Source organism: Chenopodium album, chromosome 21, assembly GCF_948465745.1.
Source record: "Chenopodium album chromosome 21, dcCheAlbu1.1, whole genome shotgun sequence".
In the NCBI taxonomy this organism is placed as follows: Eukaryota; Viridiplantae; Streptophyta; class Magnoliopsida; order Caryophyllales; family Amaranthaceae; genus Chenopodium; species Chenopodium album.
This window is the reverse complement of record NC_137854.1, coordinates 36190262-36297246: the sequence shown is the minus strand read 5'-3', so window position 1 is coordinate 36297246 and position 106985 is coordinate 36190262. Positions and strand designations below refer to the sequence as shown.

Here is a 106985-nt window from a genome sequence, read left to right as displayed (position 1 = left end):
ATCCATGATCCATCCGTGTTGATTTTGTAGAAGCCAACTGGGGGGGAGCCCAAGTTCTTGGAGAAGGGTTGGAGCTTGAAGAAGTTGCCTCAACCTGTGACATTTTCATGATAATTTGTAGGTCCACAAAAAATCTGTTATAGCTAGAATAAACGGAGGGGAAGCTGTTATCAAAAATAGCTTTATTTCTAATATTCCAAAGATGTCAGAGAGCTGTCAAAAAAAATAACTTTCCATTCTTTTGGTTGTTTAAAATTAAAGTGAATCCATTGTTCAAAACCATGAGAGTAAAACAAGTGAAGATTAAAATCATGCTGTGGCATTTTTTCAAAAATTATGGACCAAAAGGCTGAGCTATTCGGACATTCTCTGAAGATATGCAGATTATCTTCCGTAGGGTGAGTGTATCTTACACAAATTTGGTCAAACTTAGGGATTTTCTTAGAGAGGGATAAACCAACAGGAAGAATCCCACGAATAATGTTCCAACCAAGCATTTTGTATTTATACGGCACATTAATTTTCCAGAATTTTTTCCAAGAAAACTGAGAAGAAAAGGAAGCAGGAAGGTTAGGGGGAGGGGAGATAGAGGGGTAGGCAGATTTGATAGAGAAGGATCCCGAATTGCTTAGAGACCAATTAATCCTATCCTGAGCATGCATCATGGAAAAGAGGAAGGGGAGTTGCTTTTATTTGAAGGAGAGTTGAGGGAGGGATAATATGGGCAACATCATTTAAATACCACTTCTTATTACGGATAATATTAGACACTCTCCAATGACCTTTACGATCCGGAATCCTAATACTATCATCGAGGTAAATGGCTTTATCACCGATCCATTTATGATACCATAGGGAAGTGTCCATTCCATTGCATGCCTATGATGATATCAATACCTTTCTTTAGGATTTCTCTCCCTTTGAGAATATCTTTCCAAATGGTGGAGGAATTAGGGGAGGGAATACAATCCATCAAGTTAGAGTATTTTAGGTATTTTGCTTTTAAAATTTGCACCCAAAGTTTATGTGGTTGAGTCAATAATTTCCAGCCTAACTTAGCCATGAAGCAGAGGTTCCATCTCCTTAAGTTTCTAATACCTAAACCTCCAGCATTAATGGGGTCACAAACTACACTCCAATTAGTTCTAGGTATGTACCTAGTCTTATCTACTCTATTCCACAAGAATTTTTTAATGTTAGCTTGAAGATTATCAATGACAGAAATAGGCAGAAGATTGGTTTGCATGGAGTATAAAGGATAAGAGTTTAAAACAGATTTAATAAGGGTGCAACGGCCAGCCATGTTCATTAGTTTACTTTGCCAACTTTTAATTCTAGAGTTAGTCTTGTCTAAAAGGTCATGATAGTCACTGTTTTTAAGTTTATTAGGACTGATAGCTATGCCCAAATATTTTCCAAAATTGGAAGATTTGGAGACATTACAAAACTCATAAATAGGTTTTCTAATGTTGTGATCCATCTTTATGGGAAAGATAATAGAAGATTTTTGGATATTAATTGTGAGACCTGAGATTTTCCTAAAGTTATCGAGGACCTCCATCATACATTGAATATTATTTAAAGAGGCTTTCCCAAAAAGAAAGACATCGTCGGCATAAAAGAGATGAGAGATGTTAATGTCTTTAGCCATTTTGAAATGTTTCCAACACTTGTGTCAATAATATAATAGTAATATAGACATCAAGTATGACTTGTGTCAATTTCAGGTGTAGTTTTTTCCCTCAAAAAACACCCTTTTCCTTTTTTTGCTAAAATCTTCTTTAAAAATTTTAGTTCAATAAATATCATAATATTATTCCAAATCTTTTATACGCATCTTTTATAATAAATATTTTCCTTTATAGCTATCACTTCATTTCACATATCTTTTAATAAAAGGACAATATCATAATAAATATTAATTTGTATCCCTTATCTCTAAAACATCATATAAATAATTAATAGATTTTGAATAAAGTACTTTTGTAACAATATTTAAAATGATGAATATATTAAATCATAATTTATTCGTACTACACAAATTTATTGTTGTTGTGTTGTTGTTGTTGTTGTAAAACAGGAATTTTGTTTTTTAAACACTTTAACAATCATGTAAATTTGACTAAATAAAATGTAATTCTTTTTTAATTTGTATCTCCAATACTTTCATATATTATTATATAAGAGAAAAAATAATTGACCAAATATCATTGAATTGGGGTTATTATTCCTGCACATTAGGTGTATCTAAATATCTAATACATAATTATAAATATTTATTGGTTAATATAAAGAAAATTGATACTAATTTATCATTTTTAAAACACTTATATGGTCATCTAACATGTAGTTTTAATGCACTCATTTGTCTAATTAATTTTTAAAACACTTTTATGGTCATCTAACATGTTTCATTTCATTATATGCGCAAAGAAAATACTTAATATGTATAGTAATAATATATTTATGTTATTTTTAATACAATTTTTTTATTGATAATATGTATAGTAATAATATATTTATGTTATTTTTAATACAATTTTTTTTATTGATAATATGTAATTAAATTACCGTGCATGGCACGAGTCCTAATCTAGTTCTCAATGAAGGCGGGTTTGATGAATTGAACTTTTGTTTAGCAAAACATTGTGTCATTCATATTTGTTTTATTTTTTTTGTTTATTAAAGGTAAGAAATTCCTAATGCATAAGAGGAGGTAATAAGGTACAAAGATGATGAGTTACAAAGAGTAATATCCACATTATCACAAAGCGAGATAACTTACATTTGTGATCCATTCTGCTACTCTATTTATTTCTCTGTAAACGTGATTAATTTCCCATTATTAAAACTTTTGAAGAAAAACAAGGATGTCGGCAATAATAAGATTGATTTTTCATGGAAAAGACCAAACTCCTTTGACTATATTGACCACTAGAAGATTATCTCCTTCAATGAGTAAATGTTGAATCTCATGCTGAAAAGCAAGAAGGATGTCTTTATTGTCACTTAATCTATATACTTCATACGAAGTATATATTTATACCCACCTATTTATTTATTTATTTGTTTGTTTGTTTTTATGATAAATAAAAGGGTCGTCATCCTTTATCTTAATCCTTACCCTATAAAAGCACCAACACTCAAAAAATGGGTTTCCTTATGAACAGTGTACTGACCAATTTGCCCCTATATTTGTTCTACCATTTCCTTATCTACAGTGCTGTGACTGATTTGCCCTTAAAAAAACCATGTGCATCAATGCTGCCAATTCACTGACCCTTCCAATTCTCTGCTAAATTAGCTTCTTCATCATCTTTCTCTCTCCTCTCTAATCTTACCCAGGTTCAATTATGATCATCATTCTTCTGTAAAATCAAAGCCCTCATTTCAAATTTCACTATCAATTCCAATTTTTGTAAATTGATCTTTTTTTTTTTTTTTTTTTTTTTTTTTTTTTTTTTTTTTTGCAGTAAAGAAATCGAATTCGATCATTTTCAGTCAATTCATCAATGGCGGCGGCATCATCGGAACCCAAGGAGGCTGTTTCAAACAATCCTGGCCTTCATTCTACACCTGATGATGCTACCAAGGGTTATATCATGCAGCAAACTGTATAATTCAAGCTTTTTTTTTGAATTTTTGTATTTGATTTGTGATGTTATTGTGTTTGATTTATGAGTTTTATGATTTATTTTTGGGTTTATTTTTCTTCAGATGTTTCGAATTAAGGACCCGAAAGTGAGCTTGGATTTCTACTCTCGTGTATTGGGCATGTCGTAAGTTCTTTTGCTTGATGATTAACAATAATTTTTGCAATTTGTGTGCTTGAACTGCTTAATATAGAGTTTTGGGAATATGTATTGGGCATGTCGTAAGTTCTTTTTTGTGTGCTTGGATTGCTGGTGGTCTTATTGATGGGAATATTGGTCTTTGGAATCCTCTTCCTTTGATTAGGTATTTGAATCTTGGTTTGATCGTCAATTGTTTTGGTGTGAATTGTGGAGTTTGGATGATTGAATTGTTTAGTTATGTCAATGCGATTGAGATTCTTGCTAATTATTTTTGTTTGTGGAAAATTGGATTGTTAAATATAGCCCAATGTGATTAAATATCATCTTTTTGTTTTTTAGGGGAGTAACTCATCAAGATCTAACTAATGTCAAATCAACGAAGAAAAAAAAATTAGTATATGCCAATGTTGACTGTGTCTCTCTCTCTTTTTTTTAGCAGTTTCCAGTTACTAATTCAGAGTTTCTTTGCAGAGGATAAATCTTAAGGGATATGCATTATTGTCAACTTCACCCGGTGATGTAAATGGAGCTAAGCAGGTCATCAAGCAAAATATTAGCCGGGAAGCTAAAGTTGATCAAGTTCCAGATATGAAAATGCTAACCACTTTGGCTAAGTACTTATGGTCAAAGGATAACCTTGAATTTCGTCTCAGGGTCATTGTGGGTCAGTTCAAAGAAGCCCAAGAAGTTTTCAGTCAATGCAATTATCCATGATTTTGGCATACGATTCTAACAAACCGCAGCCACCCAGCCACCTCGCGTCACATAAGGGTAATATAGGAACTCTAATCTAACCTTTTAAGCTTACTTACTTTGTTGAATATGAAGAGTGTTTCTCTTTTACACCTTCTGCTCAAGTTTTGGGAAGTGGGATTAAGGTTTTAAAAAAGATTAATCTACTATTTGTTTGCTCAAGTGTTGGGAAGTACGGTTAAGGTTTTAATTTTAAAAAGATTAATCTGCTGTGTGGTTTCAAATCAAAACAAAATCAATTGGCTGTTATTTCTTAAATAAGTATGGCTCTAATTGTAGAATTGTTAATGTAAGAGTGTTTCTCTTCTTGCAGCTTCTGCTCAAGTTTTGGGAAGTGGGATTAAGGTTTTAAAAAAGATTAATCTACTATTTGGTTTGCTCAAGTGTTGGGAAGTACGGTTAAGGTTTTAATTTTTAAAAGATTAATCTGCTGTTTGGTTTCAAATCAAAACAAAATCAATTGGCTGTTATTTCTCAAATAAGTATGGCTCTAATTGTAGAATTGTTAATGTAAGAGTGTTTCTCTTCTTGCAGCTTCTGCTCAAGTTTTGGGAAGTGGGATTAAGGTATAATTTAAAGATTACTCTGCTACTACTCTGTGTATTATATGAGTGATTTTGTTGATATTTCTAACAGAAACGAATTTCATTTGATTTGAGACCTATAACACTATAAGGCTCCCCCCCACTAAGAGAGTTGATTTGAGGGGTGATTCAAGTAAACTATGCAGGTTACATTGGAGATTCCTTTAAGAAAAAAGTTACATGGGAGTCTTAGAAAACCCCATTTGTTTTTCTTATTTATTTCTTTCCTCATCTTTGGTTTTCTCTGTTGGGAGAAAAGCATCTATAGGCTAACTAAAATAAGAATTCTTATAGTGCAACATCTACAGGTAAAAACTCACTTTCAAACTTCTTGATATTGCGCCCGAGCTTCAACTTGCATTTTGTGGTTGGAGGAAGATAAACCATTTTGATTAAATTATGAGGTATGTATATTTTAATTACATTATCCCTCGGTTTTCAAAAAAAAAAAAATTACATTATCCCTCAATTTTTTATAATTCATAGACAACTTTAATAATTGAGACGAAGCATGTTTTATTATCCACAATTATTTTGAAAGTTTATCGCCCATACTTGATCAAAGGCTCAATCTTTATGGAAGTGAGTTCAATCTTGATGGTTTATATTCTATGTAAACACTAGCTTAGCTATTGAAAGACTCTGTAGGTCAATGTTTTATCTTTATAAAGTTTCACAATGTGTAATGTATGCTTAATTGTGGGGGTCTGTTATCTGTTTTTAAATATTTTTATCCAACTTGCTATGTTGACTGTTGAGTCTCTCTTGTTTCAACGCAGGAGGGTTTAACTACACAGGAGATTACTTGTAATCAGCCTTAGGAGGCAGCAAAATGCAGGTTGATTTTTATTGTGCTGGCAATGCGTTAACTAATGATGGGAATTTTCTGAGTGAGAAGGTGACTCTCAAGATGACTCGAGCTCAAATTCTCTCGAGCTCAAATTCTGATAGTTGACTGATACTATTCGAGTGGTAAATTCTGATTCGATAAAAGCCTCTTAATGCTTATCAACTCGCTACTAAAGCTATGCAGCTAAGGCTCAAAAGGGAAACATGCAGAAGCTGAGAAACTTTTGGTGAGATTCTTTGACATTTTTTAAATCTTTAACCTCAGTGGTTTATCCGGGTACACCAGGTTGGCTTGTGTTGCATCTCTCTCAAGTTTTTACTTTTATTTTCTTTCTAAAAATTTTCTTGCACAATTCTCTGATTTTTAATTGTTCTGTTTTGATTTCATCATTATAATTGAATTAATTTTGTAGGCTGATCTGAATCGAGGCTATGGTGGGTACAACACCAGATGGGTAAAATTCAAGGAGATTGCTTGTGTTGTTCCGATACATTCTGCAATTTTGGCTGTATATCAAGTGTGATAGGCTATTGTACCTCATTGTTAGTATACAAAACTACAATCTAAGTACTGTATCAATGTATGTTCATATCCTGTAACTCAGTAGAAGCAGCAACAAGCGATATTGCCGATATGTAGTGAAATCAGATTTTTGAGGAAAATGGATCGAAATTTTGCTGTACAGAATTGTATATTCGCAAGAAAATTGTCACAAGTTCAAGAGAGAAAGACCAATAAGGAAAACACACTTAAGAAATTAAAGTTAGGGCCATTAGCTTAGGAATTGACCTACCAAAGAAAGAGATAGAGAAAGACCATTTAACAAAAAATCATTCAAGAGAGACAACTTTAGAATTCTCTCTTAACAAAAAGAGGGAAACCACTTGAAAGGTTACTTATGAAAATAAGAAAAATTAGCTTAGGAATTTTTTTTTTTACTAAATTGCTAAAAAGTAAGAGAGCCACTTAAGAAATATCAAATAAGAAGAAAAATGACTTAAGAAGAAAGATCACTAAAGGAACAAAAGATAGCTTAGAACTCAGGAATTTAGTATGCTTAGGTGTTAATCTTAGGGCAATTAGCTTAGGAGAGTAAAAGAAAGAAACCATTAGTGAGAGAGACCACTTAAGAAAGAAAAATGACTCAAGAAAAAGAAAGATCACTCAAGAAAAAAGGTCGTTAAATAAAGAAAGATAACTTAAGAAACTAGGGCAATTATAAACAATTAGTTTAGGAGAAAAACTTAGGGCAATTAGCCTAAGAAAGGGAGAGAAGAAACAATGAGTTAGAGAGACAACTTAAGAAAGGTCAATCACTTAAGTTAGATAGGGCGATTAGCTTATGAAAATACAATTAGGTTAGGAAAAAGATTTACTAAAATGCTAGAGAAAAAAGAGACTACATAAAAGATCACTTAAGAAAATGAAGGCAACTATCTTAAGAGAGAAAAAGAGAAAGCATCCACTAAATAAAATCATTTATTAAAATAAGGTCGAACTTAAATATCAAATTTTTAAAACCCTCAAAATTTCCACATTTCTAAATACGTCGAACAAACATTGGCCCATAACACAATTACAAATAAAAATATTCAATGTTGCTATAATTTTTTCTTAATAAAACAAACAATTATTAATCAAATAATAAGCCAATTAAACCAAAGTCCATTCAACCCAATCACCTTTTATTATCAAAAAATAACACTAACACCTTTAATAAACATACATTGCTTATAGCACCATAAATATTTCACTTTACATAAAGCACCATTATTATTACTTAGTTAAAACGGCCATCCAAAATTTCAATCTAAACTCAAAACAAATACGGAAAACTAACACGTAAATGCCCCGCATTGCCTTCATTCTATGCAAGAATAACATGCTACGCTTCACACTAGCATCGTGCGCTACGCGCACGCGGGTCACACTAGTCTTTCAAGGTATAAGAATACAAAGTAAAAATGTAGAAAACGTGAATAAACGAAACACATCAATTGAACATTCAAATCATTGAAGTGACAATACTGCATTAGCATTCGTACTACCATTTCATTACTCTACAATAGACATGGCTTGGTTATTGGGCGGGTCGGGTTAGAGTTAGTGCGGGTTGAATCAGGGTACATATATATTATAGGGCCAAAAGTATGCCAATAATAAACGGGCCAATAAGCTATCAATTAAAATAAATATCAGACAAAGTCACAATTAAATACATATGAATACGAAAATACGCTCTCCGTGTTTTAATAAGTGTTACAGTTTGACCGGCACATACTTTTAGGCAATTTAATTGACTTAAATATAATAAGAGATGAGTGGGGTAGTTGAAGTATTAAAAAATTGTAAAGAAAGATAGTGGAGTAAATGGGTAATAGTTTATTGAAAAGTAATGAATGTGAGATAAAAGATAGGAGTATAATACTGGAAAAAAAATAGTAGTGGATTTTCGTGGGAACCATATGAAGAGAGAGATATAATATTTTAATGTAGCTTTTTGCCAAAAAAAGGAATTGTAACACTTATATATTAAAATATAGTCGGATTTGTTAAGTGTAACACTTATTAAAATACGGAGGGAGTATGCACGTTTTTTTTAAAATTTTTTTATTTAATAGTATATTTTTTTTATGTTTTAAATTGAACAAATATTTTGGCCCTATATTGACCCTATGCAATAAGGACCTTGTCCATAAAAAAACGTGTCCGTTAAGGGTCTGTTCTCTTACGTTGAAATTCAGTTCAGTTCAGCTCCTAATTTCCTTCTCTTATAAAATATTCATTCAGTTCAGTTCAGCTGAGTTCAGTTCAGTTCAATTTAGTTCAGTTCAGTTCAGCTGAGTTCAATTCAGTTCAGTTCAGCTGGGTTCAGTTCAGTTCAGTTCAGCTGAGTTCAGTTCAATTCAGTTCAGCTGAGTTCAGTCAATGAGAACAGGCCCTAAGGGCCGTATAAGCTTGGCCTTTACCCCATTATCATTAGGCTACTCTATCCAATAATAATCAGGTCTACTCTACATAAATAAGTCTAATAAACTAATGGCCATTGTAATATCTATCTATACTTAGGGCATGTTCTTTTCATTTTAATTTCAGTCCAGTTCGGTTCACTTCAATTTCTATTTTCCTTCTCTCATAAACAATTCATTTCAGTTTAGTTCAGTTCAGTTCAACTCCAATCAGTTCAGTTCAGTAAATCAGAACAAACCCTTAATATTAAAAACACAAACAACAAATCCTTCATATACCAGATGTCATTACAAATCACTAATATGCCGCATGTCATTCTCCTTGGTCTTTCCTTTGTTGTATTCCCTTTTTAATAAAAAAAAAAAAATAAATTAAAATAAACATATTATACTTCGTATAATGTTAATGTCTTTTTGTATTATGTAACTTGCAAATTTAATTATATGAAAAGTATAAAAGAAATATGTCAACTAATAATAAACTTTCTATATGGAATGATTTTGAATTAAAATAAAATATAATTAAATTAAACATTGTACTCCGTATATAATAAGGGTCTGTTCTCATTGACTGAACTGAGCTGAACTAAGCTGAATTGATCTGAACTGAAATGAATATTTTATAAGAGAAGGAAATTAGGAGCTGAACTGAACTGAGTTGAAGTGAACTAAACTGAATTTCAACGTGTGAAAACAATCCCTAATTTTAATGTCTTTATTGCGATTGTGATTTGTGAATTTGTTTCTTGTGAGATGTGGTACCCATATATGGGTGGTATCACGGATAAATCATTTAATGGATGTATCCAGGCCATGTACGACATACGATGATACGAAGCCTTCTTAAAACTATAAAGAAAGTGGGAGTGGGGTAGGTTACCATTCCATATTACATGTATGATACAAATAATAAAGCACCTCCCTATATATCCTTCCAAAAGAAATCTTAAAATGGGACATCGCCTTATCCTGTTATCATCATCAACCATCCTTGTTGTCTTCCTCATTCTCTCTCCTCCCAAGGCCACCGCGGCCTCTCCCGTCCTAGACACAGACGGGAACCCACTCGAACCAGGCTCACAATACTACGTCCTAACTTCAGGCAGGGGCGCAGCAGGCCGCGGTGGCCTAACAGCTCAACCCGATCTTTACGATGGCATTTGCCCTTGGTACGTAGGGCAGTATTTTAGCTGGACTAAACAAGGGAACCCCGTAAGTTTCCATCCTGCAGATCCATCATAAACACAGATAACTCTTGGCAAAGACGTCAACATTGCCTTCGGACCAAACTACATCTGCAGAAACCAAGGGGTGTGGCAGCTCGGTACCAATGGTAAAGTATTCTACTTAACTACCAACGGAGTTATCGGAAATACCTCGAATAAGGCCGATTGGTTCAAGATCGAGCAAGCTTTTGGACCTTCATCATACAAGATAGTTTACTGCTTTGCCACATCTACTGTTACTGATAGTTCTCAAAGGAGTGAAAACTGTCAGCAGTTCGATGCTAAGTTACCCGGGCCGCCGGGTAAAGACTGGTTATGGTTAAAGTTGGTGGGCATTGATGATCCTCTTCCCTTCTTTGGGTTTGTGTTCAAGAAGTTTACTAATACTAGTACTATTATAAACACCAAGTTTACTACTAGTGGTAGTAGCTACTAGTATTAATTTGTGTATGTTCGGCCGTTGGAGTAGTTAGCTATCTTGCTCTAGCTAATCGTAAATCATGAGTGTTTCAGTCTGATCCTGACTTCCCCAAGAATTCGGACCTGAGATCCTGATACCCCTATCGGCAAGCTGAGAACCTACACAATGAGAAGAAGTCAGCTAACCCCGGGGTGATCCGGGGATAACCACTCCGATGATAAAGTCAGAAAGTGTTTAAGAAAAGAAGATAAGTAAGAGAGAGAAAGTAGAGAGAGAGAGAGTAAGAGAGAGAGAGAGAGTAAGAGAGTGTAATTAATGCCCTCATTAATGAGGTCTTACCTACTATTTATAATAGTTTACCTTGACAGGTGGCTCTCATCCATGCAGAGCCTTTTGTGCCAAGTGTCGAGCTTCTGTTGCCACGTGTTGAATTCCGGCAAGCCGACATGTCTTCTTTTTGAAACATACCAGCATCCTCTTATAATTATTGGAACCTGGTCACGTGCTTTCACCAGATATCGGTCATGCTCAGATATCATCCCATACAATTAGCCCCCCAAGTGAGGACGCATGATCATTCATCATCGTTCTCAGTTAACATGGGCAACAAGCTGAACCTAACTAAACAAACTTTGGGTTCCACTTCTCATTCTTCAGATTTTTCCTTATGTTGGAAATTTTATTGTGACAACGTTTCTTGTACTCTGTCAAGCATTATTCATTAACAAAACTTTATTACTGACCTTGCCGTTGTCGCAATTCGTTTTACTTGCTTGGCTTGTATTCAGACAGATTTGCTTCTATACATCTATATATTTTTAAGCTCTATATTCTTTTGCTGAGAAGTTTTATATTTATTTACTACTTTTATTACTTTTTATTATTATTATTATTTATGTAAGAGGACAAATTTTGTACCGTAACCCCGTACTGTATCACTTTTATTAACTCTCCTCCCCAAGTGACCTTGTATGCCAATAGCTTACAAGGTCAACTTGTTATAAAATACCTAGGAGTGAAAAACTCCGTTTTCCTCCCCAAGTGACCTTGTATGCCGATAGCTTACAAGGTCAACTTGTTATAAAATACCTGGGAGCGAAAAACTCTGTTTTCCTCCCCAAGTGACCTTGTATGCCGATAGCTTACAAGGTCAACTTGTTATAAAATACCTGGGAGCGAAAAACTCTGTTTTCCTCCCCAAGTGACCTTGTATGCCGATAGCTTACAAGGTCAACTTGTTATAAAATACCTGGGAGCGAAAAACTCCGTTTTCCTCCCCAAGTGACCTCGTATGCCGATAGCTTACAAGGTCAATTTATTTCAATGTGCACGTTATGGTAGTGTAACCGTTTTTTTTTTTTTTTTTTGAGCGGGAAAATTTTACACGTGTCACAAATCCTGCCGCTGCTTTTTGAAAATACTTACCAATCGAGAACCGTCGGATCTCTGAACCGCCTTTCACTTCAACTGGCCATTCAGTTTCCCCTTTTTAGATCAAAATTACGCCATTTTCTTATTACTTTGCATTTCTTCTAAGTTTTCTCTCAAAAAGTTAAAATTTGTCGACCAAAGTTCCTACCTTTCTTCTCTTCTTTGTTTTCGGTCTGTGCACTTCGGTACTTCAAGCGTGCTCTCCTTCTTCGTCGCTTCTTCGATTTTCATTGAAGGTATTGTCGCACCCTAACCCCTGGTTTTGCATGCTATTTTTATTTTCTTATTTTTAATTAAATGTCTGAAGATAGTGTTGAAGAGAATTTTCCTAACCTTAGTACTGCTAGGCGTCGTTTAATTAGGCAGTCTTTAGGCAAAGAAACCGGTAGTAACCAGGGTAATTCATCTTCTCTTTCTGATAATATAGACTACCCATTTGAGACGTTATCTTCTGAAGAAGAAAAACGCGCTTTTATGATACATAGGACCATTGCTCATCGTGAAAGTGCCTATCACCCTTTTAACCCTGAAATTCTTGACGTTGAGCCTGTTAGTGTCCGTTATCACTTACGCAGCTTTACTGGGAGACGGTATTTTAATCAATACGGCACTAACGTTGGCAATATAGGTATAAACACTATGCCAAGGGTAAAGAGTACCAGTTATCAGCCTCGAGCTGCTGCCCGTGAAGCCGCTGAGGCCGCCAGCTAAGGCAGCTGAGGCCGCTAAGGCAGCAGAATCCAGCAAAAGATCTGGACAAGGTCAGGTTGTAAGTTCTTCTGAAGAAGAAACAGTGGACGACATCCCTGCAAACCCTCTGGAAGGCCCGTCATCTCCAGTTCATGATTCAGCCGTCAACTCGGTTTTAGGAGATGACGAGGCTCAAGAAGATAGTATAAACAATGAGAGTAGGGAGGATATTGTCGATATGACGGCTGAGGTTATCCAGGAAGAAAATCTGGATGAGGGATATAACTCTGAGACCGATAGAGCTGAGTTCCGACAACCCATGGTTCTTGCTAATGAGGGAAAAGTCGCGAAGGCAAAAATAAGTGAGGCCTTTAGGAAAACGGCAATTGAAAAAGACTATTGCCGTCGTGCAAAAAGGTTCTTTAATCTACCTGATGGGTATTAGTTATCTCTCCCTCCGTCTGGAGCTTCAGTGTTGGATTGCCCGGTTGGTTCTGTGGCCGTTTACTTGAAGCATTTTGATTTTGGCCTCCGTTTTCCTCTACATCCTTTTGTTGCTAAAATTTTAAAGGCTTGGAATGTTTGCTTGGTTCAGTTAACTCCTCAAACAATCCGTGCCGTTATTGCTACTGTTTGGGTCATGTTGTATCGGAATTTCCCTCTAACCCTTAACGTGTTTAGACGATTAATTACCTTGAAGAGGGATGGTCAGTCAGATGGGTGGTGGTCGTTATACACTCAACCTCATAAGTATACCGTTCATCCTAAACTATCCAGCTGCAAGGGTTGGAAAGATAGGTTTTTCTTTATGTCGGTCCCAGAGGACTTTCCTTTGAGGAGAACTTTTTTCAGGCCTCATCCCCATTTCGACTCAATCCCCGAGAGAGATCTCGGTAAGCATGAAGAAAGGGCTGCCAATCACTTTGACATCTCTGAATTTGATGAAGGTGACGGCAAGGTCCGTCTAGTTCCTGCGGTGTGGGTGCCGAATGTGAGTTACATTCTGGGCAACGCACCGTTATCTCGTGTCGGTCTCTGTTGGACTGACCAACATGGTATAACTTATCTTTCTAAGTTTTATTACTATATATTTTTTTTTACTTTGCTTCTGATGTTGTTTATTTGTAGCTTATTATCGTTTTCCTTACCCTTTTGTTTTTTAGGTATCGACAAGTTGGACAACAAGTTGCTAGGCTTATCAGCTGACGGAAAGAGAGTTCTCAGGCGTTGTCCTAAAGCTACCACTTCTTACGACACTTTAGCTTCAATTTGCGGTCGCGCACCGGCTGTTAGTGCTAAGAGGAGAGCTGAATTAATGGCTGACGACAATGCCAAGAAGAGAAAGCTGACATCTCTCGCCAATCGGCGTGGTGATTTCGAGTCCTAGGCAAGCCGAAGGACGGGGTGAGAAGAAAAAGGACAAAACGGAGACCGAGAAGTCTCCTCTCACCAAAACAACAAAAAACCCTGAAGCCATCGTTAAGAAGGTTATTCAAGGGATCGAAATTGAGGACCTCACTGCCGTTGAGTCTCCTCGTCAGCCTCAACCAACCACCACCGTTATCGCTCCTACCACTGCCGGGTCTGATTCAAGTATTCCAGCTTTAACATACCGGTCCAACCAATGGATAGAAAGAGTTTCCGGCCGGTTTCCAGATGAAGTCCTGAAAGGCTTCGCTGTTCCTGCCGGCCATTCTGGGGACCGCTGGCAGCCCGACATGGATGTCGGTCGGAATGAATCAATGATTACCGACGATCCAATGCAGGGTGGGACCCTTGGTTACCGGCTTCTTAGTAACCTTACTCTTCCAATGGACAGACCTGCTGGTCCAATCGGTCCCCTCGCTGCTGCTCATATGCACAACATGATGAAGGTATGCTTACTTTGCTATTTTTCCTTAACCTATTTCTTGTATTACGTTATGTGTTTTACGCACTCTTATTGCTTGTTTCATGGTTTTTGTTAATTCTTATTCGGAAATACTTTCCTGTTCTCAGGCTGTTATGTCTGGTACGGAGCTTGTGGAGATGTACCGTTATTATCAAGAAAAGCACCATCAAGCCTCCTCCAGTCAGAGTGCCATGCAAGAAATCATTAACAATGCTGAGAAGGCCCTGGATGACCTGAGGAAGATAAAAGAAAAAGACGACAAGGAGATGTCGGAGTTGAGGGTTAAGGCTGAGAAGGTTGCTGGCTTGGAGTTGGAATTGCAGAGTCTGAAGATTTAGATTGCTGAAAAAGATAAAGCCATTGAGCGTCTTCCTTCAGTTGAGAAAGATCTCGGCGATGCCAGGGCTAAAGTAAAAAACCTTGAAGAGAAGGTTATGCAGATGGAAGCCGATAAGCCTGGGATTCGCCAGAAAGCCGTGGGCCGTTACTTGACTTCAGATGAGTTCTGCTCCAAGCTACAAGACCGTTTCGATGGAGGTTGGACTGCCGCTCAGAGGTGTGTGGCTCAAGCTGCCGGTTGGAAAAAAGAAGACTGGGAAAAGGTTGAAAAAGCTTTCAACGAGGAAGCTTATAAGATCCCTTCCGGCTTCGAGACACAACAATTATCTGAGGAGGACTTGTACAATTTGGTGCCCAGTGCTGATGACGGCCCCAAAGATCTCAGTATTTTGGACTCCCCAGTGCCTGAGAATGCACAAGCTTGAAGGGGCGGGCAGTCATCACCGACATCTTCTTGTGGGTCTTGTATTATTGGGCCTTATCAGCTATAACTCTCTTTTATTTGTATTTTGTATGTGTTAAAACACTTATTTTGACAATGCTGTTCTATCGGCATATACCTCTTTTTTTGTGGTGATGCTTGTCGATTGTCAACTTCACTTGTTGTGTAAACTTATTTTAATTTTCGTTGTTTGCTTACTGTACATATTTTTGCATCCCTTATCGTAACTGTATTGTCCTCGTTTATTACTTTCTAATTTGCTTGTTTTTAACAATGTTATGATAATTATATTGCCTTGCTAATTTCAGCATATAAAAGACAATTTGTAAAAAATAAAGGTTTACCTGATAGTTTATCTAAAATCCGACAACTTCCAATTGGAAACCACTTAAAAAACGCCAGCTTTTGAAGATATCAGATCTCAAAACCTCAGCTTTGGAAGATATCAGATCGTTACCTGACTTGAAAAATTACATTAAAAATTACCAGCGTACTATGGGTATCACAAATCAGTAATATATTATGGATATCTTACCTGACTTGAAAAATTACATTAAAAATTACCAGCGTACTATGGGTATCACAAATCAGTAATATATTATGGATATCACAAATACCATGTCACTCCTTGCTCCCCCCAGTGTACATAGTTCGTGCTAGAGCTATGTACACTGACCCGTAACCGGTTGTTGGTGGTTTAGATTATAACATTGGTCACCTACTGCTTTGTTGTTTCAGCCAGTTAGGTACCCTCTCGGCGATCACTTTCTGAGCTACGCCTCATATCGGCGTATACTCGAATTGATTTGGCCGGTATTATATTTTGAACCAGCAACCTCATGAGTTAATGCATACAACTGATCAGGTTGTATAACTGTTAACTTCATGGAAGCGGTTTTGAGCTGTCCGTCCCATTTAACGATGTTCTATTAAATGGAGGATGCCTATTTCAATGCACATTGTCTGAATACTTCTTCATTCATCACTGATATCCTTCTTGATATCAGCTTCACATAAAAATTGTTCATTACACATAGTATTTCTTCAATACAGCTGAGTTCCATACATTTTTTTAGAGGTGTCCCATCCAAAGTTTCTAGGTAAAACGACCCTTGGATGACGACATCTCTAATCCGATAAGGCCCCTCCCAATTTGCAGTCAGCTTCCCATCTTCATTTCCCTTACCGGTCGCTGCTGTTCTTCGTAGTACAAGATCTCCTACACTTAACGGCCTATGGGATACTCTTCTGTTGTAGGCTCTTGACATTCTTTCTTTAAAGGCAGCTGACTTAACTGCTGCTTTTTCTCTCAGTTATGGCAAAAAATCTAACTGTTGTCGTAGGAGTAAATCATTTTGGTCTTCACAGTAATGCTGAATCCGGAATGTCGGCAACCCGACTTCTGCTGGTATGACTGCCTCTGTTCCAAAAACCAGAGTATAAGGCGATTCACCTGTGGCTTCTCTTACTGTTGTCCTGTTTGCCCATAATATCTCCGGTATCAAATCTGCCCACAAACCTTTTGCATCTTCAATCTTCTTCTTGATCGCTGTCACGATTTGCTTATTTGCTGCCTCTGCCTGGCCGTTAGACTGTGGATGGCATACTGCTGCATAAGCAAATTTCACCTTGTACATCATTAAGAGATCTTTGACTGGCTTACAGTCAAATTGGGTCCCATGATAAAAAACCATCGCCATTGGCAACCCAAACCTTGTGAAGATGTTTTTCCATATAAACTTTTTTACTTCCGATGCCGTTATCTTCGTTACTGGTTCTGCTTCTATCCACTTTGTGAAGTAATCAATTCCCACTATCAGAAATTTTCTTCCACCCGTGGCCGATGGGAACGGGCCTACTATATCCATCCCCCATTGGGCAAAAGGGATTGGATTTAGTATCGGAGTTAGGTCATTTGGAGGCAAGTTGATAACTGGGGCAAACTTTTGACACTTCTCGCATTTTTTAACATAAGCCATTGCATCTGCATTCATTGTCGGCCAGTAGTATCCCCTTCTCATTGCTTCTCTAGACAAGGCTCTTGCTCCGAGATGGTTACCACAGCTTCCCTCATGCAATTCTTCTATTAACCTTGCTGATTCAAAATCCGTTATACATCTTTGCAATGGCAGTGAAAACCCCCTTTTGTATAACTGGCCTTGGTACATAACGAACCATACACTATCCTTCCGCAGTCTTTTCAGCTCCCCTTTATCTGTCGGCCCTACACCATGAACGATGTATGCCAATATTTTATCGTACCATTGATTCCCAACATCAACACATAATACCTCCGCCGACATCTCATCTATACTTCTCTGCTTTAAAACCTCCACCATGACTGTCCTTTCCAAGTCGTTAAAACTTGAACTCGCTAACCTTGCTAGCGCATCTGCCTGAGCATTTTTCAATCTCGGAACTAGTTTGATCTCAAAGTACTGCAACTGAGCTGCTAACTGCTTCATCTTCTCCAAATATTTCACCATTGCTGGTTCTCGGGTTTCATATTCCCCACTGAATTGACTTGATACCAGCTGGGAATCAGTTGTCAGAACTAGCCGTTTTGCTTCTGCTGCTATTGACAACTGCATTCCGGCTACCGCAGCTTCATACTCGGCCTCATTATTTGTTGCCTTGAACTTAAATTTCATGGCGTATTCAAACATTTTCCCATCTGGAGCCGTTATCACAATTCCAGCCCCTGCCCCCGTTTCTGTGGCTGATCCATCAACTGATACCTGCCATGTTCCCAACTCCTCTTCTTCATCTGTGTATGTGGTTTCAACAATAAAATCTGATAATGCTTGAGCCTTAATTGACGTTCTGGGCTTGTAACTTATTTCATACTCCGACAACTCAACTGCCCATGCCAGTAATCTACCAGATGTATCCATTTTGCGCAATGATTTCTCTAAGGGATGATTGGTGAGCACCTCTATCGGATGTGCATCAAAGTAAGGCCTCAACTTTCTGGCTACCACTATTACTGCTAACGCCATTTTCTCTATCACTGGATATCTGCGCTCTGCCGCATTCAAAACATGACTGACAAAGTAAATCGGCTGTTGTTGTCTCTTCCTTTCCACTAACAAAACGGCTTCTACCGTTTTTGGCGATGCCGAGATGTATAACTGCAACACTTCTCCCTTCTCGGGCCTGGCAATTGTGGGAAGAGATCTAAGATGATTCCTTACTACTTCTAAGGCATCACTTTGTTCTTTTCCCCATTCAAATGCCTTATTCTTTCTTAGTACCATAAAAAACGGAAGTGCCTTATCAGCTGATTTGCCAGTTAATCTCTGTATATCACGAATGGTTTTTGGTTGTTTCGTTTGAAGTACCGCATTCACCTTATCTGGATTCGCATCTATTCCCCGTTCACTGACCATGAAGCCTAGAAACTTCCCTGATCTCACCCCAAAAACGCACTTCTCCGGATTCAACTTCATTTGATATTTCCTCAAAGTCTCAAATGTCTCTCTCAGATCTGCTATATGGTCTCCTTTTTCCTTACTCTTTACTATCGTATCATCCACATACACCTCAACATTCCGTCCCTTCTGCTTCTCAAAAATCTTGTCTACCAACTTCTGGTAGGTTGCCCCTGTATTTTTCAACCCAAACGGCATTGCCTTATAACAATATACACCAACATTTGTTATAAAAGCCGTTTTATTCCTGTCAGCCTTATGCATGCTGACTTGATGATATCCTAAAAATGCATCCAGAAAACTGAGCATAGCATGACCAGAGGTTGAGTCTACTAGCCTGTCTATCCGGGGTAGTGGGTAGCAATCCTTAGGGCAGGCCTTATTTAGATCTGTAAAATCCACACACATTCGCCACTTCCCTGTCGGCTTTCTCACCATTACTACATTCGCCAACCACTCTGGGTATGTACAAGGCTCAATGAACCCTGCCGCTAAGAGATTATTTACCTCAGCCTGGATTGCTTCTATTTTCTCAGTTGAGAAATTGCGTTTCTTCTGCCTTATCGGCCTGAACTTTCTATCAACATTCAACTTGTGCTCCATCACTTCTGGATGTATTCCTGGCATCTCACTGGCCGAGAACGCAAAGACGTCGGCGTTCTCACGCAACAAGCTTATCAGGTTACACCTAGTATCCACATCCATATCAGCCCCAACCTTCACTGTTCTACTCGGGTTGCCTGGTTGCAATTCAACTTGGACGGTTTCTCCCCCCGGTAACGGCCTTGGTGTCTCCTCAGGTCTTGCATCAAAGTTTTTCATAGTTAAATCCTGAGCTGTCGGCTCACCTTCTCTTTTTGGGTTACACGGCACCGTAGCATTACCAACCGGATTCTTCAAAGCTGTCACATAACAGGCTTTTGACATAACTTGACCTCCATACACCTTCTCTACAGCACCCAAGTTCGACACATAGGCTATTTCCAAATGGTAAGTTGACACAACTGCCTGCATGTTATGTATTATCGGTCTGCCAATGATTGCGTTGTAAGCCGACTTAACATCCACCACCAGAAACTCTGCCATCAGATCTCTTGCCTGTAGCCCATCACCCATCCTTACCGGCAACACAATACTCCCTTCTGGCCTCACTGTCGACCCATTAAACCCGATCACAGGGTACGATACCGGCTTCAAGTATTGCCTTCCTATATTCATCTCACTAAAAGCTTGCATAAATAACACATTTGTTGAACTGCCTCCATCCACCATCACTCTTTTGATGTTAGCCCCATTGATCTTGGTTATCAGGACTAATGGATCGTCGTGCGGGAATACTACACCTCGTGCATCTTCTTCCGTGAACACAACTTGGGGTATTGATGCCGGCCGAGGACGGTTGTCTACATCCAAAGCACAAACCAAATGACAGTGCTCCGCCAAATGCTTCTTTGCCCCACTAATCGTCCCTCCATGAATCGGTCCTCCCGTTATCACGTCTACCCTTCCTTAGATAACGGTGGTACTCCTGCATCCCCTTGTCGGACTATTCTTCCTTGTGTCCTTTCGGGCCTTGCTTCTATCTGTTGCCTCTCAGCTGCTTCTGCCGGTTGCTGATTCCTGCCTGCATTCAACCGGTATTGTGTTAAGTGCCCTTTTCTGATCAACTCCTCAATGTTGTCCTTCAATTGTGTACACTCCTCCGTATAATGTCCCACATCCCTATGGAACATACAATACTTCTTCACATCCCTTGGCCTTGCCTTCATGGGAATCGGCCTCGACCAATCTTCTCTGTTCTGGTTTACTGAGTAAATTGCTGCCCTTGGTGTATTCAAGGGAGTGTAGGTGCTATATCTCATTGGCAGCCTTGTTGGTCTGGAATCTTGTCGACTTCCTCCTCCCCTTCCTGGGGCAGGAGCTCTCGGCCTGCTTCCTCCAGACGAGGTCCCTTCATACTGACTTTGCCCCTTTCCGGCAACCACATGTCTGCTACTTGTCTTCATTAGCTCCTCACTCTTTATGTAATCCTGAGCTTTGCTGAACGCCGCTGCCAATGTCGGCAGGTTCTTCCTTGTAAGATATCTTTTAAAATCCGAATCAACCAATCCATTCATTAAAGCCATCACAGCTATTTCCTGTTGCAATTTCGGAATGGTGTTTGCCTCATTGTTAAATCGCCTGATATAATCCCTCAAAGATTCATCTGGTTTCTACTCCACAGCCATCAATTCTCCAGAGGTTCTCTGCCTCACACTGTTACTGACATACTGACCTACAAACATCTCAGTCAATCTTTCAAAGCTATCTACTGACCTAACTTCAAGGTTGTTAAACCAATCGGCTGCAGCCCCAATCAGAGTTGTCGGAAAGACTTTACACCAGACTGCATCCGAGTTAGTGTACAGCATCATGTGCCCCTCATAGGACGTTATGAATCTTGCCGGATCCCCTCTTCCATCATACCTACAAGTCGGCATTTTCACCTTTTCCATTGGCTGATCCAAGATGTGCTGGGCAAATGGGGATGCCCTTAACTGCACCACCGTGCGCACTGCTTGACCCTCTACTTGAGAACTTCTTTCCTGCTGAGTTCTGGTACTCACAACATGACTTGAGGATTGTTCAACCCGCCGTGATGTTGTATGCGATCTTACCGACGACTCATGTCGGGGTCTCCTCGACGGGTTCTCCAACTGATTGTGTTGTTCTTCCTGGTGACGGTGCGATGTTCCTCTATCGGCCTGAGCAGCCTCTCTTTCAGCCCGTGCCGCCTCAGCCTCCTTCCTCTTCCTACTCATTGCACTCATCACCCTTGCAGCCGTTTCCAACTCATCTGGAGTGAATGCCGCCATAGGATCCTCTGCCTCCCCTCCTCCTGCAGGAGGGGTTATCGGCACATGGAACTGGTTACCCTCTAGGGTATGGGTTTCATCTACTATTTCCACCTGGGGTTGTTCTACTGGTATTCCATTGTTTCCGGCCATGATTATTGTTGTTGTATGTATGTTTTGTGTGAGGTTCTTAGGCGATAGAAGTGATCAACTGTTTCCCCTCCTTCTAGCGCCAAATTGTTTCAGTCTGATCCTGACTTCCCCAAGAATTCGGACCTGAGATCCTGATACCACTATCGGCAAGCTGAGAACCTACACAATGAGAACCCCGGGGTGATACGGGGATAACCACTCCGATGATAAAGTCAGAAAGTGTTTAAGAAAAGAAGATAAGTAAGAGAGAGAAAGTAGAGAGAGAGAGAGTAAGAGAGAGAGAGAGTAAGAGAGTGTAATTAATGCCCTCATTAATGAGGTCTTACCTACTATTTATAATAGTTTACCTTGACAGGTGGCTCTCATCCATGCAGAGCCTTTTGTGCCAAGTGTCGAGCTTCTGTTGCCACGTGTTGAATTCCGGCAAGCCGACATGTCTTCTTTCTGAAACATATCAGCATCCTCTTATAATTATTGGAACCTGGTCACGTGCTTTCACAAGATATCGGTCATGCTCAGATATCATCCCATACAATGAGTTATGTACTCTATGTTGAAATTAAATAAAGGCCATCTTTCTTTAAATTATGACATACTTGCAGCTTTTAAGATAGATTTGGATTGAACAATGATCGATAATGTATCTTATCCTACGTACTATGGTATAGATATTCGTAACCATTTGATCTTGACTTTTCCAAACAAATAGTGCGAAACAAATAGTAATATTTAATCGTACAAGAATAATAATAATATATATAAAGTTGATATTCGAATATTATACATATAATATATATATATATATATATATATATATATATATATATATATATATATATATATATATATATATATATATATATTTAATTTTATATATAAAGAACAAATGAAAGTTAAAGTGGTATAGTTCAAAAGTTAAATTAGGACATTTAACAAGCTAAGTATGGTTTATGTAGGCCACTTGAATGTTTTGGTTGAGCTTTAAATCTTTTTGTGGCCTTAAAGATAATATTTATGGGTTAGGTTAGTATTTTTTAATAAAATGAAAAATGTGAGTTTCAGCATCCATAAAATGATGTCTTCCATCTTGAAACAATGACAGGTTTAAATAGCTAAGATAAGAACCATTAAAATTCAAAATAGTAAAGTTCTTTTTAGATTGCAATTTTCAAAAAAAAAAAAAAAAAAAAAAAACCCAATTACGTTAGAAGGAGGGGTCGAACCTCCGACCTTGTGGTTAACAGCCACACGCTCTAACCAACTGAGCTATTCCAGCTACGATATTCAAATGAGGAAAATTAAAATATTTATACTTTATTACAATGGTTGAAACACTTGAGTAGTACATATCATAAGATTCATAATTTTTTAATATATTGTTATCGTTATTATTATTTTGTTTAAAGTTTGTGCCAAGTAATTGCCAACCCAAACTGCTGAATCCCAAGAAAGTTATAGTTATCAATTTATGATGCATAATGCTCCTAAACTCACAAGCTTGTTGCCTTGTACATAGTTTTCAGCATTCCATCACTTTTTTAATCAAGTTTGGAGTATAATTCTCTATGGGGAGATACCATATCGAATAGAAACCGGTATCATAAGCAATGCCGATATATTTATAAAAACGGGTGTGGATTATATTCTCAACACATGTCGAACATGTCGGTGGTTGTACATAAAGTAGACATATCGGCTTGTCGGTGATAAAGTAGACATATCGGCTTGTCGGTGATCAGTACGTGGCAGCAGCAACTTGACACTTGGCGTGAAATACTCTGCATGTCATGTAACCACCTGTCATTTGGAAGTTTTATAAATACCAGGTTTAATCCCATAATTGAGGTTAGCATTTATTAGTTTATTACCCTCTCTCTCTTCATATCTTCTTCTTAAGCACTTAACTTACTTTGTCATGGGAGTGGTTTTTCCCGGATCCGCCCCGGGGTTAGCTAAGCTCTGTTTCATGTGTAGGTTCTCATCTGGACGATAGGAGCTTCACAATCTCGGATTCAAGGCTTTTGGATTTCGGATGCGGGTTGTCGGATCTTGACCGAAACAAATTTTATTGTATTACGTTTTCTAGAAAAAATTAATTATTAAACACATAAAAACTATTAAAAGTGTTAATATAGACAGTATTGTAAAAAGATAGTATAATCAAAATATCATACGAAGTATGATTTAATATCAAAAATCTATGTATACAGTATATTTTGAGATGTATTACAAATTTACAATCATAACTAAATTGGTACTCGGGAGAGTGTTTAGAAATTAAAAGTTTTGCGATAAATATGTACGGAAAAGTCTAGAATCATAAGTATATTTTGAATATCAAAGTATAAATTAATTTAATTGGAAAATGAAGAATTGACGAAAAATTAAAAAGTTGCCATGTAGACAAGAACAAAAAAAGAAAAATGCATGTTTTAATTTTTTTATTTTTGTTTATTTTTGCTGCATTAAAAGTGTAAGCTCTAAGCTCTACTCAATAGTCAATACTTTTTGGTGATCACTGAATTTAAAGCCGTAATAAGAGAGTATAATATCTTTGATAAAGTCGGTTGTACATAGAAAATTGCCCAAGTTCGATTGTAAGAAAATACGAGTATCTACGTAGTACATTCTTAAAGATCAATCCCAAGTCAAGCATCTACCTACTACTATTTCAATTTCCTACTTCAAAGTTCAAACCAACTCAACAGTCAGACAAAGAACGCCATGTAAATTCTTCAGCAGATACTCCTGACTTCAAACTTATGATTCCTAGTTCAATCAATGATTCACCGTATAAGACTCAACATTCACTTCAAATAAGAATATGCTTTCCTTGATGCCTTTTTACACTTTACAAGCCGGATTCTCTCCAGCAACTACAAAGTATTACAGATTATAATACATCGATCATTAACACAAACATCGGCCAAGTACATACCAAACATTATGATGGCGTCAACTGATAGTGTGAAAGAGTTTGAGACAAACAGGTTTGCCCTTCCAGTTGATGCAGAGCACAAGGCTACAACCTTTTCGTTAATGTCCGTTGCAAAGCCTCATATGCGGGCGTTTCATCTGTCTTGGCTCCAGTTCTTTGCCTGCTTTCTATCGACGTTTGCTGCTCCACCCCTCCTTCCTATCATTCGTGACAACCTCAATCTTACAGCTACTGATATTGGTAATGCAGGGATTGCATCAGTGTCAGGGGCGGTGTTTGCCCGTTTGGTCATGGGCACTGCCTGTGATTTAGTTGGGCCTAGAGTAGCCTCTGCAGCTCTCACCCTCCTTACTGCACCTGCAGTTTACCTATCTGCCACAGCAGGCTCGCCCACAGCCTTCTTGCTCATCCGTTTTTTTACAGGATTTTCTTTAGCCACTTTTGTGTCAACCCAATTTTGGATGAGTTCCATGTTTTCTCCACCAGTAGTTGGCCGAGCTAACGGTATTGCAGCCGGGTGGGGCAACCTTGGAGGTGGAGCAACCCAAATGATCATGCCTCTTGTGTATACACTCATCCTTAGGATGGGATCCACAAACTTTACTGCCTGGAGGATAGCATTCTTCATTCCTGCTGTTTTACAGACTCTTTTGGCATTTGCAGTGTTGCTTTTCGGGCAAGATATGCCTGATGGAAATTTCCAGCAGCTCCACAAGTCAGGTAAAAAGCACAAAGACAACCTTTCAAAGGTTACATATCATGGACTTTCCAATTATAGGGGCTGGATTACTGCCCTGTGCTATGGATACTGTTTTGGGGTAGAGCTTACCGTGGATAATATCATTGCTCAGTACTTCTTTGATAGATTCAATCTCAATCTGCATACAGCTGGGATTATAGCAGCCTGTTTCGGGTTGGCAAACATTTTTGCCAGGCCAGGAGGTGGAATAGTGTCAGATTTGCTAGCAAAGAAGTTCGGAATGAGGGGAAGACTCTGGGGCTGGTGGATCATCCAGACTGTAGGTGGCATATTATGCATTCTTCTGGGACTGATGAACTCTTTAAGTGGATCGATTGCAGTGATGCTCGTCTTCTCTGTGTTTGTTCAAGCAGCTTGTGGACTTGCATTCGGGGTTGTACCTTTTATCTCTAGAAGGTAATTTTTAACACCTCTTGCAACATATCAGATGTTTCCTGCAAAAGAATTATCTAAATGATCATGTGGGTGGCATGTAAATACACAGCCAACAGAGGAAGTTGAATTTCCACCATAGTAAAATATGCTTTTGTTTGGTTGAAAATAACTTCCCACCGAATGGAGGAAGTCACTAATTCACCTAGTCCGCTATAAATATACTTCTCATGAAAAATTCAACATCCTATATTCAACTAGACAAATTTTGGCACTTCCTCATATATAAAATTCATTCATGTAAAAGGTACTCAAGGAGTAGAAGAAGAAATTAGTCCTAATCATTTTGGGTGAAGCATGAAACTTGGATAAGAGGTATTTGAATTTTGAAAGGCTTATCACTATAAGCCACAATTTCCAAGAACATGTATGAGAGGGCATTGAATACTGTGTATAGAGCAACAAAAAGAAGCATATAAGTATACAACCTGTAGCATGTTGCAACTACTCAAAAGTTATTAAGCCAAGATCTTTTAACCTCTATAAGTTCAGGAAAGCGGGACAGATATATGAAATCACGCTCAAGAAAAAAACAAAAAAAGTGAGTATCCTAAAGCAAAGAACTGGACAATTAACTTTGCATGTTGAGGGAAGTATCCTACAGCAGAGGATGTATAGTCATAGAACTTTACAATTTATGATGTAGATATGATTTCTCCAAATGCTTACAGGAAAATCTTGTGTTCCTAAAGTCTATCTATATCAATTTCAGATCATTGGGCGTGATTTCTGGTATGACAGGAGCCGGTGGAAATGTGGGTGCAGTTTTAACTCAATTAATTTTCTTCAAAGGATCTCAATACACAACAGAAAGGGGAATAACCTATATGGGTATTATGATTGTAGCATGCACACTCCCCATCAGTGCCATATACTTCCCACAGTGGGGAGGCATGTTTTGTGGTCCTAACACGAATGCTTCAGAAAACGACTACTACATGGAGGAATGGGATTTAAAGGAGCAGCAGGAAGGACACCATCAGGCAAGCTTGAGATTTGCAGACAGCAGCAAGAGTGAAAGATGCAGAAGACAACAGTCTGCACACCCAGACGAGAGCCTGCCATCATGTGTACGATTAATTTACTGTCGGTAGCCTAATTTGCTACACACACTGTTTGATGAAGTCTCAAAAGTCTATGCCACTTATACACTATATGTTATGTACCTATGTAAGTTACGTTCATAGGTTGAGTTCCCATGTCGGACAGTTAACACTCACATGACAAGGGTTTGAAATATCCTAATCCAAGCATGCAAAACATCAAATTTCACCTCCACACCATCAACCATAATTACTAACCAAGGAGGATGTGCAATGCATGCTTACAAACAAGAATCAGCCAACAAGTCGACTTGTAAATTTCGTATCTGTAGCATTTGTAATGTTTGGTAATGTGAGAGATTGTTATATACACCCGGGTGCAACGTACACCCATGAGTAATTTTTTCTCATTTTGATATTGTTTTTCATTTAATCATCAAATGAAAAGCAAAAACCAACCTTGGGTTAGTTGGGTGTACGGTGCACCTGGGTGTACTGTACATAACAAATTCTATGGTGATGTAATTATGTAAAAGCACTATACTTATATGCAAATTTTTTTCGACTTTGTTAGAGGCAATCAACATTCAGCTTAATGTCATCTATGCACCGATCACTAATACATAAAGACGGGCTACTTTTGCAATAATGCTAGTAATAATACATTTATCCAAACCATAATCACAGCACAAAAACAACTATAAATTCAGATTATGAATTCTGTATTAATCAATTCCATCAAAACCAAACATAATTGCTGAAACCCCAAATCATATAATTCTATTCTGGACTCTTCAATTTCAACCCTGAATTTCCAAACTCTAATAGTTGGATTTCTAGTAGTGTAGTAATTTTCATCAGTCAAAATCCATAATTTCGTTCAATTTCAGTGAACATAAAAGTTAACCGGTAAAATAATAAACATAGAAAAATCACGGAAATTATAATGGATAATTGAGAGCCAATAATAGATTATAAAATGAAAGATAATTCGAAAAAAAAACACCTGAAATAACAAGATGAGTAGAATGCTAGTTCAGACTTCAGAGTAAGATAAGGGCACGTTGTTGTATGCTTCTTTGCTAAGCACACACAATTGTGACTTGGGCCGACTGCAATTGTATCATAGATTCATAGAGAGATGGTTTTTAAGGGGTTACTTTTACAAACAAGAGGGAGGGGTTTGCTGAATGATTTTTTGATTTATTTTGTTTGATGAATGATTTTTTGGTTGGCTAGAAGCTGATGTTTAAGCTAAAATGTACTAGTAAAAGTTAGAGAGAGTAGTTTTTAGATTTTAGCTTTTGTATTGCTAATGACTTTTTTTACTCCCAATTAATACTCCCGTTGTCATTAATTGTTTACAACATTGCAAATATTTGGGTCAAAAATTTAATCAGTGCCTTTTTGGTGCAGCAGGCCACATGGTGTGGCTTACTGTCAAGTCAGCAAACATAATGGGAGTTACTGGTATTGTCAGGGTTACTTGTATTTTTCAGGTGTTACTTGTATTTTTTTTTTTTTAAGGAGTTACTTGTATGATTACTTATTTAGGGGTTACTTATATTTTTTTTTTCAAGAGTTACTTGTATGGATTACTTATTCAGGGGTTACTTGTATCATTCAGGGGTTACTTGTTTTATTTTTTTCATGAGTTACTGATTACTTGTATTTTTTAGGGGTTACTTGTTTTTTTTTAAAGGGGTTACTTGTATGGATTACTTATTCCGGGGTTACTTGTATGAGTTAATTCAAGAGTTACTTGTATGATTAATTATTTAAGGGTTACTTATATGAGTTACTAGCTTATTTAAGGGTTACTTGTATGTATGGGTTACTTGTATGAGTTACTTATTCAAGGTTACTTGTTCAAGGGTTGCTTGTACATATGCCCTATACCAAACCAGTAACACCCTACAAGCAACCCCGACCAAAATTAATAACACCCTACAAGTAACCCATGACCAAAACCAGTAACATCGTACAAGTAACTCTTGAGAAAAAAAATTGTATTCTGGGTTACTTGTTTCTGGAGTTACTTGTAGAATGTTATTTGTATTCTGGGGTTACTTGTATGGAACACTTGAATGGGTTGAGTAACCCCAGACCAAAATCTCGTACCAAACCAATAACACCCTACAAGTAACCTCTGACCAAAACTAGTAACACCAATACAAGTAACCCCATAATACAAGTAATACCTACAAGTAACTCCCGACCAAAACTAGTAACACCCATACAAGTAACCCCAGAATACAGGTAACACCTACAAATAATCCCTGACAAAACCAGTAACACCCATACAAGTAATCCCAGAAACAAGTAACACCTATAGTAACACCATACAAGTAACCCCTGCCGCACCATGTGGCCAGCCGCATACAAAAATTTGTGAAATTTAATACTTTGTCTACTAATTCTCGTTAATACGAAGTAAGAGATATAGTAATGTGGGATCTTGTTAAATTCACCTTAATCGATATTTTATTAATATCAAGTTTTTTTTTATAATTTATGTGTATGGATACGGAGATATACGTCTGAAAATGTGTCCTGAAAACCGTGAAAAGTCGAACTGGACAAGCAATTAGGGATGGAGGGAGTGTCCAATAAGAGCAATTAATAATTAAGGAAATGCATAAAATCAATCAAACTCCACCCCCTTTTTTTTTAATTCACCATTTATATTACTCATAGCTATCTTGTTATCTACAGTAAGGCCCTGTTTGATTCACCTTAATTTTGCTGAATTGAAATTATTTTTACTGAACTGAACTTATTTTTACTTAACTGAACTTAATTTTACTGAACTGAAATTATTTTTACTGAAATTAAATTATTTTTACTGAACTGAAATTATTTTTACTGATTTTCTATTATAATTCTTCTTTAAGAAAACTGAATTTTACTGAACTGAACTTATTTTTACTGAACTGAAATTATTTTTACTTAACTGAAATTAATTTTACTGAATTGAACTTATTTTTACTAAACTGGAATTATTTTTATTTAATATTATTTTTTTAAGGTGAAAAGAACAGGGCCTAACAATAGATGTTAGAAAGTCTACTGATAGATAATGTGATTAGTGAAGCGATTTAGTGATAAGTACGGAGTAACATGGTTGATTGATTCGATGTATCCATGATTTCTGGATGATACCTTAAATTAGCTTGATTGCACAAGATTTGGGTTCTCAACCACCAGCACATAACATGCCAACAAAGATGGGAATGATTCCAATCAAGACTCTACCCACACAAGTCCATCTCTATACTTTCATCACAAATTCTTATACATGTGACTGACCACATCATCGTAGGGGTCATTTGATTAGTATAATAGGGGTTATTTCGTCAGTGTTAAAAAGGTTACTCGGTCAGTGTTGTAGGGGTTACCCTGCTAGTATTACAGGGGTTATTTGGTTAGTATTTTATGGGTTACTTTGTTCTTCTATAAGTAGCCACATGGTGTAGTCAGCCACAAACAAGACGGGATGTACTTTCATGCCTTCAAGATGATTCAGCAAGTAGTTGGAATACAATATCTATTGAATCCAAGTCAGCCCCCACCACATTATCCTACATTCCTACATTATCATCCCTCCAAAAGTCCAAATCAAAGTCAACCCCAAATTTAAGCTGTACGATGTAGTTAACTTTGTACAACAGCATATACAGATAATCATTCGAACCAGATTCAGAAGTCTGGTGATATGCACAAGGACAAAGCATCCAAGGTTCTGTCTTATGGAATCACCAACTATAGGAGCTGGATCACTGCTTTAGGCTACGTATTCTGTTTTGGGGTGGAGCTAGCAGTGAATAATATCATTGTGTACTATTTCTACGACCGGTTTAATTTAAACCTCACTATTTCAGGAATCATCGCGGCTAGTTTTGGGATGGTAAATCTCTTCTCCAGGCCTATAGGTGGTGGAATGTCAGATATAATGGCAAAAAGTTTGGAATGAGGGGAAGACTGTGGAGCTGGTGGATTGTGCAGACTTTAAGTGGTGTACTGTGTATATCTTTGGGATCGATCAGCACTTTAGGTGCATCGATAGCAGTGATGATTATCTTCTCTGTGTTTGTTCAAGCTGCTGTAGGACTTACATTTGGGGTTGTTCCTTTTGTTTCCAGAAGGTAGTGCTTTAACTTCTCATGTTACATCCTACAAAACAATTTACTACTCCGTACTAAGTATAAGTTCATAACCCCCTCTGCGGCTCTGCCAGAGAAAGAAATCTGACATTTATCTTAATCAACACTTTATATTCTTAACTTCTGTCATTCATCCATTTTTTCAGATCTTTGGGCGTAGTTTCTGGCATGACCGGAGCTGGTGGAAATGTTGGTGCACTCATAACTCAGGTGATCTTCTTCAGAGGATCGCAGTTCACTACAGAAAAGGGTATAACATGCATGGGTATTATGATTATAGCATGCAGCCTCGGCATAACTTCCATATACTTCCCACAGTGGGGAGGTCTGTTCTGTGGTCCTAAAGCAAATATTACAGAAGAAGAATACTACTTAAGGGAATGGGATTCAAAGGAGCAGGAGCTTGGACTGCACGAGGGAAGCATGAAATTCGCAGAAGGTAGCAGAAATGAAAGAAGCATAAAGGCAAAGTCAGTACCAAAAGAAGAGAGCATTACACCTGGTCATGCCTAAATCCTGACTGCTGCAGCCTGCAGGCAGCGCCCTGATGGCTGCTTGACTCTCTCGTTGGTTAAATGTGCAATATGACAAAGCTCAGGAGCACCATTCTCTACTGCAGCCACATCTAGCACTTTCTATTTCCGAGATGTATGCTCCACATGTCATCCATTGTCATTTTTTGGGAATGAGTTAAATGTATATGAGAAATAATTCAATCTTTTTCCATCAACTACTGGTTTCAATTTTTCTTACAAATAAGGATTTGCAGATAACTTTGACGTGCTGTGTATAGCTGAGGCAACCAATGTACACAGTGGTGCCTTGCCAATTGAACCATAAAATGTTGAATTCAAGCACATAGAAAGTGCAGATTCGCCTCTGAAGAAGAAGCAAACTTACCTCTACAGGACATCTAAACTAGAATGCATCAGAACCAATGAAGGCAAACAAATGTTGATAAGTACTTGTGTACTTGTTATACAGGCGTCTGCGTCATATCAAATCTTTGTATGCCTAAATCAGTCATAGGCCTAGAGCACAGCAAGTCTTAAGGAGAAAGGATGCTACGGAGGGTAAGATACAAAAAATCAAGATTTTGGTACTACTACAATATGAATCTTAATTAATAATGTTGAACATAAAAAAAGCAGCACGAAACAATGAAACATAGGCCTCTTTTACTATTAACTTGAGATTAGCAACAGCGAAGAAAAACAAAAAACAGGGCACACACCAGCAGAAGTTTATTCTACATTTACAAGTCAATTTTAGTTAAGACACTGAAAAAGGGAGAAAAATGTGAAAATTTACATGTAGAAAACAAGTTAAACATGAAGAAAAAAGAAGGAAGTACTACACTTCAGTACCCTAATTGGCAAATCTTCTCATGTGATGACTGCACCCTACAAGCCAATCTATGACCATCCCTTAAGCAATAATCTATACTTTGAGGAATTAAAGGAGCAGCTGTTTTTCCATAAGAGTTCAAACACAGTGCTTGTAGAAGACCTCGATTTCTTGGTGACGGCGTAAGTTGAATGTTAATTAGATCAACATCAGAGCAAGGAATATCATTGCTACAAGCAAAATGTATAGGTTGAGCAGAGTAAGTCCCTACTATTTTATTATACTGGATACCGGAGATTGCTACTGCTCCAGTTTGATTTTTGCAATGAACATTGTTTTCGCAGTAGAATTGGTCAATTATTAGAGGGACCTTAACATCACTCACTTGTATGCCAGAAAATGACACGTTCATTACTGATCCAATACCACCCTGGAAATAAATTTACTAAAATATAAATGATTGATCATATTGAAGCATCTTTATTTGTTAATTTGAACTGCAAAAGATCTTAATTGTCACTTACTGGCCATGTCTTAATCCTCACTCCAAATAACGTGTTGTGCATGATGATGTCCTCTACGACAATATCTGAGACACAAGCGATGCTTCTATCTTTTCCTAAACCTCCCAAACTGCAAACAAGAAACGATTTTTGGTAAAAGTTGTAATTTTACTGTGTTACTCACATAGAATATTTTTAGATGCTCGGAGTAAAATCCTCAACTTCCTATTGTAGTAATGACAATTGAATGATGGCAAGATCATGATAACGATCCAAAAATAAAAAGCTTCATATGAAATCAAGTGTCATATCTTAAATTACAATGTAAGGACAACGCGATAGGATGTTAGATTGTGAGTTTGTGACTAACTTATTTTCAGATGGAGAATGTATATGATACATCTTACAAGTGATAGAATGTTACCTTATACCATGACCAGGACCGCAGGTAATGTGGTGTAGATGAACGTTAGAGCAACCAGTTTGAATAGATACACAGTCATCTCCTGCACAGAATCAGTAAACATTAATCTTATATTTAATAGCAAATAGTTAAAGCTGGTCTATATATGACATGAGCATTACTATATGAATATACAGAAAGTACTTTATAATATTAATTTCCTACAAAACAGGAAATTACACTTAAATTAGCAAATTGCAAGGCAGTTTAATGTAAAGATTTCAGTCTCAGGAATTTTTCAGAAGTTACCAAGTTAGTGGAGGTACACAAATAGCAAGAGCTGTTGGTGGTTTCTTTTTCAGGGCCAACTTTTTAAAAGTTAGTTAAAAGTGACCGTTTTATGCAACCGTCAACCGTTTTCCAAGAAAGTTGAGTTTTTAGTGGAACTGTGGAAGCTTATAATTTACTCACTTCATAGTTAGGTCCATTACAAAAAGGAAGTGAGCCTCTGTCAATTTCACTTTTCGAGTACTAATAAGGTTTTTTAAATCTATATACAAGTATAATATATACAGATATGCTCTACATTAATTTAATACACATTATTCTATATTAATTATTTTATTCTAATATAGTTTTGACTAGATAAATTAGGGCCTTGACAGCTAAAAAGTACCATATAGTAAAACATTATAACAACTAGGGCAAAAGACCTGACACATTTTAATATTGAACGAGGTTGTCTCAAATGAATTTAGGGAAACCTGGAAAAGCAATCATTTATACTCTTAATTAATCTTTGCCAGTTGTAACTTGAAAAATACTGAGGTAAATGTTTCCGTAAAGACTTTTGTTTACCAACATACGGAATACAGGACAACTTTTATCATTTATATCTATTTAAAGAGACTACTTATACATTCATATAATCTAATATGGTCAAGATGAATTATGTGAATTGCGTCAAAGGTCAATACTCAATAGGGTACAGCTATAAAAAGGAGAATGCTTCTCAGCAAACATACATACGACATCTACATACACTCAAGTTATATATTACTCCTTCATTTCATACTTATTCGATACATAGATTACATCTGATAGAGTGATAGGTGAATCAAATTAGGATTAAGCGTAACATTGAAAACAATAATTAGAATTATTTTCTCTGTGAGTATTTACATCCCTATCATGTCACGAGTAGTCCTTTATCAACATATTTTATTGCATAAATCATTAAGGTTTGTAAATAGGTGAATCATCTATTATTTTGAGACATACCGGCCAACATAAATGTGGTTGTGATATATAACCAAAAGAAGGCCTATAATTAAAACTTTGAGCCGATTACTTTATTGAATCACTTAGTTTATCAAAGTATCCATAAAGAACTAGTCTTTGTGTAACTTCAAGAAGGCAAAACATGCTGAGTAGAGAGCAAAATTTTAGAGAGGATCAATTTCAGTGATAGAACTATAGAAGTTTTACTACAAACAACCATTGAGGCATGAAAACTGCAACATTCTTTTATGACACAAATGTAGGTCTATACTTACCACAGCCAATGCTGGAATGATGTATTTCAACATCTCTACAGTTCTGAAGATGAATGCCATCAGTATTAGGACTATCTTCTGGAGATGAAATGGTAACATTATGGACCTGAACACCAACAGAGTTATCGAATTTCAGATGGCACAGTGGGCTGTTCGTTATTGTAATATCACGGACTGTTATGCCATTACTGGAGTAGAATCGTAATGCCTGCATGCATGCAAAAAAGATTGTTAAGAAATACATCTAATTGGAATGAAAAGTACAACCACCATTTAGACTCCAAAATTAAGTCATGCAGATATATTAATATGAAGTTATGAACCTGTAATGTGTAGAATTTCTAACTTAACAACAAAACAAAAAGAGTAGTTATATAGAGAAAAGACAGCTTACTGATGGCTTCATACTTGGAACTCGTGCAGGTTGATGTCTCTTCTGCAAAAATAAACCATTCAAATAGATTTTAGTCATTTTATCAGCCTAATCTACTATACCAGATACTTGTATATTCTTTCAAAAATAAAAAAAAGATACTTGTATATTATAAGCATTTGTTATGCTTTAAAATTATTTTGCAGTATTACCTAGCCCCATCTCAAAGTATTACTTGTTAGTCCAGCAGTTGAAGTGATCAAAAAGCACGTATCGTGACACCATAAAAGAACAGTGCATAGCGTTGTATTGAAGGGATACATCACATACATGTTTTTTTTCCCGGGATAATGGGTTTAATATGTATGTGCCTATGCATGCTATATTCAACTAACCTTATTTGTAGTGGACTGGGAGGACATCCACCACTCAGAACCTTGACCATCAACAGTTCCACTGCCTTGGATGGTGAAATTTTGCACCCATTTAAAATTAATCCATTGAAAAAGACCAGATTTTGGCCAGGAGCTTACTTTTGGGGGAGCTAATACCACTCCATCAATCTGTCATCATCAAATTTGCAACAACTTCAGCAATATTATTATAAGTAAAATGCTAAATGTAGTCATATGGGCTATAAATTGTTTGATAGTTCATATTTTCAATGTCCTTAATTCTTCTATAAGTTTTACTTGAAAGAATTATGAAAAAAAAAACCTTTAGTACTCACTACTCAACAGTAAAGAAAGACAAACCTGAAGAGCAAGTTGTGGCATACAAGGCCCTTGGAGAGTTATTGGCTTAATTAAGAACTTATATCCTGAAGGAATTTCCACTGTTGCCCCTTCTACTTTGCATGCAGCTTCCCATGCTTCTAGCAATGCCTATTATTCAATCAAGAAAAATAAAATCAGCTACTCTATGTACACCAAGAAAACTATACGAAACATATCATAAGATATCAACAAATCTTATCTAAAACCATGAAATTTAGCCTCTACACCCACTACATGATATGAAACATAATCAATCTGAGGTGCATAACACATAAGAAGCAAAGAAGAGTTAATATACCTTGGTATCATCGGTAGCTCCATTGCCTTTTGCACCGAAAGAAAGGACATTAAAGTTATTCGAAATAGTTGGGTAAGCTGAACCTGAAGGAGGTGCAGCAGGAGTTGGACAATAACGTCCAGATTTCCCTTTGCCATGTTTCTGTTTAGAATGTTTCTTATGACTGAGAGCGCTGCCCTTCCTAGCCTCAACTGAGCTACCTAAAAATGTGACATGGAAACTTGCTAAGAAGAAAAATAGGTAGAATATGGACAAGCACTTGCTACACTTCATATTTTAATCTTCCCTTTAGAAAATAATTGCTTAGGATTTCAGAAGTTTGATAGGTATTTTACTGGTTTTAAGACGAGGCAGGGGAGCAACTGATTGTTGAGGACAGTTTATATATGCTGTACTAAGTAAGTACAAAGTAACTTCCTTAACTTCTTAATTCCAGAAACTTAAAGTAGATTATGCCCCCATATTATGTTCTAATATAGCATTATATTTATCTTAACATATGAGTTGGTAGTTGTCTTTGTTGGTATGTGTCAAACATAATACTCAAAATGCATGTAGATGGGCTAAATAATAGGATAATCTAGTTAGTGGAAATTGAGTGCTTGAAGTTATAACTTTATTATGAGCCAGGATAAAATGGTGTAAACTAGGATAAAGGTGCATGCACCTTTGCTGGTACTAATTGGGTTATTATTAATATGGGCATGCAAACCTAATTTATGAAGTAAAACAGCTCTTGAAGCCTAACTAAGACAAGACTTGGTGTATGATTGGGCAATCACTTGCTAGTATTTTACATACATTCCCGTTAATTATAGTCTCTCTATAGGATAAAGTTTAAGTACAACTAGGAATACCAAACACTTCACCATGCAATAAAGGGATATTTCAATTTCTTTATTAGGAATGACGAATTGGCCTTCGACAAAAGTAGAGCTGGCAAACAAATCGTGTTAACTCATGTTCGTGTCAATAAACTATAAAACAAATTAAAAGTTCCTCAAACTAAAACTAATTCATTTTTTAAATGACTAGAATGCTCAACCTTAAACCGGTGTTTTATCAGTTTACCGTAGTCTATCGCAATTAACCAAATTATCGTCATTCTTATCCCAATTAGCCACATTCACTTATATAGTACTTTGATTCACTAATATAGTATTTTGAGTATTTACATATAAATGGGATAAAAACAAGTTATTTTGGGTTAAATATAGTCTTTCTTTAGTTTTGGGTGCGCAACAATAAAGAGAATTTTCTTTTTAAAAAAGATTAATAAATTATTCACAAATCGGTTATGATGTATCCATATAACCATTATAAATTTTCCATCTTAATTAATTTAGAAATTTATGAAAAATTCCACATTGATTAACAATACCACCATAATCAGTGACATTACTTACAGAGTATATCATTTTACCTCCAAATTAATTAGAATGTAATTGCTTTTCACAACTCTGGTTTCTAAGAGTGGAGTTTCAACTTTCAGGTGTTGAAAAATCCAACATAGTTGAGTAAACATAACTCAAAATACTAAGGTTATCCTATCCCCACCTTAATGTCACTTATTTTTCTTATATATATGAGGCAAAAGTGTTGCATGAGTGCATGACCATCACAAAAATTCAAGCAACAGGCCAAAAAAAAGGGGGAGTGGAGATAGGCTCGACTATTAATAAATGAACGTTTAGTATGTTACGGTAGGCATGTCAAACTGTCAATATTCATGAGACTTTGGAAGGATGTAACAATTAATATTAGAATGGAATTAATAAATAAGTGTTTAGTATGTAAAGGTAGTCGTGCCAAACTGTCAATAATTATGAGAGTTTGGGACAAAGTAACAATTAAAATTAGAATGGATGAATATAGAGGCGCATTAGCATAAATAAACTTGCTAAAAATTCAATCAAGATAGGACCCTAAGCTCTATAAAAATTGGTGAGCAATACCTCAGACTCGCTCTGCTTTGTTAGTGGGTACCCTTAATTTAAGGACCTTCAAGAGAGAATATATCAGCAGAAGGTGCCTTGCATGTTAAAATAGAGCTTTATAGTAGAGTAGTAAAAAGGGTTTAAAGAAGGAAAAAAATAAAGTGAAAGGGTTTATGAATTATGATGCCTGAAAAATTAGGCCTATCTTTATGCCTTGCACGCCGTGGGTCCATTTTGAAAATGGGACGGTGCTGCTGATGCATATTATGCTAATATTGGTCTAGTACTATAGAGTTGTTTATCCCATTAAATATGGAAATATATACTGGAAGGTGGATGATTAGAAATTTAACAATATGATGGTAGCCCAAATTTGGAACCTTAAAGTTAGTTTTCATAGAATACCTAATTTTAGTCTCTCTCCTAGTTATCACTACGAATTCTTACAGACATCAGGGTACTAACGTACGTACTAGTCTACTAGACACACCAGTCACTCACACGGCCACATCCAAAGGTTGTATTTGATGAATAAGTAATTCAAATTTGAATGAACACCTTAAATTGGGTAGTCGGGTGTATAATAGTTAGCTGCGCAAATTGTGCATTCAACTAAGCCTGTTTCACTGTGGCATAGTTTAATTCTTATCTTGTTTGGTTTAAGATTATGCATCCCATATACATTACATTATCTATAGGCATTCATATATCTGCAGCTTTTGACACCAAAAAGGAAAAGGCTGAACGTTTTAACTGAAATGAACTTCATAAATGGCCTCCACTAAAGGATAGGAATTTATGCAAAACATTAGCACTGAATTTCAAGGATGAAGAAATACCTGGAGGTTAAGGAATATGATTTATCTTAGCTAGTTGCATGGTAGTGGTCCTTGCTGCAACCCTATTAGCTCTGTCTCTCATAATTCTTCTTGCAGGTTTAAAGCTGCTTATTTTGTATTTTTGTAAGAAAGATGAAATTTGTTAAGCGAAGAAGAAGAAGCAACAAAACAAACAATCTAACAACCTTGAGGGATAAATTTTAAACTCTATTTACACAAATACACAGATATAAATTGAATAATGCTCTTATCTTGGTTAGCAGAAGGCATCATTATGAACAGCTTTAAGCTCAAAGTTGGTATAAAACTCTCAAAGAAGCAGGACATTAATTCAATGATTCCTAGATATTGTCTGTTGGTTCTAGCTTAGTTAACAAAGTACATTATGTTCTCATCATCAGCCCTTTCTGCAAGCTCCATGCTATTTGAGCCATGAAGTTCTACTTGACCCCTACTTAAAGTTAGGAGACATTCAATGAAATCAATTAAATCGCAGCATTTAGAACAAAAAACTCGTGAAGCTTGCCTGTAAATGTCACTTCTTTGGTTAATGTTTACAGCATTTCATATAGTCAAAACTCAAAGGTTCTCTCCTACAGATTATAATGATGGCATGAGTAAAATGAACATGGAGTTTGCCGTTTTCATACAAGGGAACAGAAGTCGTCATCCAATAAGCCAGGGGTACAGAATCATATTGGCAATAATTAGAGTTTAGCCAAACCTAGATTAAAGTATGATAAGTAGCAATGTTCTACCATTAAGATGTAAGAATTCTAATGTTAAAGTAGCAACAGCCAAGAGTAGATTATACACCGATCCATCTTAACAGAGCAAATTGTGGGAATCTTCAAACCATTTTGCAGTTTCATTTGCACAGCTAGCAAATCATGCAAGTCTTTTCTTTTTTCCTTGTCTCTTTATTCATGCTAGCTTAGTTATCTCTGCTTACATGTTTTGATCATTTGTTTATTGTGAGATCTAACAGATACTAATTCAAACAAAAATTCCTTAATCCCAGGGTGTAGCAGCCTAGCAGGAAGCCAGAAAAGTTACATCATGTGATTTCCTAATGAACATAGTTATAGATGGTGTGGTAATATTAGAGTACGTTATACGAAGTAATATTAAGAAAAGCGGAGAAAACATCTCAAAAACCTGTGGATGTCCCTAGTACAAATGATAATATTCATACAAAAAGAAATCAAAACAGAAACAAAATGATGAAATGCAGGCAGAATCAACTACCAAGACCAAATTAGATAGACTAACAGCAGTATAAGGAAGAGAAAACAGAAAAAACACTGCACATATTATTTCGGATTTCCATCCCTATTTCTTAGGGCAAGCCTTAAATTACCTGCTAAAAAACTGAAGAGACCAAGAATTGTCCCAAACTTAAGATAAGTAACAACCACTCGTGGTTCCAATGCAGAACCCGCATGGAGTCTTAATCAAAATCAATTCAAAAAGGGTTGACTTAGTGAACATCAACTCACTTGGACAAGGAAGAAGTGGCCTCCCGCTACTATTGATTGAATCCATACATGCATGCAGAAGGTGAGTTTGAGCTTACGTCTCTCGTCACATTTGCCTACTATGCAAGTGTACTGCATGGAAGAGAATTACTGAGTTACTAATCAGATCATGTAATAATTGTTCAACTAATGTCTTAGATTAATAATGCAGGGAGAAAATATTTTCCTTTTCTTTCATTGTTTTCAAGCATGAAAATTTAAATATTTAGTACAGTAGCTACTATTGATTTGAGATAGACAAGCACTATGTGGTGATACCAAATCAAGGAAATTTAAAAGTCTATGAAAACTAAAGACAAATCATATACACTATGGTCAAAAAGAAAAAATTCTGGACTTTGGAGAAGACCAGCAAGTTTCACAACCTGGTCAACAATGGCCATCAATGGGAAGGCACGGCAATACAGTTATCACATGTTGGACGTTTTCATCACCCAAAAGAAGGCACAGAAAGCAGAAGCTTATTAGCCCTTCCACACAATCTTCAGTATGAAGGGAATTATAGTTTCAAATACTTGAACCTGTCAACAGGATGGACTTTGAAAAATTAGCAAGTTGATAGAGACCGGCAAATAGGAAAGAAACTTCAAACTCTAGGAGTAAAATTCAATCCGTAAACAACACTTAGCAAGATATATTGTTGGAATTATTAAGAGATGACTAACCCTCTATGAAGTGGAAAATTTTCCATTCCATCATTCCACCAGCAAACGGGTTAGAAAGCTTACATAATTTTTCAACGATGAAGAAGGCCTCTTCTCCCATCCCTAGGCCACAATTTTTTGTCCCATTGATGACTGTTATCTTCTGGGCGAAAATGTCGATGGGAGACCCGAGAATCCAGACAGTCAAAATCATCTGTGGGAATCAGGTTCAGAAGAATTCGCCTCCTTACATCAAAAATTTTGTGACAACAATGGGGAACCTCAACAACCAAGTTCGGACCTCTGGATTTGGGGAATCAGTCTCAGGATCAGCTCCTTACACCAATTATGGCCTTGCACAATGCTACGGAGACCTTTCTTCTCTGGACTGTGTACTGTGCTATGCTCAAGCACGAACTGCCCTCCCCCAATGCTTCCCTTCTACTGGAGGTCACATATACTTGGATGGTTGTTATGCAAGAAGTGAGAACTATAACTTCTACGAGGAATATTTGGGGCCAACTGATACAGCCATTTGTGGTAACAAAACAAGAGCTAAAACAGCATTTGTCGAGTCAGCTAGGAGGGCTGTGATGCAGGCAGTAGCAAATGCACCAAAAAATAAAGGGTATGCGAGGGAAAAGGTATTGGTCACTGGAGAAGGAAATGAGTCGGCCTATGTTCTTGCCAACTGCTGGGGGAGCTTAAATATTAGCTCTTGTCAGTTATGCTTAAGGAACGCATCTTCAAAGATATTGAGATGCTTACCAGCATCCGAGGGACGGGCTTTGAACACAGGGTGCTTCATAAGGTATTCAAATGTCAATTTTCTGAACATTGAATCCAAGAGTGGAATTTCAAAAGGTAATTTAAATATTTTTTCACCTTCTTGGTCACAATATAATCCTTTCGTTTGCTTTTATTGGTTGTCCCAAATTAATCTTCTGGCATCCTTTGGAAGCAAAAGAATATCTCAACATCACATCAACGTAATTCCTCTCACAATTCCAACAATATCTCTCACTAATTTCTCTATGTATCAACGGTCAATTTTATTATTTTCATGGAAATATAGTTCTCAACTTCCACACAAAAAAACAGAGACAGTTCTAAGAGACAGAGGCAGTACTCGTTTTGTCCTGGAACTCATTTAGCGTGAATTATGCTTTAGAATAGAAATAATACAGAGACAGTTTGTCGTGAAGATCATAGAAAAGAAACTTACTGTCAGGTAGCAGTGCATCAGCTTTAAAATCCATTTGCATTTGAGTTCTTCAGGTACTATCAGAGTAATAGCAGTCAGTGTTACCAGCACAGTCATTCTTTTGGCAATTGGGATAGCTGCTGGATTTCATTTCAGGAAGCTCAGGAGAATAAAGAAGAAACGAAGAGGTATAACAATGATTGACAAATGCAGCATCTATAGATAGATTTCCAATCTCCACTATTCTCATTGTTTTCATTTTTTTTTTCTCCTTTCCAAATAGGATCAAACGATGCAGAGGAATTAGTGCAGATGCTTAATGATAGAAGCTTGAACTTCAAGTACTCGACACTTGAGAAGGCCACCGACTCTTTTGCAGAAGCCAATAAGCTAGGGCAAGGAGGATTTGGAACAGTATATAAGGTTAACCCTTTCCTTTTCACTGATTATTGCTGATGAAAACTGAATTAGTAAATAATAATTTTATAAGTTGAAGAGAACAGGATCTGAAGGAAAACCTAAGGCAACAAGAAAACTCTGTCTGAATCGTCTGAAAGAAGCTGCCTCAATTTGAGTAGAAAATTAGCACAGCTCTACGTTCACCAAATCTTTAATCTAATAGTGTGTCTTCAGGGAGTCTTGGCTGATGGAAGGGAAATTGCTGTCAAGAGACTCTTCCTCAACAATAAATATAGAGCAGCAGACTTCTATAATGAAGTTAACATAATCAGCGGCCTGCAGCACAATAATCTGGTTAGATTATTGGGCTGTAGTTGCTCAGGACCTGAAAGTCTACTTGTCTACGAGTTTTTGCCCAACAAGAGTCTTGATCACTTCATCTTTGGTAATCACTATGATCTCTGCTACTTAATAAACTGAAGCTCATCTTTTTTTATGATCCCGACGTTGAAATTCTTGAATGTACATCATCAGATCCCTTGTTAGGTAGAACACTAAACTGGAAGAGAAGATATGGTATAATGATTGGCACTGCTGAAGGCTTGGCATATCTTCACGAAAATACAATTACAAGAATCATTCACAGGGACATAAAAGCAAGCAACATTCTGCTGGACACAAAATTTCGAGCAAAAATTGCTGATTTTGGGTTGGCCAGGACCTTTCAAGATGATAAAAGCCACATTAGTACAGCCATTGCAGGCACACTGTATGTAATTCAAAACTTTATAATAGGTTAGCAATAAGTCCTGTCCAGAATAGAAGGCAGCATATGCTATTGTGTGGGGAATGTATTGTCGCCTTTCCTAATATAGTTCTAGTTTATGGTTTGATTTTCCAAATATAGACCAGATATATAAAGTGGGAGGGGGGGGGGGGGGGGGGGGATGGTGTTCTATCATGGTATGTCCTTAATTTTTAAGGGGTCGTGAATTTATCTTCTTTCATTTCCATGCCTAAAGTTCAATTTTCACAAAACTGCATATTGCATCAGGGGATATATGGCCCCAGAGTATCTAGCTCACGGACAGCTAACAGAGAAGGCAGATGTTTACAGCTTCGGGGTGCTGCTGCTAGAGATAGTCACAGGAATGCAAAACAACAGGACAAAAAATGAAGACTACTCAGAAAGCTTAATAGCAAGTGTGAGTTCCTAATTTTTCTTTTTTGTCCTACCAAGTTGTCAAAAACCATTATCCAGTGACCTAAGGCTCCTAACACTCTAACAGGCATGGAAGCATTTCCAAAGGAGCACTCTGGAAGGTATCCTAGATCCAAACTTAACATCACCAGAAGATGACGGCAACATCAAGGAAGAAGCCATGAGAGTTGTGCACGTAGGACTCCTGTGCACCCAAGAGGTACCTTCACTCCGGCCATCAATGTCGACAACAGTACAAATGCTGATTAAGAAGGAAAGGCACCTTCCTCCACCTTCCAGTCCACCCTTTATAGATGAAAGGACTATGGAACTCAATGACATATTTGAAAAGCCAAATCACCCTCTAAGAGGAGAATCATCATCTATCGCTACTCTGGCTTTTAGCTCATTTCAAGGTAGGTGATTATACTTCATACTTGTGAAGGTAAGACACATATTCTCAGAGAAGAAATCCAAGGCAATTGTAAAGCGTACGTGAAGCAAGCTACAGAATAAACAGAGGTAAAACAGGAAAAGATCACACATTGTCATAAGAGCTAGTAAACAGCATGCTCATTACTCCATAAATTCCAGTAGCAATAACTAGAATACGAAGACAGTTGAAAGGTGAATGTGTTCTACTAATATAGTCGGTAAATGGACAACTGAATTGTTACCTTACATCCACAGCAGTAAATCAATTCAAATTATACAAAATTCAACAATCTCTCTCTCTCTCTCTCTCTCTCTCTCTCTCTCTCTCTCTCTCTCTCTCTCTCTCTCTCTCTCTCCTCCAAAAATTGCTTAGTAGTCCGTGAACTCAAAAGTGATTCATCTAAAAAAACGAAGAAAGTATATCTAATTTTCTTACTCTATAGATGTTCAAAGCCTTCATCTACCAAAAAAAAGGCCCCTCTTCAATCGCAAAACGAAAGATGCTAAATGCAAATATATGCTAGGTTGAAAAGCAATAGCTGAGAGTTTATACTCACAGTTAATCAGATCCAGGTTCATGACAACTTGACAAGTAGCAAATGGCCAACAGTGGACAGTAAGAAGTCATATGAACCAATAATTAAACTCATTATATTTACAAATTATCCAGTATGTAATTAAACAGATAAAAATATGACAAGGTAAAATAAAAGCTAGTAATTCATACTACACTACTTGAATAATGCACATATCTGATGTATGTCCATTTCATCAAAATGCCATATCTGTGAGGTAATAGACAAGGACCCACTTATCGAGTTAACACCAGATTCCCCATGAGTCCACCAGCAATCTCATAAAATTTGGCATCTGAAAACCCAACCGAAAGAGCAAGCTGTTCCAATTCCTTTCCTACACCAAGAAAATTTGATGGACTGAATGAACTACCTGAACTCTTAAACTTTCAGATAATAATCTGGTCTAATCTCATTTCTTCATTCTTAACAAACACTGAAAACAGTAAACAAAAGCAATAACCTTATATGACAACTTCAGTAAGATCTTAAGACTTGTAGATAATGCCTACATGACAAAGATAAGGTGCATAAACTCGGGCTATTAGGCAAATGTAATGTGCTGACCTGTCAGATATTCTTGAATTGAGCTTTTCAGGTATCTGTACTCCTCAGCCAGACCATAGTTAGTAGCAACAGGAACAACAATGTTGTCTATCATCCATTCCTAGAAACAAGCAAAGAAGAATTAGAAGAAAAATCGAACTTTATTCAATGAGCATTGTTATGTGTGCAACTGAAGCCATGAACTTCATATAATGCAACAAATATCATAAATATTCATCTTGGAAATTAAATTTTCATGCTTTTGTAGCTCGTCTACTCCTATAAGCTAATGAAAAGGATTCCAGAGGAAGCACAGGACAGGTAATAACAGCCAAGCAGGGGCACGATTGCCTACTCTCTTATAACATTTGCTACATGCTATAGTCTTTCAAGTAATCACATAAACTCTTCTTTCCAAGAAACCAAGTATGCTTGAATCAGTTGGAAGCATAAATATCTCAGAACATAAAAGACAAGAAAATATTAATAAATATCTGAACGACACCACAAAAGCCAAACAAGACAGAACTCAATTCTCGGCCTGTAAACCAATAATCTGTACCTGGATCACACCAGTAATTGGTTCCATGCTTTTATTAAAATCAAGGATTGAAGCCTTACACCCTGACATAGAAATTCATCATTTAACTACAAAAAAGTGTGATATTTAATCCATAGATGAGTAGGCAATTGAAGAGATCACAAAAACCTGGTTTAAGAACTCGAAAAATCTCTTCTACAGCTCTTTCTTTATCTATTACGTTCCTCAATCCGTAACCCATAGTGATGGCATCAAAATTATCATCACTGAATGGTAAGTTAAGTGCATCACCTTCCAACCACCTGTGATGCATTTGATACAAAACTCAACTACCTCCTATGAAATTGTTATTACAAGAGGAATCCTCGAACAAACATCACCAGCTATAAAATTACCAGTGCTCACTCTATGTTCATGTAGCAGAGAGTGGACCTTTCTTGCTGCCGTGATGAAGCAACTGACAATTGGTTCCTCGAAAAATCCAAGCCAATCACCTGTAAGTAGATCCCTATTGTGACCACATAGGAATCAAGGTAGGTACACTTTTAAATCACAAAGACAGAGATAGAAAACCTGTCCATCAAGGCCAACTTTTTCGGACAAAAGAAACGCCAAATCCCCACTTCCGCAACATATGTCCAACACACTGTTCCCTCTCTTAGCTCTGTTGGCAATATTGCAATGACAGAAAAGAATTGAAGCATATATATGCTTTAAATTTTGGAAAATAATGTTAAAACTTTAAAGTTTCAAATCTAATAGCACATAACTCAGTTTGATGTTTTCCCTTACATATTGTACTCATTTTCCATAAATATACTTACAACGAAAAGAAATGGCATGACATCCCCCCCCCCCCCCTCCCCCTCCTCCTTTCTCCAATAAAAATTACACTTGTCTGTTTCTTTCAAATTAGATTAACCAATTTCAAAACGCGTTTCAGCAACAAATTCCTTTTTACGCCACATTTAACGGACGAAGTACATTATAAAAGGAAAAAAAACAAAAAAAAAAAAAAAAAGCATTTTCCCACATTAAACATCTTTTCTAATTTTTTAGGAAAATATTACTCCGTATTTGTAAAGACAATTTGGTTAGGGCAACATTATCATTCTAATGTAAACGACCGAATTCAACTTTTATGATTTCACCATTCTATTAACCAAGAGTGAAATACTGATTATCAATACACTTGGTGATCAATTTAATGCTATATCTAATTAACTGAAATGCAGTGCAAAAACAAAACCAAAATTTAACAAAATTGTTAAATCATGATAATTTTTAAAACTGATAGCAGAAAAGTAAAATTATCTTTTTCTTGTTTCATGTTTTGATTATTTGTTATCAAAATTTCAGAAAACTGAAAACAAAAAACAATGCCAAACCCTACTCCGATCCGTGTTTTCTAATTTGACAAAATTCAAGGTAACATAACACATTAACACCTACTGCTTAGTAGGCTAATATCATTCTGCTAAACAGACAATCTATTAATCCCAAGAAATGTTGCAACTAAAAAAACGGAGGAACTAGCTAGTTTTATAAAATTAAAGGAAACAATTAGTAATAATTCTCAACCTCTAAATCTCTAATAGTGGAATTTAATACTTAATATTCACCCGTCAATAATATATACTTGATATATTCAAGTAATTAGCATTAGCATATGTTCAAGGATAACATCATCAGAATAATAAAATTTCTAATACCATTAGAAATTTGGGCAAATAATTAAACGTCAAATAATCAAAAACAAATTAAAATAAAAAATTACCCGCTCCAAGACACGGCCATGCGCTTCCAAACACGATGCTGCCCCAAGCTCAACAAATCATTCAACTGTAATTTAATGTTTCTTTATGAATTTCAGACTTAATCAACTAAAATTAAATTGGTAGAAGAATCATCAAAAGAAGAAAATAAAAAGGTAAATTAAAGTGAAATACGAATAAATAAATTAAAGAAAAATGAGAAAATGCGTACGTTATCATAAACAGGAGCAATGCGGCTAAAAAGCGCCTGGCGTTGATCGGAGCATCGAAGCTTAAAATTCCGGTGCCGGAAAACAGAATTTTCCGGCGAAAGGAGTGATGGACGGTGACGGCAGTGTGAGAGTGGTGTTGGTTGTAGTGTTGTCATTTTGGGTTATCCTCTTTCTCACTGTCTCTCTATCTTTCTTCTAGAAGAGATATATTAAAGTTTGGACTATATTATTGGGATTCATTGGGCCGTTCGTAACAATTTTGTTGGGCTTTCGTGACAGAATCTCAAGCCCAATTATTATTTGGCCCAAGTAGGACAGATACTCAAGTTTTTGTTCACTAGCAAACTTTGCGATTTAATATTTTTTTAGGGTAATGTTATACATAGCCCTTATATAAGCATTGAATTTACTCTTGAAAAATGTATAAAGTTAGGAATTCATGACAAAAACACGCGCACATCGGTGTAATTAGTGTATTTTTGTCATGATTTTCTAAATTTAAACAATTTTCAAGAGTAAATTAAATGCTTATATGTAGCCCTTAGGGCTATGTATAGCATTTTCCTTTTTTTATAATAATAAAAATATTTCATTAATTAAAAGTCATACGACATGTACAATAGAGATTTGATGTTAACAAATACATAACATATTGAATCAAATAAAATTTCCTCCATATAAACTACGATTGTTGAGTAGATTATGCACTGCGGAACATCTCCCGCTTATATTGCTAGATAATACAACCTTGTTGGAGTGACAATCTAACAATCCTTTGTAGCCGTGAGGATGTTTTCCTTCTGATTCATCTGTCTATATTCGAAAACTTGATAACTTCTTCACCTATGAAATAATTTTATGACAATCCATTAGATTCTCATAATCATTCATAACATAAGAATTAAGGTTGACCTAGTTGGTTGATGCCCTCCTTCAACCTATAATATAGGAGGGAATCGATTATCATCCCAAATAAGTGAGATTTTCAATTTCCTCCTACTTGCAACAAAATTCTCCTGATCCAATAGAAAAATATAATATGAAGTAATTCACAATGTTTAGAGTAGAGACTACCCTATGCTAGCAATTTTTTATTCTTAATTATAATGAAAGATATATAGTTTTACTTAATTTGACGAAATAATAACAAAAGTTCTAATTGTTAAATTAATTAGTTAGTTTATGACAAATTAATTAGATAGTAATATTATAATAATGGTTTGACTATTACAATAATAACAAAAATTCTAATTGTTAAAGAGGTTCAATAAGTTGAAGTAAGTCTAATAAAGTCCAATTAAGAACAATAAGACCAACAAGGCCGGCTCAATCTAAGTATAACATGAGTAATAAAGTTACATAAGTTTGGTTCATGAGTACATAAGAAGATAAAAGTCATTATATGCCCTAAAATGAGGGGAAGATACAAAGTATAATGAGATGTTTGGTATAAACATTGAAAACAGAATGACCATTTTCATTTACCCTGAAACGAAAGAAAACAACTAGAAGAGATAAAAAGAATCATCTAACTCTTCTGTTTTCATTTGTTTCATTTTACCGTGGAAAGAAATCACTTTAATTAGGAAGGTAAGAATTTGGTAGAAGCCATTACCGCTAAGTAATGTAATTGCTACCCAATCCTTCTAACCAAGCCTTCAATATTGATATTGGTTTAATTGAATCTATTTCCAACCAAGAACGTTACCAAACATAATCTATGTTGGAGGTGGCTTCCAAATACTAAACAAATGAACAATGATTCAAAAAGTGACATTTTTGTCATGTTCTTAAAACTTTAGCGAGTATACTATAATGTGATAGATAATAGCCCTATTAAGTAATCTATTAAAATTATTCTTATGTGATAATCATTTCACATTAAATTAAATAATTAGATTAAACTATCACTTCAACACCCTTATTTGGCATACTATATATGGGATCCATCTGTAGTAAGCCATTATTTTCCGGAAGTCAAAATGTGGTAAGTGTCAAAGATGCTTTGACCAGAATTTTCCAGATTGAGAAAATGGAATTAATTAATTTTAAATTAAATAATTCAATTCTCTGTTTGGTGATAACAACTGTGCTGGATTGGGCTTAAAATCAGAATCGTGTCGGCCATAACCTAAAGTTTTTAATTGTAATAAATTCTTTTTCTTAATTTTATTGGATTTGTATATTCCTCTTCCTCTCTAAATTAGTGACCATAATATTAGTAAATTAATTATCTCTTGTGAGTCTCACGTCTTAGTTATTGAGTGTTTGATTAGCTAATGAACATTATTCCCTACATAAAAATATATAATGCAAAACAGAGATAGAATGAATCAAATGGTGGATATGTGTATTTAGTTTTAACATTATAACATGACCCGAGTTTGAAGCCATATAGTACATGAGCAAACTCATATATATGTAAGTGGAAGTGTTGTCTCACATTAATTGAGTGTGAAGGTAAAATAGAGTATTGGGATGTGTAAGTCGCATTGAAGAAAACAAAAACTATGCCCACTTTATAAGCCTAAGTGGGCTATAACCCTCATAGCCGTATAATTTTACTTCCTTAGACTTATAAAGTGGACATTTTAACGGATGCAGCCTAGGCCAGTTTATCAGAACGAAGCACATCAGATCATAATAACATTGCATGATTCTTAAGTTGCTATATCAGTGATTGGAACCTATTAACTTAACGCATATTAAATTAGTACGCATGTGGTTTATTGAGTATTGAGTAATGAGTAAAATATTGTAACTACGTAGGTTAAAGCAATTGATAGATAGAGCCATAGAGGTTAGAGCTAACCATTATCTTAGCTAATTTTGAAGGTTGATATATTGTTTGCAACTTCTATATATTTTGCATTTTTCAATATTTAATTTTCGATAGATGCAAAGGGTAAATTCAACGAGGATTATATGTTCTACGTCTAGTTCTTCAGAAATGTAGCTCTAACTCTTTTGATATACTGAATGAGTCTTAGCTTATCCAATTCTGAAAGCTATCCTCGAGAAGGCCGATGTTTTGATTTCGGGGATAAAATCTACAATGAAAGTTGAATCTAACAAGGTCTCATATGACAGTTATTATGTTTATTGAATACTCCATCCGTTTTTAAATACTTGCTCCACTTTCTATTTGTGGCCATTTTTAAATACTTGCTCCATTTTTTTTTTGGAAAGCTATTACAATATTTAATTAATTTTTCTCACCTAGTGGACCCAATATATATTCTCTCTTCCAATTCTCTCCACTACTTTTGCTTTCTATAATTTTTTAATCTTCCACCAACACCACTACATCCATATTTTATTACTTTCTCCAATTTCTCCTAAAACTCCGTGCATGGAAAAATGAAGCAAGTATTTAAAAACGGAGGGAGTATAAATCATCAAAGCTAGCTAGTTAAAGTGGAGTATATGAATAGAGCATAAGTCAAGAAAATACAAAAACAAAGGTAGTATATTCTAGTTGAAAAAAAAAAAAAAAAAAAAAAAAAAAAAAAAAAAAAAAAAACATTGATTGGTCTAGTTAAAATATTTGTATTACCTAATTTTAAGCCTTTTTGTTTTGATGATCTTATTTAGCTCCATTCATATCAAGGAAAAAAAAAGCTTTGATAAAGGACTAAAGTGATAAGGGGTAATATGAGTTAATTAAGTTAGATACGAAACATTTAAATTTACAACTAATTAATAATTGTAATAAGATTTAACAAGTCTATATAAATTTAAGGGAAAAATCAGGCGAGTACACACCTCGCGATTGTGCTTATTGGAATGAAAAATACTTTGTATTTTTCGGCCTAATGGCCTATGCATAAGGTTGGTCACATTAGAGGAAAGTTTGACAACATACATGGCTGTCAAAATTATATCACAAGATCAATATGATGGGCAAAGATCATACATTAAATATATACACAATTCAAATTATTATCCTGTATTTTTCCACTAATAATCACTTGGGACAATTCATATCTTGATATGTTAATTTTTGTTAATATTTCAGGTTTTGTTGGACTTGTACATGGTTACGGCAGGTAAATAAAAAACTCAATGAAGGAAATGACATTCAATCCTAGAGTTGACAAAATGTTTCTATTAAAACTTTTGGTGACAAATTGTATGGTTCAGCACTTCTGCTCTTAGCTTGTGAATTATGTGTATCTGTCGTTGACACATACACGTAGTTTGCAATTAATACGTACTCGTATCATATTCATCAGAAGAAAATTGGTAATAAACTAATAATATTCCCTTTTAACAATTTTTTTATTGAAACAAGTTACATTTCAAAGTTGTTTTTTTGTTTTTTTTTTTTTTTTTTTTTTTTTTTTTTTTTTACGGAGTATTAATTAACCTAACTTATCAAATAGAAGTATATGAGAGAATTGGTCATTTTAATTTTGATATAAATAAACTGCTTCGATTACCTCATTCTGCCCTATCACTCTATATAAGCCCCACTATTTAAGAATTTTACACGTTGACTCAACTCGGACCAATTAAGCAAGTAAAGCTTCTTTAGAGTTAGCAAATAGGGAAGAAAGTAGAAGATCGAACTCCTATCCTAAAGAAGCATTTTTCAGCTTTTAATAACATGAGTATTCATTAATGACTCAAATAACATAACACTCGATATAAAATTATAATTTGATGGTTTTATCCTAATACAACCAAAGAATCTATATATTGATACCAACAAATCATTATACTTTTATTGATATTAATGGATAAGTATTTTGGTATCATGATGTGATACTATCAAAGCACAATTTCATATCAGCAACGAACATTATTAGAGTTATATATTCATGACTCAAGTAGCTATACCAAAGTGTCCTTTACATTATGTTGGACACACTAATTATAGATTACATATTTTCTAAATTACTTAACCTATTTTTATATTTTTTGTATGTGTTGAAGTAAATCCCACCAAGTAACACATGTAAGAGTCCAACATTGATTAAAGAAGACAAAGTTACACACTTTATAAAGGCTAAGGGGCTACTCCTCCTATTGCCATATGGTTTTGGGATGAAACCTCCTTTGGACTTGTGAAGTGGACTCTCTCTCTTGGTTTACGGGTGTGGCCCAGGCTCGCGTTTATCATGGTATCAGAGCCAGGCCCACGGTTTGAGACCTCCACTAGTAGAAAATAGTAAATGGGAAGCCCCAAATGGCAAGCGGTTTTGAAATTCCGCTTGCCAAATTGTAAATGGCAAGCGGTTTGAACCGTGAACCGCTTGCCATTTGTTAAAAAACCCTAAAAGTTGAAAGGCCCATCTATTCTCTCTACTCCCCTTACCCCTCAATACTCACGCTCTCTCTCCTCCCCTCCCACGATTCTCTCTCTCCTCCCCTCAAATCCTCTTCTCACGCTCTCTCTCCTCCCCTCCCCTCCCCTCCCTCCCTCCATTCTCTCTCTCCTCCCTTTTCCCCTCATTTTTATCGTCGTCCTCTTTCCTTTCTCCATCTCCTTCTCTTTCTTCTCCCATCTCCTTCTCTTTCATCTCTCATCTCCTTCTCTTTCGTCCTCCTTCACGAACTCAAGGTGCGGTGGTGGTGCGTACCCTTGAAGCATGACGGCGACGAGTACCCTTGAAGTCCGGTGGTAGTGCGTGTAGGTTTTTTCGAGTTTTTTAAGGTCAAATTCGACCATAAAACTCTAGATCTAGAGTTTTCATGGTCGAATTTGACCCATAAAACCCAAATTTCAAGCCAAATTTAAGGTTTTGGTGGAATTCATGGTATGTTCTGTTTTTTTTATTTGTTTTTTAAAGTTTTTTTTTTAATTTTATGGTGATGTGTGGTTAAATTGGTTTGTTTTAGGCCGATTTGGTTTTGGTGGGGGTTTTGGTGTGGGGTCGTGGTGGGTGAAGTGGCTGGGATCTGGTGGATAGTGGTGGTGGTGCTGCTGGTGCGCGGCCTAGTGATGGTGGTGGTGCGCGTGGACGGTGGTGGTGGTGGTGCGCGTGGACGGTGGTGGAACAAGTGTTGTTCGTATTTTTATTTTTTTTAGATAATTTGTATTAATTTATTTACTTGTATAAATTTTTGTATTTTTTTTTTGATGAAAATGTAATACTTACATCAATTAATTAATAAAAATATTACTTCGTATTAATCTTATATATATTTTGTTTGTGTTTCAATTTCAGAGAAAAAAACAAAAAAAAAAATTAATTTTTTTTTTATTTTTTATAGCCCTAATGGGCAGCGGTTTGGCGCCAAAACCGCTGCCCATTCTCTTCAAATGGCAAGCGTTTCTGAACCGCTTGCCATTTAAATGGACAATGGCAAGCCCCCTAACAGGAAGCGGTTCAAAACCGCTTGCCATTAGGGGGTTTGAACCGCCTGCCATTTTGTTTATTCTACTAGTGCTCTAATGGCTTGAGTATATTGTCAGGCCCAAGTTTGGGACCTTTAATGACATTAAGGTTTCTGGGCCAAATTGAATTGGATCAAGTGATCCTTGAGTTAAAAGGGACCTTACATGTGAGGGGGAGTGTTGAAGTAAATCCCACCAAGTAACACATGTAAGTGTCCAACATTGATTAAAGAAGACAGAGTTACACACTTTATAAAGGCTAAGGGGCTACTCCTCCTATTGTCGTATGGTTTTGGGATGAAACCTCCTTTAGACTTGTGAAGTGGACTCTCTCTCTTAGTTTGCGGGTGTGGCCCAGGCCCGCGTTTAACAGTATGCGGCTTTGCACATAAAATGTATGGTATGATGGAGTATCTAATTAGGACAATATCTAAGATTGGTACTGCAACGATGTGGAATCAAATCTTACGAGAGAGCTATCTATGTGAAGATTCTCTTACCTTCCCTCACTCCTAAAAAATCATGCCACTAATAATTTAAATAGGTTGATTTACGAGAGATTTTGGTTAGATAGTGCCTTCTTACTTGAAAATGGCAAACTTTGCCAACTTAATGAAGGCAAAGAGAGTAGAATTATCATTCAGTGTACTCAGGTTATTGATTTGAGATGGTCAATAGCTTTTTTACGACGCTGTTGCTTAGTGCTATCAATTTATCATTGCTCGTCCATATAAAATACGGAGTAAAGGGAATGGACCAAAAACACCTAATGGTAACTTGAGGTCTACTAATAACTAACCAACAATGACGGGGCGTTTAGAATGTGAGAATGAGTGTTTTGGGATTAAAATGTGGGAATGTAATTGGAAATTGATTGTTGGAAATATAGAAAAAATATGACAATATTTTGTTTGGGTAGTGAATGGGAATAGATGGAGAATAAATAACAAAAATACAAAACTGTTCTTACTAATCTTTCTCTTCCATTTTTTTCATTAATGGCAAAAATGTCTTTTTCCACTTATTCCCATTCCCTCCCATAGTCCCATTTATTACCTACACTTCATAGGTAATAAAAGGGTGGGAATTCACCCCATTTATTCCCAATCTCATTCTCTTCTTTAATCCCAATCCCATTTAACAAACAAGAGATTTTATTTGGTTTCAAAAAAAAAAAAAAAAAAAAAAAAAAAAAAAAAAAAAAAAACAAGAGATTTTATTTTATTTGGGATTAAAATTCCCATTCTCCACCCTCAATTCCCATTTACCAAACATCCCTGAGAGTTTAAAATCCAAATAAAAGTACAAAAGTAATTTAGACATTTTTTATTTAAATTTATGAAAGTTAGTTACGGAGTAAGAGAAACTGTTTGATTACGAATCTAGGTGTCAAATTTGTTTTAAAAAGGTTGCATACGGAAAAATCTATTAGAGTTAATTGATATTTGCATTTTTAACTTACCGACTAAGGGTCTGTTCTCTTACGTTGAAATTCAGTTCAGCTCAGTTCAGTTCATCTTCTAATTTCCTTCTCTTATAAGATATTCATTTCAATTCAGTTCAGTTCAGTTCAGCCCAGTTCAATTCAGTTCTGTTCAATTCAACTTAGTTCAGTTCAGTAAATGTGAACAGGCTCTTAGGCCTATTCTCATTGACTGAACTTAGCTGAACTGAACTGAATTGAATTGAAATGGGCTGAACTGAAATTGTTTATGGGAGAACGAAATTAGGAACTGAACTGAGCTGAATTGAAATTCAGTTGAAGTGAGGTTAAGTTAATTGACATTTGACATTTACATTTTTGATGCAAGTGTTGTGTATATATTGATGATGCTACTCATAAAAATGAAAAAAAAATAATAAAATTAAAAAAAATAAAAAAAAATAAAAACCCAAAATATTGGACTTTAATTTAATCTGGCAAAGGCAAACTACGCTAAAAGAATTTTTGGGTGGAAGGTGGTTGAATTGTACTGTTAGGCCCCGTTCTCTTCACCTTAATTTTGCTGAACTGAAATTAATTTTGCTGAACTTAAATTAATTTTACTGAACTTAAATTAATTTTACAGAACTGAAATTATTTTTGCTGAACTGAAATTATTTTTACTGATTTTATATTATAATTCTTCTTCAAGAAAACTGAATTTTACTGAACTGAACTTATTTTTACTGAACTGAAATTATTTTTACTGAACTGAAATTAATTTTACTGAACTGAACTTAACTTATTTTTACTGAATTGAAATTATTTTTACTTAATATTATTTTTTTAAGGTGAACAGAACAGGGTCTTAGTCTGTGAGAATAAACTAGTGCCCAAATACTGTCATTCCTTCAATTAAATCTGAGCAATTGGTAATTTGGTTTGTGGTTTTTCCAAGTTAAATGTGTTACGTAGTAGTTAAATGTCACGGCTTAAGTTTTGTATTATCACTCTATATTTGTAGATTTCACTTCAAGCCCAAACTTGGTGAAATTCTAAAAACTCCGCCAAAGTTTGGATCTTACTATTTCATTATAACAAACTTAATTATATAGAGCGTGTTTTGAAACTTATTTTCTCTATAACAAAGCTAATTTTATCCGCATTTCTTTATATTTATGCCGTTCGGGTAAACTTTATAACATTGATGAAGTATTCCCTGTAACACTGACCGAGTAACCTGTACACTAATGAAGAAGTAACTCTATTATAACTGGTCACACCCTATAGCTAGCCACATATCAAGTATAAGAATTTGTGAATTGTCGTAAATAAATCAAGAATAAGCACCAGACTTGTTTTATACGTAATATATCTATATGAATGTATGATAAACCGTGACACCATTACTTATTTACTAAATTACTACTGTATGAACAAATGGATACTGTCTTGCATGAGAGATGAGACATACGAAATATATACTACCTTCATTACATATTATACGCAACTTTAAACTTTTTATATCTCACATTAATACTCAAAAGTTACCCATAACAAAGATAATTGATATTCCGTATATTATTCTCGTAATATTTTGGTGAAAAGAAGCATCTTATCCTTATTACGGAGTAAGGCCCTGTTTGATTCACCATAATTTTGCTGAACTGAAATTAATTTTACTGAATTGAACTTATTTTTACTGAATTGAACTTATTTTTACTGAACTGAAATTATTTTATACTGATTTTCTATTATAATTCTTTTTTAAAAAACTGAATTACTGAACTGAACTTATTTTTACTGAATTGAAATTATTTTTACTGAACTAAAATTATTTTTACTTAATATTATTTTTTTAAGGTGAAAAGAACAGGGCCTAAATGTGTAGAAAGAAAACATAACAATGAAAACATCATAATACCCATACAATACTCATTAATATGTAGTAAATAAATAAAGCATATACTAGTAATAGTGAGAAAAAAGAAAACACAGTTTAAATAAATAAAACAAAGCTGAAAAATAAAGAGTACATAAATAAGTAAATAAAAGACAAAAGAACAAAATAAAAACAAGGGGCTCATGAACAACATTACATTACTCCATAACCTTACCCTGGCCTTCTTCCATCACCATTCACCAGCATCTATTATTATTTCTTTTTTTTTTATTTATTTTTATTTTCCTCTATTTTAATTAATTAATATTTAATAATTTTCTCCTTTTTCTTCACCGAGTTTATTTTTTCTTTGATAAACTCAGTGGATGAATCACTGCAATATTGTTGTAATCACCAGAATTCACACTTCCCAACATCACAATCTCTCCTTTTGCCACTCCAATTTCATCTAAAACACTTTCTCTCTCCTAACAAAATAACCTAACTTCCATTTTCTCTCTCCTACATATATAATCCATCCCCTATTTTTCAGGTTTAATTTCCATTCATGTTTTAATTTTATGATGGACGAGATTTACGGCCTTCATCCCACGGCTGCTGATTATTCTGATAGAGCGTTGATGTCGCCAGAAAATCTTATCCTCCCGTCGGATTACCATTCCTTCGTCATGAATTCCGGCTCCGCCGCCGCTGTCCGATTCGGCTCCGATGAGCTCATCTCGGCTACCTGTATTTCCGAGTCGGCTTCTGAGATTCATCAACGAGATCATGACACGTTTACCTCTATTAAGGCTAAGATCGCCTCTCATCCTCTCTATCCTCGCCTTCTTCAGTCTTATATTGACTGCCATAAGGTGTAATTTTCTTATTATTTTTTTCATTTTATCTTATAATTTGATCAGTATTTTATGCGATAGCGCTGTTAACTTAACATTGCGCTATCGCATAAAATACTGAAGATTCTTGTGCGACAGCAACGGTCTACTGCTGTCGCACACGAATCACAGAAGGAAAAATAAAAAAAAATAAAACAAAATGTTAATTTGGATTTGTGAATTGATGATGGTGAGAATAGGTGGGAGCGCCGCCGGAGATAGCGAGCATATTGGAGGAAATCAAGCAAGAAAGCGAAATGTGTAGACGAGAAGTTGTAGTAGGAGGAGGAGGGAGGACTACTACGTGCATAGGAATGGATCCTGAGCTTGATGAATTCATGGTCCCCTACTAAAAACGCCCTTTTTTTTTTTGATGTTTGGATTATGTTAGTTAGTTAATAGTAGTAGGAGTATATGGTTTTTGACTTTATTTGGAAAAAATATTATATAATTTATTCAGGAGACTTACTGTGAGATATTGGACAAGTATAAGTCAGATCTTTCAAGACCCTTTGACGAAGCTACCAACTTCTTGAACTCAATTGAGACTCAGCTCCGGAATCTCTGCAAGGGAGCCTTTGTTAAGACCGCCTCTACTGGTATGCTTTTCTCACTCATTGTTTACTACTAATTCGTATTTTTAATACAATGTTTTGTGTATAATATATAGTTTTTTTTGTATAATTGTTTAACTTAGCTTCATTGAGCTTTGTGCACTAATGATTGTTCTTCTCTTGGTTTTCCTATAGTTTTACTCTATAAAGTAAACAAAAAAAACCCCAAAACAAAATTCTTTATTTTTATGGTTTTATAGACTTACAACTAGTCTTATAAAAACCCTAATAATGTAGATTATGCGTTCAAGTCGATTGTGTGTAGATTATTGATCTCGTGTACATGTGATCGTCTCGTATGTTGCTCGTAACGAGTGTAAGTGTTAACTAAAATCATCTAGTATTATGGGTTGGGTAGTAATTTGATGCTCTTTTATTAGCAGTTGAATCATTAATCCTATCACCTTAATTACTTTATCTTTCTTTTGGGATTTCTTTGCTTTTTTTCTTTTACATTGAGTTATCTGAGTTTCGTATCAGATAAGAGGGAGAGGAGACGAAAACTGAATACTGAAAAGATTGAGACTTGCACGGTTGAGAGATTCTGAATTTGACATTTCAGATGAAATATATACTGGAGTAGTAGTGATGAAAACAGTTGATAGCAGATTTTATTTTTTACCAGCCTTAGATTTCTCTTTAGCAGTACTACTTAAATCAGCTAGTTTTTGTCATTCCCTAAGTAAACTGTAGTCGTGTGGAAGCCTGTAAAAGTTCAGAAAATGTAGGTCCAATTTTTACCAATTTCCATTATAATTGTGTACATATAGCTCTTCTATGATCTTTCTTTATTATTTCCTCCCGGTTTTTTCTCCAAAGTTTTTGAGGTAAAATAATTTATCTGCCAGTTTGCAAAACATTCAAAATGGAGTAAATGTCATGGGGTTCGGATCACGATGTGTATTTGTTATGTCAGTTTATGTTAATCTTATTAATGTCTCTTTTTTTGGAACTCATATTAGACACGGGTGCGTGTCCAATACATATGCACCAAAATGATTGTTTGGAGTGTCCATGTAACTAGTGTCCATGTTAAGGTGTCAAGAATCCGATAGGAATGGGTTTAAGAAACAATCAATTGTAGCATCTTACACCTTAATTGTTCATGGTTTTTCTATGATCACAATAACAAACTCGAATGTTAGGGTGAGTTGATTTGTGTACCACGTACTACATGTCTACATCCTATTATGTGGATATACATAGGGAAATCTTGCTAGTCGATAATTGAAGTGTGAATAGTATGATAATCTTCTGGCTGTTGAAACCTTAAATATGATACTTGTCAAAACCTTTTCACCTTCTTGTTTGCCTCGAAAGTGTTTGCACTAGCATAGTTGCATGCCACTAGAGTTTAATTGTAAGATCATATGAGATTTGTTAGTTGCATTATTTAGCTTATTGTACCCTTTACAAAATGTGGTTATCAAAAAACAAAATATCTCAAACTCCTTAGATAAATATTGGCAAACTTATTCCTAGTTTCATTATAATATGTTTGTGTAGGCTTTGACATTAACTTAAAATAGTTTTTCTTCCGCCACGAGATAGCCAGCATTTATTCCGAAAGCAAATTAGAGGATGTAGAAGGCCTTGGTGGGGGAAGAGGTGGGGGTTGTGGATCAATCATTCTTTAAAAAAAAAAAAAGCTTCCTATCATATTAAGGCTTAGAAAAGCTTGCTATAAAGAGTTATTATAATAGTTTGGAAATAATTGGCTATTTGAATGTGTAGGTAAGTGAATGTATGTTTTTATTATTCATAGTTGAATCTCATTGTTGCCTTTGATAATGCCTTGCCTTGTAACTTTCAAAGGGCTTCAAGTTCCAATGGTGCATGAGAGTTCTTTATTGCAGCTAATAATAGGTGGAATTGGGCATCAGGAATTGCCTGCTTTGGACTGCTTTTTTTTATTTATTTTTTTATATTTATTTTTTGGGCTTATATAGGATTTTTATCTTAAGTATTATCTTCTTGTCATTATAAGGAATAAAGGAAAGCTGATCAGATTGTGTGTGATTTATTTTACGAGAAGTGGTAATTAGGTAGTTGTGCTGCCACCAATTCGCTATCTTTAGGATAATAAGAAAATTATCTTAAACAAAGATTCGCATATGATCTATCTTGATAATGTGCTTGCATGGGCAGTCAGCACTTTGTAAAAGATTTGTGTAATTGTGCTATGGTGTGTTGTATCTCTTCAGTGATATGCTTTCTTTGACTTGCAAAATGTCTTTTTCTTTGATCCTTTTTGAACTTTAAGATCTCTTACCATGCTATGTGTTTGATTGTGTTGCTGTTTAAAATAATTGAGGCTGATGATGATTAGGAAGACCAAGTACCGGTGGCAAGCATACTTTGTAGATAATTACTTAACTTTTTAAACCCAATCTTTGATTAATGGAAGTTCAAAGATGTGTTTTATTAACATCCCTTGTCAGGGAAAAAAGCTGCAACCATTTCCATTTGCTAAATCGTCATATTGTCTAACTTTGTGGGCTTAACTGCCTGATACTTTAAATATTTTGTGTACTTAAAACATTTCTCATGCTTTAATTATTCAAAGCCAGATTGAAGGTAATCTTAAATTATGTTTGGAAACTATTTTTTTCTTAATTGAAAGTACAAACTAACTTTTTGGCCCTCTAATCTGATCTGTTGATTTGTTCCGTGTGGCCTGTTTTATCTTAATCCTGTGCTTAAGTGAATTCTTAATTGTTTTCCATCTGATTGAGATTCTCATCACCACATGTGCATACCCACTTGGGTGAGTTTTGACATATACCACATGCTTAACCTTGTACTTCCCATTTAAGACATAGTGATTATGCGATTACTTTCGTTTGTCACAGATTTGGCTGTGGAAAGGTTTTATTATTAATTAACTTGTAATATTCGCCACTGACCACATTGTTGGAACTTTAATTCTTTTATGATATGCATTTGTTCCTATTGTCTATATTTTTTTTTTTTTTTTAATCTATGACTAAGTTTGTACTAGTACTACTCTTGGTAACTTCTACTTAGCCAAATTATAAGGGTTTGTTTCTCAATCTAAACATGTGGTAATCGTTTCATGATTAGATTTTGCTAAATTGATGCAAAGTCCTCTACATGATAGTTTTAGACGCAATATGTGATTCTTCCCAAAAAAAAAAAAAAAAAAAAAAAAAAAATGCTTCTGTGTTTTCTACCTTAAAAAGCCAACCTTGGAATGTCTTGGATTTATGATGGATCATGTACTTGAGGAGATTATATTTTTCTTGTAGCCATTGTTAGATCACTAACTTGCTTGAAAATTTTAGCTTTTTTATTCTCCTCTGTGAATTCTTGCTTGCTCCTAATCAGAAGTTTGAAAGCGTATAGCATGGTGTTGGGTTATCCATTAGTAATCGGCTGTTCAGGCATGGCCGATAATCTTCTACTCTCTTAAATTACTAAGAAAGTTAGCTATTAGGTGTAACCTAGTTTCATTATTTTTGTGTAGCATCTCAAAGCTGTTGTGTTTTCTTAATTTTGGTAATATGTAGGGAGTATTTTGTGCCAAAGAATTCTTAGTTTAGATGACTTATGCATGCCTCCTTTACACGATATGTTGTGTGCATTTCTTCTGTGAGACTTGGAGAGTCTTTAATTTGTTGCTATCATGGTGCATTGTATGCTATTTATTTTTTATTTCAAGTCAATTTTTTGTTTCTATGTATACTTCTTGAATAAGGTAGGAAACCTCATTGTTGATTTCTTTTTTCATGAAATGGACATCAAATTTTGCCTCTATATTGGTCTTTAGGAATCCTTCTCGTTTTGCGGCTTTTGCCTACCTAAGAAATTTGCTCTATTCTTGATTGGCCAATTTGCTATTTCCATTTTCTTTTGGATTACATAATTTTGTGCAACATTGGAAGTTTGGGAATGATTAGGCTGGTAAATGGAGTGTCTTTAACATGTACTCCCTTTCGGTACGACAGGTGATTCAGAGACAATAAGGGAGTCCTCTCAAGAACAAGGCTCACTTGAAGGTATTAGCATTATGTTATAGATTGGGTGAAAGAGTAGTATGCTTTAAAATTTTACTAGTAAGAAAATTTCTAATATCATGTGATTGTCATTGCAAGCTTAATTTGAACAACCGCTTAGTTAGAAACCTTGGGAAGAGTTGATAGGTACTTGAGTTGAGTAACTTAACCGTGGTTGGTTGTAGAACACCTACATTTCGACACATGCTACATTGTAGTATGTTATGAGCTGTAACCTATTGGAAGGGAGCAACCTTTTGCTTGTCTAGCTGTGGTGTGGATGAATATTAGAAAAAAGCTTGATCATTACGCGTAGGACTCTTATCCTAGGTTTCTTAGTAACTAGCTAGTAATACAAACTACAAATAGTATTCCAAAAGGTCATCTATGAAGAGAATTCCTGCTTAAGATTAGTGTAAAATGAGAGTGAGATGACTCATAAGGATGAGACGAGATTTATCGTACAGGAGGTTTTAATAGGATTGAGAGTAAAATTTGACAAGATATGGTCGTATGGATCGATTTAGGCTGCCTTCTTGTACTCTCATTATCTAAGAAATTCATTGATAAATTCTTTTGAACTATTTTATATTGTACTTCCTTGAACTGTATTATTTGCTAGCAGGGTAAATCAAGGAAATACCAGGTCTGACTTCATGGTAGTATATTGTTTTCAAAGCATATACTTCATGTGTCATAATTAAATAAAGTTCATTCCTCCAAATAGAAAAAATCCCAAGTTTTAATTGTTCCTTTTAAGCTCTTGTTATCCAAGTATGTGTTACATTGTTGCTGTATGCTTGACTGCAAAGCAATTACTTTAGGACGGGACTGATGTTTGTACTGTTATGTTACTCGTATGCTATATTAAGTTAAGAAACGAGACACATATCGAGTTATGGACCTCCATAAACCCCGGTAATAGGATAGTTTACGTCGTCGTTGTTGTGGTCGTTGTTGTTAGTCCTTTACAAACATCTAAATATGGAAAAATAGGAGCATGAAATAATTGCTAGGAGAAAGGATGCGATAGGTAGGGTGGGGGCTTAAAAACTCACATCATCACATGGAGACTCCCGGAGTTTACGCTGAAAAATGAGAAAAAAGCAGCTTTTAAATGCAAGAAAATAAAACACACTAATGTTATCTCTTTGTTTGGGGTTAATTGGTTGGAATGTCATTTTCTCTTTCTTTTTTTTTTTCTCTTTTCTGTGGTATGCTTAGTTTCTGTGATGAAGGGTCAATTTTAGATGTATGCATTTGCAGAGTTTTCTCTAGTTAAGACGCTACATACGTGTTTATGGAGGATTCAGGTTGGGTAGGTCCCACTTGTTTTTGAGTGTGTGCACTTCTTTTCTCGTCTATATTCTCTTTGATCCTTTTTGTTATCCTGTTTTTCAATTAGAAATGTTTAAAGAGTTCGTTTTTTAACCTTTACTCAAATTATTTGATCTTTTTTCTATTATGGTCTCCATTAAAATGATTTTTAAAATTATCTTTCATGGTTCCCACTATACTTTTATTAAAATATACAAAGTATAATTATAAACTTACTGTATTTGTTTTAATAATAATATTAGAGCAAATAAATTCTCTTAAAATTCCATTTTTTTTTTTGAAACGCTCCTAAAATTCCATTTATATACAACTATACAAGTATTGCATTTGAAAAAAACGGAAAAAGTACTATATAAAATATTTTACGGAGTAATTAGAAAAGATGTGTCAAAAATTTTCACTAATTGAATTTTCTCATGCATACGTGTTTGTGGAGAATACAGCTTGGGGTGGGTCACACTTGTTTTGAATGTGTGCACTTGTTTTTCCATTGTATTCGTACGAGTGTATGACCCTACTAGGCCTACTGTTTGTTGTATTTGCCTAATACTCCCTCTACTAGGCTTTTTCCTGTTTATCTCTTTGTCTCTCTAAATTATGTTATGTGCGCTTTGATTGTTGTTTTGAGTTCTTTTTTTCTTTCTTTGTTTGGGTACTTGACTAGTTGGGTTCGACATCAATGGGGTATGGTAGAAGGTTCATGTTTTGAAATTAATTGAGCATGAGGTAGTTGAGGACTTGAGGTTGGTGATTGGTGAGCGAACGTGGGGGTGTGTCCCGCCTATTATGATATAAGTTCCTGACCTGTTCTCATCAGTTCAGCTCAATTCAGCTCTTAATTTTCTTCTCTTATAAAATATTCATTTCAGCTCAGTTCAACTTAGCTCAATTCAGTTCAGCCGAGTTGAGGCCCTTAATATAGTTATGGTTCTAACAATCTAACCATCTGTTTCATAATGTTCTATGGAATAGCATTTTCATTTTGTTCCATCTTTTATTACCCTACCCTTCTTATCCTATCATACTACCTTTTCACTCGTTATCTATTACTTTGTACACCTTAATATCATTTGAAATATGACTATCGTAGTATTTTAAATTTTTAATAATTAGTCAATATGATTGGTTCATTTTTTTTATATGGACATAGTTAGTCTTTTAAAATCTACAATGCAAATATAATTTTTGAAAATTTTAATCTACCATTTATTTTATTTTATTTTTATTTTTTTTATTTTATTTTTTTGATTTTTTGAGAATCTATAAAATAAAAATAGAAATTACATAAATGAAGCAAAAAATTAGATTAAAAAAAAATGTTGATACTATTTTATATCAAAAATAAAAAAATATACTTAAATGACTTGATGAAAAATAAGTCAATCATTAACTAAATAATCATTTGAATAATATGGTAGTCATATTTTAATCGACCATTATAAAATTTTCATCATAGTAAATGCTATGAATATTATGTAAGAGTTCAATTGTCGAAGGGAAAGTTGTGTGTGAATTTATCTTTTACTAATTTAAGACGATATAAGTAATTTTCCAGATTAACAAGAAATTAAACTCATAAATCAATCATCAATCATCAATCAATCAATACTATACACTAAAGTTTTTATCAGCCTTATCCCTAAAGTATACTTGTCGCGTTTATATTAAAAAATTTCTCTCCAAAAACTTTTATTTATTTATTTGGTTAAAAAAATTGAGATAATGTATCTTTTTTTCAAAAAAAAAAAATCTACCGTCTAAGCAATAACCCAATAAATAGAACAATTAAAACTACTTTAAATGAACAAAAAAATTCTTTACTTTATACAAGTAATAAAGAAAAGTGAAATAGCTGATTAAAATAAATTGTAAACAACTAACAATGTAAGTCATAGTAATTATTTAAAAAAAATCAAACATCCGCTCGGGCAAAGAACTAGTAAGAGTATATTTTCATTAGGCTATGTTTAGTCACCTTATTTCATAAACTTATTATTTGTTTTAAAATTAGATCAAACTTTATTTGTTTTAATTGCGATTCATTATTGCTAAGTACTTTAATTGCGATTCATTATTGCTAAATATTTTTTATGACACAATGAAATAAATTATGAATATTATATACTATTCCGTATGAAAAATTGAAAATAAACATTAAACAATTTAACAAGACCTCATATATCCTTGTAGATTGAAGGTAGTACTAGGAGTGGTGGGTGACTTCTAGGAAGTCCCCGTGTTGGTTCATGTAAATGATTCAGGGCTTGATCTCTTATGTTGAAATTCAGCTCAACTCAGCTCCTAATCTCCTTCTCTGATAAAATATTCATTTCAGTTCAGTCAATGAGAACAGGCCCTCACTTATGGAATTAAGCTGTTCAAGTAAGTAAGTATATCCTTGTAGATTAGCGTACATGTTAAGTCAAAGTTTAGTCAAATAAGCCATCCAATAAGATTAGATCAAATAAAAAAAATAATAAAAAAAGTTCATCACCTCTAGTTTGAACCTATTAACCCTTGTCTTATCGATGTGAGTGTATCAACCCTTGTCTTACCTTAAGGGCCTGTTCATTTCAGGTTAATTCAGTTCGGTTCAGCTCCAATCAATTCAGTTCAGTTCCTAATTTCCTTCTCTCATAAAATATTCATTTCAGCTCAATTTCAGTAAATGTGTACAGGCCTAAATTATTTTATTAGATGTTGTTAGACATTAGATAAGATTTTATTAACCCTAATCTTATGGTGTAGTGGACGGGGAAGTAGAAAAATCTAGGAATTTTCACTTTCCGTAACTATAGTAATTTAATTACCTAGGTCCCCCTAGGTAAATACTCCATAGAAGTTTCTCTTCCCACATTACAAATCTAACAGCTTTAGAAAAATCCCATGAATTTAAAGCTTGCAATTTAAATCCCAGAAATTTTAAATTGATTGCCATCTCTATAAACCACACATTATCTTAAAATAAGTGAAATAAGATGAGGAGAGCTAAGTACAATAGGAGGAAGTTCTTGATGTTGATCCACTTAAGGTACACTTGTATTGTTGCTTTGGGGTTAACTTGAATTACACATGTGAAAACAAAGTTGTGGTCAATATTGATTGTTTGTGGATGGTATTGAGAACAAGTTCAATTGGTGCATGGTATTGCCACTAATTAATCGTAAACACAAACAAATAAGTTTGGATAACTTTAGATAGATAAAGCTACTCCCTCTGTCTTACAAAGATTTTCCGTATTTTAGTGAGTCGGAAAGAGCGCGATGAATGGAGTATCCCTAGGGCATGATTGAAGAAGCAGATGACAATGACAAGAGTGTATTAAGCTTAAAACATGTAGATTATCCTTTTCCTCGTATCTTATGTTGGTTGGACGGACTATCTCACTGTTTAAATTCTTCACCTTCTCTAAATATTCATGGGCCTTTCACAAATGTGGGGCCCATTAAGGTCTAGGGTAGTAGGGTGGGTCCCATAATCTGACAAAATATCAGCGTGCCTTACGGGGATTTGACTGCCCTTTCTTTTTTGTCTATTTTTTTTGTTTTTATTTTTATTTTTGAAAATTGCAAGTTTTGATATGTGCAGCTTCTGAGTGTGCCGTCTTGTCCATTCTGATTTGGGAAAGGACTGGTCTATGACCTTTTTTACCATCTTCTGTCCACTACCTTTCTCTATCTCTTTCTAACCTTCATAAATTCTCTCCTATTTATTTTAATATTTTCATTTTTTTTTTCCAAATTTTGGCATATAGGAGAAGTTTTTCTTTGTTCCTTTCTCTTTCGTAATCCTTTGACCCTTTCGTTCCTTAACGTTTGCCTCATATCTCATTTTTGTTAAAAAAAGAGCTGTACTTTGTGTTGGGTTAATACTAGATGTTTGATAGATATCCTTTAGTATGTGAGGTAGGAAATGTAGCGGAGAATGATTTAAATTTGCAAGGACAATGTTATCTACGGAATAAAACGATTGGATAAATTATTAGAAAGAATATTGGGGCAACATTTTTAAGATGGAGTATGAATGTATGATGTTGAATGTGGTATGCATCATGAGTATCTGTTAAGTCCACGAACAAACCTACAGATGAGTGAAAGAGTGTAAAAGTGTTGGAATGTGTATCCTAAATTGAAGAAACAAGATACTCCGTAGCTTTGTCCACTTTAAAAGGCTAAGAGACTCGCCTCTTATTGTCATATCATCATATGGTTTAAAGGTAAAATCTCCTTGGACTTATAAAATAGATACTAGTGGCTGGTGCGGCCTAGGCCATGATAGAATTATATGTTATTTTTATAAACGGACACCATTTTAGCAATACATGCACATCATTCAAGGATGGAGGGACTAGGGAGTAGATTCTATTGTTATTTTCCCTATATCAATTGTATTTTATTTTTATTTCCCCTATATTAGTAGTTTTTTGTTGTTGTTTTCCCTATATTTTCTCACTATATACTTTCTCCAAATCTTAATTTTGGGAAAACTTTGATTATTACATTACATATGGAGTACTTGACAACTTTGGTTGTATGTGGTGATTTATAAGCTAGGAAAACCAATCATAATTTTTTGTCAGAATAGGCTTAATGAATGTTTTCAAAATATTATGTTCTACGAAGTATATTTTAATGTTATTGAGAATTTAAGATATGAATGATCATAATTATGCATACCAAACGTAAAAATGAAAGCTTTGCAAGCATGATGTAATGAAAGAAGTATAGTCTTAGCTTTAAATGGACTTAGTTAGTAAACCGTTGGATCGAATGATGTGAAATAATGATGCGAAGGTTATGGAAACTTAATTTCTTTGTACTCCGTAAGTAGATGCTTGACTTTGTAGGAAAATAATTCATTTGTGGATTAGATTATTAGTGGTAATGCATTGTAATTCAATCAAGATAAACTTTTTTCCAAGGCCTAAAACCTCTAGTGTGTCTAAATAATTGGAACTCTTGAAGTTTCATGGAGTAGATTTTTTGTAGGGTATACAATATACAAAAACATGGTGATTTTGGCCATTTTGCTATTAAGTTCAATTTTGATTATTTGGTGTCAGAAGTGGAATAAAGGTTCCCTTTGAAGGAGGATAGAATCAAAGCTGACAGTCCTCGACCCCTCTTTCTTTCATTGTCTCCCTTATGTTACAAATATGTTGTGCATTACAACATACATGTCTGTTCAGTATGATGCAGCTGAATTCATTGTGAATTTCCTCTATTGTACTCAATGTTTACCAAGATCAAACAAGTAAAAGATGTGTAGGCTCTTATAGATTGCAATCTTTTAATCGCAGAAGGAGGACTATGACTCTATTATCCCCCGAGATAACATCAGATTGCAAGCAAGCCGACTAAAAAGATAATGTTTTTGTTGATATTATTAGCAGTTTGTTAATATAGGGAACACATGTATTACTCAGTATGTATTATTATTATTGTGTCTCACTAATAATAGCTAAAAAGTTAGAAAATTGATTGTTTTGTTGCAACCTTGATAATGCTGTAAGTCGATTAGGTTGATTTTAGCAGTCTTGCCTAAATAATTCGATTAATTAAAGGTAGTTTGAATAACACCATGGTGCAACTCATTATAGATAATGCCTTGACAGTTTGATGGCTCAATATCATCCATGATTTTCTTCTTATCAACTGATTTATTTCTGTGTTACCAGAGGAAGGTCCTGTGTCATCAGATGAGGATTATAGTGCAGGAGAGATAGATGTGCAGGATCTGCAGCCAAAGGATGAAGAGCGGGATCTCAAGGATCAGCTCCTACGTAAATTTGGGAGTCATATAAGCAGTCTCAAGCTTGAATTTTCCAAGAAAAAGAAGAAAGGGAAGCTACCAAGGGAAGCAAGGCAGATGCTTTTTGAGTGGTGGAATGCTCACTATAAATGGCCATATCCTACTGTGAGTACCATACAGTCCGTTTTCTCCAAATCTCTAATTTGTTTCGCGTGTATAATCCTTAATGTTAATAGTAAACCTAGTGGCTAACGACCTAATGTTCAAGATGTAATTGTTTTAGTAGCTTTCATTTTGTTCTTTTAGTTCTTCATTATGCTGCATTGCAAAATGCCTTGGTGGGATTTATGATGAGTGTTATTGTTGTTGTTGCTGTTGTTTGTTAAGCAACTCATTTGTTTCAATACCACCAGATCAAGGCTTCGCTAGGAGGAAGTATAAGTTTATCTTGAAAATCGGAATTTTTACCCCTAAATATTTCGTAATAATCTTAAACTACTCATAAAAACATACAACCTATGATTGCTACCTCATCAAAAGAACTGAATCTTAACTTCAGGTTTTGCTTGTTTGTTTATTTTGTCTGATTTTAGACAATGCATGTATGTCAGTATCATTTCTCATCCTTTGGCTTTTGCTACGCAGGAAGCTGATAAAATTGCACTAGCTGAAATGACCGGTCTTGATCAAAGGCAAATCAACAATTGGTTTATAAACCAACGAAAGCGTCATTGGAAACCATCTGAGAACATGCAATACGCGCTCATGGATAATTACTCTGGACAATACTTCACAGATGACTAAGGATGTACGATGGAAACAAACGAGACCATCTACAGACCCAACACTTCACACGAAAATCATATTTATTCTGGCTGCTTATGTATATTTGCTAATGGTAATTTACCGATATGAGAAACACTCTCTAGGTTCATTTTCGATGAATGGAGGGAACATATACAACCCCTCCGCCATTTGCATTCTCATTGCAATGTAAACCAAATGATGTACTACTAATGTATCTTCATAAAATGAAATGGCTAATTTCATTAGAATCCTTATTAATGGTCACGTTACTCACGTCACATACATTGCTTTTGGTTATGAGAATGTATTCCGAATCTGGTTTTATCTCCTGATACATAATAACAATTTGAGAAATACAACACTTTGGATTGATAGAAGCGTGATTTTGTCATAGATTTTCAAAATTAAACTCCTAACTATTTTAGAAAATGTATTAAATGATTGTATGCCGCTCTCTATATATATATGAAAAGGTTGAGGGGAACAAAAGACAAAACATAAGTTGTTTACAAGAAGGGTTTTAGAAGTGGTCATATCGACTCAAGTGGGGAGGCTATCTGAATGATTGAGCCACTGGCCCAATGGTATTTATTAGTGCACTAGTTATCTAAAAGCCCAAATTTTGTAGCTTCAGCCCAACTTTCCTAAGGCCTAATTTGCTCTCATGCCCCAAGGGAGTGAGTGAGGAATAACTGACTCGGAAAGCACAAACTTTTAAATAAAACGGATGTTCAGTAAATTACTGAACATCCGTTATAAAGTAACAATAAAGGCGTAAAAGTTACACTAAAACGCACAAAAGTTACTCTAACATATATAAGAGTTATTTATGCTTCATTGATAAATTTGACAAAAATGATACTAAATTTGACAAAAGTGACACTAAATTTGACAAAAGTGAACTCGATGTACAGTAAATTACTGAAAATCGGGTGTATACAAAAGTGATTGCTCAGAAAGTAGAATATCAATTTTTTTATATGCAATAATGCAATGGATTAATTAGAAATGACAATTGACTCCACGTGGTTATGTTTTATCGTAATCATAAATCACAAAAATTAGTCACAGTAGAATTTGTGAATAGTATCAAAAGTCAAATTGTGTCACTATAAAAAGTCAAATTGTGTCACTATAAAAACGGAGAAAGTATTTTTAAGTGGCTATGTCCACTCAAGTGGGGAAGATATCTGAAAGATTGTGTCCAAGTTATCTAAAAGCCCAACTAGCTACAGCCCAACTTATCTAAAGATTTGAGGAATCACTAACCCAGAAAGTAGAATCTCACTCAATCTATCTATATACAATTGTGCAATGGAATAATTTGAAATGACAAGAGGCTTATCTATAAATCTCAAATACCTATATTCCCTCTGTGTTTTTTAAATGTTACATTTTGACAAAATATGTATATCGAGACAAGACTTTAATCATAACATTAATTACACTAGTTGACGTGTGATTTTGACATGCATTTCGAAACTAATACTTCATCTGTTCTTTCACTTGACCTAATTTGATTTTGACATTATTCACATTCCCTTCTTTGATTGTATTTTATAAGTTATATGTAAAGAGATAATCACGTGGGATCTTCTTAGCATTGTCTCAATAAACACTATCATAATATCTAATTTTTTTAAATTTTTACTTATTGATAATTAAAATTATTGAGGTTGAAGGTATGCATAATTGTTAAGCTTGATAAATGAAAGTAAAAAATGGAAAAAAAAATACTATTTTAAATTATAGGAAAAATTGATATTATAATCCCAACTTTGCTCCATTTTCTTTTAATAATTCCAGCTTTGAATTTAATTTGTAAAATAACTTAATTCAATTGATTTAATTTTGGAATTTTTGGCGGTAGTAGCTAGCTGTTCAAGCTCTCAAATTTTAGTGTGTGGGTGATTTGTCAAATATTAAAATAAACGTAATCCTAAACGTAGGAGTAAGTTAAATAACACAAACTTTACAATATATTTTTTCCTCTTTTTATCAATTTAAAGTTAATCATCATAAAATAAAAGAATAAAAAAAAAAATTTAATCTTCAATTATAACAAATGTCCATAACTTATTTGATAAGAAACTATATACCAAAAATAACACATTCAAAAGTAAGGATCGAGTTTCCTTAGCATAAAAAAAAGGTAAGAAAATAATTTAAAGCGTATTAATTAGTCAATTGAGAGACGTCAACACGTATTGTTCGAGGAACATAGTGGAAAATTACACCATCATACTCATAATTGAATATTGAAGGGTTTCATCATCAACTTATCCTAGGCTCGGCTAATGCAACTCTAAATCTTGGCTTGAAAAATGATTATTTGTCAATACGGGAGTGATGCCACGTAGAATCATTAGAAAACGAAAGCTCGTGATTGGTCTGATCAAACCGGCTAGCTAGCTCACAGCCAAGCTGCCGAGCCAGCTTGCAAAATACTTACAAGAGGAAGCATTAATTAGTGGATCCACTAGTACTTTGTTACACCTTAGCAAAAGATGATCCACTCAATCATAAAGTTAGCCACGAAAGCCATAAAGCACATCTTGTTTGTCAACTCCTATATCTCATATGAAGTATGATGTCTATTATACCCCTCAAGAATATATTAAACATCACTATATCAGTAATAAACTAATATTCACCATTATCTTAACACATACTCCGTGACCAAACTTTCTACTACCCCCGTTAACGGTTATTTGCAATATTTGCCATTTTCGGTTGCTATCTATTATGTGCAACAATTTTTTTTTTCCATTTTTAGTAACTTTTTGCTAACAAAATGACCATATTACCCTTACTTAAACAACTTAGACATCTTATTAAATTACTAACCTGATTTAACTCTTTACCTAATGAATCTTATTATTATAATCAATTTCACCAAAAATCATAGATCTTCATCAAAACCATTCATCTCCCTACCTCTTCTTCAATTGAAATCTCTAGAATTTAATCCCTAATTCTACATTTTTGTTCATCTCCCCCCTTCTCTCTCCTCTTGCGATTTGGGTTTGTCTGATCGTGGGTTCGAGTTCGTGGGTCTGGTCGTGGGTCCGAGTTCATGGCCTCGTGGGTCTGGTCGTGGGTTAAAGTTCGTGGGTTTGGGTTCGAGTTCGTGGGTCTGGCCGTTAATTTGAGTTCGTGGGTTTGGATTTAGGTTTTGGTCGTGGGTTTGTGGGGGTTGCGTGAGTTTCAAATCTGGTTTGTGGGGGTGGTCTGAGTTTCGTGGGGGTGGTTGTAGGGGTTTCGTGAGTTTCAGATCTGGTTCGTGAAGGGTGGCCTGAGTTTCGTGTTGGTTAATTAGTTGGGTTCGTGGTGGATTTGTTTGGTTCGTGGTGGTTTTGGGTGGGTTGTGGTGGTTTGATGGGTTCGTGGGTGGTTTGTTAGGTTCGTGGTGGGGTGTCGGGGGTTTTGGCTGGGTTCGTGGTTGTGCTTCGGTGGTTTTGGTGGTGGTTTTGGGTCTAAGTATCGGTGGTTGGGTGGTTCTGGTGGTTGTCGGTGGTGTTGGTGGTGGTTCTGGTTCTGGGTTTTGGTGGTTAGGTTTTTATTTAATTTTTTTTTTTAAAAAAAAGTAGGATTAATACTTAATCAAGTGCCCTTGATTTTCAATAATCATGCTTTAAAAGTTTTGTCTTGGAGTCCGCGCATGTCCCTTTCGTTTCAAATAACCGTTAACGGAGGTAGTATATCAATGCATGCATTATTTTAAGTTTCATACTTGCTCATATATGACTGTATGTACAACTTTTAACTATTTATACAATAATTATATGTAAGAAAATAAAAGTTATGAAAAAATTGATGGTTTGAAAATAAATGCTACCGAATTAACTCAATTATACTAGTATTAGAAATAACATTTTTAAATATTTTTTGTAATATAATGTAGCCACAATTCACGTGTACATAGTATAAGAATTCAAAGGATGCCTATACAGAGGTACATATTATTTGTTAATTAAAATATTAATAATAGCCGACGTGATAATTTTGGTAAATTTAATCTTCTCATATTACGTGTTATTTATACATGTCCTACTTAATATGAATTAAATATTTCCAATTAACACTATTTATTTGTGAATTGGGAACACATTGCATGAAATCAAGAGGATTATTATTGCACAATTTAATATGGCTACACAACTTTTCTACACCACTTTCACAAACTCCCTTCTTCCTCTTCCTTTAGCTAGCCTACACAATCTAAATCCGAGTCTAGTAAAGAAACAATCCGTATAAGCTAATATAAATTAGTTGATAAAGTTTCTTGTTTAATATACAATATTTAAATCATTTCTATTCGCATATTGTTATGGCCTCTTTTAAACCATAACCACGTAATTTTATAAGCAATGCAACAAATACACACAATTAGTGGACCAAGAAGAAAACAAACCTAGCAACATTATTATTGTCCAAAAGATGCATTAAGGGTCAATATTGTCACTGAAAAAATAACATTATACACGTCAAAAGTGTAAGAAAATGACTCATACTTCCTCATTCAACCCTTTTTCAAATTGAAATCTATAAAGCCAAAAGGAAAACTGCTGGTAAGAGTCATCATCTTGTTCAGTTATGATTCTCAACTCCCACAATCATATCATATAATTATAGTACATAATTATTTATATATATATATATATGTTACACCCTCCACTATTATTATTCCTATATAAGAAATAAAAGCTTAAGAAACATGGCTTATAATCTTCCTATATAAAAATTTCACCAATAATCTATTAGTTCCTATATACTAATAATATTGGAACTGATAGATATGGTTGTGCTTAGAATTTGGGAAGAGTATGATGCTCATGGCTCTTGATCATATGAGGATGACTCGGCTTTTGTCGAAAATCCACAGATTGTTTGTTCTTTCAACATTTGTCTCTTGGCATCTATGATGGAAAGCTATTAGATGACGAGGAAGAGGAAGAGGAAGAGGAAGAGGAAGAGTACGTACGTAAGATATGTGAGGAAAGCTAAGGTTAAGAGATAAGTGATGAAAAACCAAGCAAGCCGGCAAGTCAATATTATGGCATTTTTGGGCTATTTCAACTTAAATGTTTTGTATGTTTTGTTCTTGTTGTATGTTTATGTGTGCATCTTTGTTTGTGATGTGTAAAATTTGTTGTTTGTGTTTTTACTTGCTAAAAAGAAATGTAAGCGACGATTGATTGTTGTCGAGTTTACAACTTTATGTGTGTAATATGAGTTTGTTTAAATTGTTAATAATATTGTGAACGTCTTAAATTGTTAACAATATTGTGATCGTCTTATATAGACTATTTTTTTTTTCAACAATAGGAAGAATCTATTTGAAATTGGGTGTAATTTCAATTTGCAGCAACTTCTAGTTTTCATTTTTACACCAAACTTGTGAAAGTTGAATATCAAAAAAAATGTACGCATATAAAACCTACTATGTGTTAATTAAATGAATTGGTATGATTAATTTACAAAATTTGTTGTCGATCACTTACTTCTTAATTTATTTAGTTGGGTTTTAACTTTACTATTGCTATAAAAATGATCAACATAGAGACTTTTCCAATTTTGATCATACAACGTGTCAAAAAAAAAAAAAAAAATTATCATACAAGACATTTCCAAAAATTAATTGATTAATCATGTTTATTAGCCAACTAATTATTCTTAATTTCATCTATCTCTCCCTAGAAGTGCAATCTACTTCATCTTTGGAAACAAATTCAAGCAAACTGATATAATATATTGACATAGTTTCGTTTGTGGTGACACAGTCATGCACTATTGAAACATACTTCTTATTTTTCTTATACTGAAATAAAGGTTAAGTATCAATAAGAAGATATACACGTTGATAACGAGCAAGCAAAAATGGGAAAACTCTTGGTGTATAGGCCTTATGTGTTAAGAATGCAAATAGGATGACCTTTTTAATTTGTAAATAATGGAAATCCAGGGGTGAAAAATGTGATGGCAAATAGTACCACTACATGCATAATTGCACATAAGAAGTACTATTCAAACAACCTTTTATTTTAAAAAAAACAAAACTATTCAAACAACTTATACTTTAATGGTTCATTGTACATGTATAGTAGTACACAAAAATGTACCACTGTACCAAGACAAGAGATAAAATGTACCACCGAATCCTAGATTGCCCTCCTACGTACATGTCAAATACATAGACCCTATGCGTCTAGATGCACTTAGCAAAAATGGTCTTGGAAGAATCACAGGAAAATTTGAATATATACTTAGGGGCCGTTTGGTTGGGGGTAATAATCAAAGGGAAAGGGAATGAACATGCTCATTCCCTTTGTTGTTGTTTGTTTGTCACTATCAATCATTCCCTTCACCCATCTTTACTCTAACATGATTCCCCACCCCCCCCCCTAGACTTTTCCATTCCCTTTCCCTAGCCACCAAACCCACCACCATACCCACCCCACCTAGCAACCTTCTACAGCACAACCACCACTAGCCACCTTGCCGCCGCTCCCCCAGCCACCTCGCCACCCCTCTCCCCTCCTCAAAAACACTTCCCCCCACCCACAAATAACCCTAAAAAACCCTCCCCCACCCTCGAAACCCTAGCGGCCGACGATTTTAAGGGGAGGGGGAGGGTTTCTTAGGGTCATTCGTGGGTGGGGGGAAAGTTTTCCGGGTAAATAAATGGCGGCGAGGGTCGGAGGAGGGAGGGTGAGGGGCGGCAAGGTGGTGGTTGGGCTGTAGGGTGGCTGGGAAATGAAGAAATAGCGTGTTGCTATGGTGGATGTGGTGGTGTTGTGGTGGAGGTGATTCCCTTATGTTTTTTATAAAACAAACAACATGCTAAATGGAAAGGGATTTATTCCATTCTCTTTGATACCCTTTCTCTATTCCATTTCGATTCCACTGTGTGAACCAGACGGCCCCTTAATATATTCATATGAAAATCGTTTTTATTTTGTATTAGAAAATTTAGAAACCTAGGAGGTTAATAAGAACATGAAAGAAAAAAGGAGAGAAATTACAATCTTCTTGAATTAATATTTGATAAGGTAATCATGTGTAGTATACATGTTATTAAAATTAAAAAAAGTGACCTTTTGGGCTTGAATTAATATTTGATAGGGAGTACTTATTTCTTTATAGAATGTCAATTTTTCTGAAGTGGCTCTCCAAACTGATGGGCTTTTCATGTTTGTAAATATAAGAAAAACCCTATTCAATTTTCAAGATGTAGATTTTGGGCAAATATTTGCCAAGACTAATACTACGTATTATGAGTTTATGACCAATATGATACATAAGTTAAGAAAATTAAAGTCGATATATTAATCAAGGACAAAGTGTTTATAAATACATGCCAGTGATACGATACTCCATACGATCTTTTATGGAATTCATCTATCCCTGTATTATTATGTTCCATATATGTTCTCAGTCAATTAACAAGATATCATCAAGTTAGTGAAATAAATTTTAAAGATTGTAGGAACTTTCCTAAGTCATAAGGAGTAATTATAAAGGTTAGAGTGACAATCATTGTAATCAAGTTAGTTTTAATTAGGAGTAGTTCATATGTTAACATCTGATGACTGAATCAATTTCTATTGCAACTCACGAGGGAAATTAAACCAACCCATTATTCCAAACTTATACCAAAGATCTGATATCAAATTTCATATACTTGTACATCATTTGCACAATTAGAAAAGATTATACAACTAATCACAAACCTTGTAGGAATTTATAAGAAAGTGTAGTTCACTATCTGTTACTTTGGTTGACAAAAACATGAGAATTTGTAATTTAAAGAAAGCTTTATTTTCTAGTTCCAACATGATAGAGGACAAAAATTATTATATACTAACATTTCTTAGATGAACAAGGTTATAGTACAAAATGATCAAAATAGCAAGTGCCATCATCTCACCTAGCTCCAATAGCTCAGTCATTGATACTTCTGATCTGTTGATGAAATTAGATAGAGTAAGTAATAAAATTGTGCTGTTAAAAAGGTTTAAGATAGGAAAACAACAATTTACATTAATACATGTGGATTTATTGTTCTCTCTTGATGATTATTGTGAAATTACTTTATTATGAAAGGATCATGCGGAATCATAATAAATAAAAAAAATTATTTCCAAATACAAAATTATTAGGAAATTATCCTCACAGCTACAACAAATTGTCGAAATACCTATCCAAAAAGGTTGTATAGATTTGTGCGTAAGATATTCCATGAAGATCTACCTAACAATCGTTAAATACTACTATATGATTTGATTTATAATAATAAATTCGTGACCCAGGACATGAAGACTTGTAACAGGTATATCACACCCCAAATAATTGAGATCTCTCTCTTTGATTTCTGACCACAAACGCATGAATCATAAACAGGAATATCTTACTTTCATAACAAATAATCTCATTTCCTGATTCCCAAAAATTTGAGCTTCAAATGATGGCGAAAATCACATTCAAGTTAAGCATCTTCACTGTCTTCATATCAGCTCTACTTTTGCTCACTCAATCAGGTTATCCCTCTTTTTCTTGTCTTGTATTACTAAGATCTAATCTGAAATTGTACCATTATGGTTTTGATCATGTATCTGTTAATTTTAAAGTTGCATATCATTGTCCTAATATATTTTATACGTCGTTGAAACTTTCTATATTCTTTTTTAATAGCCATGTTCTAACTTTATTTTTATTCTCAAGTTTAATTGAGCTATGTGAATTACTTTCTCTGTCCTATAGAGTGGATGGATTAATCCATACATTATGATTGATAGGTATATTACCCCTCAAAAAAAGACTAAGGTAAATATGTGCTTTTTGTAGGTGACACACTTGCTACGAAGCTAAATCGCCTAAATGTAGAGGAACAGAATGAACTAGAAAGTGGTAGCTTATTAATGCAAATGTTGATAGAGGCCGAAACAAAAACATTAGGACTTGCCAAAGATGTAATGGAAGTACAAACAGATCAAGAAGATGCAAACTCAAAAGACCAATTAAAGTGCATACCTTGTGGAGCAGCCTGTATTTCTTCAAGAAATTGCTGTAGAAACTGTTATTGCCTTATCGAGTGGGACCTTGTTATACCTCGATGTGTCCGTAATAGACCATCTTAATAACCAACTTATTAGGCTTCATTACTACTTTACTAGGTTGTCACCTTAGACTACCAGAATTAGATATAGATCATGTAATAAATTAATTAGTCTCAGTATATATTGCTGTTTCCTATGATATATGGATTAACCTTGTGATTTTATTCCCTATGTTCGCTGACTATATCATATAGTTTAGTCTAGTTCACAATTCACAATTATTAAGACAGAGGAAAGATTGTTTTCATATTTTGCAGGAGTAATCAGTGCCAATAAGAAGATAAAGGTGGCCATAGAGAATGAAAGTGGAAACTTACTTAATGAAATAGTAAAAGCTGGAGCAGTTCTGCAGTATGACATTCATGAGGAGGCGATGGACGAGGTTTCGGATGAGACTTTATCCGCCAAATTGAAGTGCACTCAATGTGGTAGAGAATGCTCATCATGGAATGACTGTTGTGGACTTTGTGGTTGTGTATATAACACTTGCTTATATCTGCCAAACAAGAATAGTATGCTCAATTCACAGTGATAGTTGATCTTGTACTAATATTGTAAACATGCTTGCCAATAACAATTAAAGTTACTATGAAATAAACTAGCTTACAAAGATCAGCAAAATGTGTGCAAACCATATACTATAAAACAGGACAAAAGCAGAATGGCATGCATTACTCGCACGCGCGGAGGGTTCTAACATATTTAACAGCAACCTTGCCTCCATTTGGTAAGCAATGATAGATTGTGATATTGGTAATGATCAGGTCCTGCAATTTTGCAAGTTTGTCCATGGCAATGCACAAACAGAGAGATGAATTACAAAAAGCCACCATAGAAAAATTACAAAAGTGTTTATTACTATACCAGTTACCATTACCGAATGTGCTTAAAGAAACAAAGAGCAACACGGTGTGATTCTTATTATTACATAAAAACTCACTACCATACGATTTGATGACCAAATGATATCTGAAAGAGACAAGGAAGACAAACAGTAGATGAGATGAAACTAATTGCAGCTTGCAACAACATTAATCACCCAACAAAAACAAAACATACCAAATCTGCATAGCAAACTGTAGGAGTAGATCAGGCCACTATCAATAGCAGCAAGACTTTGAATCACAACAGGGGGTCCTGATTCACATAAGATAAACATTTATCCATTTTTAAAGATGAAGCGGACTATGCTGTCCTACATATTACCATATCATTACCGTTATTCTGAAGCAAAGACAACCCTTGCATTCCGTGAGGTCCTTGGAAGACGCATCAACTCCATCATTATGAATTCATACCCATTCACAAAAAGTTGATCCTTTCTGTCACACACAAAAACAGATTTGTCAAAAATGACTGCACTTTTAAGCAGAAATTTGACATGACTTGAGACTTCTAATAATGACGATTGGTGACTACTATAGGTTGTCGCATCACACGTGGAGAAGAAAGCTTGCACTAAAGCATATTGCAGTCGCAGATAAAATCCTGACATATATACAAAAAAAACTGTGTTACACGAAAGGTGAGCAAAAGTTTAGCAAGATGAATTAAATATACATATACACTTACCATATCAGCATATATTATAAGTTCTTGCAAGAACTATAACTTTCTCAACAATCTACAAATGCGTAGCAGACAGCCAAACAGCTTCTATGAACCCTAGTACTCAAAATTATATGCATCCATATATTTTGTGGAAAAACAATTTCACATTTCCACAATGTTTTAATTGCTAATGATTTTCATTCAACATTATATTTGTGAGAAAACCAATCCAATAAAAGAATATTAGCAATATTCTAATGATTTTCATTCAACATTATATTTGTGAGAAACTAAGCAACACCCCCATAACATAGAATTACTGAATTAGAAAGTACTAAAATAGCTCATCTGTCAAAAAAAGCTTACTTAAATCTATCTGAGCAAATGACATGATGATTTGATTTAATATGATTTTGGTAATGACACTTGATTAACACATTGTTCTGCTGGACTACATGGTTTATGAACCTAAGGTAGCGTAAATGAAACATACACGAGATATTCTATCAGCAACGATCAATCACTTGCATTTTTTTTTATAAAACATTAACAATATGCAGGATCAAGTGCTTAATTTAACTATTTTATTCTCTTAACATCAAGGAAACAATGCAAGTACAATTTAAGAGCATAAGATTGTACAAGACTGTATGATGATATGACTTAAATTTGATATATAACTTATATCATAGCTAACAAGATAACAATATTGAAAATAAATAGCAACAAATACTCAAGAATCAAGAATACACAGCAAAAATGCAGGCCGGGTACTTCATAAGAAAGAATATGGGGAAGAAGAAAACACTGCAACTCACCTCACCATATAAGCTTTATATCCCCCGTGGAAAACCTAGACATCTTCAACCTTGTCACATAAAATTTCAAAATATTCATCACTATAGGGCAACGGACATATGATATTGACTTCACAGACAGATGAAACATCAATCAGTTGCAGATTATTTGATAAAATATTACCAATATGCAGGAACTTCAAATTGGGACAATCTAGTGAGTATGGTTTTCCTACAAAATCCGTGTAGCTACTTTGAAAAGCACCAGCCTTTCAATGCTCGGAGAGTCGGAGCAGCAAAATTCTGCTCCTTGAAAACATCAGGAAGCAGAATAGCCAATTCTCGTACATGCACGCATCCATATCATAAGTTTAAAAGTTTCACCACCTCAAAGTCACATAAGAAAGATACAGTACTCTTAGAGATGCTATGTATACTCAACCTGAGAGCTTGATTTTGAAATCATCAAGTTCAAGCAAAACAAGATGTTTATCGCCAAAAACACATGTCGGTAGAGTCGCTAAACTAGTATAAATACTTGGAAATGCTTCAACACACAATACTTTGGCCTTTTACTAATACAAATTTTGTCCACTCAATCACATCTTCCTCATAATGTAGAAAATATTCATACAAAACTCAAACGCATCAATGTTGCTTAGGTGATATTTCATAATTTTGGAAACATATTGGCCATAGAACCAATCAAATATTAATGTTGAAACAAAGTCCAAAGATTACCAAATTGACAAATTAAGATAGTTTTTACAATTTCACTAATATCCAACAAGGAGAGAATGTGGACATGTAATCATTAAGTAAATCACTTAACCTACCCATATCTCAACCCTCTTGCTCCTTTGAAATAGATTTCATGACTTACAATATTCAGAGTTTCAGCTTTGACTCAACCTCAAATTTTTGCCCTTTCTATCAATCCCACATCTTAGAATTTTAAGAGGAATTTACCTCCAATATAGGGTAAATCCCTTGTTTTATCTCTATTATAAAAGAGAAGGGAAGAAGAATGAAAAATTGGTGTCTAAAATATAAACTACCACCAATACCCCCCTCCTTTGCTTTATTTTTCAAATTACAAAATTACTTAAAATGGTACTTCCTCCGCTATTCAAATATTGCACCACTTGCCTTTTAAAGAAGTTTCACAAATATTGCACCATATCTATTTTAGGAAACAAAATATCTCTATCCACACTGCAAAAATTCAATGTACCCTTACTATTAACACTTGATTTTTATACTTTAAATTTACATCACATGGACAATTTTGTAGATTTACCTTTCTCTCTCTTCCTTTTCCCCGCTACCAAAAAAAAAGTGTGTCCAACCCCTATGGTATTTAAATATGGGTAATTAAAAATTAATTGATTGACTTAGGAAAATAAATAAGGAAATAAAAATATACTATAACATTGTCAAACACTCAAACCTAAACCCAATTGCTTAATTAAACTAAGGCAAGCAATGGTATCATGTAGTAGGAAAAACAAAAGATTAGTGTCTTTATGAATTACATTAATTTCATCTAATTCTTTAATTTTAACATGTACTTTTTCCTTTGTATATGCTTGACAAAATTGAATATACTACCTCCGTTTCATACTTTTTGCAACTTTATTTTATCTCACAAAAAATAACCCAAAGTTGCAAAAAGTATGAAACAGAGATAGTATATTAAAGTAATAAATTTTTAAATTTACCACACACATCGCATGCATATGGGGTTAGTTATCTTTATTCGAATTATATAGCTAAAAACTACCATGTAAGATAAAAAAACACAATCAAACAAACTCCATGACTAAAATGAGAATCCTACTTAGTATTATATTAGGTAAGGTAAAGATAGTAGCTACCATAAACTCCCTTCGTCCCCAAATGAAGTTCCCATAGTCCTTTTTGGGCGCCCAAAAAGTTGTTCTCATTTCAATTTTTTCATTTTTAGACACTATTGTTTTAATTCGCTCAACTACATATAATACCCTCATTGTGCCTCCACCCATGTGCACATATTGTTATTCCTTTTCACGTACTTATTTTTTGTGGTTAACCCACATTTCTTGTATTTTACTCTTCTATTTTTTTTATGTACTTCGTCCTCCCATTTTCTAGTAGTGGTAAACATATTTGACAATAATAACAAAATAATTTCCTATATCTCGAAAGAGAATATTCTACCTATATTCACTATCACTTCGTATAATTTCATACTTGTATCTTATGATATCATTTAGGTATATGTTCTTTAATAGTATGGGTGGAAACTATAAGATATATTTTATATATAAAACGTACTAAGCATGTTTATAAAATTTCAAATAAATGTATTATTTCTTAAAAAATTAAAATAATTTCCAATTCTTATAGTATAAACTAATTTTGAAGTTTTCGAAAAAAATCTCTATAGATATATAGTACTAATTACCAAAAAATATCTTATTAGATTAGTCACAATGTAATTTACATAGACAAATAAGAATATTAAAAGTAATTGTTGTGCATTGACAAATATGTTGATCAAATTGATGCATTCCTATTAAAACAAAGAGAAAACAACTCTTCTACCTCTATTTCTATCTTCCTTTAGGATTGTTTTGCCTCTTTCCCATAATCTCAAGCTCTCATACTTTGCATGTCTAAAAACGAGCCAACAAGAAACCCAAACATTACATAGTTATTTTGTGCACTTGATAGCATGTTGTACATTACACTCTATGTCAATGTTTCATTTCATAATACTTTAGGGGCTTTTTTATCATATTATTTAAAACTTTGTGCAAGTTGTATGTAAATGTAAAGATCAAGGATCCTCACTCACAAACACTATCACATGACAAGATTTGAACCTCAAACCACAAGGATTTAACACATGAACCTTACCAAGTAATACAAGACAAGCCTTGCTTGGTGCTAAACCTTTCTGAAATTGGTGCTAAACCTTTCCAAAATTGCTCAATGTTGACATAAATTTAGTGTGAAATTGTCACATATGTGCCGCTTTGGCAATATAGTTATATAGTTGTGGGCAATAATCACTAATTATTATGAGCAATGGTTAAAACTAGTCAGTAAATTTTTTTATTTTTTTTTTTTTTGGGGGGGGGGGGGGGGGGGTGAGCTGGGCGGGGGGGGTGAGCTGGGCGTAAAACACTGAAGTAGCAGGCAGCAACAACATAAATCAACTCAGCAGCGTTTCTTCCTATTTTAACTTTGTACTCAGATATTGGTAGCAGCACTACTGCAGCATGCTTCAAAAAAAAAAAAAAAAAAAGCAGCACTACTGCAGCAGCACTGAAATCAAACAGTGATCCTAAGTCCCAACAGTAAGAAAATTTTCAAAGGTACTCAGTCTTAAACATAAGAAATCCTCAACTTTCAACATACAGCGTAAGTGCATACTACCTTCAGTATATTTCTCAAGCAAAAACAACGCGTGCATTGCGTGAGGCTCTTGGAATGCTCAATAACTTCATAGCGAAAATTTGGTTGTCGTTTGAAAAGAACAGATCCTTCTTGTTGCAGGCAATAACCAAATTCTCCAAGGTGTCTGCTTTTTCAAGCAGAAATTTTATCAGCTGAAAAAGATTATTGTAAGGCTTTTCATACTCACGAATAGAGACATTTTTAAGTCGGTGCATATCATAACGAGAAAAAACCTCTTGCACAAGTAGTTCATTGCAATCACATGAAAAATCCTGACAAATGAAAGATACTATGTTAGAAGTATTAAAAGGTGGACCACGATATTGGCTAGAAAAACTCGTTATGGAAAATAACTTACCCTGTTGGCATATATTATAAGTTCTTCCAACATGTGTGAGTTGCCTAGTAATCTGAACATAACTAGCAGACAGCTTCCACGGAAACCAGGCCTCAGAGCTAAATATGTCCATTCATTGCATAGATCAGAATCATCAGATAGTGTCTCATTATATTCATTTTCACAGTGTATAAGTCGCTGAAACAAATAAAATTAGAGCTATTACTTGTTCCTTCCAATTATTGTCAAAATTATAGCCTGAAAAGCAAATAAAATGAACAGCCGATAACAGAGATAAAAAGCACTACAATGCACTAAGTTGTTGAGAAAAAAAATTGCTTGAATCTCTCTGAGCACACTGAGCAATAGTTTAATTTTGGCTATCACACTTGGTTAACATTGGTTTGTTAGACTACATGTATGGTAGCCAAACATATTTGCTACACCACAAGCGGGTAATGGTCAATCAGAAGTTACAGAAACAGTGAGAAACTAAAGTCTAGATGACTTGAGAGTTGGTGTCACATGGCATACTACTACAAGTGCCCAAGCCATCAAATGTAACATACTAACATACACAAAATCAAAACTCAACTACAAGTAAGTGATGAGAAAAACTACCCACCATATTCATAGTTTCAAGTAGATTAATCAGGTTGGATTTATCTGATTATCCTTGTTCCTAACAGGCTAACACTCTATGAAGAAAGATATATTAAAAACAGCTAGACCTTGTATCACAAAATAGACCATAAAGATTGTCACGACAGACTTAAAATCGGTAAGTTATAATTTACAATATACTGATTCATTATCAACAGTTCGAATACCTGTACCAGATAACAATACTGTTATTGTGGCCAGAATGGAAAAATAATTAACAATACAGAGTAATCACAAATAAACCAAATAAGTGCAGAATTCTTCAAAAGTAAGAACAAAGGGAAGGAGATAACAACTCACTTGACAAGATTTTCTTCCCAGCTGGAAAAAGTCAGCATTTCGAAATTTGTCAAGTAATGATTCAAAATGTTGAACAGTCATTGCTCTCATATCCTGGTCTTCAAAATAATAAAGGTTGTCGATGATGCATACACAGACCGAAGAAACATTGATCACTTCCAGATGATCCAAAACTACATTATCAACATACAAGCCCTGGACATTAGGGCAATCAATTGAGTAATGTTTGGGTGCAGACACCGCAGACCCCGTTGCAAGATCAAGGTACAATGTCTCAATGCTTGGAGCAGTAAAATGCACCTTTCGTAATCCTAGAGGATTTTCAACATACAAATCTTTTAAACGCGGGCATCCTTTTATCAAATCATGAAATATCTCATCACTCAAACCCACATGCCTAAGGACCAAATTTCTCAGTGACTCCAAGTTCACAACACCCGGGAGCTCGATCGCAAAACCCGTAAGCTTAAGCACAACAAGACACTCACTACGGAAAACTTGAGGTGGCAGATTAACTAAATCAAAACCCACAAAAAGATACTTCAACTCCTTAGTTTCTTTACTCAAAGCGAAATTGGTCCATTCTATCAACTTATCTTGTGAAACATTAAATAATATATTTAATTCGAACGAATTAATAATGGGATTTTTGTGGTATTTGATCACATTGTCGATGAATCTTTCCTTTTGGAAAGAGAAACTAAGATTAGGACTCAAAGTCCAAAGATCACCAAATCTGCGAATTTGAACAGTTTTTATAGCATCTCTAATTGGCAGAAAAGAAAGTATGTGAGCAAGTACATCTTTTGGCAATTCGTTAGACCAATCTCTGATTTCATCATCTTTATCGCTAACTTTTTGCATCTTTGATCTAGATTTCATGATTTTTCAGGTTTCAATCTACCAGAAATTCAATTACAAAATTGAATTAGAAATTTAAAATAACCTAGAATTATGATAGATTTCACAGAAATTGAAAAATAAAGGGGGATTGTATGACTTACTTGATTCGAGTACTCATCAATTATTCGCAGGAATTGGAGAAGAAATTGAGAGAATTCGTCGGAAATTCTGCAAGTGCAAACCCTTCTGAATTCAACCGCTCACAAAATGGGGGCGGGTGGGAGAGGGAAAGATGCCAAGTGTTATCTAAATGGGGTCACTATAAACTGTATAAGACCTAATAACTCTGACCCGACTAGAATCACCCGAATCAATGATTCGAATCGAAATCTACTTGATTTCATAAAAAGATATGGGTCTTGTTTGGCAATTGGCTGCTGACTGTTGGTTGTCGACTGGTTTGACTGGCTGTTTGTATTGGTTTTTTGTTGGCTGTTTGACTTTTTATTAGTCTAAAAACATGTATGGTAAAATTGGTTGTTGAATGTTATTAGTAACTTAGGTAGCCAAAAGCTACTTGGAAAGCCAGCTTTTCAGCTGGCTGAAAAAGCCATTTACCAAACACAAATTTTAGATGTTTGACCAAATAAAAAAGCCAAAAGCAAATCTAAAAGCCAATGAAAAGTCATTTACCAAACAAGGCCATGGACAAAATTGATCTAATTGCCATTAACAAGCTAAATGACAATCGAAAGAAATACAAGTTTAGTTTATCATCTTGATCTGGCATAATAGTAAATAAATCAAAAGTCTATCAATATAGTTCAAAAAAAAAAAAAAAAAAAAAAGGTCTCACAATTGTCAATTGGATAGACATCTATCTATACTTAGTATTTAAAAACACAAACCAAAATTGACACATGTCATCATTCTTTCTCACCTTTCTTTATTCATTCTCCCTTCTTATGTTTTCAAAGAAATTCTCTCTTCATCTCCCCCTTTATTTCTCAATAACTTTTATATTTTGTAATCTTTATTTTAATTCAATAACAAATTAAATTTCCTAAACCTTCTCCTCTTCTCATTATTCCATCTATCAATTCAATTTATTTACATTCATAATTCATTTCTTTAATTTGACCCCTTATCTTCCCCCTCTTCTTATATAAATACAAATTTTCAATAAAGATTTTTTCACACTCATTAAGTTTCAAAAACTAAAAAATTAGAGAAACGTCTCTCAAAATTCTATGTGAAATTTCTACAACAATGAGGATGATGATTGAAAAGGAAAATATTGAGGTGGCAAGAATACTATGGAAATTCCATAGGATGACATTTTTTGCGTGTCATGGGGCTTTAATTTTGAAAATATTAAGCGCAATATAAGAGACATATATTGGTAAAGACTAAAGAAGAATATCATGCCTTCACATTTGATGTAAAAATTGTAAAATTATATTAAGTGTTTGGTATTTACAAAGTAGTTTTTTATACAAATTGTTGATTAATATATCATGCGATAGAGATATGATTTTACGATTTTAAGCCATTTTTTCTACAACTATTAGTCTATTACCACTAATTCATAAAATATTATAATATGTCAAAAGACGATAAAATAAATTCATTCAAATAATTTGTAAAGGGGTTTTTTTTAATTTTTTGGTGACAAGATAATTTGTAAAGTTTCAAATAAATTTATAATTTAAGCATAACCCGTGCGTAGAATGGGTCCAATAGCTAGTTATAGTTAATGTATTAACGGAATGTCATTTTGCCAATTTACTTATTAAGATGATAAATTAGAACTTACTCACTTAACGCCCTAGTACATCTTCTTACTCACTTACTCTCATTATAATTAACTAGCCTTTTGGCCCGTTCAACGAACGGGTTGTAGCTCATTTTATTTTTCTTGAAATGTGTTGCTTATTTGTATTGTATGTGTCGGTGATTTTTTGTAACAATTTGCTTAATTTTCTTACTTATAATTTGCAAGTTAGGAATACATAAAGATTTTAACATTAAATAATTTGTTATTTTAACTTTTACATTAAAAGGGGTATAGAGAGGAGTACAACTTTTTTTTTTTATAGTGAAAATGAAACACTCCATTTTCTTACTCAAATTTGCAAGTTAGGAATGCATAAAGACTTTAGCATTCAATAACATTTTATTTTATCATTTACTTTAAAAGGGAGTATAAAAAGTAAAAAAATTAATGGATGTGTTATGTGGCATAAGGGTGAATTATGATGACATGTGTCATATAGGTGATTGTGGTTTGGCTTTTTAAATACTAAAGTATAGATTTTTACTCCATTAAAAAAATTTTACTCACCACCACCCTAACCAGTGACCATTACCACCACTGGCCACGGTCCACCACTACAACCAACAAGGCCGTCACGCCATGAGCAACAAGGGTTCACCAACCCAGCCGCAAAAGGACCCCGACGACCACCTGCAGACGAACAACGATGGAAAGGCTGCCAAGGTTGGCAAGGTATGTACATTTTTTTTTTATGGAGGAGCATTACCGGCTCTCAAAACCGGTTACCATGGTCACCGATCTGGAAAACCGGTTGTATACCAACTAATGAAATATGGCTATTCAGCAGGTTAGTGGTCTCAGTCCAGCTGCCAAGTTGCTTGTTATTAAGATGGCTATTAGTAAGCCGCGTCGCATTATGGCAGCAGTGAAAGAGAAGTGTCCAAACGAGGATCCTAACATGAGAGAGATCTGCAGCGTCAGAAGACGTGCTCGGCTAGATGCTCGTAAAAGGTCGCCCATCGTTAAGTCAGTCTTGGTTTTCTCGTGGTCGTCAAGGTGGTCATAGGCCACCAATTGGCATTGCTTCAGGTTCATTTTTATGTAACTAGCCTTTTTTACCATTGTTTATTTGAAATTTGAATGGTTTTAACTTTGTTTTATAACTAGTAGGAAATGATTTAAACATGGAGGAATTTGCATATTTGGATAAAGTACCAACCTTCATGCTTCCGTTCTTAAGGGGGTGGACTGATCCACTAGATGATGGTAACTGTGGGTTTCGATGTGTTGCAGATTTCTTCATGAGTGACCAAGAGAAATGGATGTTAGAGAGAAGTACCATTGCAAATGAGGTTGCTGCTCATCGAGATGTGTATTCTCGAGTGTACACTGCTCAACTGTTAGATGAAGCAATAAACCGTATCACATGGACAAGAAGGAGATGTAGCACGGATCATTGGATGGTTATTATTGATGACCTGTTTCCAATTGCCAACTTTTACAATTCAGCAGTTATGTGTTTTGGTGTAGGTAGTGACAATCGTAGTGTGTACCCATGCATCACTGTGCTACCTTGGACTGCTCCGTCAACTACCACTGGTCCGTATAAGGAGTTTGCAATTTTATCATTAGGGGGGCATTTTGTGCGGTTGGAGTTTAGAGATAATTTCCTAATACCTCTTATTGCCAATACTTGGTTCGAAATACGTGATGATACTGTTACAGGTTGGGAGAACCAATATCAACACAGGTGCGCTACATGGTACACTCTAGCTGGTAATCAATGATGTTGTTAGGAAGTTGTTAATGTATGTGATGAACGAGCTGAAGTTGAAATAATGTTGTTTTTATGAACTAATATTGCTGTTGCCATTAGCTAATGTAATGCGTATATGAAAAAGTGCATAAACTCTTAAAACCTTAGTAGTGTAGCAGACTAGTAGCAGTAGCAGCAGTAGTAGTAACCGATAATGACTTGTTTGGTTGGATCATTATATCTATATCAAAAGCAGACCATTGAATAAAGCTTTGTTTCCAATTCAAAACAAAAACTGCTATGTACCACATTTCAAATACTAACATAATTTTTTGCAACCTGTTTATGGTTGTTGAAAAATTCCGTAAGATACATGTAAATTGTTACGGAATGTACCAATGTATATTCTGAAGCCTGGTGCAATTCAGGAAGCTAGTTATATGTAATTTACAATCGTATAACACTCATTCAATCACTCCTTACTACAAACTTGATCTAAAAGCTATCATCGAAGTATTTCTTTAACACATTCATGCTCAAAGTCAAGTTCCTTGACTTTGGGATCCCCATCCAACCTTCAGGAGAGAAGCATAAAGTAATTCATTCCATAAGTCAGGCACACCAGGCAAGCACCAATGGCTGCAATCTTGTGATTGCTCAGCCTCAATTCGTTCATTTTCACTCTCATATGACTTTCTGTAAATCGAAGGGTGACCATCCTTTCGGTAGTCTGTGAGCCTGCTTATGTTTAAGTACATCACTGGGGTCTTCATTTTCCCCAAAACTTGCTCAAGAGCTCTCATCTTTGAAGGGTATTTCCCTAAGTAAGTCTCGTTGAAGATAGGTTCAGTTTCCTTATGGCATTGCCCTCCCGAATTCCACTGACCTCCTCTGCATCGTCAAACACAAATTAACATAAATTCTGAATCTCCTAGAAAACTAACTAGTTAAGAACTTGGTCATATGATAACACAGAGCGTATAATTCCAAAGTAAACAAAATTCAGGCCAATAGCTTATGAGTTATGAACTTGATATCTTAGATTAAAGAGACCTAATCACTCTCTCTTCAATTTTCTTTTTGGACAATGATCAATATAAAGAGAGATGATAACTTATCTTTACCCAATGCAAATCATCACCGAAGACTTAAGACCAAGCAAAATTATTTCATACACTCCTTCCATCTGGAAACAAAAGCCAATCATACACAAGTACAATTATTATGTCCATAAAGAGTTGCCATGTTCCCTAAGGAAGTAATGAATTATTCTCCAATAGAATTTCCCAATAATTAACTGACTGAATCAAATAATATCCACAACTAAGAGAGGTTGGCACTATGTAATAAATTGACAATCAACTCCTAACAGATGATGTATAGTTAAGCCTGAGCACTTGCAGTATCAGAGGAACCATATCCCAGAACAATGAGTTCAGCATCAGATGAATCAAACAACCGAACACAACTAAACAAGCCAGTCAAAATGCTAACCTAAAATGAGTGCCAGAATATCCTCTAAAGAAAACCAGAGTTTTCTTGTAATCAATATGCCTGTCAACCCATCTGCCCCAAGTAGCGAGGGCTTTCCTGTAAGCCTTAAGAGCCTTAAGTCGAGGATGAACAAGATCTCCTTCTTGATAATACTCTTCCCTGTAGAATAATAAAAAGCAGGACATTCTCAGATTATTCTAGACTTTTCTAGTCACACAAACAATTACATGATTGCCAGATTAATCGCAAAGACGCAAACTCACCCCCTGGAAGTTTTCTCATGGGTCCACCAGTGACCTGTGTTGAAGACTAGAATATGAGCATCATGATACATTTGGGTTGTTTCGTCCATTAAATCGAGCCTTAACGTTGCTAGTGATCCATTATTCTTCTGAAATGTGGACTCCCTGACCAAAAAGGGAGCTCTAACATAGTCAATAGTACAGTTGTAGTCCTGCATACAAAAGCCTGATCACTTAAGACACATATAAGGAAGCAAAGGAGAAGGTTAATGGAAAGACCAAATATCTTGCCTCAAATCTGATGGCGTAGATACCCTCCTTTTTGAATTCTCTCTTCCCGGATACCTCATACACCCTGTTCTTGTCTTTGATACTATGCCATAGAATGCAAACAAGAGACTCCCACATGTTCCGATTCAACGAATCCCCAATATAAACCAGCTTCCTTCCTCTCATCCGTTCCAAGAAATCAGTGGCATTCAGTCTAGCAATCACATCAGGCAACCAATGAATCAACAAGAATTTGAAAATTGGAAGCACAAAACATAGCAATTTTGGGAAATTTTAGCAGGACCAAGGCAGCCAGCTTCAACCAAACTAATTATAGAAGAAATATCCTTGAGAACTTTCCAAACACAACATTCTGTTAATTCCTCGTCCCTGCCATAATGTCTATAATCATCCCTCACACTCAAATCAAGCCAAGCCCAATTCATACAGTTAGCTAGGAATCTCCATGGGGTAGGGCAGGGCAGGGCGGGACGAGACGGAAGGATGTTTACCCCCATACCCATTCTCACTAAAATCAGCAGAAGTTCAATTTAACTAGAGCAGCTTTGCACATTTCAATCCATCAATTGTGCATATTCATCAAATCATAATCACTAGCTACTAGATAGCAACAATCAGCAAAATTCCACACAAAACAGCATAATTTAAATGCTCAGTATTCATTAACCACCCACATCAGCATTCAAAAAGATTACAAAACCTTTTAATTATAAACATAAACACTACATGATTTCACATGAAAAACATGAAATAAAAACCTTATATTAAAATTAATATGTTACCTAGGAATGTTGCACCCAAATGGTTGCCATTTCCATCTGTAATACCCATCATCAGGTCTCCCATTAAGATGACAATTAAAATCTCTATCAATAAAAGGGCAAAACCCAGGAGGGTAATGTGGTAATTCGTCATCTCTAACCCATTTTCCATCAAAAATATCACAATCTTTTCTCAAAACCCCAGAATTTCTCAAACCCAATTCATCAACATTTTCACTATTTCTGGAAACATTGATGAAAACCCTTGATTCTTCTTCTTCTTCCAAACCATGGAAACTCACATTCTTCAACTTCAAATCAAGATTTTCAAAGTGGGTCCCACTTTCACTCCCATTCCCAATATTCTCAGTTGAAGTTGTTAATGGCGTGTTTGGGAGGGAGAAAGTCCAAGAAACCATGGAAGAAGTGGGTGTAATTTTGTTGGGGATCAAGATTAAGAGAGAGAAAATGATGAATGAAGCAGCAGCAATACATAATCCAAACCCAGAAACTATTAAACCCTTTTTTGGGAGTAATTTTTGCTGCAAATTATCTGCTAATTTTGTTTTTATCGACGCCATTACTGCTCATTTCTCTGTAATTCTGCATGCACGCCAATTAACCATCAAAATTCCTCAAAAAAAAACCCAAAAAAAAAATATTTGTACTTTTTATTTTTGAAATGAAATTGAGAAAATTTTGGAATAAAACGAAAATGGGTTTTCTTCTCTTCGAAACTTACTAACTAAACAAGTCAACAGTAGAGAATTTGTTCAATTTCTGCTCTTTGTTTTACAGTTGCAGAGAAGAGGGAAGAAGGAGGGAAAACCATGACATGGGTAAGTAATGAATTGACAATAATACCCTTTTGTAACTGAAAATTACGCAAATATTATGAATTTGGATCTATTTGAAAAGGGTAGTTTTGTACATTTATGATTGGAGTTTTATTGGAGTGCGCAAGTGGTCGGTTATGCGGAAACTGGAAATTAATTGTGAATTGATCATTCTTGTTGTTTAATTGTAATCTACTCCGTAACTAGAGTAGGGTAATAAATTTTGGCATTTATTGATTGATTTATATAGGAAATTAATACTCCGTAATAAAGGTCTATATTTATTGAGTTTGTCATTGGGTTTCTTTAATAATGGGAAATGATACGGGTTTTATTAAAATGAAATATTAAATATTAATTGTTAATATCAATTATCAATTATAAGGATGGGTATATATAATTACTCTCGTTTTTGTACATGTGCAAAAATATCTAAGCCTCTTTCCCTTCAATTCCTACTTTCCTATAATGTCTGAGGACACTCAAAATATAACAACAATGACTTCACTTAATACTTGAGATGTAGAATAATCCTTAGTAGGGTGGTAATAAGTTGAATTTGAACTAGATCCTCCTAAACGAGACTTTGAGAATGTGTTTTATGAACCATGATAGACTACTTAAAATTGAATACACATTGCCTTCATATCTAATTCCTTTGTTTTTAATTAAAATTTGGTTGGAAGATTATTTGTGAAAATCTTTGTCTTGTTTAAACTTTTGTTTGCTAGTAAATTACATGAGTGTTACAAGTTGGATATTATTGATAGGGTGTCTTAAGTCTATTACTATAATGCTTAAGATATTATTTATTATTTCTTTCAAAAAAGATGATTTTGTTACCCGAGATAATTTTCACATAACTGTAGGTATATAGAATACCATTGAGAGGAATTAATCTACACAACCACAAAGAGTATTTAGTTCAATTCATTCTTTATTAATTAGACAAATCACAATTGATATCCTTGTTAAGGTATGTGCACAAGTATCTTACACAAGTTCTGAATTAGATGAGTTATAGAGATTCTATTTAGCACAAAAATGGCCCAATTTTAACAAAAAAAGTTCCAAAAAAAGAAAATCTCAAGCCCTAAGCATTTCTAAGCTTTATTAGCATGGAATTGGTGAGGTATTGAAAACCGCAAGTTTCAAAAGTTTCCGTGCTTCTTAGGTGAGGTTCATCATTCATTGTATAGTACTATAGTAGTAGTACTTGGATCAGCATTCGTCAGCAAAATTAGAAAATTATTAAAGAGGTTGGAATTTGGGAATGAATATGATAAGAGTACAAGAACTAACAGGCGCCGAATTGAAGTACATAGGTAGATCGAGCCGAGTGTACGTAAAAGACCACCGATTATACTAAATACTACCTCCGTTTCATAAAATCTGCAACAATTTCCTAAAACAGAAACTACATATTATGTGCAACAAACCAAAAGTTTCCCCTTTTAGTAAATTTTTTTGTGTAAAATTACCACCATACCCTTACTAAATTTTACTTAACTACAATAATTAACATATTAACTCTTTAACCCAAATTAATTTATCCTTAATTAAAACCCTAACCCACATTCTTTCTCCACCCTCACAACCACAGCCACCACCAACATCACCACTTTTTCTCTCTCCTCCCTATGAACCACCACCAACAGCACGACACCACCACTCAGATCAAGTCTCTCTTTTCACTCACAACCACGAAACCACCACCACCATGAAACCGCTGCCTCTGTTTCCCCGTATAAAGTTGTCATCGTTCATCCCTTTCACGTCACCCTGCCAGTTCGCAGCGATTTTGGGATCGCGATTTTGCGGTCGTGCGATTTGGGGGGTCTGCGATTAGGTTGCGATTTGGAGGACTGCAATTTGGTTGCAATTTGGGTGTCTGCAACTAGCTAGGTTGCGATTTGGGGGTCTGTAATTTGGGAATTGTGCGTTCGTTGGTGGTGGTAAGTGAGGGTTTTGGTTCTATGGTGGTTCGTTGGGGTCTTGGTTCGTTGGTGGTTGGGTGGGTTGTTAGTGGTGGTGCGAGTTGGTTGGATGGGTTTTGGGTGGTTGTGCGAGGTGATTGGTGGTGGTGAGGTGGGGCTTCGTGCGTTGGTGGTCTGGTGGTGTTGATGGTCTGGTTGTGGTGTTGGTGGTCTGGTGGTTTAATGCAGTGGTCTGGTGGTGGTGCGCTGGTTGGGTTTTGGGTGGTTGTGGTGGGGTTATTTTCTCTCTCATCCAATTAATCACATGCCCTTTTGTGTTACTAATCTTTGTTTAAGAAATTTTGCTTTGGGAATTGTGCAAGGTCCTTTGTTGTAGATTTTATGAAACGGAGGTAGTATATGCTCTATTATGTGAGCATATATGGTTAGTTGTGCAACAAGCCAAGGATGCTTGCATGAACTTGTACCATTTATTTTATCATCTTCACTTTTCTTTTTCCCAACTACATCATTGGAGTTTTCCAAAATTTATTTATACTACCATTATGTGATCATTATCAACTTCACAGTCCACACATCTACCCTTTATTCATAATTTTAATGTTGACACACGGCTGAGCTCGTCATACACAGGATGCACTGCCCTAGCTAGTAAGTGATCAATTGATTGGAAAAAAATTTATGCTAATTGGCATACTCAGATACTCCCTTCGTCGACAAATATAAGTCGCCATGGATTTTGGTGCACAGGTTGACTTTTAATAGGGATCGTTGTGCTTTGTTGCCTTAAATGAAATTTCACTATTATCATAAAAGTACCTTGTAAAATCCAAAATAACAATGTTATCTTACAACATTTACTAAATCTCAACTCTCAAGTGCGTGCACCTAATAATAATCCTAATAGAAAATTTTTCTAACTTTAACAACAATTTTTTTCCATTTTTGTGTGAAAAGAGACACAAAAGACAACTAAAAAAAAAATACACAGAAGATGAGAAGACAAGTGATTTACAATCATTGATAATCGAGGAGAAACATTTGTATTTTCTCATACAAGACTTGACCATAAAAATTTTAGGAAAGTTATCATTAGTACACCTCTGGTATTGACTTTTCCTATAGAAACACTATTAACATTTTGCATTCCCACTAATACACATGTGGTTTAGTCTTTCTCCTAACGGTGACTAACACCGTTAATAACTAGCAAAGTAAGTTAATTAATTAAGGAAAAGACTATAATACCCTCTTTAAACCTCTAACGTCTCAATTTATGTGTTAACAATTGTTCGATTTAGATTTTTAGGGTTATTTTAGCTCTTATGGATCCAAATTAATCTTAAATTTATATATATATATATATATATATATATATATATATATATATATATATATTTCTCATTTTACTTGATTTTGATTTTTGTATCACCCATAAAATTTAAACCAATTAACTTGATTGTGATACGGCTTTTGAGTTTTGACTATGGTGTCAACATGGCCCAATGTTAGTTGGCCTTTGTTATCGTACAACAAAATTGATTTTCACGTGGATCGAGCAGTCAAATAGGCCCGGACCAATTGGGCCTTTGACCCCACACCCAATTCAAAATTGTCAGAAACACCATCTTTTCTATCTCTCAAAATCAACAATGCTATGGTCAAGTAACACTTTCTAAATCTCTCTTAATATAGTTCAAACATACTATAGTAATCGCATTAAGTAGCTACTACGCATATTAAAACAAGTTATAATCCAAGATTATAATATGATTTAGGTCTAATGAAGTAATACAGCTCACATATTAATATTGCCTAATGTTCTTAATTAGATAACCAATTTATGCATCTGACAAGTAATTATCATATTAAAGCCTAGTGAAGCTCAACAAACTCGAGAATGCAAGTTATGCAACATAATAGCTGTGCTTCACAAATTGTTGTGATGCATGAAGCTAATCAAAAGTTATTAATTTTGTTCAATTACAACTAGTATCATCCTGTAAAAACAACAGATACATAAATGTTTGGTTGATCCTGAGGGTACCGTTCAACCCTCGTAAAATAGATAGAGAGAAGAGGAGAATAAAATGCGACTACTATTAGGTTTTCTAAGTACAACCAAACACATAAAACGTTAGATTGGAACAAATTATATAATTACAATTCCCAACTGCTCACATAACCTCAAAATTTTCTTTCCATACTCAATTAACAAACCCACCTAATTCTAAACCTTATACATTCCATCATATATTCCTTTTTACAGATTGAATTACATTCTATTGACATCAATCACAATTCTTTTTTCTTCCTCACTCAAAAGCTTTTGCTACTTGAGTGAAAGAAGGTGAGACAGGGAAGCTAACTACTTAAACTAAAGGGTGTTGATTTCGGGTCAGGATCCTCTGTAGTAACCACACCAGTCCATTTACTAGAGTAATCAGAAGGAGGGTTTTCAAACTACATTTACTTCTTTCTTGATCTAGTACTTGGATTGTCCGATTACTAGAGAGAATCCTCACTGTTGATAGGGCATGATTACAATGGCACTTCACTTGCATTTTGGTTTAGTACTCTGGATCACTACAAGTGACAAAGCCATTATAAACATGCGTGCATCGAGCAAATCTATGTCGTATCATCTTGGACCAGAAAGCTCCATAGCTTCAACCACAAGTGAAGATTCTTCTATATAGTCTGAGTACCGCTGTGGCTCGCTGGACCTTGACCTAGGAGTTTCGATTCTCTGTGAAGCCTCCCATTTCTCGGTTAACCCATCATCTTCCAACATCCTTAAGACTTCAGACATTTTTGGACGATGAATTGGATTAAATTGTGTACATAGAAGAGCTACTTGTACCATTTCTCCTAATTCCACCCTGTCATAGTCGTTCTTTAAGTCTCTATCTACTAACTGGTTTAGCTTCCCCTCGTTGTGCAACTTCTTTACCTGCAGCATTTCAGTTAACAAGTGAGCAATGAATCAAATAAACATGCTCCAAAGTCGAACACCTAAGTTTAATCCAGGAAGCAAGACTGCATTGTTTAGCAGTCATGCATGTAATCCATATTATAACCTAAATCACAGACTATACATTTTGCTTTGTTATTTTCACATGAAAATGAATTTGCATTATTGGAACCACTCTAACCACATTATATATTGAGGATATATTTTAGGAAGATATATTTGTTTCTATCTTTTATATTGTTTCCTTATTTCTAGTAACCTAATTAAGGTAACACTAGGAATAAGAGTTGTATATATATGTTTCACCCCGATTAATAAAGGTTAAGCCGTGAGTTTCCGTAATTCTACATGGTATCGGAGCAAGGTTAATTTTTTTTTTTTCCTCTGTTTTTTTTCCTCTGTGTGTTCGACAATGTCAGGGGATGTAGAAACCCCTCCATTCTTGCCTCCTACCAAAATTGAATCTAATTCACCGTTTTACCTTGGACCGCAAGATCGGCCCGGGGATTACATTACATCACAACGACTCAAGCTTGATAATTTTCATGAGTGGGCACATACTGTACGAATTTCTCTGTCTTCCCGGAGGAAATTCGGCTTTCTTGATGGAAGCATCACCTCCTTCTCACCGCCGTGTACGAAGGACGATTGGATTACAATTCATTGTATGCTTGTGTTCTTGGCTTATGAACACCATTGATCCCGAGGTAAAATCCATGCTTTCTCAATATGATAATGCCAAGAAATTGTGGGATGATTTACATGAGCGTTTTTGTTTAGTTAATGGTCCGAGAATACAACAAATTAAATCGGATATTAATCGTTGTGAACAATTAAAAAATATGTCAGTGGCCGTGTATTATAGCAAATTGGCAGTGTTGTGGGATGAACTTGATAAATTAGAACCTTTAATTGCTTGCAATTGTGGAAAGTGCACATGTAATGTAAGCCGTCAACATGCTGATCGGCGTGATGGAGATCGCCTCCAGCAGTTTCTGCTCGGTTTATATTCCGAGTACTATGCGTCTGTTAGGTCCAATTTGTTAGCTCAAGACCCCCTGCCCTCCTTGCTTAGGGCGTTTCAACAGGTGGCTCAAGAAGAGAAGGTGCGGGGTATCTCTCGACAGAAGGAGGAGACCCCTGATATCGGGTTTGCTGTTCGTACGGGTGCTGGAAGAGGCCGTGGTGGTGTTTCTGACCGCCAGTTGCCTGTGTGTGAAAAGTGTAAAAAGGTGGGACATGAAACCTCGAAGTGTTGGTCCGATAAAACTTGCAATTTCTGTAAAAAGCGTGGGCATGAGGAAACTCGATGCTATGACAAGTATGGGTGGCCGGAAGGTGGTACTAGCAGCCAGGGGGGGCAGCCACCTGCTGGCCGTGGTCGCGGGGGTCCGGTGAAGGCCAACGCGGTTGTTGGTAGTAATTCAAGCTCGGATGATTCGGGTACTTTTGCCTCGGGTCGTTTATTCTCAAGTAAACAGTGGAAAGCGATTACGGGATTGATGGGTAATGCAACAATTTCCGATAATCGGTTGAGTGGTAAGTTTGATGAAACCTCTTGGATTATTGACACGGGGGCTACTCATCATGTGACCGGAGAAAAACATTGGTTCTTGAAACAAAGAGTATATCCTGTTGGTTTGCCTAATGGGGACATGGTGTTGGCATCTCTTATTGGTTCTGTGTGTTTATCGGACAAGATTACTCTCACCGGAATACTCTATGTTCCTAATTTGAGTTGTAACTTAGTTTCTGTTTCGCAACTCAATGATGATCTTAATTGTACTGTCCCATTTAACTCTTATATTTGTGCTATACATGACCAAACGAAGGAGCTGATTGGAACGAGAACTAGGAGGGACAGATTGTATTACTTTAGCAAAACGGATTTGGTGCATTATGTGAGCGTTGCAAATTCAGAGTTGGAGTTGTGGCATCGTCGTATGGGTCATCCTTCCGAGAAAGTAGTTAAGTTGCTTCCCACAGTTAGTAATAAAGCTTGTTTAGATAAAGGATGTGAAGTATGTATGCGTGCTAAGCATCCTAGAAATAGTTTTCCTTTGAGTGATAATAAAGCATCTAGAATTTTTGAGAAAATTCATTGTGATTTGTGGGGCCCGTATAGACATGTTTCCTCATGCGGAGCTCGTTATTTTTTGACAATAGTTGATGATTATTCTAGAGCTGTCTGGATTTATTTATTGAATGATAAAACAGAGGTTCTCCGTATGTTTTTGATGTTTGTTGCCATGGTAGATAGACAGTTCTCTCAAACCATAAAAATTGTGCAAAGTGATAATGGTACGGAGTTTAATTGTTTGCGTGATTTCTTTGATACTACGGGTATTATTTTTCAAACTTCTTGTGTGGGAACTCCGCAACAAAACGGGAGGGTTGAGAGAAAACATAAACATATTTTGTCTGTTGGAAGAGCTTTGAGATTTCAAGCCAAATTACCCATTTATTTTTGGGGTGAGTGCGTTCTTGCTGCAGCTCACCTTATTAACCGTACTCCCACTCCGTTGCTACAAAATAAAACTCCATTCGAAATTCTATTTGATAAATCCCCTATGTTTGATGCCATTCGTACTTTTGGGTGTTTATGCTTTGCACATAATCAGAAAAACTAATGGAGATAAGTTTGCTAGTAGAAGTCGAAAGTGTGTTTTTGTGGGCTATCCTTTTGGGAAGAAAGGGTGGCGTTTGTATGACCTTGAATCTAAGGTATTTTTTGTGTCTCGGGATGTTAAGTTTGTTGAAAATGTGTTCCCGTTTGCTACTCCCGAGGATGTAAATATTGTGCCTCATATGTTTGATTCGGGTCACGAAGTTCATGATGATTTTGTTGAATTTGAGGATACTCAAATTGATGAGGGGTGTCGTGGCCAGGTGTGTGATAATGTGGGTGGCTCGGGGTCAGACCCGCACGTGAATCCCGCGGGCGCGGGTTCGGCAGCCACACCTCCTGCCAGCCCGCAGGTCCAGCCCGCGGGCGCGGGGTCTGCGCCTGTACAGCAGCACGGTGCTGCTGCCACTCCACAGCACGTGGAGCAGCCCGTGTTGCTGGACGAGGCTGCTGCCACTCCACAGCACGTGGAGCAGCCACGTGATGACAACAGTAGTACAGGGACAACAGCTCCCTTGGGACGCGGGTTCCGAGAAAAGTTTCCGAATGTTCGACATCGAGATTTTGTGACTCACTCCGTTTTTGCTAACAATCCGGCTCTCTCCACTCCGTCCAACACTTCTTCAGGTACTCCGTATCCTTTAGCACATTATATAAATTGTGACAAGTTTTCTGTGAATTATTGTAAGTTCTTGGCAGCTATTGTTGGTGGTCATGATCCGAAATCTTTTAAAGAGGCCATGAAACATGAAGGTTGGAGGAAATCTATGCAAGAGGAGATAAGAGCTTTGGAAGATAATGGTACATGGACCTTAGTGCATCTTCCCCCCGGTAAACGTGCACTAGGGAGTCAATGGGTGTTTAAGACAAAATATTTGTCTAATGGTGATATTGAGCGTCTCAAATCTCAGCTAGTTGTTTTTGGCAATCATCAGCAGGAAGGCATAGATTATGGTGAAACATTTGCTCCAGTTGCAAAGATGACAACGGTTCGGGCTTTTCTTGCAATTGCAGCATCGAAGAATTGGGAACTTCATCAAATGGATGTGCATAATGCTTTCTTGCATGGTGATCTTGATGAGGAGGTATACATGAAATTACCTCCCGGGTTTGAAAGTGCGGATCCTACTTTAGTGTGTCGCCTGGATAAGTCCTTGTATGGGTTGAAGCAAGCACCGAGGTGTTGGTTTGCAAAGTTGACTGCGGCTTTGAAAGGGTATGGTTTCATTCAATCTTACTCTGATTATTCCCTTTTTACGTATACGAAAGGCAAAGTTCAGATTAATGTCTTAGTATATGTTGATGATCTTATAATTTCTGGTAATCATTCCGCTACATTAGTTGGTTTCAAGGCTTATCTGAGTGATTGTTTTAAAATGAAGGATCTAGGTCCTTTGAAATATTTTTTGGGCATAGAAGTTGCTCGTAGTGCTTCAGGTTTATTTTTGGGTCAACGAAAATATACGTTGGATATCATTTCTGAAGCAGGTTTGTTAGGGGCAAAGCCAAGTGGTTTTCCCATGGAGCAAAATCACAAGCTCGGTCGTGCCACAGGTGCGTTTCTTGAGGATCCGGAGGCATATCGTAGGTTGGTTGGTCGTTTGATTTATCTAGGGGTCACTAGACCAGATCTAGCATACTCCGTTCATATTTTGTCTCAGTTCATGAAAGAGCCACGCATTGAGCATTGGGAAGCAGCTCTTAGAGTTGTTCGTTATTTGAAAGGCACCCCGAGTCAGGGTATTTTGTTGAGTGCTACTAGTGATCTTACTTTGGAAGGTTGGTGTGATGCAGATTGGGCGGCGTGTCCTCTTACCCGTCGATCTATTACAGGTTGGTTGATATTTTTAAGCCATTCTCCTATCTCTTGGAAGACTAAAAAGCAACCAACAGTGGCGACTTCGTCTTGTGATGCCGAGTACAGGTCAATGTATGCAGCTACTTGTGAGCTCAAGTGGCTAAAGGGTTTGTTGCTAAGTTTGGGTGTCCATCATCCTAAGGCAATCAAGTTATTTTGTGACAGTCAATCTGCTTTGCACATTGCAAAGAATCCGGTCTTCCATGAAAGGACCAAACATATTGAAGTTGATTGTCATTTTGTGCGAGATGCAATTATAGACGGCTTAATTTCTCCATCGTATGTTCCTACGACTACTCAATTGGCCGACATATTCACGAAGGCTCTTGGGAAGTCTCAGTTTGATGGTGTTTTGTCCAAGTTGGGCACTTTTGATCCTAGTGCTCCAACTTGAGGGGGGGTATTGAGGATATATTTTAGGAAGATATATTTGTTTCTATCTTTTATATTGTTTCCTTATTTCTAGTAACCTAATTAAGGTCACACTAGGAATAAGAGTTGTATATATATGTTTCACCCCGATTAATAAAGGTTAAGCCGTGAGTTTCCGTAATTCTACATTATAGCTGTGCATTGAACTTAGGTAGACCTTATATGAACTAGTTTAAATCCAATAATCCAAGTTTAATTTATATGTTATAGAAAGTTGAGAAGTGGGTAAGAGAATAAAAAGAATACCCAATCAAGCATAACGCCTTTCTGATTAGATGCTCGACCAAAATCCAAGGCCTTTTCCCCAGTAATCAGCTCGAGGAGCAGTATTCCGTACCCAAAGACATCAGTTTTCTCAGATGACTGGCCAGTGCAAAGATATTCTGGAGCAATGTGTCCAACAGTGCCACGAACTGCTGTTGTAACATGGGACTCCCGGTGATCCAAAAGCTTTGCTAGCCCAAAATCACCAACAACTGCCTCAAAGTCCTCGTCAAGCAGAATATTAGCTGCCTTGACATCTCGGTGAATAATTTTAGGGTCACACTGTTCATGCAGATACAGCAGCCCCCTTGCTGTGCCTAAAGCAATGCTCCTACGCCTTGACCAGTCTAAGACAGGTCTGCCATGAATGAAATCTGCAATGAATAGATACTCATCAATCATCATTTTCATGGAGCACAGTTGTCAGATGATTAATTGGTAAGCAAAACATAGGTGATTAATCGAAATATTGGAGCTTGAGATGGCATCATGTAACTTAGTATTAGAATACGTTTAAAAATTTTGTTGCTTAGTACTAGTTTATTTAATGAAATGGAATGCTCAAATGAGGGATAGGTTCACATATACAAGTAGTAAAAATAGACAAATTTCTCAAAAGAATTCTAACCAAGCAAGCATGAAAGCCTAGTAAGAAGCTTGCCTTTTAGGCGAGATGCCACGCTACCATTTGGCATATATGGATAGACAAGAAGTCGTTCATTCTCAGTTGAACAGAAACCACAAAGTCGAAGCAGATTCCGATGAACAGCTAGACTAATAGTCTCAACCTCTGTCTGAAACTGAATTTCCCCTGCTGTTACGTTATAATCCTTTAACCTTTTCACAGCTACTAGCGTGCCATCATTTAGGCTGCCTTTGTACACTATGCCAAATCCACCTCTTCCAAGTATATTTTTCGAGCTAAAATGGTTAGTTGCAGAACGCAACTCTTTGAAACTGTACCTCTTCAAATGGCCAAGACAAACCTCTGGGTCATATTGTTCTGCCAATCAAGATATAATCAGCTGAGTGTAGGGTGTAACAGTTAGAACAATAATGTACAGAAACTCTAAATAAATCATCTAAATTTATACATTGAGGAAAACCCAATGGTGAAATGTCTTTTTGTGCCAGTCAGATGGCAGAATCTAAAGACGCCAGTACCATGACAACTAGATTTTCTCCATACATTATGTAAGTAGTTTTTACTTATTGTTGTATTCCTCTCTACTTCTATACATGTGAAATCATCCTTTGTAGATATATTTACTCCAGTACCAAGGATGATGTTTCATGTTTGCTTCACTTTCTAACCAATTATGTGTTTAATACATCCACCAAGGAATCTGGATCCATGACACATACTC

General features: G+C 35.4%; 10 protein-coding genes, 1 long non-coding RNA gene, 1 other non-coding gene and 2 pseudogenes across 18 annotated transcripts in view; 6 read left to right on the top strand and 8 right to left on the bottom strand.

The window, feature by feature from the left end:
• The first annotated feature begins 3098 nt into the window (after positions 1-3098).
• Positions 3099-6725, top strand: LOC145601959 (uncharacterized). 6 transcript variants are annotated; one of them, XR_014104476.1, is made up of 8 exons: positions 3099-3345; positions 3474-3614; positions 3718-3779; positions 4266-4565; positions 5082-5113; positions 5440-5535; positions 5911-6266; positions 6394-6725. It is a non-coding gene; the product is annotated as an uncharacterized LOC145601959 (long non-coding RNA). The 6 variants fall into 6 exon arrangements; XR_014104477.1 differs by having other exon boundaries at positions 3100-3345; positions 5426-5535; positions 5911-6207; XR_014104479.1 differs by lacking the exon at positions 5082-5113 and adding an exon at positions 4861-4892 and having other exon boundaries at positions 3100-3345; positions 5911-6207.
• Positions 6726-16703: 9978 nt separating this feature from the next.
• Positions 16704-20093, bottom strand: LOC145600756 (uncharacterized). Its single transcript, XM_081656624.1, has 5 exons — positions 19257-20093; positions 18655-19022; positions 18261-18546; positions 17250-18128; positions 16704-16982 (listed from the first exon to the last, which is right to left on the bottom strand). The coding sequence occupies exons 1-5, from the start codon at positions 20091-20093 to the stop codon at positions 16704-16706; spliced, it is 2649 nt and encodes an 882-aa protein (XP_081512750.1).
• A 2917-nt stretch (positions 20094-23010) lies between these two features.
• On the bottom strand, positions 23011-23084 carry TRNAN-GUU (transfer RNA asparagine (anticodon GUU)). Its single transcript has one exon. It is a non-coding gene; the product is annotated as a tRNA-Asn (tRNA).
• Positions 23085-24757: 1673 nt separating this feature from the next.
• Positions 24758-27980, top strand: LOC145601546 (high affinity nitrate transporter 2.5-like). The gene is made up of 2 exons (XM_081657584.1): positions 24758-25902; positions 26651-27980. The coding sequence occupies exons 1-2, from the start codon at positions 24758-24760 to the stop codon at positions 27030-27032; spliced, it is 1527 nt and encodes a 508-aa protein (XP_081513710.1). The 3' UTR covers positions 27033-27980.
• Positions 27981-28405: 425 nt separating this feature from the next.
• LOC145600755 (high affinity nitrate transporter 2.5 pseudogene) lies at positions 28406-31863 on the top strand (annotated as a pseudogene).
• A 511-nt stretch (positions 31864-32374) lies between these two features.
• LOC145601692 (polygalacturonase At1g48100-like) lies at positions 32375-36674 on the bottom strand. The gene is made up of 8 exons (XM_081657751.1): positions 36401-36674; positions 36082-36210; positions 35722-35889; positions 35348-35389; positions 34954-35161; positions 33419-33500; positions 33016-33124; positions 32375-32921 (listed from the first exon to the last, which is right to left on the bottom strand). The coding sequence occupies exons 1-8, from the start codon at positions 36671-36673 to the stop codon at positions 32505-32507; spliced, it is 1428 nt and encodes a 475-aa protein (XP_081513877.1). The 5' UTR covers position 36674; the 3' UTR covers positions 32375-32504.
• Positions 36675-41531: 4857 nt separating this feature from the next.
• LOC145602912 (cysteine-rich receptor-like protein kinase 2) lies at positions 41532-44586 on the top strand. Its single transcript, XM_081659059.1, has 7 exons — positions 41532-42222; positions 42637-42750; positions 42846-42985; positions 43196-43406; positions 43496-43730; positions 44016-44166; positions 44251-44586. The coding sequence occupies exons 1-7, from the start codon at positions 41532-41534 to the stop codon at positions 44584-44586; spliced, it is 1878 nt and encodes a 625-aa protein (XP_081515185.1).
• Positions 44587-45207: 621 nt separating this feature from the next.
• LOC145602183 (2-phytyl-1,4-beta-naphthoquinone methyltransferase, chloroplastic-like) lies at positions 45208-48427 on the bottom strand. The gene is made up of 8 exons (XM_081658352.1): positions 48246-48427; positions 48037-48101; positions 46833-46923; positions 46665-46753; positions 46428-46561; positions 46281-46342; positions 45740-45839; positions 45208-45509 (listed from the first exon to the last, which is right to left on the bottom strand). The coding sequence occupies exons 1-8, from the start codon at positions 48399-48401 to the stop codon at positions 45409-45411; spliced, it is 798 nt and encodes a 265-aa protein (XP_081514478.1). The 5' UTR covers positions 48402-48427; the 3' UTR covers positions 45208-45408.
• Positions 48428-58475: 10048 nt separating this feature from the next.
• LOC145602020 (homeobox protein knotted-1-like 6) lies at positions 58476-71328 on the top strand. Its single transcript, XM_081658130.1, has 6 exons — positions 58476-58769; positions 58991-59131; positions 59251-59389; positions 63373-63423; positions 70436-70674; positions 71155-71328. The coding sequence occupies exons 1-6, from the start codon at positions 58476-58478 to the stop codon at positions 71311-71313; spliced, it is 1023 nt and encodes a 340-aa protein (XP_081514256.1). The 3' UTR covers positions 71314-71328.
• Positions 71329-79044: 7716 nt separating this feature from the next.
• On the bottom strand, positions 79045-85886 carry LOC145600754 (uncharacterized; annotated as a pseudogene). Its single transcript, XR_014104314.1, has 6 exons — positions 83509-85886; positions 83171-83225; positions 82855-83052; positions 81653-81923; positions 80350-81572; positions 79045-79281 (listed from the first exon to the last, which is right to left on the bottom strand). The product of XR_014104314.1 is annotated as an uncharacterized LOC145600754 (transcript).
• A 47-nt stretch (positions 85887-85933) lies between these two features.
• LOC145601181 (F-box/LRR-repeat protein At1g55660-like) lies at positions 85934-88643 on the bottom strand. The gene is made up of 5 exons (XM_081657133.1): positions 88532-88643; positions 87528-88427; positions 86586-86762; positions 86461-86499; positions 85934-86379 (listed from the first exon to the last, which is right to left on the bottom strand). Exons 2-5 carry the CDS (start codon positions 88407-88409, stop codon positions 86221-86223), a joined length of 1257 nt encoding a protein of 418 aa, XP_081513259.1. The 5' UTR covers positions 88410-88427; positions 88532-88643; the 3' UTR covers positions 85934-86220.
• A 2688-nt stretch (positions 88644-91331) lies between these two features.
• LOC145600753 (uncharacterized) lies at positions 91332-91934 on the top strand. The gene has a single exon (XM_081656623.1). The coding sequence runs from the start codon at positions 91332-91334 to the stop codon at positions 91932-91934; it is 603 nt and encodes a 200-aa protein (XP_081512749.1).
• Positions 91935-92445: 511 nt separating this feature from the next.
• On the bottom strand, positions 92446-95274 carry LOC145600752 (protein trichome birefringence-like 2). The gene is made up of 5 exons (XM_081656622.1): positions 94713-95274; positions 93931-94123; positions 93661-93851; positions 93398-93556; positions 92446-92794 (listed from the first exon to the last, which is right to left on the bottom strand). The coding sequence occupies exons 1-5, from the start codon at positions 95270-95272 to the stop codon at positions 92446-92448; spliced, it is 1452 nt and encodes a 483-aa protein (XP_081512748.1). The 5' UTR covers positions 95273-95274.
• Positions 95275-99541: 4267 nt separating this feature from the next.
• The window catches only part of LOC145602975 (protein CLAVATA3 INSENSITIVE RECEPTOR KINASE 1-like), a 10489-nt gene continuing 3045 nt past the window's right edge, over positions 99542-106985 (bottom strand). The window contains exons 9-11 of the mRNA XM_081659112.1: positions 106280-106621; positions 105601-105992; positions 99542-100417 (exon numbers count right to left, since the gene is read on the bottom strand). Of these exons, the coding sequence (XP_081515238.1) occupies positions 100106-100417; positions 105601-105992; positions 106280-106621 (1046 nt within the window). The 3' untranslated portion in view covers positions 99542-100105. The remainder of the gene's footprint in view (positions 100418-105600; positions 105993-106279; positions 106622-106985) is intronic.

Excerpts from the sequence above, each read along its gene's own strand:
- LOC145602912 (XM_081659059.1), top strand. The coding sequence starts at position 41,532 with ATGTCGATGGGAGACCCGAGAATCCAGACAGTCAAAATCATCTGTGGG. Across the intron at positions 42,751-42,845 it reads AATAAAGAAGAAACGAAGAG|GATCAAACGATGCAGAGGAA; the intron begins GTATAACAATGA and ends CTTTCCAAATAG. Across the intron at positions 43,731-44,015 it reads ACAGCCATTGCAGGCACACT|GGGATATATGGCCCCAGAGT; the intron begins GTATGTAATTCA and ends ATATTGCATCAG.
- LOC145600753 (XM_081656623.1), top strand. The coding sequence starts at position 91,332 with ATGGAGGAATTTGCATATTTGGATAAAGTACCAACCTTCATGCTTCCG.
- LOC145601546 (XM_081657584.1), top strand. The coding sequence starts at position 24,758 with ATGGCGTCAACTGATAGTGTGAAAGAGTTTGAGACAAACAGGTTTGCC. Across the intron at positions 25,903-26,650 it reads GTACCTTTTATCTCTAGAAG|ATCATTGGGCGTGATTTCTG; the intron begins GTAATTTTTAAC and ends TATCAATTTCAG.
- LOC145602020 (XM_081658130.1), top strand. The coding sequence starts at position 58,476 with ATGATGGACGAGATTTACGGCCTTCATCCCACGGCTGCTGATTATTCT. Across the intron at positions 59,390-63,372 it reads TGTTAAGACCGCCTCTACTG|GTGATTCAGAGACAATAAGG; the intron begins GTATGCTTTTCT and ends TCGGTACGACAG. Across the intron at positions 63,424-70,435 it reads AGAACAAGGCTCACTTGAAG|AGGAAGGTCCTGTGTCATCA; the intron begins GTATTAGCATTA and ends CTGTGTTACCAG.
- LOC145602183 (XM_081658352.1), bottom strand. The coding sequence starts at position 48,401 with ATGACAACACTACAACCAACACCACTCTCACACTGCCGTCACCGTCCA. Across the intron at positions 45,840-46,280 it reads CAATTACTGGTGTGATCCAG|GAATGGATGATAGACAACAT; the intron begins GTACAGATTATT and ends GCTTGTTTCTAG. Across the intron at positions 45,510-45,739 it reads AATTCAAGAATATCTGACAG|GAAAGGAATTGGAACAGCTT; the intron begins GTCAGCACATTA and ends TTCTTGGTGTAG.
- LOC145601181 (XM_081657133.1), bottom strand. The coding sequence starts at position 88,409 with ATGAAATCTAGATCAAAGATGCAAAAAGTTAGCGATAAAGATGATGAA. Across the intron at positions 86,763-87,527 it reads TGGGAAGAAAATCTTGTCAA|CGACTTATACACTGTGAAAA; the intron begins GTGAGTTGTTAT and ends TATTTGTTTCAG. Across the intron at positions 86,380-86,460 it reads ATGAACTACTTGTGCAAGAG|CTGATAAAATTTCTGCTTGA; the intron begins GTTTTTTCTCGT and ends AATCTTTTTCAG.
- LOC145601692 (XM_081657751.1), bottom strand. The coding sequence starts at position 36,673 with ATGAAGTGTAGCAAGTGCTTGTCCATATTCTACCTATTTTTCTTCTTA. Across the intron at positions 33,125-33,418 it reads GGTCCTGGTCATGGTATAAG|TTTGGGAGGTTTAGGAAAAG; the intron begins GTAACATTCTAT and ends TCTTGTTTGCAG. Across the intron at positions 32,922-33,015 it reads TGAGGATTAAGACATGGCCA|GGTGGTATTGGATCAGTAAT; the intron begins GTAAGTGACAAT and ends ATTTATTTCCAG.
- LOC145600752 (XM_081656622.1), bottom strand. The coding sequence starts at position 95,272 with ATGGCGTCGATAAAAACAAAATTAGCAGATAATTTGCAGCAAAAATTA. Across the intron at positions 94,124-94,712 it reads TTTGGGTGCAACATTCCTAG|ACTGAATGCCACTGATTTCT; the intron begins GTAACATATTAA and ends TGTGATTGCTAG. Across the intron at positions 93,557-93,660 it reads CATGAGAAAACTTCCAGGGG|GGAAGAGTATTATCAAGAAG; the intron begins GTGAGTTTGCGT and ends ATTATTCTACAG.
- LOC145600756 (XM_081656624.1), bottom strand. The coding sequence starts at position 20,093 with ATGGTGGATGGAGGCAGTTCAACAAATGTGTTATTTATGCAAGCTTTT. Across the intron at positions 19,023-19,256 it reads GGTTGGCGAATGTAGTAATG|GCAATGCCGTTTGGGTTGAA; the intron begins GTGAGAAAGCCG and ends TATTGTTATAAG. Across the intron at positions 16,983-17,249 it reads CCCAATGGGGGATGGATATA|TCTAACGGCCAGGCAGAGGC; the intron begins GTAGGCCCGTTC and ends TGCCATCCACAG.